The sequence below is a fragment of the Telmatherina bonti genome (assembly GCF_933228915.1).
Source record: "Telmatherina bonti genome assembly, chromosome: 11".
Taxonomy (NCBI): domain Eukaryota; kingdom Metazoa; phylum Chordata; class Actinopteri; order Atheriniformes; family Telmatherinidae; genus Telmatherina; species Telmatherina bonti.
In genome coordinates, this window is record NC_136629.1 from 10,315,566 (window position 1) to 10,437,461 (window position 121,896).

At 41.8% G+C, this 121,896-nt stretch overlaps 2 protein-coding genes across 6 annotated transcripts; one reads left to right on the forward strand and one right to left on the reverse strand.

The window, feature by feature from the left end:
* Nucleotides 1-33,196: 33,196 nt before the first annotated feature.
* LOC306762256 (B-cadherin-like) lies at nucleotides 33,197-61,375 on the forward strand (the record flags this gene model as incomplete). Its single annotated transcript, XM_079248698.1, has 17 exons — nucleotides 33,197-33,287; nucleotides 45,580-45,668; nucleotides 46,225-46,440; nucleotides 47,043-47,183; nucleotides 47,766-47,912; nucleotides 50,969-51,113; nucleotides 52,600-52,772; nucleotides 52,969-53,097; nucleotides 54,075-54,260; nucleotides 54,373-54,617; nucleotides 55,949-56,091; nucleotides 56,404-56,495; nucleotides 56,949-57,081; nucleotides 59,510-59,731; nucleotides 60,042-60,175; nucleotides 60,911-61,054; nucleotides 61,163-61,375. 17 exons carry the CDS (start codon nucleotides 33,197-33,199, stop codon nucleotides 61,373-61,375), a joined length of 2,643 nt encoding a protein of 880 aa, XP_079104824.1.
* A 3,461-nt stretch (nucleotides 61,376-64,836) lies between these two features.
* rasgrp3 (RAS guanyl releasing protein 3 (calcium and DAG-regulated)) lies at nucleotides 64,837-121,390 on the reverse strand. 5 transcript variants are annotated; one of them, XM_079248953.1, is made up of 18 exons: nucleotides 121,335-121,390; nucleotides 120,797-120,882; nucleotides 99,748-99,872; nucleotides 99,566-99,668; nucleotides 94,408-94,470; nucleotides 93,863-93,994; nucleotides 91,448-91,595; nucleotides 88,111-88,284; nucleotides 82,835-82,951; nucleotides 78,187-78,465; nucleotides 77,935-78,015; nucleotides 77,661-77,774; nucleotides 77,463-77,578; nucleotides 70,741-70,888; nucleotides 70,558-70,594; nucleotides 69,146-69,289; nucleotides 66,956-67,332; nucleotides 64,837-65,811 (listed from the first exon to the last, which is right to left on the reverse strand). In XM_079248953.1, the coding sequence occupies exons 3-18, from the start codon at nucleotides 99,815-99,817 to the stop codon at nucleotides 65,803-65,805; spliced, it is 2,112 nt and encodes a 703-aa protein (XP_079105079.1). In that variant the 5' UTR covers nucleotides 99,818-99,872; nucleotides 120,797-120,882; nucleotides 121,335-121,390; the 3' UTR covers nucleotides 64,837-65,802. The 5 variants fall into 5 exon arrangements, with proteins under 5 accessions (XP_079105079.1, XP_079105080.1, XP_079105076.1 ...); XM_079248950.1 differs by having other exon boundaries at nucleotides 64,838-65,811; nucleotides 69,140-69,289; XM_079248954.1 differs by lacking the exon at nucleotides 88,111-88,284 and having other exon boundaries at nucleotides 69,140-69,289.
* Between the last annotated feature and the right edge of the window lie 506 nt (nucleotides 121,391-121,896).

The following is a 121,896-nucleotide window of genomic DNA, read 5'->3' on the forward strand; positions in this document are numbered from 1 at the left end:
AACAGTAAAGTCACCAGATCATGACACTGGCATGATAAGATGTTCCTGATTCCACATTTCTAATCCTGAATCACCAGTATGATGGATGTCAAACATTTCCAGTTAATTAAAATCTAGTCTTTTCTCTTCCAGGCTTCACATGTAGCGTGCCGCACATGTATCCCAGGATTTGATTCAGACATTATCATTTTCAAAGTTCCCAGAGAGCAACTGATGCAGGGCATGAGGCTGGGAAAAGGTAAGAACCCAGAAAACTGGAGTGATTTTCCTGGTTTAATCACAGCAGGGACCTAAAATTCAACATAGAAAGACTGATAAGTTTAAAGTTTTCTAATTATTTCACTTTGTTCCGACATGGAGCATGTCTGCTTACTGATGATGCTGGAAACAAAAGAATCTGAAGTAGAAAGTTGCTCATCACTTCCCGTCCAGCGGTAATGTGGAGGTGAAAGGAGGTGAAAGTCTACTGCTCAGGAGGAGATGGAGAGACTTAACTTAAACACTACGGGATGAAAGGTGGAACAAAGACGTTGCAGATTAATGTACAGGCTAACCGAGGGTGTAGCCAAGCATGTGTATTTAACCCTGACCTCTACTTGCCCTTTACAAACACTGAATAAAGAAACTGATGAATGTAGCCAGATTTTCTTGACTAGATCCTTAAAAAATCCAATTGCCAACCCAAAAACCAACACATGAAGGAAAATAAAACCAAAAGAAGAACGATAAATATCAGGTGACAACACAAAAATGTATGTCATGGTTTGCTGTTTGAGTCTGTGCAGGTTGCCATGGGGACTCAAGGCGGAGTCTGGAGCTTCAATTACAACCACCTGGAGCTCATCTTCCTGATTTATCCTGCTATTTAAGGACAAGCTGGAGCTCCAGTCTTCGCCAGATTGTCTCTCTTTACTGCGTGGTAATCAGGTCAGTTCTAGTGCTTACCTTGTGGCTCATCGCTAGAGATTTCATTTTGTTTTTCTTTGCCTCCTCAGCACGTCAAGACCATTACAGACATCCTCTTGGATCAAGATCCTTTTCCTCAGCCAACTTCACCAACTGCTTATGCCTGCCTGCTTGTTCTGCCTCAAACCTAGGCCAACCACCACAACCAGAGGCCACCCCCCCCAGCAACCTCCACTATCATCAGAATTCCAATTATCTGAGAAGTTCTTCCCTGGACCGGACCAACAGGATCTGAGTACTAAATAAATACTTCATTTACCTCTTCATCTGTACGTTCTGCTTTTGGGTCCACCCCTCCACCCCGGTCTCTGACCGTGACAATGTAAAGTAAAATATCGTGTGTGTGTGTGTGTGTGTGTGTGTGTGTGTGTGTGTGTGTGTGTGTGTGTGTGTGTGTGTGATACACTATTCACAAAAAGTTAGGGATAGTCAGCTTTTGGGTGAAATTTCACAACAAGCCTAAAATGCATTCAAACCTGTACAGGTGAACTTAATGTGATCTTCTCTAAGCTTTTAAATGCACATGTCCAACTGTTAAATGTTTCAATAAATTTTGCACAAGTTGCTGTTCTCTAACAAGGAGCTTAACGGCAAAAATCACGGCAGGTGTGATCCTTGAATTGACCAATAAATGTCCTGGTTCAATTAGAGCTGGTGTTTAAACAGTTGTCCTTATCATGCTGTTCACATTTTGACATCATGAGACCAAGACGACACCTAACAATGGAACAACAGTCCTTTGCCATTGCGATGCTTCAAACAGGACGTTCTCAGACAGAAGTGGCCACTGAGCTTGGAGTGTCACAGAGTGTCATCAGCAGGTTGCAGCAGAGATATGGAGAGACTGGAAGAGTCACAGAAAGGCCTAGAAGTGGACGTCCTTTGGCCACATCCCGTGCTGATGACCGCTACATTGTGAACACTGCCCTGAGAAACCGGATGATGAATGCCACTCAACTCCAGGCACGTTTAAGAGAGGTGAGAGGCACCCAAGTGTCACGTCAGACCATTCCAAACCGTTTCCATCAGCGTGGTCTGCGTGCTAGACGACCTGCACGGGTACCTGACCACACCACCAGGCACAGGCATCATCGTCTTGCATGGGCCAGGGAGCATTTACGCTGGACGAGGAGCCAGTGGGCCTCAGTGCTGTTCTCTGATGAAAGTCGATTCACACTGAGCAGAAATGATGGCCGGCAACGATGCTGGAGACGTCAGGGAGAGCGCTATGCATCAGCCACTGTTGTCACCAGGCCAGCTTTTGGTGGTGGCGGTGTTACAGTGTGGGCAGGGGTGTCCACTTGGTACAGAACTGCCCTACACTTTGTGAATGGTACAGTGACAAGCCCATACTACCTGAATAACATCATTAATCCAGTGATTGTGCCCCTACATGAACAGCACAGGCCTAATTTCATCTTCATGGACGACCATGCTCCTGCTCATCGAGGCCGCATCATCAGGGAACGGCTGTTGGAGACTGGTGTACCTCAAATGGAATGGCCTGCACTCTCTCCAGACCTGAATCCCATTGAAAACCTGTGGGATCAGCTGAGCCGTCGTGTAGAGGCTCGAGACCCTGCACCCCAGAACCTCAATGACCTGAGGGCTGCCCTTCAAGAAGAGTGGGATGCCATGCCTCAGCAGGCAATAAGTTGCCTTGTGAACAGCATGAGACGTCGTTGTCAAGCTGTAATTGATGCTCAAGGGCACATGACCAGATATTGAGACGTTCAAATTTTTTGTTGTGGTGTAACTACCATTGTTGTTACCTTTTGTGTCGAATGAATTTTTTGAGATGAGGAAATCAGTAGTGCATCCTTCTACTTAAATGTCTTACTTTTATATTATATCACTGTAGCATGAACATATTGCATTTTCCATAAATTTCACCTGAAAGCCAAATATCCCTAACTTTTTGTGAGTAGTGTATGTATGTATGTGTGTGTATATGTGTGTATGTGTGTGTGTGTGTGTGTATGTGTATATGTGTATGTGTATGTATATATATATATATATATATATGTATATTCTTATGTGTTTAATTAGAGAAACATCTCAAACTTATGCCTGCATTATGACAAAAATCAGACTGTTGTACATAAATAATAAATCTTTGTATATTAATTGAACTGTTTTAATATAATGTATTATGTAATCATAAAACCAGTCAAGAACAACTTAATTACAAGGCTGCCAGACTAGTTTCAACATGTATTCACCGTTCATGATTCTTAACCCTTTAACACCCAACCCAAGGGGGAAAAAAGTTTATTTCATTTTGCTCTTTAACAAAACTGACAAACATTTCTAATGGACAGTCTGTAGTTGTTTTATTTGTCATATTGATCTCTTTTTATGTGTGTAATTTTTACTGTAATTAACTTTCGGAGTGTTTCAGATGAAGAACGTTTAGTGTTGTTGTACAACAGTAAAATGACAATAAAGACATTAATATTTTTCTCAACCTGCAGTGAACTTCACAGACTGCATCGACCGACCAACATTTCATTTCACCACTGATGACGAGTACTTCATGGACCTGACAGATGGGATGTTGCTGGTACGTTTTGTTTTATTGATTTAATCAGAAAATGCCACCTGTAATTTGTGGTGAAGGTGGTGGTGGTGGTTAGGTGGGGATGAGTTATGAGCTAAATGACTCTTAAATGATCAAATATCAGATGTTTTGCACCTGTAAGATTTTTTCCAGCATAAATATTACCAGACCAAACATCAGAATATGCTGCAGTGAACCCAGTGTGGGTGTGTTTGGTGTGGGTAGATGATGACTGCAGGAGTCTGTCACGGCTTTAAGGAAAAAGTAACTGCGGCAGGAGACACTAGAACAGCTAAATCCAGTCATGTCTGTAACTTCTGCTGATGTTTGTCTCCTCCAGGTGAAGAGACATGTCCGCCTTCATGAGGGACGTCGGGACTTCTACATCCACTCCTGGGACTCACAAGGTCACAAACTTACTGTTCCTGTTATGGTGGTGCACCATGTTGGGCACCATCACCAAGACCACCACCATAATGCTGATCATCACCATGGAGACGACAGTGGACAGGCTGAGCAGCATCCTAGTAAAGTGGATTCCAGTAACAACACAGAGGTGGGTTTAAATGTGTCAGAAGTTTAGTATCTTCTGGTTACCTGAACCACACCTGCACCATGTTGTCAGTGAAGGGCCTGTAGGCAGACCTACGGTGAGAAAGCTCTGCGTGGACGGCTGCTTTGTCTTTAACAGATACTGCCACTCTGTGGCCACACATCCACACAACACTCTGCCTCCATGTTGTCAGCTGGTTGTCATAGCTCCAATAAGAAAGCTGCATTTCTTCTACATTACTGGGTGAATTTCTAGTTTTAACATGAAAACAGTGTATTTGACAGAATTTTGACCAGTAAAGAGAAGAAACAGCCTGGTCCAGTCTGAGGTTTCCATGACTGAACTGGTCGCCAACACTTTGACGTCCAGTTTGGGTTTGCTTTGGCTTCATCGTCATGAGGTTTAACCAGACAGGAGAAGGTTTCACATGGATAAAATCTGATCTGATGATGTGAACAGTGTCTGATAGTGACTGTTGTCAAGAGATCAACATGTGAACTGAAACCCAGGAGGGTCTGAGGGCCATTAAAACATGAAGAATTCGAAGTTTGATTTTAGATCTCACAGTTCATCTCCATATGGATAAAATGTTGGTGTGTTTTCAGACTGCAGCTGATGAAAATGTGTCCATCATCTACTTCCCCAAGTCTGTAAAAGGTCTGAGGAGGAGGAAGAGGGATTGGGTTATTCCTCCAATGACCGTTCAAGAGGGTTCCAGAGGCCCCTTCCCTCAAACAATTGTTCAGGTAAGAGGAAATGGATTTGACACGGAGCTGTATTTATGTATTTGGGCCTTCATGGACCATGATGGTGTTTATTTACAACTTAATTTCCCAGAGTTTTAAAGTTTACTTTCTAGTAAAGACACAATTACATTCCCAAAGCTGTAAAAGACAAAGCTTCACAACAAATCTTATTCTTAATATTTATATATAAATATTCTTAATATTTATAAAACATTTTTTATTCTGATTTTAAACAGTGCTCATATTTTAACCAGAAGGTTTTTATGCTGACCGAAAAAAAACATCACAAACTAGATAAAAATTTCTAACAACAATTTCCTTTATATCCTTGTTCTGGGGAAATAGGAGAAAAAAGAACATTTCCTGACCTCTTCATTTGAGTATTTTTAAGTTTAGATATTAACGGTGCTTTTTAGAAATTAAAAATTTAAATTAAATAAATGATATATGCAGCCATACAGCAACAAGCTACTGGTACTCAAGCATTTGTGTTTGTCTAAAAACAAAACGGTACAAATGGAAGTTTTTCCTGTAGTTGTTTACCAGCATTGAAACTAAAGTTGTTTTGTCAGTCATTTTAATTCAGTCCTGATGTTATTTATTTAGATTCGCTCGAGTGAGGACAAAGCAAAGAAGATCTATTACAGCATCACTGGTCCAGGAGCTGATGAGGGCATTTTCACCATCGACAGAATCTCTGGTTTTCTGTATGTAACACAACCACTGGACAGAGAGAAACAAGCAAATTACACGGTAAGCAGCTCTTTGATAACTTTGTAAACTGATTTTTTGGATGCTGTATTCTACTGAACAAATTTACTTTGCAAGGAAAGCGTCATAAATACAATGCTTCCTTTGATATTCTGGATTCTTATTTGATTTTTCTATTTATTTTGCATAATTTTTTGTATTACAAAGTTTGTACTGCTGGACCGGACCAGAGGGGATAGAAGAAGGACAAAAAGAAGAGAAAACAGAAAAACATCTCGTATGGAGAAAAGGAAAGAGAGGGAGAGAGAAAGAAAGAATGAGAGAGAGAACAACCTACATACATATGCATATACATAAGCACACATACACACCCGCCTATATGTACACACATACATCTATACACATTGTGGTCATGTTCCCCCTGCAGGAGGATGAAGCCATCAACTGTCAGGAGAGCTAGAAATTAAGCTAAATCAGACACACAGGAAGAAAACCAGCCGTTGTTAGTAAATGAACCTGCAGACGACTCAGTGACTGTGTCACATGCAGAACATACAGAGTGGAACGTGTTCAGAGAAGAGTGATCATGCCAATGTGGCCCCGCCCACACGCAGGCAAGAGGAAGGCCCGGAGAACCCAGAGACCCGGGCAGCCGGCAGCCACCCCAAAGCACAGACCCCAACCACCCCACTCCGCAGACAGCCATGGACCCACCCAGGAGGTGGCCCCAGCAGAACCCCCCATGTTCAGGGGGAACAGGCCCCAGCAGGCCCAGACTGGCAAAGCCTGGGCCCGCCAGACACCGGCCACACAGGGCAGACAGAGCGGGGGCCCCAGGGCCCCAAGAGCCTGAAGATAACCCCCCACCCCCGCAGGCAGAAGACACAGCCCATGCCAACAGAGAGCCAGGACCCCCAGACCAGCGGCCTCGCCCGCCATACACTGCATGGCCCGCCCCTCAAAACTTGTCCATGAGTTGACAGGTTTTTGAGTTGAGGTGACTAAATGTGATCAAAACTGGGAGGTGAGCCGATATCGGGATCAAGGCCATCTTGAAGGCCTTTTTCTCCACCCAGCACACCGTGCAGTACTTTTAATGTAAAACACGTGTTGAAAAAATTAAAGTAGAGAATTTGACAGTCATGTATGATTTCCATGAAAAGTAAATTCTTTTTCTTCTGTTTCAATGTTTCATCAGTGTTTTTTTTCCTCCTGCAGTTCATGGCTCATGCTGTTGCAGAAGGTTCAGGAACAGCTGAGGACCCGATGTTAATCATAGTGAGAGTAGGCGATCAGAATGACAACGCTCCTGTCTTTACTCAGTCCACCTACCTGGGAGAAGTTGCTGAGGCCTCACCTGTAGGTAATGTCAGTAAATATATTTGTGTTTATTTGTGTCCAGGCTCCTCATTAGATGTTGCCAAGACAACGCCAAGTCTTGCCGGGATTCATTAATAACTCCAACAACTCAAGAACTCCAACCCCCCCACACTACCCTGCTACAGGGTTAGAAAAAAAAATGCAGTAAACGATAAAAGTACCTAACTGAAATGTACACAATACTAACAGGAAGCAGAAACATGATTACTTCCACATGAATTCCCACGAGTATTAAGAACAAAACATTTAACGACGTTTTAGAATCTGATTTATAATAAAAGCAATAAAAATAACTCCGTTAAAAAGACTCTTAGTTGAGTTAAAATTTTGTATGTGCTTTTTAAGTTTATAGTTGTAAGAGAGGGGCTAGTAGGATCCAAAGAGCGGACGCTGTCAGAGTACTGAGAGAGGTTTATTGGGTCTCCACTGATCCCTGTCAATTCTCCAGCAGGACTTCAGAGACTGGCAGACTGGTGAACAGCAGGAGGTAGGCAGGCAGCGTCAACGGACTGGCAGGAGGAAGACAGGTTACAAATCGAAGGTGTGCACAAAGCAACGTAAGCAGAGGCCGAGAGCTGTTTTACCGCAGGGCCATCAACAACCTGGCGCTGGATAGCAGGCAGAGCTGGTCTTAAATAGGTCGTTGGTGATTGCTGGAATGTGGATCAGGTGTGCTTCCACTTCTCAGCTGACCACGCCCACCAGGGAACAGGAACCACCACATTTATTTAAAAACTCACTTTACTGGTACATGCTTCCATGTCCAAAGAGGTGGCCCTGTATAAAACTGTTTTCTGCATAGTACATGATCTCAGCATGGGAATGACATTTAGTGATGTGACTGAATCTATGCTGACTGTAAAGCAACAAGACTGAGATACTGGTAACTAGTCTTCATGGGTGGCAGTGTTTGTCTTGTGACCTGATGGTCTGCAGATTGAGTCCTGCTCCCCTCCACTCATGCAGCCCCAAGGGTGACAGGATTGTTCTCTAAAGGTCCAAGGCCTGGATAGGGTTGCATCAGGAAGGGCATCCACTGTAAAACATGTTCCATGTAGGAAAGCTCCCAGACCATCATTCTGCTGGAGTGAATGACGAGACATGCAAAAAAAAAAAGGAATTATGAAGAATAAATGCATCAGTCAGCCCACAAATAACAGCTTGGAAGGAATGCTGGCAGAAAATTGTTGACTCTGTTAATTCTTACACTGATGAGATTATAGGACAATAATTCATGGGTCCATATAAACAGACAGCACGTATGATACTGATGTTTCAGGTGGAGCTTCCTCAGTTTCTTCTTTTCATTTATATTTTCCCTTCAGGTCTCTTGAGGCTCAGCACCCCAATAATGCATTCTATAAATTCATGGGTCGGCAGTTCTGCCATGTTATCATTACCTCTTTATTTTAGATGCAACTCTAAACAGACTTGAGAACTAGTCGAGAACAAAAACATAAATTAATGTTTAGTGACAAAGCTTTATTTCTTCATCAACAGGATGTATCTGTCCCCAAAAAAAATAAATAAAATCTTTCTCTCGTAGGTGCTCCTCTTACAATCCACACACTACTTTGGGCCGGATGTTCTACGAATGGACAGCAATTTTTCAAGAGGATTGATCAGAAGGTGGTGCTTTTATACTCGCTGATCTGTAATCCAGAACAGAAACTGCTCCAGAGCAAGCTAGCCATTATAAGAACCAGCATCATAGTACAGAAAATGCAGGATTAACACTGAAGTTACCTTGATAAAAGTCGAGCTTCTGGTCTTCACCTCGTCTTATTAAGCTGGTAAACTATGGAGGAAGTGAAAGAGTTGAAACCTCTCATGAGGAAAAGTTAGACTGGTTTTAGCTCTCATTGGTGCAAACCCATTCAACACTGTAGGAGGAGGGAGATTCTTTCTCTGCACATTGTCCCTGCCATTTTGATCAAACACACCCAGAGTAGGTGCCATCATTACCAGGTAACTCTGAGCTCTCAGCGCTCTACGTCCCCCCCTCCTCTTACCTATCCTGTTGCTCTGTCAGAGAGTGGAACAGCGGCACACATCCCATGGAAACATAGCTGATGCCTGGACAGTTTTTTAAATTCCAGATGCATTTGTAGCTCTAAAAGAGGACATGTTTGCTCTGGCCAAGATTAAGACTGTGGGTTTTAACATTTACTGGATCTTTTGGAAATAAGAGGAAGTTATGTCATTGTGTTCATACTCTGAAAGAAAGACAAGAATTTTTCAAAGATCAGATGACAGAAATACATGTCGATGCATCAGATCTGACTTCACCATTATGTGACTCTTTCACTTTCTGAATATTATTTCAGGAGAGAAGATGACAAAAAGGATAAATGTGTAAACTGACAAACTTCCACTCTCCAATCTCTGGGTAAATAATTATCCGACCGTTGAAGAACCTAGACTCTCTCAAAGACAGGCTTTCTGGGTCAGGCGGCTGTCTTTTAGAAAGGAGCTCCACAGCAATAACCTGCTAATAATTTTATTCGTGTCAACATACAGGTTCTATAGATCTATATAAAGCTTTGTGTTATCATAAACACTATTTCAGTATTGTTCAATGTTATTACGGCCAACAAGGAGGTTGTTCTTGCCTGTATTTGTATGTTCGTTGCAACTTTCCATGAAAACTAAAGGCAGATTTTTTTTTTAATGGAAATGGGTCTTTGTTTACCTAAGGTTCCAAAAGAATTGTGATGGATGTAAAGAAATTGTAAACAAGCTCTTAACATTCATGGTCAAACAACTTTCCAAGGACCATTTGGGTTATTCATTCTGGTATTCTACGCTTGTCTTTTTCTCTATCTGTGTTGGTGTTGAATAGAATAAAAATGGTAAAGTACACAATCAGCTTGTCAAAAGAAAAATAGCATGCATGACCCAGTGCTATCTGTTCTGGGCTGAACCTTTTTCCTTGTTGCTTGTGTATTTCCTCTTCTCAGGCCAGGAGGTGCTTCAGGTTACAGCTACTGATCTGGACGAGCCAAATAATCTCAACTCTATAATCCGCTACGGTATTGTCAGCCAGGAGCCGAGGGATCCCAGTGATAAAATGTTTGTTATCAATGAAGTGACTGGAATGATCAGTCTATGCTGCTGGACTGGACAAAGAGGTGAGACCTTTTCAGCTTTATATATGTATATGTATGTGTATATGTATATGTATGTGTATGTGTATGTGTATGTGTATGTGTGTGTATATATATATATATATGTGTGAGAGAGAGTGAGAGATGGAAGAAACAGACAATCCATCTGCATATCCTTCTTCTGCATTGAGCATAGATGGGTTTGCATACCAAGTTTCCATCACACATGCACATTGCCAGTCTATATTTTTGAGGTTCGATTTATGCTCTATTTGGATTAAAAATGTAATAAATATTGTTGAGTTGAGCTGTTTTTCTTTGACCAGGTACAACCACAGTTCACTCTGGTGGTACGAGCTGCTGACGGGGACGGACGCTGGTTGAGTTCAGAAGCAAAAGTAATTCTCAAGGTTATTCGCTCCAATGCCAACGCTCCAGTTTTCACTCAGACCTCTGTAAGTAGTACACTCTTGTCCTGATTATCAATTATTACATTTCTTCTGGTACATACAGTGGTATCTGTTAAATATAGTTATTATAGTGTGTGTAATGAATGTAAAAACTTATAACTCTTATTTGATCCTTTTTGCTCAAGTGCCAAACATTAATGAAAAGTCAAACAGGAAATTAGATTGACATGTTTTATTCATCTCCTGAGAGAAGGTTTGTGTATTGGCAGGTTTTGTTTCATTTTGTTTTGAAACAATAGTTGATGATATTGCTCTGGAGGATTATGGCTGCTGGCAGGAAAAACTTGCTGTATCTTGCTGCCTGAAGAAGCCTCTGTCCCCAGCGGAGAGCCAGCTTTTTTATTTTGAGACTAAAACCCCTTGCATACAGTTCTGCCCAATATGCAGAACGTTTCTTTTACCTTTTCATCTCCGAGTGGGAAAGCCAAAACAAGCAAACTCTGGTACGCTTGAAAGCCGGAGTTCTCTGTTCACTTGCAAACAAACTATGGCGAGACCAAAGAGAAAATGACGTCTGCTAACTGCAACATATCATGAAAAAAGAAGGAAGTGATGCAGCTTATTGTTTGGGTTGCAGGAAAAGCAAAGCCAACAGCATTTGCTCAGAACAGAAGTAACGTTAGGAGACAGAAGACCAGAGTCCTGCATGAGTCCGGCCTTTCAAGACCGCAATCCACTGAAAGACATTATGATGACCAAACCCAGACCACTCCTGTTGAAATCTGGACCCCATCTGACCTTTTTTATACAATCTGTTACCAAACTGTAAACCCACCCCATCATCCCTTTGCTTGCCTTTATTTGTTCTTATATCTAATCTGATTAATGTTGTTTTGTCAGTTTCATTTACTAAAGAAAAGAAAAGACAAATGAATGGATTCAGCAAGATTTCTTTAATTTCATTTGTGTAAAATCACACCGAAACACGAGACCACCTCCCTTCAGTCTGTTGTCTTCTTACTTGGAGGTTTTATTCATGCGATTGTGAGAATGCTGCATAAACCAGATATCATCCACCATCCCTGGGCTCAGCTGTGTCCTCAGATCCAGAATCACCAAACCAGCAGCAGGAAAATATCTCACTGCCTGTGTGGGATTTAAAAACTTTCCTGGAAATAAATAATAAAATGAAGGCCAACTCAGACCTGATCAGTTAAATAAAAAACTCATCCACAAAAATAGACCAAAACAGAGAAATTTTTTTTAAATATCTGCAACCCGTCTGCACTGAATTAAATCTCCCTGCACAATATTTATTCTGTCATTTTTAACTGGAAAACTGTTTTTGAGAGAGTATAGCACCGTAGCGAGCAAAAGGCGTAACCTCCGGACTCTCCTGCTGGGAAATAGATCCTAAACACAAAGTTATGATCAATTTCTTTCATATCGGTTTATAGTTGATTCTGTAATCTGCAGATGCTATCCTTGTTTATGTCAGTTGGTAGACGGCCTACAGCTGGTTTGTCTTTAATATCTGCTTTGCATTTTTCAGTACGAAGCAACGGTTGCAGATAACAAACAAGGTGCTGTCGTCCTGAAAATGGAGGTAACGGACTATGATGAGCCTCATACCCCTGCCTGGAACACCAAGTTCAGGATTGTTGATGGAGATCCTGGAAATCTCTTCACCGTGGAAACAGGACGTAACAAGCAAGAGGGAATCCTGAAACTGGCGAAGGTAGGAGGGAGATCCGGTTCTAAAGTTGAGAAAAAATGATTTGATCCCAAACAGTTTAAGCAGTTTATTTCACAGCTGTTTGCATGAGTAAAACAGAAGCTGGAGAACTTCCTCACACTGAGCTGGAAGAGGTGTCTGACTTGTACTGCTGTGTTTCCTCCATTAAACCAGGATCTTGAGACTGAGAGGAGCAGCAAACACACTCTGTTGGTCACTGTGGAGAATGAGGTCCCATTTGCCGTTCCACTGCCAACTTCCACCGCCACAGTTGTGGTGAATTGTGTCTTAAAACAGGACCATCCGTTCAGTTTCACGCCTTCAGACCCAGACACCCAACAGAATGTCATGTAAGGTCAAAGTGGTGAAACTTTGTAGATGTTTTTAAACATTATAACTGAAGCTGGAAGATCAGACAATGAAAATATACCTGAAATTAAGGAGTCAAACTTTCATGTCAGTCAGTTGCTACAACTATGTGGACAAATATCTCCTGTTTTTTACATTGAAATCAATGAACTAAGAAAAAGCTGCAAACATGTCTTTATCTTGCCAAATGCAATAAAAGCATATTGTGTAACTTTGGACCCAAACATCTGCCTAATGTGAGTAATAATGCATGATTTCTGGGCAGAGCCTTTCCCTTCTGTTGGGCCCCTGGGCTGAGAAGCTGTGTAGGCCCCTTCCCGTCCTAAACATGTACCAAGTCTTATTATAGAAAACAACATCCACATTTAGATTGAGGTTTTCTTCCTTCAGTTGTATTGACATATTAATAACGTGACCATAATAAACAATATTGAATACAGTGATGAATGAATAACTGATAGCAGCAGCAGATCAAACAACCCTGTGAGCTTACTAAACCGAAAAAGCTTCACATGACTTTTCAGACACTGCAGCCACAACATGCAGCAGATGCTGTCACGAAACACTGCACTCTTTTTAGAAGCGCTTTCTTCTGGTCTCTTTTGCACAGAAAGCTCTCATTATGTCCTTAAAATCCAAGTTATGAAGAATGTCAGAGATCAGAAGTGTGAGGACGACGATGTTACCCAGTTCAAGGTTGAAATGTGCTCCTAAAAGTCTGGTTCTGTCTTGTCATAAATAGAAATATTTGACAAGACAGAAGCCGTCGGTCCCATTTTGCCCAGTAAGTGTGAATTTTGGACTGGTCTAAGTCATCCCTCAGAGGCCTGTCCTAATGAAAATAATCATGTGATTAAAAAGTGTCATCAACTGCTGGCTTTAAATGTCAAGATGGCAATTTAGAGTTAACCTGATGTAACACCACAACTGATTTACACCCCCACCCCTTCCTCCTCAGCCCAGGTAAGTCCGTGCATGAAGGCGGCCTTGTTTGTGGGTCAGTGTACGGAGCATGATGTGTGTTCGCACGCCGAAGGGACTGCCCACTTCAGAAACCAGACCTTGGAGCTTTGCAGGAAACATCTGAAAAACCACCTCATGAGAGCGTAAAAGCTCTTTAGACATATTTTAGTCTTTTTTTCAAAATGCAGGTGTGTTTGTTGGCGTTTTTTATTGCAATATTTAATTTTTGCACATCTAAATGTAATGGAAACACACCTTGTGATTCATGTTCACTGATTTACAAGATGTACATCGTTTTCTGTCGTGTCCATGTCCAGGTGCAACTGTAGAAAGGACCCTGCAGAAATGTGTAGAAATGTCTCCTGAGTAGACTCCCCCAGTTCATCGTTGATGGCAAACACACAGCACTCACACTCATTGGCGTTGATATGGACGGTAGGTGGAGACTTGTACTGGGCAGCTTCAGCTTTTGATCTGCTGATAAACTATTTGTCTTTCACTCATCAGATGAACTTTCAGCCACAGGAACCAGCACGCTGATTGTTCAGCTGGAGGATGCCACTGCCTCCACCGAGTAGGACTGTTCCTCTGCTTGAATCCAACAACTTCCACTAAACTGGAGGCCAGTGTGTTGTAACATGCAGCAACTTCAGGTTGCTTTACTGTCGTTCTCGGGTTTCTTTGTGGGTTTTTAGTTGTGTGACAGTACAATTTATTGATCTTAGTTTTATGTGTTTAATGCTAATTCCTGACAAGGTGCTTTTAAAGATGCAGTCCATTCCATTTATAATTCCCAGTAATCCCATTATAATCCAGCTAAAACAATTCATCATGTTTCATCAGTTTATAACTTATACCGATTCCCACTCTATTTATCATTATTATTATTATTAATAATAATAATAATAATAATAATAATAATAATGCAGCATCTTACTAAAAACATAAAATTTCATCTAATTACAGGAGAAAAAAAAAAAAAAACAAGCAAAGAAAAAATTAAAAGCTGCAGCAAAAACAAGGAACAGATTCGCCATTAATTGATCAGGTCAAGATGAAGATTTTTCTGGTCTCCTGAGTCAAGAACAAACATCATGTATGACCTTTGACCTCAGTGTTTTTGCAATTTTTGCTGCTTCTTTTATTTTACTACAAAATTATTGTTGATATTTGTGCAAAATTCCCTCAGAAGACTGGTTTTTATCTGACATCTTATAAACATAATCTGTGTTTTATTTTCATACGTGACTGTAATGATGGATTTCTGTTGTTTGATCCTGTGACTTTCAATCAAAGCAAATAAACTGAAAACAATCAACATGCTCATTGTGATCTGGACAAAATGATTTCAAGATCCTGAACTTTTTATAGTTCCTTATATAAAAGAGGAACTGTTTCCAGGCAGGAGGTGGAGGAGCTGCTGGTTGCGTCAGGCTGCGATGCACCAGCTGACCACCAGAGGGAGATGTATGCTGTGTTCAACCCAGGGATCCACAAGTCTGGTCCTCTGGATCCACCATCCCACAACTTTTAGATGCAGCACTTGTCCAAGACACCTGAATCAAACAGCTGAATTCCCTCTTTTGCATGTCATTCAGCTGATAACCTGACAACAAGCCATTCATTTTATTCAGCTGTGTTGGACAAGGATTGCATCTAAAATGGTAACGTTTGATGACTGGTCTTGGGACGGTGGTCAAGTTATTTTTAAGTTTGATATTAAACAGATATTCAGACATCCAGTCTCAAAACCCAGTGCGGGGGAAAAAAAAAAAAAAAATCAGAATTTGAAATATTGAAAAATTCATATAAAAACAGCAAGAAATGAAAAAAAAAAAGAAAAAGGCTGTGCAACATGTGGTAGGGGTGGATGATTTGAGTTGTGTAAGTCACATGACTAAAAAGCTACTGGAATATGAAATATTTACAAAATAAATATAAAGTATCAAAAGATAAAAATGAATCATTTTAAGGCGGTGCAACATTCACAGACAAAGGTTGAATAGATTAAAAACATTTTGACATTCATAGATCATGTGGTTGAGATCGTTTTTAATACTTGTAATTTGTTGACGGTCCCTAACTTTCCACTGGTTGTGAAGATGGCTTCAGGGTTACAACCTCATGACCCCCATGACCCCCATGCTGCATGGGCTATGTGGTTGTGGAGACTGTTGACTCGGGCATCTTAACCCCATGATGAAACAGCATTCGGTCAGGAGCCAACATGTCCAAATATCTGTTGAATATCAGACTTAAAACAGAGTTTTACAGAAAAAAAAACTACATTTCACAAAACTTCAGGTTTGTTGTGAAACACGCAGTCAGAGACTCGTGGTTAACCAGAGCTAACCAGAGCTGGGGTGTTGGATGACTCACTTCGCTGCTTCTCAGCAGTCTGTCACTTCTCAACAGGTCTCAGCATGCTGGCTGGTATAACCCAGTTCCCAGGAAGACCTTTTGCCTTTCACAATGCTGATCTGAGCTCAACATTCTGCACAAGATGCACGTTCACCAATGTGGTAGAGTGGTAAGGCTTTAACAAAAATAACTGAACTAAAAGGTAAAATGAGAAAGTTAACTTTTGTTTAATACTAATGCCAGACAACGGCACCTGGGGCACAGGGCTCCGGGAAATAAATGCAGGGTCGCTCCTGTTGAATAAGGAGAGACGTGTGAGGCAGTTTAAACTATTAAATACAAAAATTTAAGGCTAAGATTTGTTGGGTATAAAACCCACTGTTAAGACCTATTTAAAAGCAAATAACTATATAAACTAAAGAAACCAGACCAGCTGGGACTATCAGGGGAGGGCAGCCTACAGGGAAGGAGTGTCCCGGTGTGTTGCCACCTCTTACCTTATGAATGCAACCACACTTCACTGCAAACTGTAACTGTGGAGCCCTCCTATGCCCAGTGCATCAAACATGAGGGTCCCCAGCCACGAGTGCCTAGCCCATCCACCAAATGGTTCCCAGCTGCCCAAAGGAAACAATTCAAACAAAAGAAAACTAAGTCAACTTACAAACTTAACTAAAGCAAAAGAAGCAAAACTGATTAAAAGAAACAATAAAATTATGCCAATAAAACAGCAGCAGGTAGATCTATAAAAACAGAAAACACAATTAGTAAAACTAGAAAATTAGTTTTTCATTTCAAGTTCCTGTTTCTACTCCCCACCCTGAGTAAAAACCAAGCCAGGAGGAGTACGGAGGGCAGCCGGTCACCAAGCAGCAGGTGTCTTTTATAGCTACCTGCCAATTAGCAGGGGGGGCAATGAAAACACATCAGATTCTTCCTTTTACTAACTTATCTCACTATCCTCACATGATCTTTATTTACTTCTAAAAGGAAAGCATCTGTCATCAATATTTTTTACTTTTACTTTATTAGGGTTTTTTGCTTTTTTGATGCAAAATACAAACAGCATAATATTACATTTAAAAGTAAACATATTCAATATTAAACAAGTCCACTTTATGTCATCAAGGCAGGTCAGTAAAGGTTCCACATGTCCTTGACTTATACAGTGTTGTAAAAAGTATTACGAATTTCTAACTATTTTCCAGTTAAGATTATATTTTATAATAAAATCTGTGTGATGATCGGACACATTTAAGTGTTATAAATGTTCAAAATAGTAAGAAATCAAGAAGTGTGTTTACTAAGCACCAAGTGTGATAAGTTTGATCTCTGGTGATAGATTTCAGGTTCCCTTCCTTACATGGGAGTTCTTTGTAGCACCAACAGTCCAGACAGGGATCCAGGTTTAGTAGATATCCATCGTGAAGAGTTTATTGGCATTAGAGGTGCGTAACACATACATTTCTACCTCCAGCTTTCTGTATAAATCCACTGTTCCACATCAGTCAGAGCTCCAACTACAGTGTTTTACTGAAAATCCAGCTTTAGGCCCTAATTTCAGCCTTCAGCCATTCCATGTGTCTCCAATGTGCTCTACTGACAGACCGTTTCTGAACCTTTAAATGTTCATTGGTGCCCGTCGTGTCGTTCCCCGCCCAAACAACGACCCTCCAATGTCAGGGGAGCCATGAAATGAAAGGAGTTATAAAAGTTCAAGTAATGAAATAACCTGTTCGTCCTGCGACGGTTTAACCATGTAAATGCACAAATCTACCAAAAGCAACACAAGTGTGAAGAATTCTCCAGTAGTAAATAACATGCACCTGGCTGAACTCTACTTCCTGTTTCACATTGTGTTGCAGCTGCTTTCACCACTAGATGTCAGTAGATATCAGACTCGCTCGCTTTAAACTAGCCTTTTCATGCATGAATTATGACAAGTTCTATCAGGATTGTTTTGATGCAGGTTTAGGCATGATCAATAATTTCACCTCAACTCTTCAGAAGCATTTTTCAAAGAGGTTTTTATGTGTCCTCATTTGTGGACTACATGACTTCTGAACATGAAATACAGACTTACCAAATCAATGACTTTTACTAGATCTATATTTTGTGGGAAACCTACCAATTGGCATAAAGAACTGTCTTATACTGATGTGGTTTTAACATAGTTTCTCACTCCTCAGCCTCTGCACTGTCATGTCTCCTCCGTCGCACATTCAGGTCTTTAACCGTGTGATGGGCCGAGCAGTAAAGCAGTCAGGCACAGGTTTAAAGTAAAAAACAAATAGGGTTTTTTTTTTTATTTTGACCCAAAAAAGAAAAAGTTGTTTTAACACAAATGAATAAATCAGGCCTATAAAAGAGGTCAACTCAACAAAACTACGCAAACAAAATGAAACAAAGTGACCTAACAAATGACACACAAGAGTAAACTTAAATAGTGGCTGATCAGCCCAAACAAAACAGACAAAGGGGATGACACACAAAAACATACCTACATGAACACAAGAAAACTCTAAATTCCCCCTCCCATCTCTGCCACTGGTTCGGTCCGATTATCTGGCTCCACCCCGCGGCCACCTGCTGGTTCACAGCCAAGGGACTGGAGCCACTGGAACTCAAGGTGTGATGCTGTATGAAATGGATGTCTGATAAAAATATTTGTCTGCAAATTAAATCCTGGTTAAACAAAAATAAATCTAAGTGTATGTAATGCATTTGATTACCCATGTGTGGCTGTAGACACAGCCATCACAAACCATAAGCAAAAATATTCTGGGATGTTTAATGATGACTGAACTCAGTGATGTACTAAAGACTCTCAGTATAATTAAGGAACAAAAATACACCCTTGCTCCATCACCCTTCCATCTAACTGTTTTACTGACATATGTTTAAATGTACTATTATAAACAATTATAAAACTGATCATAAAACAGAAAGTTCTGATTTATTTGCAAATTAATATGAATACTAAAAACCATCTCTAATAAAGGTTTCTTGGTTCAGCAAACAATCATTTGGATGTGATATAGAGGCATTGCTTTAGCGTTGAGCACGACATCTAAGTATTTCTTCCATGGAAACTGGCAAAGCAGGCAGGGCACAAAGCACAAAGGCCTGCAGATGTTCTTACATGTGCATGCAGCATCATTTTATGCTTCTGTACGTTTGAGCCAGTGGTCTCCAGGACCAACCTTGATCTCAGGGAGTGCCTTGGACACAATTTGGCATTTCAGAGGAGGTGTGGTGGGTCTGGTTCATCCTGTCTTTTTCTGGGTGAACCTTCATAGTCACCAGTGCCAAAACACACAAGTCCTGTATTTTCTGGGAGCCGTTCATATCCGCTGCCTCTCCCACCCATGTTCGGCTGAGATATTTATATTATAGTCCTTTATGTCCCTTAACTGCACCTGAGCTCTACAAGAGATAAGACACTAACTGTACTCTGAATAGCTATAATCAGGGGTGGATTCAACAGGCCCCTGGGCCCAGAGTGTTCCAGGGGCCCCCTTCCCCACCGTAACATTGTGAAAATTGTGAATGATACACCGTGAAACGACATTTCTAACATCTCTCAGCCAGTGGTACCAAGAGCAGTTCACTAAACACTGTGGTGGAACTATCTGGCTTTTATATACATTTTGTTTCATTTCCAAAACACGTCCTGTCCTACGTGGGCCCCAAGTGGGTGTGGGTCCCTGGCCCTGTCACCATAATGCCCATTCGATAATCCGGCTTTGGCTATAATCTACACAAGATTTATTTATTTATCTTTTTTTTTTTTTTTTTTAAAGTAAGCTACAGTGCGGAGATAGTTGCTGCTAATGAAGTATTTTCAAGAAGGAAAAAAGAGTTACAATATGAATTTTAGTTTATATTTAGCTTGTGATGCATGAAGTCCACTTTAATGTACAACTGATCAATGAAAATTTACTTCCAGTCTGTACTCAGAACTCACATTTTTTGATAGCTATGTGTATCCTTAGTTGTTAAATGGTGTTTCTATTTTTCCCCTGCAGGAGTCTTTACTCTAAAGGGAAATTAACCCGATATTTCTGTCCGTCCGTCGTCTTGCTTTAAAGAACTTTTTCATGTGCTTTCACCTGCTGGCCAGCAGGTGAAAGCACATGGCGCAACTCACTCATGTCCAGTGTATTATATCTTATATGCAAATAAACAGCTTTGCTTATAGGAGAAGACGTTTAAATAGTTGTCCACTGTCGTGACCATTATGCCTGAAATGTGTGTCTGTGTAGAAGCGTTTAGTAAACAGATTATTTCCAGGAAAATTGTTGCTACTTGAAGTATTTTCTATTAGTTCTCCAGCAGCCGTCTCTTCTTTCATTCTCAGGTTTCAACAATGTTCTTGTAAATTCTGACGTGTTGTTTAATCTCTACTGTCAGAACAGGTTTCTGCAATCACTGATTCTGGGAATAATCCTGCAGTTCTGCCCTCTCATGCAGACTTCTAATCTAAAGTCAAAGGAAAGCCTTAAAGGGAAAGCTGGGTGTGCAGCAGTCATGACCAGACAGGCTGAGTCGATGAAGTCAGCCTCAGACTTGTTTCTCTGGCTGCCCGCAGGTTATCCACCATGTTTACACAGTGAGACAGCTCTCTGTTGTGGTTTCTGTTCAAATCAAGGCTTAAAAACAGCTGTGAAGCAACAAACGTTACATTATACACGGTAAACTATAAAGAATCAGAGAACTAGGTTAATAATTTATTTTTGGAGTTAGGAGTTTTATTGTAGTGAGATGTTGCTTGTTTGATAGCATTTATTTTTGTTTTAATTTGATGGTATTTATCTGTATGCCTGCCCTGGGACCGCAGATGGAAATTAGCCGGCAGCTAAATCTGATAAAATCCATCTTTTCTGAGAGATGCGCTTTATTTCCATCTGTGTCTTCACTGTGGTAAAGCTTCTGAGGTCAATGGGGATGATTTCACATTTATTTCTGCATATCTGATGACTGATAAACCACTACTTCCTGTTAGGCAGGTTTCTACCTGCCTACTGCTTCACAGACACACTTTTCTGCTTTGTGTTTTTGCACTTTGACAGACTAGAGAGCAGACATGTTTTGGAAAGTAAGGGGAAAACCATGAGTAGCCCTCCTGTGATCACCTGTACCTGGTTTTATTGTGAGTAGCTACACTGGGACCAGTGTGGTGGAGTTACCTGCCCTTATCTCTTTGCTCTGGGGGGGGGGGGGGGGGGGGGGGGGGGGTTGTGTCCTGTGTTTATCAGCATCAACGACTGTAATTGTGAAGAGAAGCCACACCTAGACCCGCAGACACATGACAATAGACTGCAGTTAAACACACACAGGAGGATCAGCAGAGGTTAAGAATGAAGGTGTGGTTGGGAGCTGGTGCAGAGACGGTCCCGTCCTCAGGCAGACGTCGTCCTGCTGGGATTAGAGGGGGGCTGGGGGAGGGAGCGGGTGATGCAGGGGATTTCTTCTGGTTTGTGTGGACCAGTAAGCCCCGCAGTTTACTGGCCTTCATCTGAACGTCATTCATGAATAAATCCAGTAACTGGGATTGTGTTAAACGGCATTCTTCTCTACTCATTCCTGAGCTTCTTAATCCTCCCCAAACATGGTCAGAGTGGGGGTGGGGCGGGTGCAAACATTTGGATTTGTGGTGAGTCATCCTGGGCCAGAGACAGTCCAGGAGTCTGAGGGGGGGGGGGGCACCTCCCTGTAGATGAGAGGACAGCTGGTTGGATGAGGAGGATGAACTGCTGGAGGTCTCCCGTCACCCCCACGGCGTCCATGTTCTGGACCGAGTCTCAGAAAAGATCAGTTTCCTCCAGTTTTTATCAATGACACGAGGACACTGAGAAAGATCTGGATTAAGCTGTATTTCTACTTTTATATTATTATTCGTTGTTTTTATTATTATTTTTATTATTCAGCACCTTGTCACCGAAACAAGCTCCTAGTCTGTGAATTGTTCAAAGAAAATGGCAATAAAAGTCTTTCTGATTCTGACTCTTACTGGACTGTATCTGACTGACCGTCTGGTCTCAGAGTGTCTGGAGATTAGGCTCATCTTGAATTGTTTCTTTAAAAAATACACCCTGTTGATCTGAATAAATATTAATCTTTTTTCCCAGTTCTTTACTTAAATTTGAGCCTTAAATTCTTCATGCAGAAAAGAAAGACTCTTAACGCGTAACAGACAGCTTTGCAAAGAACCAGATTCTCACAGAATCCAGACTTCCTGTTGTAGGGACGAACCCTTCGCAGAGCCCGGGGAGCCCGACCCGAACATCATCTGGAGAGAGAATGGAACAAAAGTCAGAAACATCCAGAGAAGAGCTTTGGAAAGTCCTTCAAGGAACCTGGAGAAGTGTTGCCGAAAACTGCTGGAAGCCATGAAAGCTTCCTCAGAGACCAATTCCACGGACCAATTATTCACTTTAACCCTTTAAAACCCTTTAAAAATCACCTCAAGACGTTGGAACTGCGATGTTCGTATTTTTGGGCCTTTTTTGTTTCTGTTTCCAGATTAAGAATATTAAAACTTTCTGTCAGGGGTTTCTTTAGCTCCACAATCAAACAGTAAAACTTGTAAAAAGCTGCAATATTTTAGCTCAGGATGAGACTTAAGTTCTTCCCGGGTGTTACACGTCATACAGGTAGCGGACCAGATGCCTGCCAGGTGTGTGTGTTTAGTAGTTCTAGTGAACTGTTTTGCTTTCAACTGGAAGATCCTCATTGACCTGAAAAATGGGACCTGATTCAGTGGATCAACCTTCTGTTTTAAGCTCTGTTTTTAGTTTCTACAGACTCTGAGTGTTGTTGGTGTGATCGCTCAGCTCGAGTCGGGTGTCAGCACCCAGGAAACAAAACCCACAGCAGACGCTGTTTATGGACATGATTATGAAATAAGAAAAGTCCCTGTCTCCATTACAGCATGACTGACATGAGGCATGACATACACAACTACACACACACTCACACACATTCAGGGTAAACAGAAAGTGGCATTGTGAAAGATCACCAGAGCATCTAATGAATTCCACTGAAGTGTCCCAACAAGCTTGGTGGCATTTTCCAGTTTAGCTCCAACATGTTGTTCAGACTCATGAATCTGTTCCACATCTGCCTGGAACCGGCTCACATCCTCCTTTCACTCCACTCTTCAACAACAATCTTGAGGTCTTGAACAACATCTAGGGTGGATTGTCTTCTCTGGGTTGTGAGTCAGGTCCTGCCCCAGGTTGGGGAGTTTAAATATCTCAGGGTCTTGTTTAGGAGTGAGGGATCGATGAACCATCTGCAATAATACTGGTCTGTCGTGGTGAAAAAGGAACTGAGCTAAAAGGCAAAACTGAGATACGTATACACACATATATATATATATGTATATATATATATATATATATATATATATATATATATATATATATATATATATATATATATATATATATATATATATATATATATATATATATACATATATATATATATATTTACATGTTTATATATATATATATATATGAGTGTTTTTATATATATATATATATATATATATATATATATATATATATATATATATATATATATATATATATATATATATATACACACACATATATATAGAAACACTCAGCCCTTTAGCCTTCCCAGAAGGGTGTGTGGGACTCCATGTGTTTTAAGCCTCCTGTTGTTCTGCAGGGTGGGTCTCTGCTCCCCCACAACCAGAAAGAATGCTGTAATAAAAAGCTTTCAATCATTTACTGGATAACATGTATACATTGTAAAAGTTGAAGATATCATGTACTGCTTTTATGTAGTGCATGAAAACCATAGTTTCAGTTTATTGATATAACTCATGTATTTTATGATTTGTGTAAGTTTTTTAAATATTAATTTGCCCCCACCCTGAACCTGCAGAGTGAGTCACTCTGTATAACTGGCTGAATTACACCGTACATGCTGATAAAAATCAGCTTGGAGAAACTTTTCTGAGGAACTTCTGTGGAAAATTAGTAAAGTATTTCAAAACACATCTCTTACTCAGTTTTCAGTCATTCGTGTAAACAAGGCTTGGTTGGAAGAAGAGGAAGAGGAGGATCTGTCACTCCCCCTGTCAGACCATGACTCTCAACCTGATCGTCATATAATCTCTGATCGCGCAGCACTTCCCCGTGTTCAGACATCGGGATCATGTGACTGCATCAGTGAAGCCACTGATCAGTCTGAAGCATAGTCTGAAGAAGTTAAGGGAACTAAAAGCTTGTGAGCCGCTGATGATGGGCTTTTAACAGGAAGTGCTGTGTTACTGTATAATGAAAGTGCTTTTATGCTGCTGTCAGCTGGAGACGTAAAGTTAAGTCCACCAATCTTCTGCACTGACTTCCCACTGGAGCTTTTCCTGTAACCTCAGTGTGTAGATAAATCATTGAGCAGGAAGGCCATGCTGACCCATCACTGCTCAGAAATCTGCACGTCTCTCAGGAACATCCGGCTTTAGAGCATCACTCACACTTTCATTTTCTTTGTTTTAAGAAAACAAGGTTCTAATTATGGCAATAAAAAGATCACTGAACATTAACCGTGTGAGCGTCAACATCTCAAAAACTGGATTTATACTGGTGGGGCGTCTTGATGGCTGTTGTAGCTGACGCTGGTGAAATGTACTCTCGCACTCCAGTGTAGGTTTACAGCCCTATGTTTCAGTGTCTCTTCCTACTCTGAGGGTGGCAGTAGAGTTGGCTTTAAAACAAGATTGGTGGCTGAGGTAGTGCCGCATCCTCATGAGCAAACAAAGAAATAAATATATTCTGCGTTGTTTTTTAAAATCCCACAAATTTAGCAAGAAGATCCAGGAATCCGGAAACACATCATCACAATCTGACCAATTGCTAAGGAGTATGTCTGCACAATCCTGCTCCTTAACAGGGGAGCACATCAGGGCTCCAAAGGCCTAATGGAGCTTTGTGACACATAACCAACCTTATGCAGGTGCCGCACCAGGATAAATCCAGCCTAAAGCAAAACTCTGCTTCAATGTCACGCAGTGTCCCAAAAGAAAAAGTTGTATAGTGCAGTTTCTGACCCTTGTGATGCTGCTGGGTAGCAGTGGCTACACATACATACACAGGAAAGATGTCCCTGTGTCATCAAACTAGCCTGGAATGCAGAGTTTTAAGGTCAGAAAGTATCTCTGAAGCTGGGGTGTGTAATGTTGCTAGATATTTTATTTACTCTGGGTGAACTGGTTCCTCATCCTGATAGTAGTTTATACATTCTGTAATCATGAACAATAAGAAATATAGTTAGACCCCTTAGTTTACTGTAAATCTGTAAAAACTCTGACCAATTCAAACATTCGGACTGAATTGAAGTTGTTCATTTCTTATATTTCGTAGCTTCTTCTCCCGGCTCCCCTCCTCCCCCTCCAGCAGCACATACCTGACAGACACATCCTGCATATAAACAGCGTGTTAGGATGAAAATACAAAGTAGTGAAGAAGAAACTCGGAAGGCAAACATGGCTGAGAAAATGCAGGAAGGATTTCCCAGCTCGGTTTATTTGCCTCCTCCTGCTAAACAGCCGAGAAAGAGAAAATCGTTGGTGGAAAAAGCTGCGAATAAAAGAGACTTGAATCACGCAAGGAGGCGGAGCAAAACCAGAGAGGGAGGAGCCAAGACAGGGCGCCACTTTCGCATTTTGATAGCTCCCCAACATTACCCACTCCAGCTTTAAGGGTTCTTTCTCACCAGGAAGGTCCGCAGGAGTCGGTTCGATTTAGCAGAAAATTTTGCACCTTCATTTGATTTGGTTTAATCTGGACTTTAACACTGGACTTTACTGGAGCAGACCAAACCATCTGGACAACGTCACACACTTACAACAGCTGCTCATAGGGTGCAATATACCTTGAAATGACCACAGACTTATAAAAAAGAAAATACAAATCAAGCTCATTAATTGGCTAGGACTCTAATTAATCTCAAGGGGTCACTAAGGCTGTGTCTCAATTCAGGTTCTGCACACTTCCAAGTGCCGATTCGTTGGCTCCATGCGTATAGTATATATATATCATAGTGATACGCCAAGTGCTGTCCCAGTTCAAAGGCTCCTTCAAATCCGCCCTTCGTTTGGCTCCAGATTAGCTTAAAATGAAGAATACAAGAGATGTATTCTATGCGCCCTCTCCTATCCCAGAATTCATTGCGCTCCTGATAGAAAATAATGAGCAGCAGGGTGCCGGTGTAGGTAGCACACCAGCCATACCGTTTATCTATGTATAAACACACACATATTTGTCCCAGCAGACAAGCTGGGTGGACAGCGACATAGTGTCCAATAACCACATATAAATGTCATTCCAGTTGTCCTCAGATGTCTTCGTCCCCTTTCATTCAAGAAAAGGCTGAATTTATTACAGTCACTCAGATAATTGGAGACTGAAATAAGGAACAATAATTAAAAATGTTAAATTATAATTCAGTGATATAAGACACTGTTTTGTCATTTAATTGAGTTAAAGAAAAATCAAACAAACAAACAAATGTGTCCTGGACAAATTAGAGACTTTTCTGTTGAACAATGGGACAAAATACCTGTCAACAGGTGCAGAAGTCTGACTGAGAGGAACTGAAAACACCTGACTGGAGCGGAAACATTAAAGGATTGCTCAGCTAAATATTAGTTTGTGACTGATGGAACGTATATTATTTGATCATATTGGTTTGCTTTTTAAAAAATCTGTCTGTTGAATCAAAATTAGAAAATAATGTGATAGTTTTCATAAAACATTTATTATTAGTTTCATCAATTTCATCTTATTTCCCAGGCAGCTGTTTTTCTCCTTCTTTAATAGGAGGGTATGAATACATATGAGGATGACTGTATATGCGTCTAACAAAGGTTATTTTCCACTGAAGTCAACGTCAGCTTGACAGGATGAAGAGCGCTAGTCTAAACCGCCTCCTCCACGTTTGTCATTTAATCACAAAGGAAAATGAAAATAAATCTAATTTAAATTACTGGCACCACTTTCTGTCATTTTAAAAATATTTTGTGTTTTTTGTGGAAGAATGGAATCAGTGATTAGATAAACTTGACATATATAGTTGCCAGGCAATGGAGGACTGGAGCACTATGGGTAATTCTCATCCACTAGATAGGCTGTCTGATTTTACTTGGAGGTGTGCAGACCCTGAATTGAGAAACAGCCCTGTGACTTTGACCATTTAGAACCATTATAATTCAAAATGAAGACCATGGCCTTATGTCTGCACACATCAAAGTCTGGATTCGTCCGCTGCAAACGTCATTTTGGCGCGCTAAGTGTTGTCCCAGTTAAAAAGGTCCTTCAAATCCTCCCTTCAAGTCCACACGTCATTTGGCTCCAGATTAGCTTAAAACAAAGGCTACAAGAGATGTATCCTATGACCCCTCTCCTACTGCAGAATTCATTGCGCGCCTGATGAAAAAGAATGATCAGCAGAGCGCTGGTGTATGTACCACACCAGCGAGGCAGGGTTTTTTTTTTTTTTTTTTTTTTTAATGTATGCACACACATTTATCCCAACAGACAAGCTGGGACCACAGCAGCATTATGTCCATTCACCACAAATGAATTTAATTAAATGACCAGAAAGTTAACGACAGGATGAGCTGTCAGCCAGAGGAGAACTCCTCCTCATGTAGGTCACATACAGGTAAATGAAAATAAATAGAATTAAAATTGCTGGCACCATTTTTGGTCATTTAAAAAAATATTTTCATGTTTTTTGCGGAAGAATGGGATCAGTAATTAGATAAACTTGGCATATGTATTTGCTTAGCAACAGAGGACTGGAGTACACTCAGCAGACCGTCTCATTTCACTAACAGGAAGCTCACTTTGGAGTGGCAGACTACTTAGAATACTTAGTAGTCAGTCTTCATACTTCAAAGTGTGCAGACCAAGCGGCAACCTCCAGCGGTTAAAGATGAAGCCTATGCAGAAGTGCATTAAACTGCAGTTCCCCCTTCGTCCACTAGGGGCTGCAAAACAGAGCAAATCCCCATAGACTCCCATGTTAAAAAGACCAACTTCACAGCAGACATAAACATGTTTACAGCCTGGTTCAAAAATCCATTTTCGGTTTAATAGGTCAGGTTTACCTTCATGACAACTGTGGGTGGAGTGAATTTTTTTCTAACTCGCCCATTCAAAAGTAATTTAAATTCGAAGTTCGGCATATTTAGATCGACAGATACCCAATCTCCCGCTTCAAGTAAGAAGAACGTAGAACAACGGCGGTTTTTAGCCAGTTAACAACGTGACTTAGCTTTAGCCCGCTTACCTCCGTTAGCTGGGTAGCTCCCGTTATCTCGGGGTTAGCTCGGTTAGCTTTTAGCTACAGAAAGCTCGGAGTTCGCTCGATGTCAATCATTTACCATGACGCTCACAGTCCCCCTCTCAGCTCCACCTCTTTGCCCACATTTGTATTTTTCGGGCAAGACGACACGCATGACGCTGCCAACATGGCGACGGTAGGAACCGCCCACCGAGCTTCAGTTGAGCTCTTTAGAAACCTATAGGTGATGTCACGGAGTCTATGTCCATCTCTTTATATACAGTCTATGGTGCAGACCCTGAATTGGGACACAGCTCATGTCCACATATAGATACAACATAGAGCTTTTGATCATCTGATCATTTTGTTTAAATCAAACTGGAGCCCAATTCAGTTCAGTTCAGCCTTATGTGTATTACGCCATATTATAACAATGTTATCTCAGGTCACTTTACAGAAACATCAATCCAAGCCAGTTTGTAATAAATAGCCAAGTTAAATAAAAGCAACAGATTGCATTGAATTTTAACTTCGATCCAATTTTCCATCCTGAGGCTTAAACAAGATGCCAAAGTTAAAACAGGAGGTAATCACAATCTGCTATGCAACATTTAACACATGTTAAACAACTTTTTTGACACACATTAAGTTAAATATGACAAGCGTTTCCATGACACCTAGAATTGCGCAAAAACTAAATATCGCAATAAAAAAAAAACACAAATGGAAACACCTACATTTAAAAAATTCTGAAATATCGCTGAAACATTTTTACGCTCGCATGTGGTGGTTTTTCATATGTTTTAATATAGCAACAAATTGACAAAGTGTAACTGAAACACTTTTTTGCATTTACGTGTCACCGGATGTGATGGTGCAGTTGCTGAACAAACAATAGCAAATTTTATAATTTTTAGAAAGGAAAATGAGAGAGAAAATCTTTGAAAAGCTGTAGCGAATTCGCAAATTTTTCCGCAGCAAGTAGAAAACCCAAAATAACGCAATAAGGCTACCTTACATAAGCAGCAACTTCAGTAAAATTTTGCGAGAGGAACAAGATTTTATGAGGCTTGAGGCTAATGTACGAAACACTTTTTTTTCGCATTTGTTGTTTGTCGAAACTTACAAATATTGCTTTTATTTTGAAAAAAAATGTAATGGAAATGCCACATGTGTGTAACACTTGTCTATTAGCTTGAGTTAAAGGAAAAACCAGGCAGCACAAAATGGAAATGATCCTGATCTTCATCTAAACTTAAGCTTAGTAATCATAACTTGTTCTGCCTGACGGTCACAGTCTGCCACGCTAACTACAGTATTTTCATTCCTTCTAATCACATTTAGAAGTTAATCTTTTTCAGAATTTGCTGTCGTAACGAAGCTGTTTTATCCTTCAGGTTGTGTTTGCAGCCAGCAGAGACACTTCAGGCTTCATTGTTTGATCTGACAGTCAATGATTAACCAAATGTTTCCATAGCTGCCAACACAAACAGAGACAGAATCAAACATTGACTAAAACCAGCAAAGAGCCTGATGTGTGATCAAAGATTTGGGTTAGTTTTGTTGTGGAGGGAATTGTCAGTAAAATTAGTGTTCTGTGAGTGTTTGTGGTGCAGGAGCTTGGCTTTAAAAAGTCCTAATCTAAACCAAAACCTCACAAATAATTAGTTCCACAAACACAAATTAAACTTCAGTTTGTCTTTATGAGCGAAGCAGCAAACCTACGCCACAACCAGGTAGTCCTGTGATCATCAACTGCTTAGTTGTGAAAACAAATCCCTGCATCATACCAGCATCCATGTTATATTGTACATCTTGTTCTCATAGTTTGAAGTTTTCTCAATCTGTTTTTAATAGAAAATTATTGATAATGCCAAAAAATTATATTGATAGCCTCGGTGTCAAAGGTGGAATAAAATCCGAATTTATTCTTTGGGGGATGAATAAAGTTTTTATCTACAAATCTATCCAGTGGTTGTAGGACTGAATACTCGCTTACAAAGGGCTGATGTTCACTTTCCCGAACTAGTGATCTATTTGGTTTCATCACCAATTCAACCTAAAGTTGGGGTGACGTACTGAATAAGGAACCATATTTGTAACAAAATTATTGTAAAGTTGTTGTTTCTTTGTTGAACTTGAGTCTGTACTCATCAGGATGAAAAATTTCCAGTCACTTGCAGCACATCAGTACTTTCTGCTTTGTTAGTATAGTTCTGCACACTTTACCCATAATGGTTCTGTGGTATTTCAATCAGAAGTACAAATAATTCAAACAAATTGTACTGCGGAGTCACCATTAACCTTAGAGTCCTGAAGCCTCCAAATTTGGGGCTTTTTCTTCACCTGTGTATATGCACTATTTTACACATTTTGTCAAATCTCACGTTTCTTTTACTATAACGTCAAAACTATTAAAACACATCTTTTTGGTTGCAGAGATACAGTCATTTTCCTAAAAAAAAAAACTATTTCCAGCAAAATAGCTGCTGGCCAGTTCGGCCTGGTCAGGTCTTTCTCAGCTTTTGTGTCTCTTCGGCAGTGTGATGAACAATCTCTTCCCATCTGTAGACTAGGAGTTAATGGCAGCCAACCATGATACAATTTTTTGACACGTTACATGAATTTATTTGAAAATGAAGGACAAATCGATGAAGATCGAGGCTGAAAATCTATTATATTACATTTTGGCAACCCTTGGTTTTAACAACAAGAGACCTGGATGTGACATAATGTTTTCTGGGGGTGTGCATATGCCCATAGACCCTTTTCAGAATTGAAGTGTACATCACTCACACATGCTCGTAACAACCAAAGATGGCAAGAGCAGTTTATTCCCATTGCATTTTCCCACTGAACGCAGGTTATTTTTATAAGTTCAGGCAAAGTCAGTTACATCAAAGCAGGCTTGAAGAAACTGAAGTATTATTATAAACTGCCAAAGGTTATTATAACCTGCCCAACAAGCTGTCTAAAGTATCTTTATCTGCTATTTTGTTGGCTGAACCAGAAATAAACACCATGGGCAGCAGTGCATATCTTTACTATTTCCTTAAAATAGACTCACTGCAGACTTCTACTCGGGCTGCTGTCCCACAACTTCCCCCTCATGTCTGAAGACGGGCAATGATGCTTTTTGTGTCTTATATATGAAATAGATGAAATGAGGACGGCATAACCGGTGCTGGGGCATGAGCTTCCAGTTGGCATGACTGCATGAATCCAAGTAACTTAAACCAGCTTTCTGGATCAACAAACTGATCCAGAAAGCTGCTTCTGTGCTTGGAGTAACTCTGGAGCCGCTGGAGCTGATTTTCCAAAGAAGAATGCTGCACAAGCTGATGAAGATGATGGAGGATTCTTCACACCCTCTCCACAACACAGTGATGAAACAACAAAGTGTGTTCAGTGAGAGGCTTCTTCAGGTCCCATGTAAGACTGAAAGATACAGAAGATCATTCCTGCCAGCAGCCAGCAGCCTCCAAAACAAGACCTCCTCAAATGAATTATTATTATATACTACTATATTGAATCTCCCTTTGGGGATTAATAAAGTATTTTCATTTCATTTCATTTCAACTCGCTGGTGAGTTGGTGAAAACTAATTCCATGTTTACGTGACTTCTCTCCTCTTCAACTGGAACAAATGTGCAACAACCCTTTGGCATAGTTCTCATTTCCCTGGTAGAGACGACTCTCTATGGCGATTTCAATGGACATAGAAGTTTTCCGACCTTCTTGGGTAGTTACGAGCATGCGCGAGTGTCTATTAGCTATTACTTCTGATGCCTTGTGTATAAAAGTGTATGTAATTAGTTTTAGCATGTACATGTAGACGGAGCCACAACGGCACAAACAAGCTGTAAAATGTCTCTCAGAATATTTAATGGCTTCTTTTGCCGTTTTATAATGTTGGCCAGTGTGTTTCCCTGAACTGGATACATTAGAACTTCCTCTTCTACCTTACTGCGGGGTTTGCTGCCACTGATTGGACACCAGGTAACAGGAGAGGTGTCTTGACTGATTTTTGTGCTTTATTTTGAGCACACTTTTGAGCACACAAAAGAAAAGTACATTCCACTATCAGAGTATGTGTATATAAAATAAACAACACAATCCAAATTAAATAAATTCAGTGTGAGAAAACATAAAGGTTGAAACTACCTCAGTTTTTTTCTTCACTGAGCTGTAGAAAGAAAATGTGCTCGGTTTTATACATCTGGACATTTTTTTTGAACATATATGTTTTTTAATTTTGGTGAAACACAAAGCTTTTGAATGTGGTCTCAGGCCAGTTATCAGTTCATTGCACAATTTTCATGGCTAATCATAATTCTCCAACCACACAATGAGGTTGTCACAATCTGGGAGCGGGAAGTCAGACACGATGTGACATGCAGGGTAGCGTCATGTCCTGTCAGAGGTTATTAACTCTGTAACTGGATGAAAGGGTCACAGATTCATACATGAGAGACATTAAACAGTTTGGACTGAACAGTGATGGATTCTCACATCAATAATTCTCATATTCTACCAACTCTAATGTTCACTTTTGTTTCACGAGTTCCTATACTTTTGTTTTCGCATGAACGGTAAATTCTTTAGTATTTCTTCTTCTTCTTAGTGTGTATTGTCTTTCACTTCCTTTTTGTTCTTCCTTTTGTGAAGCTGAAGCTCTGTGTGACTTTTGTTTGAAGGAATTTCATGTATAAACTTTTTTTTTTCTCTGACAAAGTCTCTGCTGCTTTTTCTGCTAATTATCCAAACTGAAGTTCTTCTGGAGTTTGGGATGCGGCACATACCAGGGAGATAGTGGAAACTCACAGGGCACTTTGTGTGTGTGTGTGTGTGTGTGTGTGAGAGAGTGAAAGAGAAAACGTTGATATCAGAAGTTCCACATGAGATAAGGAATCTAACTGGCATAAACACAGTCTTGTAGCAGAGACACAGACAAGGTCACACACTTGTTTGTTCACTCTGAAACGGTTTCTGCTGGTTTCCCCCACAGCCCATGTCTACTGAGCAGCTCATGCTGGACTTCTCTACCACTCAGTCCAGTTCAGGGTTGCAGGAAAGCTGGAGGCAAGCCCTGCAGGTAGCAGGTGAGAGGCAGGGTACACCCTGTGCAGGTCTTCATGGTTTCCTTCCAGGTTCTGGCTCTGATGGAGAGTTTCCCTCCTGGTTCAGATCAGGGTTTTCCTTCGCTAGGCCATTATTTCATGAACTGGTTGACACAAACATGGTTCTTACAAACTGGACTAACATGGATTACATAGTGGATTTATGTTAAGTGGTCTAGGATGAACTGTACTGACCTGGACTGTGTCTGTAAAAGTACCTTGAGACGACTTTGATGTGAACTCAGCAGGAAAGTTGTTCTCACTCGTTTATAAGTTTATTTCATGTATCAGTTCAGCTTCTTCTCTGACTGTTCAGATTTCTGCTGCAGTTTCAGTTTTCAATTTAAAAAAAACAAACTGATCAGTGATGAAAATCTTTCCTGACATGAGAGGTGATATTTTTTGTGTTCTTGTTGACTCATGGCAGAAATGTTATGACGTCCCAGCTGTTGAAATCTCCAGTGTCTCTGAGATGTGGACATGGAGTTCCCAGGCTCGTGTCTCTGGTCTGGGAACTAAATGGGATTACTGTGGAAGAGCTGGAGGAACTGTCTGGGGAAAAGGAAGTCAGGCCTTCCCAGTTTGAGACGCTGCTCCAACGTCACAACCTCACGATAACGTGTCTTTTACACATGGATGTCGGCTTTTTCACGCTGACATCGGCTGCAGAAGTATGAGTTTCTTCACACGTGGATTCTGGATGATTAGCATTGATAAAATGTCTTCATTAACTCACCGCAGTTTGTCTTTACGGATTCATGCACGTTGAAGAGAGGCAGCTCGTATCGGTACAGACATGTCACCATTATGGAATGTGCTGGAAAAGCTAGAATTACAACATAAGCTGCACCCATAGAAACACAAGCTTTTTATTTACAAGTCTGAAAGAAAAGATGGCGGTTCCGCATCAGATTTCACTTCTTTACTGACTTAAAGTTGTCTCCAGTCATGGAAAATATTACAGTTTATCATTGTTTAAAACCATTTAAATAACTAATGTGTACATAGTAAAATACATAATAAATTTAAATATGTAAAGAAGTAAAATTATGTGAAATATAACTGAGGCAAAATATTACTGAAATTCATTTAATTTTCTCCAGAAATTTCCCATCCATAATAATTTCTAAAAGGACGTATTACTGTTTGTGCTAAAACAAACAGAAAAGTAAAGTTTTATTATTTATTATGCTCTTATTTACTTATTTACTTACCTGCAGATGATTCTGGAGTTACCTGGCTGAGAAATTATTCCTAAAAAGGGTACAATGGAGAAAGAGGTTGAGAAGCACTGGTCTAAGATGACTTGTTGTATTATTACTGGTCTCAAAGTAAAATCCCTTAAAGGGGTGCTATGATGGTATTTGCAGTTTTCTGAGCTTTCTACAGTGTTGAATCCTCATCAGACATGTGAACGACACTGTTTTTTATCACCTAAACGCATGTTTGAGTTTGAGTTTGAGTTCCAACACTCTCTCCGTTCGGTTTCCATGTCAACGGAAAACGCGTTGTTTTACAGAGTTTTTTCTACTTGGAAATCCTTGTGACGTCCCGGGGGATAAGGTTCGGTGATTGGTTACCTTCTACTGGTTAACAAGGGCATGTACAAATACATCAGGCGGGTGGAAAACGTGGGATAAAGTTATTTCCAACGATGGCTGGTGAGTTTACCAAAGAGAGACATCCTGCTGCATTCGTTGCTGTGGGTTGCTGTTTTCCACTTCGTTTTCAGGCTCTGATTCAGGTTCCAACATGTAGGGCTGGATGCTGTGTGTTGACATTGTATTTTTTTTTTTTTTTATTGAGTTCATATCAGCCTAATCCTTCTGTTTATGAGATGTTACAATGACGGCGAAAGCAGGTGCGGTGCGCGCTCCCGATGTAGTGCAGTGGCGGGAGGCGGGGCTTAATGCGGAAGAGTCTCAATCCACTCGTTTTGCCCGCAGGCTGATCTGACAGCCTACGGAGAGGGTCGGTCTGAAGTAAATAAAGCCATTTGTGACAATAACTCGATCAATCCCAGCCCTTCTGGTCTCAGAAATAAAAATTAGTCTGAAATGCGCAAAATAGTTCCACTTTAAACCATCTCCATTGCAAAACTCATGAGTTTACAGTTTTATATGATGTTTTTGGAATTTGCTTTTAAATTTCTATCAAAATTTCTGGTTAAACTTTTCATTTTTGAGACATTTTTTCTAAAGAAAAAAGAAAAAAAAAAGTTATTATAAGTAAATGACTCCTTGGACCAAATGGGATCCTACTTTACTGAGCAGATGTAACCATAAAAACTGCAACATATTTCAGTGTTTTCCATGCATACACACGTCCGCATCATGTCAGATACATTGTTGATGGAAGGCAAGCGCTCCACAAAGACATTAAAGAAGCAATTACATACAAAGAAGAGAATCAGTGAGACATCAAACTTAAGAAGCTAAGAGTGTAATCTGAAACCGCTTGTTGTCTTCCTCCCACTCACCCTCATCATTCCATTCCTCCTTTTTCTTCTCTCCTTCTCTTTACATCCCATACTGACCCTTTCACTGGCTAAGTGGTGGCCACTGTGAGCTGACCAGAACTGGCGATGCCGCCACATCCCTCTCTCTTTGTGTGGGAAAGATGGACGACTTATGCAGGGGAAAGACAAGAGATAAAATCACTTAATTGCTTTTAGAGAAATCCCCTGTCTTTCATTGCTCTTCACTCAAAATCTTTAGGAGTTTGACGACAGAATCATTAGAAAAACCGCGGTAAGAAGGATATTCACAGTTTTACACGTCAGCGTTTCACACGTCAGTTCAGCCAAATTAAACTTCCCAGAGCAGCAGAGTTACAGTACCTCCATACTAGACTTGTTTTCAGTAGATTCCTGACATTTTCAGCTCTTATTTTTCCACTTGATTAAACTATGGAACAACTATGAGGAGAGAAAAATCCTCCAGTTGCTGATTTTTTTCAGCAGATAAACCTGAAATTTAAGGTTAATTCCAGCGAATAAATGTCTGCATTTGTGTTTGCAGAGTGAGAAAAATGTTTCACATATGATGTTCACACCGTTTGAATTGGCAATTTTTTTTAAAAATAGTTTTTAAATCAGCATCTAAAAGTCACTTGATGAACTTCCATCCATGCATTTTCTATCAAATGCACAAACCTGCAATAATTATTATTATATTAATGATCATTTCCCTAAGCACAGATAATTTTAACTATCTGATCCATAGATTATTAAAAAACAAGGTCACAATATTGTCACATTGAATATTTGACCTCTACGGTAAGCTAGCAGCCACTTATGAGCGGGCATGTCCAAAGTCAGTCCTCAAAGGTTGCTGTCTGACAGGTTTTCAATGTTTCCTGCTGCAACAATGGGTCAACATGCTTCGGCAGAACTTGACAGCAAGCTGTTGAGAGGAGACATTTCATTTTAATCAGGTGTATTAGAGCAGAAAATATCTAAAACCTGCATGACTGCAGCCCTCCAGAAGCAGAGTTGGACCCCCCTGAGCTAGTCTGTCTTCAACCATGGCCGCTGAGCACAGAGACTGAACTGCTTGAATTGCAGTCTGGCTGGTAAAAAAAAAAAAAAAAAGATAATAATGTCCATAAATTATAGCTGAAATAATGAACCAAACAGTATTTTTACTTTCATGAGTCTTCTATTTCATGTCAGTCTGAGTTACATAGGAAAGGTACAGATATACCCCCGATCCACGACATTAGAGGTTGATTGTTATGTATTTATTTAAACTTGTTGTATTACTTAGATGTGGTGGCAAAAACTAAAGTTTTAAAGAATTGTTGTGTATTATTAACAACTGGTGTTACACTTGTTTGTTTTATTTTTTACTTGCCTTTTGCAGAAAATAAATTAGAAGAAAGTCAATAAAAATCCATGTTATATTATTAAAATTATAATAATCTATCATTTAAATTGTTGAAGCTTAATTTAAGTATCATTGTTGGTAGGCTACTAATGTTTTCATTTAAATTACTGTGTTGCTTCTATTGGTTTCTAATGGGCTGTTGGAGGTTTATCAGCTGGAATAACTTTGCAAATGATAAAAGTTTGTAGAAACGGAGCAAATAGTAAAGTGGGGTTGACTTCCTGGGTTATTTGAGTGTGTGTGTGTTTGTGTGTGCGAGAGAGAGAGAGAGAGAGAGGTGAAAGGAAATGAGACTGAAAGCTCTGAAATGCAGTAGCTACTTGACTCTCTCCTCAGTATTACCAGGGATGGCTTAACAGACTGTGACCCGCGGTGATTCTGGCTGGTTACTCATGACCAGAAGCGAACAGAAACTCCGGGTTTCTGTCTCTGAAGGTGTTTTTCAGACTGATGACCATATGCGGCACCGGAACTGGTACACCTGGGCGTGACGTCATACGTTTAAGAGTACCTGTTGCAGCTTTTTTCCGACCAGATTCTGCGAGACACTGAAACAAGGAGACGACTATTTGACGAAGACGCACACGGAAATATATTTAAATCCATTTCATTTTAGTTTGTCTCAGTTTTTTATGAGGAATATTTCCCAGAGGTTTACGACACAAATGGGGACCGCTTGGTTCGCGGTTTTAGGACTTTTAGTTATTTTACAGGTAAGACCTCCTCTCTGACCTTAAAACTCCATTTTACAGTCAGTTTTCCTTGTTTTCTCGTTGTCTGTTTGTAATTAAAACAGTTTGAGTCGAATTAACGGTAATTGTCTTAATTTATCACGACTTTGTGGTTCTTTTCTTCCACTTTCGCTGAGAAAATGTTTTATCTCACTGATAGAGTAGGTTTTGATTTCGGTCCAACAACAGGTATGCTGCTCATAGTTTAGGTTCGCTGGTGGTGGATGAACCAGAAGCAGAAGAAAATACCACGATACCGTCCGTATTTGGGTTTTATTCTTTAAGAATCGACGCAAACGACTTTTTTTTTTTTTTTTTTTTTTTTTAACGTTCAGGTTTTGGTTCGTGCACGCGGGCCTCGCCCTGCTTCCGTTGGTGACGTCAACAGGTTAAATTCCAGCTCAAACTTTCTAAACATCGTTTATACTTTTTAATTTATAAATAAAGCAGTTTTTAACTAATTAAATCAGATACCTAACTGCGTAATCAATATTATTACAAGCATCATGTGCATGTATGTTTATTTTAATCCCAGAGAAAGCATAAATATTATTCGTTTCTACACATGACGTGGAAAACAGGATTATTTCCTGCAAGATTTAATCACTTTTCAGATTTTATTTGATATATGTTAAGGTGTCCTCCAGGTTTAGTCAGTGATGTCGTTTTATTTTATTTTTATACATTTTTTCTGTCGTTTTGTTAAATTGAATATTTAAAGAAATGCTATGTGAATAAAGTATTTCGGTTAAATACCAGGAAGTAGGCAATTTCTCTTTAGGTTTTCACTTTCATTTTACAAGATTTTTATCAGATCAAAATAAGTTCACCATAAACTTGTTTCTTTAACCAAAATAACAGCAATAATTATGTGCTGGTGCTCATTTTGTTTGAATATTTAGACATTCAACAGTAAAAGAAAATAAATAAATAAAAGGAATACAAGTCTGCAGTTTCCTGGTACATTTTGTGGTATTAAAATTCTTACATTGCCTGATACTAAAACTTAGTATTTACTCAGAGTTGTGAAGGGTTTGGTTTGTTTTTTTTTAAAGCTGTATTTAATTTTAATTCAAGTTTGATTAAAAAAAAAAAAAAAATTTCTTTCTTCCAGGCTTCGGCTGTGGATGCTGCGGAGGAGACGTGTGCACCTGGATTCGAGTCCAACCTGCTGATATTCAGAGTGACCAGAGAGCAGCTGAGGCGGGGCACAAGACTGGGAAAAGGTATGACTAAACCAGGAAGCTGTCCTTTCAGTCTTTTGACAGAGCTGGGAATTGAATTGTAACATTGGTTTTGTGTGTGTGTGTGTGTGTGTAGAGGGGGGTTGTTGCTTTGTACAAAGCTCAGAAGCATTGATGAGCATTCAGTCATCTATTAATGCTTCTTATGGCTCAGATCCCTCTACAGATTAGTTGTTCTCAGAAGTAGGGCGAACACCATCAGGTCTCGGCTTGCAGCGAACTCTGCTCCTTCTGCAACGCTCCTCCTTTACACCAAAACAAAGTCTCTGAGCCTGTTTAGCAGGCTCTGCTTTTCATGCAGTGTTAAGGCTTTCCAAAGCAGCTGTTGTTGTGCACGTTTGTTAGTTTGAAGGTGAATAAGACCAGGATTACATGTAGAGTTGCTGCTTCAGATCGTCACATCTTTGCTTGTTGTGAAAATATGAATAAAGTTTGTTTACCTGTAGGAAGCAGCATGTAATCACAGTGGTTGGTGGAGATGTCTGGGTAGCATGTTAATGTGTGTGTGTTTTTTTTTTTTTTTAAAGCAGCTAGTAAACAATATTGGAGTAAAAAATTTAAGTAGTTCTAAAAGACAATCTTTGGGCTCCTGAACCACAATATGAAAACATTAATAGTATTCTACTATAATAATACCATTTATCTGTGCTGCTTAGAAATAAGTTAAATTAGCTAAATTGTTGGATTTTATAGCTTTTAGCATTTAAAAAGGCAAGACTGCATCATCAGTGTTCACATACAGATACAGCACAATGGTGGAGTCTGCAGGAGCTGAGTCAGTCTTCTGAATCAAGATGGAGGTTGTTAGGTGAATCATCTTGTCCTTGATGGGTTTTGTAGAGACTCATGTCTGGAGTTGAACTCCAGTCTAACAATGAATGATTTTGTCTATATTCTCCCTTTGTGAATAGCTTTGCTATCTCCTGCAGCGGTAATGAGCTTGATCCACCTCTCTGTAGTGTGTTTGCACTGGTCAGTTTCCCACAGAACTTCAGAAATCACTTTTTCTCCTGACCTTCACCTCGGTATTTGTTCAGCAAATCATGTTTACATTGGTACTGGGGCAAATCCCTCATATGTGGGCAGTTTTCAGGTGGTGTTGGGCAGAAGCATGCACAGCAATGCACAGCAGCCAAGAGATGTGAAGAAAACTGTCCTGGAAAATGTTTCAGCAGCTCACCAACATGCCAATATGTTAGATTTTACAAGCGAGACAAGAAAGCAAAGTCAGGTCATTTGTAAAAACTACGTCTACTAACACGATCGACTTGCTTCACCATCCAAGCTGCTCGCACCTGCAAGCATTGGAGCTGTGTTGCCCCCAGCACGGCTCCACATCGTTTAGAAACCCTCTGGAACCTCTGCCAGCAGCAGCACAAAGCAAACCATACTAGGCCTCCTCCTTTGCAATAAACATGACATCAGGATTTTAGCCATGAAGTAAAACGCTTCACAGGGAGAGATATGCTGCCCATTAGGTCTAGGCGATTAATCGGATTTTAATCTCGATTACGATCTGGGTTTTCCACCTTCATAAAAATAAAAGGGTTAGATTATTTTTCTCTCTGCAGTTTCCTCTCCTGCTGTCTTCAGCTGCTAATCGAGCGTCTCTGGCGTTGCAGCGCTGTGCTGTAAACTCCTCCCACAGCCGCTTTGTTTTCGTTCAGACACTGTTGCCAACTTGGCGACTTTCTCGCTAAATCAGACTTTTTTTATTAAAAGCGACAAATCTATCAACTTTTACTGGAGTTATTGGAGACTTTTCTGGTGTTTTGGTGACTGACTTGAAGGCACATATTGTTCTGCAGTTACTGTAAGGAAGGAGCAGCGGGAGCCTCTCCCGTCCTAAAGCACTCCCAGGCGGCCAGTCTCAGTCGGCTCCGGCTGCAGGTCAATGTAGAATAACTGCAGTAGGTTGTGGAAGTTCACCTAAACATAGTTTATACCATTGTCAGTGACAACTGGCTGCATTATTTTCCTATACATAGTTCGGCGAGTTAAACACTGTAATATCCCTCCGTTATGGGGCGTTACCATAGCAACGCGTTAATCAGCTGGTTCAGATTAGCCGTCTTTAAACAGATGACTGAGAGAAACGCGCTGCAGCCTGACAGCGGTTGTTTGGCATAAAACGTACATCCAACGTAAAATAGTTCCTATATAAGCGGTAAAAGCGGATTAAACAACTGGAACCGTCCGTTAGACGGTTATAATGCACGACACGGAGTCCAGAACACCACGACGCGGAGTGTTGTTTATAAATACTGGATTCATTCATTTTCTAAACCGCTTAATCCAATTCAGGGTCGCGGGGAAGCTGGAGCCTTTCCCAGAGAGACGAACAACCACTCACGCTCACGCTCATGCTCATGCTCATTCCTAGGGGCAATTTAGAGTAACCAATTAACCTAACATGCATGTCTTTGGATGGTGGGAGGAAGCCGGAGTACCCGGAGAGAACCCACGCATACACGAGGAGAACATGCAAACTCCACACAGAAAGGCCACTCCCCAGCCAAGGATTGAACCAGTGACCTTCTTGCTGTGAGGCCACAGTGCTAACCACTGTGCCACCGTGCAGCCCCTACTGGATAATTGTCTTAAATAATTGATCTCAATTTCAGTCAAAATAATTGTGATTTATAATTTTTGTCATAATTGAGCAGCCCTACTGCCCATCACTGCTGACTTCAAACTACTTTTGCCACCCTTGTCCTGTGATGTGAAGTGCTGGTCTGCGAGTATTTCTCCACCACAGGGATTTGAACCATACTGATGGGAAAGGTTGCTTTGCTTCTGGTGTGCTAGAGCTAGCAGCACCTGCAGGAGGATGGGGTTTGAAGATGATCTCTTAAAGAAATGCTATATGAATAAAATTTATCAGTTAAATACCAGGCTGATGCTTGGCTGAAAGAGAAGGTATTTTTGCCTACAGGTTTTGTTCATGTTTGTTTACATGGTAGCCTCATCCTACCAGTTTCTGAACTGCTTAAAACTAAAAGTGAGTTAGTCTCACCAAAATAAGCTAATCTGTTTTTGTTGATGAGAATCAGCACCTCAAAATCTGAGACCATGGTCCTCAGCCGGAATAGGGTGGATTGCCCTCTCCGGGTCGGGAGTCAGGTCCTGCCTCAAGTGGAGGAGTTTAAATATCTCGGGGTCTTGTTCACGAGTGAGGGAGGGATGGAGCGCAAGATCGACAGATGGATCTGTGCGGCGTCTGCAGTAATGTGGACTCTGCGCCGGTCTGTCGTGGTGAAGAAGGAGCTGAGCCAGAAGGCGAAGCTCTCGATTTATCAGTCGATCTACGTTCCTACCCTCACCTATGGTCATGAGCTGTGGGTCGTGACCGAAAGAACGAGATCTTGTATACAGGCGGCTGAAATGAGTTTCCTCCGCAGGGTGACCGGGCTCTCCCTTAGAGATAGGGTGAGGAGCTCAGTCATCCGGGAGGGGCTCAGAGTAGAGCCGCTGCTCCTTCGCATCGAGAGGAACCAGTTGAGGTGGCTCGGGCATCTGGTCAGGATGCCTCCTGGACGCCTCCCTGGTGAGGTGTTCCAGGCACGTCCCTCGGGGAGGAGATCCCGGGGAAGACCCAGGACACGCTGGAGGGATTACATCTCTCGGCTGGCCTGGGAACGCCTCGGGATCCCCCCCGCAGAGTTGGCAAATGTGGCTGGGGAGAGGGAAGTCTGGGCTTCCCTGCTTAGGCTGCTGCCCCCGCGACCCGACCCCGGATAAGCGGCAGAAGATGGATGGATGGATGTTTTTGTTTTCATCAAAAGATTATTTTTGTACTTATCAGATTTTCTGGTCACTTTCGTTGATTATTTATTTCTTTATTTATTTACTTATTACAAGTTAAGACTCTCTGGTCTCTTAAGTTGATTTCTTTCTTTTCTTGAAACTCTTTTGTTAAAAAAAAAAAAAAAAAAAAAAAAAAGGTGGTTGAATAAAGGGTTAAATGTTAATTCAGTTTTTGTGCGTTCTTTAAAAGTAGGTCATTAACCACAATGGCCAGGGCTGTACTTAAATATATTTAAAATTTTTGATTTTCTAATCAAAGATACTTTATTTGTCCCCGAGGGGAAATTCAAGGTTCAAGCCAGCTCGTCCAAGGTTTGACATACAGACATGTAACATGTCTGACAAGTTTACAGAACCGAACTGAAGCTTAGGCCCCGCAGCCAGTTTTACCGGCTTATTAATTTTCCTGTTTTTCTTTATTATTATCTATTTATTATTCTTACTTCTTCCGTACCTTTTTTGGCGCGTAATAATTTCAGTTGTGTTCAACCGATTTGAACAAATTTGGTATCAAAACGTTCAGCTCGTTCAGCTCATTCCTGCTTCTATTCAAATTTTTGGTATCTTCAACCAATTTCAAATTATTTATCATTTTATTGATTTTCAACTCTCATTGAAATGAATGGGAAAAGCTGAACATTCCACAGAAACTTTCAACTCTTTCAAACTTTAAACAAGTCACAAGAAATTCAGCTATTAAACTTCTATTCAACTTTTTGATATCTTCAACCGTTTTCGAAATATCACAGTTTTAAAATCGTTCAGCTTTTTGGCGATCGCTGTTTCGCTCTCACTCTAGCTCCACTCTAAATTTTTAAAACTTTCTGATGCACGAACAAATTCTCATAATTCCTTAGCCTTTTGCCCTACAGACACAAATTATACATCAAAACATTGCAAATCGTCTTGGCTTTAACTCAGTCCAAGAATGAAAGAGCTGGGACCTACAGATTTTGAGCTACGGCCCTCCAAGCGACCAAAAGTCGCTTGCAATCATTTAAGTTAAACTTTCAACCCTCTTCATCCTTTTTAAACACCATTTCAGGCTTCAACACTTGTACTCATGGCTTGTACGCTTCAGTGAAAGGCTTCAACAAGAATATTTCAGCCATGTTATACTGTTTTCCACTCTTTTCAGTTCAACTTTCAACCCTCCTCACTCCTTTTAAACAAAATTTAACGCTTCAAAACTTGTAGTAATGGCTTCAGCTTAATATATACTTCAGTGAATGGCTTCAACCAGGACATTTCAGCCATGTTCAACTGTCCTCCGCTCTTTTCAGTTCAACTTTCAACCCTCTTTACACCTTTTAAACACCATTTCAGGCCTCAACACTTGTACTGCTTTCTTCAGTTTCATAGTAACTTCAAACTTGAAACACCATTTTGACCTATAAATCTTTCAACTGTTGACCTCAGCTGTACAACTTCATCTGATCCTTCCACAATCAAACTTTAGCCATCTTCAAACATATTCTACTTATTTCAGCTCAGCTTTCAGGCATTTTAACTCTGTTTAAACATCAGTTTTTGCTTTCAACACTTCTTTCAAGTTTCTTTTTATTTCAGCCTTGTTCAGACTTTTTTTTTTAATTAGCATTACAGTTCAAGCATTTCAGCATGAAAGCATTCACACTGCTGTTTTGCAAGAACAGCAATTTTTCTAGTTATTATTATTATTATTATTATTGCCAATGAGTGAGATCAATGTTTTGTATTGATATGCTTTTGTGTCGTCTAGCACAACGATCCAGTTTGGAATAAAGTCTTGCATTCATTTTGCCTCCTTCCATAGTCATGCTCAGCCATATTTGTAGACGTAGGTCGTTACACCAGTTTACATTTTTGATCTTGTCTTTTCTTCCCGACCAAGCCAGAACAAGAACTTGTTTAAATTCTGTTTCTTTTCTTTCCACCTTGTTTTATAGCAGCAAATGTTTTCAGATGAACTAATAGTCCTTTAAACACCATCCATGGTATTTGTCAATTGAAGCCTGGAATTTTGGTCTATGGTTCCAACTATTTGTCTTCAGTCATCTTCTGTCTAATGAGGAAATATAAAGCATTCTAGTTTAGTTTTTATTAATACTCCTAAATATGTGATCTGAGTGGCAGCTTATGTCAAAATGGAAGATTTGTTGTGAGACAGTAAGTGTAATTACAGTAACATTAAAATGGATCTTTGTGGGTCTGGCAAGTAAACTCTCCCATCATCTGTCATCTGCAAATATTGATAATTTATGTCCCTGATCTGCCATTTATGCCAGATACTTACCAAATTTGTCATGTTTTCTGTAGGAATTCTCAACATAGCTTGCTGAAGGTATTTTCTTAGTTAAAATTCATTCAGACTGCCTCAAATTAACTTCTTGCTACTTTTTTTTTTTTTTTTATCACCTGGATCCCATCATCTGTCCGTTCTTGACCCAGTTTTCTAAGAGGAAATGAGAGTACCAAGCTTGCTTTGGTAGACTTCTGTTGTTCTTTGGGTTTATTGGTTTTACTGCATGTGATTTCTCAGAAAGACCAGTCAGGTGTGTATGCTGAGTTTGATATGAAATAATTTCTTTGGTTTATCTAATGATGTTTTTCTTTTTGTTACCAGTTGGATTCACTGACTGCACCAGCCGTTCACAGTTTGTGTTCAGTACGGATGACAGTCGCTTCAACGTTCAGTCGGATGGCACCTTAACTGTGAGTGTTGTTTAAAAGGTTTACCTTCACACCTACATGTGTCAGCGTTATAATTAAATTATGTGGGATTTGGGTTAGTAAATTAGATTTTTTTTTTTTTTTCCCCCCCCAGATAAGGAATTAAAGTACTTCATTATGTAGAAAATTCGGTTTTCTTATTTAAACGTAACACAATTTTACTCAAAGTAGTTTTTGGATAATGGAAATGATCGTCTGAAACCTGGAAACCATAGTTACCACTAAAGTAGAGCTTTGTCACTATTATTTTGTAATATCTAATTATTTTCTTGAATCCAATATTGGATTATCCATCTAAAGTCAATAAAGTATTACAATACTTTTACATTAATATCGTATCACTGAGTCAGTATTTCCAGACTCTATTATAAACAACACCATATGCTGCAGTGAACCCAGTGTGGGTGTGTTTGGTGTGGGTAGATGATGACTGCAGGAGTCTGTCACGGCTTTAAGGAAAAAGTAACTGCGGCAGGAGACACTAGAACAGCTAAATCCAGTCATGTCTGTAACTTCTGCTGATGTTTGTCTCCTCCAGGTGAAGAGACATGTCCGCCTTCATGAGGGACGTCGGGACTTCTACATCCACTCCTGGGACTCACAAGGTCACAAACTTACTGTTCCTGTTATGGTGGTGCACCATGTTGGGCACCATCACCAAGACCACCACCATAATGCTGATCATCACCATGGAGACGACAGTGGACAGGCTGAGCAGCATCCTAGTAAAGTGGACTCCAGTAACAACACAGAGGTGGGTTTAAATGTGTCAGAAGTTTAGTATCTTCTGGTTACCTGAACCACACCTGCACCATGTTGTCAGTGAAGGGCCTGTAGGCAGACCTACGGTGAGAAAGCTCTGCGTGGACGGCTGCTTTGTCTTTAACAGATACTGCCACTCTGTGGCCACACATCCACACAACACTCTGCCTCCATGTTGTCAGCTGGTTGTCATAGCTCCAATAAGAAAGCTGCATTTCTTCTACATTACTGGGTGAATTTCTAGTTTTAACATGAAAACAGTGTATTTGACAGAATTTTGACCAGTAAAGAGAAGAAACAGCCTGGTCCAGTCTGAGGTTTCCATGACTGAACTGGTCGCCAACACTTTGACGTCCAGTTTGGGTTTGCTTTGGCTTCATCGTCATGAGGTTTAACCAGACAGGAGAAGGTTTCACATGGATAAAATCTGATCTGATGATGTGAACAGTGTCTGATAGTGACTGTTGTCAAGAGATCAACATGTGAACTGAAACCCAGGAGGGTCTGAGGGCCATTAAAACATGAAGAATTTGAAGTTTGATTTTAGATCTCACAGTTCATCTCCATATGGATAAAATGTTGGTGTGTTTTCAGACTGCAGCTGATGAAAATGTGTCCATCATCTACTTCCCCAAGTCTGTAAAAGGTCTGAGGAGGAGGAAGAGGGATTGGGTTATTCCTCCAATGACCGTTCAAGAGGGTTCCAGAGGCCCCTTCCCTCAAACAATTGTTCAGGTAAGAGGAAATGGATTTGACACTGAGCTGTATTTATGTATTTGGGCCTTCATGGACCATGATGGTGTTTATTTACAACTTAATTTCCCAGAGTTTTAAAGTTTACTTTCTAGTAAAGACACAATTACATTCCCAAAGCTGTAAAAGACAAAGCTTCACAACAAATCTCATTAATATTTATAAAACAGTTTTTATTCTGATTTTAACCAGAGCTCATATTTTAACCAGAAAGGTGTTCTGCTGACTGAAAAACGACAAACATCACAAACTAGATCAAAGTTTCCAACAAACATCTACTTTAAATCTTTGTTTTGGGTAAAAGGGGAGCAGAAGGAAGAACTCTTCATGGCACATCTCTTTGCATATTTTTTTATATTAACAGTGCTTTTATGAATGAACATTCAGTTCATTGTATGAAGGTTTGTCTTGTAAAATTAAATTAAATGTCACATGCAGCCATACAGCAAGAAACTACTGGTACTCAAACATTTGTTTGTCTGAAAACAAAACGGTACAAATGGAAGTTTGAAACTAAGGTTTTCTGCCAATCATTTTAATTCAGTCCTGATGTTATTTATTTAGATTCGCTCGAGTGAGGACAAAGCAAAGAAGATCTATTACAGCATCACTGGTCCAGGAGCTGATGAGGGCATTTTCACCATCGACAGAAACTCTGGTTTTCTGTATGTAACACAACCACTGGACAGAGAGAGGCAAGCAAATTACACGGTAAGCAGCTCTTTGATAACTTTATACACTGTATTTTTTTTTTTTTTTAACGATAAATTGTGCAGCTCAACTTGAACCACACGTTTAAACGGTTGGGCATAAATTTTCTACCATATTTAATCTCAGCCATGCATCTACCTAGGGCTGGGCGATATGACCAAAATCTCATATCTCGATATAACTCATTCTATATCCTCATAACGATATACAATATTATCTACAATAATTTGTGCAATTGTGTGTCAGTCATCAGTTGCGTATCAGATGTTGCTTGGCAACGGCAACAGTGATCTCCTTCTGGGGGGAACTATGGTCGTATGACGTTTCACGAGTTAAAGACTGTTGCAGCGTTTGGTCTGGAGTTAATTATGAGCTTTCGCCTCCACTTGATGCTGCTTTTGCTGCTTTTGCTCGTTGACTCTTTGACCTTCTTTATTCTGTATTCTTTATCCTGATTCCTGCGCAGGTGATAAAATGAGTTAGTTGTGTCGGAGTCCGTCGTTGGGACTGTGAGCTAGTCTGTTGTCGGTTCCATGTCGGTCTTTTTATATCTAAACCGCATCCATGCAACAGAAATTTCCCCTCTTTTTAGCAACAAGCTCATCAGTTTTGGTCGGCTGGTCATCTTTTAGTAAATTATTCTGCTCTGAAACACGTCTGCTACCGTCTTCCTCCATGTTTGTTTATATATTGCAGCTTGCATGCTGTAAAGCGCATCTTGACATAAAATACTGCATAAAGCACCTTAGCGTGGCGTAAACGATAGAGCCTCATATGAAACGATAGACATATTCTATGGTCCAAACAATATATATCATCATATCACCCAGCTCTTCCTCTACCCATTGTCCGGGACACTTCTGTTACACTTAGTGTAGCACCCATAGTTCAGCCTAGCACACGATCTTCTCTTAATTAATGTTTTAAACCTAAAACATTATAGTTTTTTGTTTTTTCCCCCTTTTTTTTTTTTTCCTTATTCAGCAACACACTCAAAGCTCTGCTATGATCTTGCTCCCTCAAGACTGTTGATCAACAATCTTATTTTATTATAATACAGATTCCAATCCGGGAGTGTTAACACCCTCTTTTAAAATAATCTCTCCAGATTTTGGTCTGTGGCAACCAGATCACTTCTGATTCTCCTGTTCTTAGAACCTTTTACTGATTCTGAACATAAACTGTATTTATATTTCTATCCAGTATATATTGTAAATTTAGTAATGTTTTGTTTATTATACAGTCCAAATGTGTCTGAGATTGCCATTGTGTGAAAATGGTTTCTAAAATATCCTGCATTTTCTTTTTTAAGCTACATATATTTAACTGAGCTCTCCGAAACCCCCTTCTTGGTAATGTGAGTGCAAAGCCTCATAGTTTCAAACATCTTCCTCTTTTTTGTTATTTCATAAACAACCACTGAGAAACCCAAAACAATTAGACGTACATGTTGTACACTGTCATGCTGAGCATTCACAAGAAAAGAGTCATATGAGACCAAGACTCTCTCATATGATTACTCTTAAACACACATCTCAAAGACGGATTACAAATGAAGTTTACCATCACTATGCCTGAAATTCCTCTGGCCAGATTTAAGATTTAGTTAACTAAACAACACAAAATTAATAAATCATTTGGTTTCCTTAGGACTTCATCTCAATAAATTTCCATTCATAAGCAGGAATTTCAGCTCAACATCTGAGTTTTAAACCAGCATCATAATTGAGCGTTTATAACTCTTGATCTAGAACTTCCCTGTAAGCTTCCTCTACTTGTCGATGATACAAGAATCTTTCAGATTCCGCTTTAAATTCAATAAGTGTCTCTGGGTGGATCCTCCTATTTTTCACCCCAGTGTCCCACAGTCTGCTTGTATATTACAGAAGCTTGCCAACTTTTTTTGTCATAATTTCTATCATGTTGGCTGTGATGCACAACATAATCCCACAAGCCCCATGAAAGGGTCGTTCGCTCCTTGAAATCTTCCTTCTCTCCTCCATTTTGCATTGCTGCAGTCTCACAATCGTGGCTTTGCCTCCGGATTTCCTTGTAGACCCAGCTTTTGATTCCAATGTAAATTTATCTTTGAACATCAGCAGAGGGGTCATTTTCTTAGAAGATTGCCCCATTTTAGCACCTTTAGACCCTCCATAGACACTGATATTGGACATCCTAGAAAAGATTTTGCAGTGTCTTATTTCTAAATTTGTGATTCGTGATTTAACACCATTGAGCATCTGGCAGTGACCACATGTATCAGGCGGTTACTTCCATCCACAAGAGAACACCTATGATCAATAATGAGCCTGGACTGATAACCGAGCAAGTCACTGTAGCCAATAAGCATGTCTTCATCTCTGTGTACTGCCATGTTAAACGGCATGCTGCTGCCAACTACTGGTGACATGTTGTTACTACAGCTTGGGTGGCATAAACATACTGAGTCATATAAAGGTTATAGTGTATTTTAGGTAAATTAGGTAAGTTCTGTCATCATACTAACAAGCTGTGGAAAACACTGTAAATAAAATGCCAGCTTATATGTCTGCGGATTATATTGACTGTGTAAACGTAGCTGAAATTCAGTTATTTCTCACAGTCGTGTTTTTCTTCTTTTTTAAATCAGAAAATGTAGTTTGTTTTACAGTTCTATACTGTTTCCATTATTAGATTTTATTTTCACTGCCATGTTGATGTGTTGCCTTTTGTGTAATCATTTTCAGGACGTATATCCTCAGTGTGCTTCTCATGGAACTGACAGGTGTTTGTGGACTAGTTTTGGTTTTATTTTCTTCACTGTGTTGTGGAGGGGGTGTGGAGGATTCTTCACACCCTCTCCACAACACAGTGAAGAAACAACAAAGTGTGTTCAGTGAGAGGCTTCTTCAGGTCCGATGTAAGACTGAAAGATACAGAAGATCATTCCTGCCAGAAGCCATCAGCCTCCGGAACAAGACCTCTTCCAATTAATTATTTACTACAATATTGAATTTCCCTTTGGGGATTAATAAAGTATTTTTCATTTCATTCATGACAACTTTTTTTCCTTGCAGTTCATGGCTCATGCTGTTGCAGAAGGTTCAGGAACAGCTGAGGACCCGATGGAAATCATAGTGAGAGTAGGCGATCAGAATGACAACGCTCCTGTCTTTACTCAGTCCACCTACCTGGGAGAAGTTGCTGAGGCCTCACCTGTAGGTAATGTCACTTGATTTAATTTATCAACACAGGCCTGAAAAACTGATCTGTTGGGTTGTTTTACTCTTCTTAAACTCATCGACTACTTGAGCACTTAACACAAATGTGATCAATTTAAACGGCACAATGCTGACAATCAGTTGTCAGACACATCTGTCTGTCCTGTTTTCAGTGTGTACCACCTCATCCTAACGGTATCCCATGTAGCAGTGTTTTCAGGCTTAAACTGGCATAATGCTTTGAATCTGTAAACACATGAAAGGTCCCTCGAGGTGCATTTAGGGAATTCAGCCTGATATCCAGTCCATAAATCACAACAGCATTGTAGCCCTTTACCAATATTGGATCGGTTGGGTCCAACTCTGCCAATAGAGAGACAACGACTAACTTTAATAGATTGCAGACAAATCTGTCCTCATTTATCCATAAGTAGAAACACTTTGAAAACACTGCAGTCATGTTGAGAAAAGAAACTGATGATTAACGTATTTTGCGTGCCACAAGACACACAACATAAAAGGTGCAGCCTCAATTACAGTGTCTATTTTTTGTCTTCGGGTCACACATAAGGCACACCGCATTATTGGGCGCGTGCTAAAACAAAGTAAAACAAAGTAATGAAAGCAAAACTGTGTGTTTGGTAGAACTTGATCCAAAACAGTACCGGTTCTTATTTTAAGATGCACACACATTTTTTATCAGTCTTTTGTAACAAATTCATCAAAGTCCTCATCTTTTGTGTCGGAATCGAACAGCCGGGCAATTTCACCATCAAGCATACGGGGTTTCTCTCTTTGCTGTCAGTGTCATTGCTGGGTGGATGTTCAATGAAGATACCAGCTTTTGCGAAAGCTCAGACAATTGATGGAAATACGTTAGCTCAGACATCTACAATCCACCAGGGTCTACCACCAGGATCCCCAAGCCAGGTCCCCGAGGACCGGTGTCCTGAAGTTTTTCCAAGTGTTCCTGCCGGGACACACCGGATTCTAATCGGTGTGTGTGTATATAGCACACATCTGCAGAATTTATCTGAGTCAGATGTGTTCCAGCAGCGACACCTGGAAAACCTGCAGGACACCGGTCCTCGAGGACCAGGGTTGGGGATCCCTGGTCTACCAGGTAGGGCTGCCCGCTGCAGTGCCCGATCAAAGTAATTAGAAGCGGCTGTTCCAAAAGTGGCATTGAAGTATTGATACCAGTGTAAATTCATATCTAACTAGATACTACATTTTAGTATTGATTAGTATTGGAGTACTATATCATAACTTGAAGTTACAATATAGCCATTTTACGGTAATTTTATGTTATATAAACCTATCAGAAATCCTTTTGATCCATTTACTTTTGGCAGAATTGGCAAATATTTCTGTTGCATCTTTATCAGCCCAACTAGTCTTTATGGATAAATGATTTATGTGTGTATTTATTATACCTTATAGAAAGCCTTTTGTCTTGTTTTTACTTGTGCATTTCTTCTTTTCAGGTCACGAGGTGCTTCAGGTTACAGCTACTGATCTGGACGAGCCAAATAATCTCAATTCTATAATCCGCTACAGCATTGTGAGCCAGACCCCAAAGGAGCCAAGTGATAAAACGTTTGTTATCAATGAAGTGACTGGAATGATCAGGGTTAATGAAGGTGGACTGGACAGAGAGGTGAGACTTCTACAAATATGTTATGCTTTACACATCACATTCATGTCAGCAGCCAGTTCCTATGCGGGAGTAATTATTCATACTTTAATTAGTATTTTTATTTGTGGAGGAATCCTCCAGTTAGCTCATATCCTCAGATGATGTCTGTCTGTTCATGTTCAGAAACTGAAGTCTGAAATTGTTTTCCTTCCAACAGATAATACCACAGTATGACCTGGTGGTACGAGCAGCAGACGGGGAAGGAAAATGGTTGAGTACAGAAGCAAAAGTTATTCTGAAGGTGACTGACAGCAATGATCATGCTCCACAGTTTACTCAAAACAACGTAAGTATGACCATCCAGTGCCTGTTTATCTGTTCAGTTTTACAGTGGATTAACCCAATCTTCATCATCTGATGATGAGCTCAGTTTAAAAAAAAAAATCCCAGTCATCCATCTCCTATTGTAGTGAAATCTTTTAGTATCTGATATGGAGGAACAGAGGATAGTTTAGCTGCTTTTATCCTTTTAATATTAGTAGCAAAACTAAATAAGACAGAATAACAGGGTTTACGAGCTGCAGAAGCTTGATGCACATCTCTTCCAGACCCACCACTCGCAGTGTGATTACACAGTAGTAATCGTCAGCTGCACTGGTCCCAGTGTACACACACACACAGTGAAAGTATAAATCCAGCTCTGATATGTGCAGGAAATTGTGCAATGATAAATCAATCCATCTGGAAAATGACTGCAAGAACTTGTGATCATCAGTAGTTTATGGATTCAATGTAGGTGTATGGATTTCCACCAAACACCATGTAAACACACAGACTGAAACCAGTAGAAACATTTAAAACCTGAACTTTATTCACTAGTTCAGCGTCCTGTAGGATCTAAGTTTTTAATAATTGGTGTTTCTTCATCATAACGACCTGCTTCTCTCGTAAGTTTGAGTAAAAAGACGTTCTTTCACTTGTTTTAGACTTGTAGAGCCATTTGTATGTACTGTGGTTGTTCAGCAGTCTGTAATGAGAATCCACAGATGACTTGGGCCGAGTATCATAACAGCATACAAACTGAAAATCATTTAAAGAGCAGAAGCTGTATAATGTGGGACAGAGGCAAAAACTGTGCCAGTCAGCCTTCTGCTGTGGCACCATCACAGTTACTGGGCACGGCAGTGCAGCCTGTAAAACCTCCTTCTGAATCAACCTGAGGTAAACTGGGACAGCACCTTTAATCAGGACTATTCGGCCTCAGCAGCAATGACTGAATAATCTGCATCAACAACATTTAATATCTGCTTTGTATTTTTTCAGTACGAGGCAACAGTTCCAGAAAATAAAGCGGATACTTTGGTCATTAAAATGGAGGTGAAAGATGGCGATGAGGAAAATTCCCCTGCCTGGAACAGCAAGTTCAGGATTGTTGATGGAGATCGTGGAAACCTTTTCACTGTGGAAACGGGACCAAACAAGCAAGAAGGAATCCTGAAGACAACGACGGTAGTAGGAAGTTCAGGTTCTGGACTGAACTACAGTTTATTTCACAGATGTTTACCAGAGTGTATCCAGCTGATCTGTGACATGTTTCTCACTGGTTTTTTTTTCTCCGCAGGGTCTGGACTTTGAGCAGAGCAAAACACACACTCTGAGGATTGCAGTGGTAAATGAGGTCCCTTTTGCTATTTCACTGCCAACTTCCACCGCTACAGTTGTGGTGAGGGTGCAGGACGTCAATGAAGCTCCTATCTTTGATCCACAAGAGAAGCTTGTCTCAAAGCCTGAGGACCTCCCAGTCGGCAGCGAAGTGGTGGTGTACACTGCTTCAGACCCGGACATCGCACGCAAACAAGAAGTCAAGTAAGGCCACAGTAGTGAAACGAATATTTTGAGACTTTGTTTCTAAATATACTTTAACCAGGGCTGGAGGATGAAATCAGAAAGTAAATTAATTACACATTTTCATTAATGGAGATCCTTTAATGACCGTTAACTCTCAACAATGGCAACACCACTGAGGTATCATATGTTTGTCCAGTTATTGCTACCCTAGTTGTTGGTACGTTTCACATATTCTGACCTTGAAATAACTAATCTACAGAACACTTCAGACTAGCTTCCAGTTGTGTGTTGCTGCTGCAGCAGCCAGGAGGACACATTGTTACTGTGTGCTCTTCCAAATGTGGGATCAGCCATTTTTACCACAATCATGTTGGAGTGAAGTGCAGCTAACATTGGATGTGCATGAGACTGGAAATATAAAGGTATTCAGCTGTTAGTCCTCATGATGCTGTTGTGTGTACATTAAAATAATCTTAAACTACAGAAATTAGGTTTTTTTTTTTTATTATCAATTCATTTGGAAATGATGTTAAACCTAAGCCTAATCTATTTGTGGAAAGGATAACCACAACATAAACTCTCATTCCCCCTCATAACCGAGCTTAGATATTCCATTGGTAACGCTTTTAAGCGTCTCCCAGTATCATTGGTGAACCATTGGGGTCTGGACTTAATCCGCTAAAACAGAACACATCTTCGAACCAACAAAAGGGAGAGAAACCATTTCTGTGCAGGTTTAGTAGAAACAGGCCTGGGGCTATTTTTAGATTTGCGAAGGTTAAATTAATTTCCTGTGGGATATTTTCCCAAAATTTAAACGCCCATATACAGGGAATATAGGAACCAACCTCTTTCTTACATTTAACACAGAAGGGTGAGATCTCAGGATAAGTTATTAAAAAATTGAGGAGTACTTTGAAGTCTCAAGAGGATCCTATATTAGCTCTTTATTACTGATGCAGTTGTATGAGATCAGTCTTCTGCAAGCTCAGCTGTCCAATCTTTGCTCCATAAGCTCTTGATCTTGATCACTATTACACAAATGGTGTGATTGGAGTATTTTTATAGAAGTAAGAAATGATTTTCTTTTTTTAATAACTGAGCTTATTGAATGAGTTTCCATAAGACCCAGGCTACTAATAATGCCTAACCTGAAGGTAACCGTAAAAAGGATGACCTGGTACACCATATTTAATTCTTATTTGTGCATTTGTGCCCTGTTCTGTGTGTAGGGACAAGATGTGTTTTTGTGAACACTTCTGAAACTTCCCTCGTGTATTAATTGTGTAGATAGATGTGGTTGTGATTGGGCCGGAGAGTTTATCCCCGTTTGTCTGGTTTCTGTCCAGGTATCGTATAATAAGCGACCCTGCTGGCTGGCTGAATGTGAGCGCTCAGACGGGCCGGATTACAGTGAAAAACCTCATGGACAGAGAGTCCAACTTGGTGAAGAACTATGAATACAAGGCTCTTATTGGCGCATATGATAATGGTAAGTATGAAGTTAGAATGGTGTGTGTGTGTGTGTGTGTGTGTGTGTGTGTGTGTGTGTGTGTGTGTGTGTGTGCTGTAAAGAAGAAATGTGTAATTGCATAAGAATGAGAGACGGGGTCTGTTTCTTCAGAGTCAAATCACGTTTAAGAACCAGGACTTGCATGTTTTGGCCACCAGACTCTGTTGGAGCTGCTATTTTTTATTCTGCTGAGAAAGCGCTTAAAGCCTCACCTAGCTGTGGTGTTAATAGTTTTTATTCTGAAGATGAAAACTGAACAGTTCCCTACTGACACGTGTGTCCTGCCTCCAGATGTGCTCTCAGCCACAGGAACTGGTACGCTGCTCATTCAGCTTCAAGACGTCAACGACAACGCTCCTTCTATTGTGGAACGGGACTTCATAGTACGTTTTATTATGAAAACATTCATGAATGTTTGTGGTGCTGGTAGACATTAAATTCCTGGTGTCTGGGAGTGAAAATAAAAAAAAAAACAATTATGATCAGAGTAATTTCCAGATCGAGGGGTTATTTAAATGTAGTTACATACATACATTTCCACATGAGTGTGTTAATCCTGACACCCAAACCCTATCATGCAGACTGAAGTCACATCTAATAAGTCACAGACAAAAATGATAGAACAAGTTACCCTCTTATTTTTTTAACTCTTCTCCTTTTGAGCATCTCCAAGAACCCCAAGTAGTGTGTGTTCTTTCATTTGACAAACACTCTTATTAAGATACAAAACGCCTCAATTTGTGTTGAAATTAAAATCTACTGATTGCTGAAAAATGAACTTAAAGAAACAAAATGGTCATAATAAAGATAAGTTTTAATGTGATGTGTTTTCTCAGATGTGCAACAAGGAACCAGTTCCTCAAATTCTGAATGTGATAGATAAGGATGGACCCGGCTTTGCTGCTCCCTACGGAGTCTCTTTACCCCCCCGCACCGAATCCAACTGGACCGCTAACATGGACCCCAACAGTATGTACACCAGCTGCTAGCTTCCTGCAGTCTGTTGTTTACCATATCTCCATTGGCCATCAGTGAGCAACTCCAGTCCTCGAGGGCCGCAGTCCAGCAAGTGTTCAGAGTTTTCCTGCTGCAACACACCTGACTCAGATCAATATGCCCCAGTATGCCATTAATGTCTGATGTGTGTCAGACATGTTGCAGCAGGGAAACTCCAGATACTTGAAAGGGCGATGGTCTTCAAGGTCCTTCCAAGTATTCACATCTGAAGCTCTAGTTTTCTTAGATGTAGGAGCATGTAAATCTGATGATAGAATTAATCATAGAAAAATATCGGTTTCTTTCCATGTACTCTTTTTACTAAATGTGGTGTTTTTAAGTAGTTATTGTAATTAATAATTATTTCTGCTCAGATTATAGTTTTTCTTTTTCTAAAGGTACATCTCAGAAAATTGCGAATGTTGTGACAAAGTTCAACATTTTTTCGTCACTCCTTTCAAAATGTGAAACCTTTATAAAACCTATATCTGCTATAGAAACCTATAGATTCATTACACATAGAGTGAAACATTTAAATATTCAATCCTTGAAATTGTGATAATTGTGGCTTATAGATAATGAAAACCCAAAATGCAGCATCTCAGAAAATTAGAATATTGTGAAAAACTTCAATCTTAGAAAGCCATGGTGTCACACCCTGATCAACTAATTAACTCAAAACACCTGCAAAGGTATCCTAAACCTTTAAATGGTCTCCCAGTCCGGGTCAGGTGACCTGACAATGTCCAGAAGATGATCATTGACCCTATAAAACGTCATCAAAGGTCATTTCTAAAGAAGCTGCTTGTTCAGAGTGCTGAATCCAAGCATATTAATGGAAAGTTGAGTGGAGAGAAAAGGTGCACCAGCAAAAGGCAGAACCACAGACTTAAGAGGATTGTCAAGCAACATCCATTCAGGAATTTGGAGAGCTTCCCAAGGAGTGGACTGAAGCTGGACTCAAGAGCCGCTACTCGCAGACAAATCCTAGACATGGACTACAAATGTCCCATTCCTCGTGTCAAGCCTCTCCTGAACCAGAGATGACAGAAGCATCTCACCTGGGCTAAGGAGGAAAAGGACTGGACTGGTTCTCAGATGGAAGCAGATTCTGCATTTCATTTGGAAACCAAGGTCCCAGAGTCTGGAGGAAGAGTGGAGAGGCCCAGAATCCATGTGTGAAGTTTCCACAGTCAGAGATGGTTTGGGAGTCATGTCATCTGCTAATGTTGCTCCACTGGGTTTTCTGAAGGTCACAGTCCACACAGCATCTAGCAGGACATTTTAGAGCTCTTCATGCTTCCTTCTGCTGACAAGCTTTATGGAGATGCAGAATTCCCAGCAGGACTTGGCGCCTGCCTACACTGCCAAAGGTAACACAAGCTACTTCAATGACCACGGTGTTCCTGTGCTGGACTGGCCAACAAACCCACCTGATCTGAACCCCATAGAGAATCTGTGGGGTGTTGTCAAGAGGGAGATGAGAGACACCAGACCCAACTATGTAGATGACCTGAGCGCTGCTATCAAAGCTACCTGGGCTTCCATTCCACCTGAGCAGCGCCACGCCGTGTTCATGCAGTAATTCATGCAAAAGGAGGCCCAACACGACAAGCTTTATGGAGATGCAGATTTCATTTCCCAGCAGGACTTGGCACCTGCCTACACTGCCAAAGGTACCAAAAGAAAAAAAAAAAGGCTTCCATTGCCACGCTGCATTCATGCAGAAGGAGGGCCAACCAAGCATTGAGTGGATCGACATTAACCTTCTTTTCAGAAGCCTGACATTTCTGCTTAAAATGTCCTTTTTTCATTGATCTCATGTAATATTATTTTCTGAGACACTGTATTTTGGGTTTTCATTATCTATAAGCCACAATCAACATTTCAAGAAATAATGTTAGAAATGTTTCACTCTATGTGTAATTAATCTATATATGTAGGTTTCAGAGTCTGAGTTGAGTGATGAAAAATATTGAACTTTTTCATAATATTCTACTTCTCTGAGATGTAGCTGTATATTTGGGCCATCAGTTACCAGTGATCTTTTCACAAGCCTTTCAACTCTTTGGATGACTGCCTGTTAATCTGTACTTCATGTTTGGACATTACATTTATTTCAGTACAACTTTTTGCTACTCTACCAACTTCTGTTTTTAATACAGTAATTAAAGAAAATTGTTCCCTTTAAGTTTGTCATCGCTGTTATTTTGACAGCAGATCTGTTCTTTAAAAAAAAAAAAAACAGTTGAATTTGTGTCGCAGCTTTCTCACAAATATTGAACAAAAAGATGCTTCAGTTTGGGATCATAAAGATTCCTATATGATGTGGAAAAGAGGCTTCAGTAAAGGAAATATCTGGATATTTTTTAACCAAATCCGGTATTTTCTTTTCCTGCAGGAACTTCCATCATACTGGGTTTAACTGCTAAACTGGAACCTGGAGTGTACACTGTGGTCTTAAGCGTTTCAGACATTGGGGGTTTGAAGCAGGACAGTACCCTCAAGGCCACCATATGTGACTGCAAAGGAGAGGACAAAATCTGCCACGGCTCACGCGGTGCAGTTGTTGCTGGCATGTCGTATCTGTGGTTGTTACTTTTACTCCCCTGCCTGGCCATCGGTGAGTTAAACATCTGCTTTCATTTTAATTCTGTAAAGTTCATGAACACAAACTGGAAAGAGTCAGAACAATATGAAGGAATACATTTCTGTCGTGGATACATTAAATCAGGATATATTGGAAACTTGCTGGCTGTTTATTACATATGAGATGATGTGAAAAGATGGCGGCCAGTTTGTAGCTGTAGATGAAGCGGAGAACTCTGAAGAATCTGAGACTCTGGTTTTAAGCAGTGAAACGGTGAATCAGCTTGTTCATATTTCCAGTGTCCTCTCAGGTCAGTGGGGCTTCATGACTTTTATTTCCACAGGTGCCATAATATTTGCTCTGGTTAAACGGCAAAGTAGTAAAAAGGAGAAGAAGGAGCCGCTGCTGGCAGACGACTACGACATCAGAGACGATGTCCGTTCCTACAATGAGGAAGGAGGTGGAGAGGATGATCAGGTAACCTTCTGATTCTAACCCGAACTCATATCCACATCAGCTGTTGTCCAGGTGGATCAGCGTTTAACTGGAAATATGAAAATCTTCATCTATTCCAGAGGTGTTACACATTCATGCAGTTTGATTTTCTGCCAGATGGTTTGTTTCCATTTGTCTCGGTCTGTTCAGAAATAATGTAGAAAATGCCACATTTCTTTATGTTGTGAAGTAAAACTGGAAAAGACAAGTTGAGTGGTTATAATAAGAAAAAGATACACACATATCTATATATCTATCTACATATATATCTATATATATATAGATATATATAGATATAAATAATATATAATCTCCTAACATGCAAGTCTTTGGATGGTGGAAGGAGAACCCACACACGGAGAGAATATGCAAACTCCACAAAGTGTTGTCTGTTGAGCCTCCCCCCAGCCGAAGATCAAACCAGCGACCTTCTTGTTGGGAGGCCACAGGGCGAACCACTACGCCACCGTGCAGTATTAATTCTTGGGCACATTACATTTGATTCCATTTGCAAAATAGGAAGACAGACAATAAATATTGAGGCAGCAAACCATAACCTCTTATTCTGATCTGATCAATGTGTAGTTGGTGGGCGGAGTCAGAATGGTGTTTATTAGAACAGATTTGTTTGAAGCTCTGATTTCTACTTTTCAACGATGAACCTTTCAGTTTCCACCATCCAGAAAAGCATGTAAATATTCCGTTTCTGTCCATCAGGACTATGATCTGAGTGTTCTCCATCGTGGTCTGGACAACCGGCCCGAGGTGTTCAGGAATGATGTCGTCCCGAATTTCATGCCACGCCCTCAGTACCGCCCTCGGCCCACCAACCCAGAGGACATTGGAAACTTCATTGATGACGTGAGAGGAGCACCAGACTCTGAAAAACTGGTTTATTTCAGTTCTTATTCTGCATCTCTGAGTTAAATTCATTGGCATGAAAACCCTGTTTGTCTGATGGTCCCACAGAACCTGGCAGCAGCAGACAACGACCCGACAGCACCCCCCTATGACTCCCTGCTGGTGTTTGACTACGAGGGTGGCGGCTCTGACGCAGGAAGCATCTCCTCTCTGAACTCTTCAAGCAGCGGCAACCAGGACTACGACTGTCTGAACGAATGGGGGCCTCGCTTCAAGAAGCTGGCTGACATGTATGGAGGAGGAGACGACGACATGATGTAACTCCTCATCCTTTCAGTCCAGTCAACAGCCACGGCCCTAAAACCAAAGAATAAGTCTTTTTTTGTTTTTGTTTTTAATTGAGGTTTTGTGTAAGCGGTGAAGCTGTGTGTGTGTGTGTGCTCGTCTCATGTTGGCTGCAGATTAATTTGCTGTGGAGTCGTGCACACGAGTCTGTTTTATAGCTTCATGTCAACGCTGGACTCTGAGACTTGCTCCTGCACTGTTCAGATTGGTATAAAATGAGCTGAACTTTTTTTTTTTATTTAGCTTTTTTTTCCTGTTTGTACTGCTGTTTACTCTTCGCTTGGAAAATGAATTGATTTGAGTAAAATCCATCTGACATCCAGCATCACGTGGAGCTGAGACAGAAAGCTCAATGACTTGTTGATGAATGATTTTAAAATGTTTCTATAAGCAAAAGTCAGGTTTAGTTTCCTTTATTACAAATACTTTGTTAAAGTTGACATTTTTTATTATAAAGTTCTTAAGACAGTGGATATGAGTTGTCTTTATTTCACTGTACTTATGTTCAGGGTCCAACTCCAGTCCTCCAGGTTTCAGATGTTTCCAGCTCCAACACACTGCTCAGACCTTTGACCTTTTAATCTGAATCGGGTGCAGCAGGAGCATCGATTCATCCCATGACACTTTTACACCTTTCAATTTAATCCAATTCATTTTAGTTAAATTATAACCCAGTTAAAACAAATGTAATCCACATTTGTCCAATTTATAAGAAATTATGTGCATTTCAGACAGAATTTTGTGATTTTCAGAGTAATATTTTGGGGTATGCAGCATGAAAGGGAACAGAAAATCTGAGTCACACAAGACATGTTGCTCAAAATGAGACTTCTGAGTCAATGGGCAGATTCCTGCTGAAGCCTAGATAATAGTCCAACAAACAAAACAGCCGTTTACGACATTGTGCAACACTGTCTTACAGGTCAGAAGACTGAAAATAAGACCAGACTGGTGACGTTATGATCATGGTGATTTTCTTTGTAAACAAAGGGAGTTATTTAGGGAGGAATATATATAATATAATGGAAAAATTAGGGGCATCTTCTCAGAAAGATGCAGAAAAACTAGTCCATACCTTTGTTTCTTTAAGATTGGATTGAATGAATGCTGCAACGAGGGCTCTGATGAGAACTAGAGGGAGAGCATATTTCGCCAGTTTTGGCCTCTCTTAATTGGCTTCTTGTGAAATTCAGAGTAGAGTTTAAAATTCTTCTCACATTTTAAAGCTCTCCATGACCAAGCTCCATTTATATCAAAGATATCATAGTTATATATATTCCAAATAGAGCACTTTGCTCTGACTGCAGGTTTACTTCTTGTTCCCAGAGTCTCGAAGGCCTTGTCAACACATAGCCGGGCTTTTTTAAAAACTGAATATCTTCCCCCTCCGGCCAGTAAAAAAAAAAAAAAAAAAAAAGTCCACAACCTCTAAAAACAAATCCATCCACACATACACGCAAAACTGCGTTGTTAAAGTGGAACTATTTTGTGCATTTCAGGCTAATTTATTTTTATTTCTGAGACCAGAAGGGCTGGGATTGATGGAGTTATTGTCACAAATGGCTTTATTTACTTCAGACCGACCCTCTCCGTAGGCTGTCAGATCAGCCTGCGGGCAAAACGAGTGGATTGAGACTCTTCCGCATTAAGCCCCGCCTCCCGCCACTGCACTACATCGGGAGCGCGCACCGCACCTGCTTTCCCCGTCATTGTAACATCTCATAAACAGAAGGATTAGGCTAATATGAACTCAATAAAAAAAAAAAAAAAAAAAAAATACAATGTCAACACATAGCATACAGCCCTACATGTTGGAACCTGAATCAGAGCCTGAAAACGAAGTGGAAAACAGCAACCCACAGCAACGAATGCAGCAGGATGTCTCTCTTTGGTAAACTCACCAGCCATCGTTGGAAATAACTTTATCCCACGTTTTCCACCCGCCTGATGTATTTGTACATGTCCTTGTTATCCAGTAGAAGGTAACCAATCACTGAACCTTATCCCCCGGGAAGTCACAAGGATTTCCAAGTAGAAAAAACTCTAAAACGACACGTTTTTCGTCGCCATGGAAACCGAACGGAGAGAGTGCTGGAACTCAAACTCAAACTCAAACACGTGTTTAGGTGATAAAAAAAACAGTGCCGTTCACATGTCTGATGAGGATTCAACACTGTAACACTGTAGAAAGCTCAGAAAACTCCAAATACCATAATCGGACCCCTTTAAGTACATCAATAAATATATCAAACTGCAGAGTTCTCCACCGGCCACTGGGTGTCACTAGAGGCCAGGGAAACATAGGACATGCGCTAGCAGACAAAGTAGCGTATTCACATTGTTCATGGCAAGAGATGTTAATCTGTCTGGCTTATTTCCTGTAAGCCTGCTTATGTTTTACAACCGCTGCTAAGCTAATTTAAGTTTCTGTTATGTATTAGGCATTTCTATGTTGAAATTGCATTTGTTTATGTTCATACTGTTGTACTGTTGCAGGGTTTCCTTATAGTTGTCATTAAGGTGGTCTGACATAGAGGAGTGTGTTTCTTCACAAACCTTTAGGCAGCGGTAGCACCCCTAATCTTATCCAATCAGAATAACCTTCCATCTCACACGTAACTTTAACAAAACATGAAACATGCCTCCAACATGATCTGGTTAGGTGGAGGAAAATAATTGTCCTTAATGCCGTCCTTTGCCGTTGGTAGTTTATGTAGGGCGGTATCTGAGCTTGTAAAAACAAACACAAGCAGCTGGACAACAGATGAAGTCATCACAGTTTCCAGGACGTCCATGCTGATGTAAGTGTAAAAGAGTGTTCAGTAAGTGGTTTAACTATGGTTTTATTTTTAAAAGGCCAGACAGGAAGTCTGCGCTGTGTCGTTGGTAAACGTTTGACGGTGCTGACTAATAATAAAAGATGGTGGCTGTGCCAGTTCCGCCAAACTTCTTCGTGATCTTGTCTTATATATTATAAAAGTATGATCGCATGAACAAGACCCTCGTCTACATAAGCAACGTTCGCGCATGTGATGTCATGGCATTTTCTGTCACAGACGGTTACGTTTAACACCCCAAAAGCCCGGTTATATATGTCCACATGCAGATGTGCAAACGTAGTATTTGCACATCTCCACTTTGGTCAGAGGTTTTTAAAACCATCGTTTTTGAGTGCAGAAATCTGTGTTTTGATGTTAGTGACAGGAGAACAATATCTTTGTTTTGTAAGACACCTGCAACGTGTGGACAAGTCCTAAGAGTACAATGGGAGGTGTCACAACTAGCCCTGCTTCTTCCTGCTTTGCTACTAAGCCACACCCCTCAACAGTTAACTGCCCTCACCTGCCACCTGTTCATCATCAGTTTAGCCTGTATATATGCAGCCTCCATCACTCACTTGTTGTCTGATTGTCATTGTCTGCACGCACCAGAATCTCAGCTCAAAGTAAGTTAAAACCAAGGATCTCTTATCTGGAACAAACCAGAAGATAGAGAGCTCGGTTCGGGTCACTGAAAACTGACTCGTACCATTTAAGAGTTCAAACATTTTTCTGGGACATATCAAACACAGTTTTACTTTCCCCTGACTTTATTTTAAACAGGTAAATGCAAATAAAATAGTTTCTTTATTTTCATTTCAGCACACAGTTTTCATATCTGATGAAAAATCAATAAAAAACAAACCTGCATGATAAAAGTGGATGTGATCAGACTGTATGTCACACTGCAGAATTCAGTTATATTTAGAAATACCTGATAGTTTTTCAGTTTTCCATCAGCAGATTCCCTTGATTTTTACTTTCAGTTCATGTTTCCCTTTACTGGCAGCTTAAATATCCCCATCCACCCACATCCATTTCTGATCATTTTACACCAAAACCTTTGTGTTCTTCAGATCCAACAGATTTTTCCAAGTTTTCCACCTCTGCACCTTGTACCTAAACTGGATTTAGAAGCTGCTTGTAATAAAATGCCTTAGCAGAGCTGCTTCATGGCAGTTTCTGTCAATCTGGGAATAAACCAGTCTAAAGCTGAGTGCCAGATCCTCATCCTGGTTCTGTCCCTCTGTGGTGCAGAGAAGAGGGGTTTTGTTTAAGGGATGGAGGAGACCTGGTCATTTCCTCCTTCGAATGGAACAGAGTGGATTGTCCGGAGCACTCGCCTCTGGGAAATGGAAGGATTGAGTTCATGTCAAAGTTGCAGCTTGCTTCCTGTAGCGATCCCACGAATAAAGATGTGACCATCAGAATCTACTAAGCTTCATGCTGAGCTCCAGATCACTCCAGCTCTTTGAAGGGGGGCTTTAAGCAGCCCAGAGCCTTCCCCAGGGAGAAGCGCCTCCTGGTCCCAGTGGTAAAGGACCCTCTGGTCCTGTGGTACTGGCCCAGATCGCTGTGACCAAGTCAGCTGTCCTTCAGGAGGAAACAGAGAAGAAAAAATGTTAAAATCTGTATCAAGATTCTGGTCAAAAATCATGTTAAGGAGCCTGAAGACTGACTTTGCTAAATAAACCCACCAGTCTGTGCCGTCTCATCTACAGAAGGTTCTCTGATACAGTTAAAAGCTTTCTGAACTAGTGGGATCAAGACTTGTCGTCCCCGAAACACTGATCATCATAGTTCCACACTAACAGCTGTTGCAAATGGAAACAAATTCACATCTTCCATCTTTAGGCCTGTTTCTGTTTCCTTTACGTGCACACAAACATCAACTGCTCTCATACTTCCATGCATCCTTCATGTTAACATGGTTGTTCAGCAGTAAATCCACCAGAGGGCATCGCGGAGTTAAGAGCATTCGCCTCCTCACTCACACCTCCTAAGAGTCCTCCTCCTGACATTCAAAGCCTTCAGTAACCTGGCTCCCACCTATCTGACTGAGCTCCGTCATCTCCACATACCATCCTGTGATCTCCACTCCTCTGACTTTAACCTTCTTTCTACTCCCTTCATGACCAAGCGCTCAACCTGGAGATTGAGTTTTCTCAACGGTTGTGCCTGCTCCTGGACCACCATGATCGCTCTGACCTGACAGGGTTAAAATAACAGGTATGTTGCCTTTAATGATTTTAAAGATCTGAATTGACTGTATTTGAGGAGGTATCCTAACTTTTTTAATGTTTTTGAGTTTGTTGATTCGTGTTTTGAGTATTTTACTTGTTCTGTTGTCAAGGTCTTTGAGCGTCCTGAAAAGAGCTTTATATTACTGTAAATCTCCAGTACAACTAAGTTTAATACAGACTTGTGGTTTACAGACTGTCTCTCGGCATGACTGAAACAAACTCACCTCTGCAGTATGAATACATGCCGTGTGACCTGGATGGTGATTCGTACAGTTAACTAAACATCCATGCATCTAAGTTCTGTAGCTGCTGTGGGTTGGTCAGAGTTCGAGGCTGATGAAACAAACGTGTTTACTGTATTTCTGCCTTCTGTTTTCACAGCCTGAACCCCAAAATACTGGAAAGTAGCTGATACTAATGTGGGACTTTTCCTTCAACTTTGGGTCAAGCTGAAAGTAGGAAAGTTTGAGTTTAATCCCTGGTGAGTCTGTTACCTTCCTTATGAGAGTCACCCCGTTGTGTGTGGGCTTTCCGGAACTTTCCGGCTGGTTCTGATGGGTCACGCTGCACAGTGACGGAACTGCCTGGTGCTGCCCGTCATTCCGGTTTTCCCAGCAAGCAAAACCTTTGTTTTTCGATGTTTTCCTGTGAGTCCTACATTTCATTTTGGGGAATGTGTGGGAGCCGCTTTCTGTGGCCGCCCAGCTGAGTTCGGGCCAAAGGGGCTCGGTTTGGGTGGCCTGGCTGGTTGTGGCCCTCTGCAGGCGCACAGAGATCTTCTGAGCTGATCCGGTCATCAGAGTGATGGATGGCGTATCCACAGCCGGAACTGCCGATGTAACAGCTGGAAACTCAAACACATCGTCCTCGTCTGAAGGATGAAACACACAAAACTGTCAAGAAACTTAGTGGCACTGGCATGCAACCGACCTCAGAGTCTCCACATCAAACTCTGTTTTCAGTTTTTCAGATAACACCATCACAGTTTCGAGGACGTCCATGCTGGTGTAAATGTTAGAGTTAATTCAGTAAGCGGTGTGCCTATGCTTTTATTTTGAAAAGGCCAAACCGGAGGTCTGCGCTGTGTTGTTGGTGAAAGTTTGACAGTGCTGACTAATCTTAAAAGATGGCGGCTGAAGTTCCCAGAAATTCTTTGTGTTCTTGTTTTATAGATTATAAAAGTATGAACGCAAGACCCCCAGTTACATAAACAAAGGTCGACATGTGACATCATGGCATTTTCTGTCGCAGACGGTCACGTTTAAAAACCTAAAACCCCGGTTATACATGTCCACATGCAGATGAGCAAACGGAGTATTCACACATCTTCACTTTGGTCGGAGGTTTTTAAAACCATCATTTTTGAGTGCATAAATCTGTGTTTTGGTGTGGATGACCGGCCAAATCGGAGAAAAATATCTTTGTTTTGTGAGATACCTGCTACGTGTGGACAAGGCGTCAGACTTAAATAGGAAAAAACTGCAGTGCAAAAGTTTGGACACCCCAACAGTGAGTCTTGTTACCTGTTAACCCAGTTTTGAACTTAGAAATAAAATTCCAATAAAGTTAGGACATTGTGGGAAATATAAATAAAACGAGAATACAATTATTTTCAAACCTTTTCAAAACTATATTTTATTTTTTACACTACATAGACGAGAGATTCACTGTTCAAACTGATAAACTTTATTGTTTTTCTTTCAATGTTCACTAAATTGTATTTTCTGCACTTCACCTGCTGGTGACCAGTTTTGAAGCCCAAAGTTACTAAACCACAAATGTAAAATGTAAATGTGAATTTTCTCTTTATTAAACATTAAAAGATATCCTACAGCCAGATTATGTTAAACTAAGAAATACTGGTCTGCAGGTTGACTTGCTGCATTTTATACTTTATGTTGATTTTTAATTTACATCAGAAATTATGTTGAGTTCTTCTGATCCAAATAGATCCAACTTAATCTATTGGTTTCCTTATGTAGGCTATTATGAATTGGTTTTCATTATGTATCTTTTTTTTTGTCTGTAAAGCTTCTTGAGATGGCATTGCCGTGATTTGACGCTATATAAATAAAGTTGAATTGAATTGAATTTGTCTGCAGAATAACTTTAGTTAAAACAAACTATTCTGACAGCAACGTTTAGCCTTTTCTCTTTGCTTTACATACGTTCAGTCATCTTCAAACGTACTCATACCCTCCATTTAAAGAATGAAAAAAACCCCAGCTCTCACTGAAATAAGTTGAAATTGACTTAAGTAATAATGAATAAAAATGTAAATAAAATAATGAGAGCTTTTGAACTGTGAAGCAAAAAAACAATATAAGCTAATATAGTTTACATCACTTGCAAACTCATTTTGTGTAGAACAATCCGATCACTGCAAAGTGTTTCCTTTGACTATCATTGACTCAGTTCTGCACTTTAACGGGTATTTAAGACCCCTGCTCATCAGCAACATGCTCTCATATGTCCAGGTAATTCTTTTAAAAAATTATTCTTTTCAACTCACTTCAATGAAAACACATCTTATTTTACTTCAGTATATTTTAGCAAATTTTTAATTATTTCCTTTTTCATTTTCCAGCCATTTGAGGGACAATTGTGAATTTTGATTTTTCTTTAAAGGAAGGGTGTTTGACATGTGTTCGATATGTGTTTGAGTAAATGAAGTGGACCTTTACAGGTGGGCAGTGCAGGGCTGCTGGGCAGCGAGCTGTGGGTCAGTCTGGTTGGAGAAACGCTGCTCAGAGAGCTGGAGCGAATCAGCTTCCTGCAGGCCAGAACCAGCAGCTCCCGACATTGTTTATGACAGTTAACGCCACAATCTGGAAAGGATGTAAAAACTTGTTATATGACATTGTAGGTACATTATGCATAAACATACAAACGTACAAACTAATTTTGTCCAACCCATCAACCAATATCAACCATTTTGAAGCAAGTTGTGCTAACCAAACAAAACTGTCTGGAATATTATACTTGTCTTATATTAATGTCTTATATTTTTTCATTTTCACTGAGGGGAGACATAGCTGAAGAGTTTGATATATAACACGAGCATATTGTGTTAAAGATGTGGCATTAAAAAAGTCAAAACTGATACAGATAATTTCCAAAATTGTTTTTAATGCCGACATAAGCTGATAAAATCTAATTTTTACATGTATTAAATACATTAGAAGACCTCACAAAGATTTCCAGCTTTATAAAAACACCATGAAGAGCTACTCTTTTCTGAATACTACAGATAAAAAAACTTTCTCCCAATATCTAGGTGGACACAGGACTTCCCCGTCACTGACACTGAATTTTGGGCACAAATATTCCAAAATAATTTCACTCACTGTAAAACCGCCAACCTTCAACTAAGACAATACCAGATCAACCATAGAGAACACTACAGGTGAGAAACGCCATAAAATGGGTTTCACTACATCAGATCAACACACACATTGTACACAACACACTGCTGACAGGTGTATGCATGTTTTCTGGCTCTGTACATCTGTTAGACAATTCACAGATCATCCATCTCATATTTTATGCTCCCGCATCCCTCTGTCCCCACAACTAGCATTTTGGGAGACATGTCTTCTTTACAAATGACAGTTTTCAGCACTGGTGGTCGCCAAGGAAGCAATCGTCCTGAACTGGAAAACATGAAACCACTTGAAAGTCACCCTCTGGAAGAAGCTGCCAACAGACCTCAGCACACACAGCACACCTCGTTTCTAGAAGACTTGGTCCCCATTCATCAGCAAATTTTTGCTTCAGTCCTGACAATCTCAACCCACAGGATCCCCAAAGCTTCAGTGTGTTTGTTTTTGTCACACTTTCATTAAACACATATACATGCGTGCATACGCACATACACAATTTATTGTCTTATTTTATTTCATTATTCTATCTCCTTTCTTCTCTATTCATCCTTGGATCGTCCTGTCATTTAAGTTCTTTTTCCTTGCTTTTTGTCTTTTGTCAAAAAGAAGAAAATATAAAATTTTATCTCCCAAAAAAAACCAATGCATTAAACATGATAAAAGGTTGAATTACAGTTAAATATTCAATGTGATATTAAAAAAAACATTTGTACCTTTGCACTTGTAGCCCTGTTTGATGATCCCCCAGAGCTGCAGGTATAGAAAGACAGAAAAGACAAATAAAGAAAACTTCAGATCACAAACACCAACAGTTCCCATGAGGCGGGCCTTGTTCTAACTTTATTCTTTATTGTTACAGCCGTAAAGCAAAGGAGGCGAGAAATGTGGATACGCACAAATCCAGCACAGTGTTCACAGAAGGTGGGCTTCAGGTAGGTCATCTCCTGGAAGTTGTGGATGAATCCTGGTCCCATCTTACACTGGAGCAGAGGGTTGGCCCGAAGGAAATATGCCATCATCTCATCCTTGCTGATTAATCCATCTCTGAGGAGAGGAAAGAGAGAAGAACACATTAATATTCCTCTAGTTCAGTACAGCTGTTAGTAAATGGTTGGTTATTCCAGCTCTGTACTGAACAACCACTGGTCCACCTTAAAGCTCCCGTTTTTGACGACACGCGACTTTCACTGCCTATGAACAGCTAATCCAGCATCATGTTCATCCTACCTCTACTCTGAGCTCTCTCCAGTCAGTAAAAGTCGCTCTCATCTTGACTTTGCCACCATTTTATTATGATATTGTTATTTTTAAAGGCATTGTTTTTAAAACATAAAATGCTTTAACTTTAATTTTATAATGTTCTTTGATGGCTTTCAGTTCATCTACTGACTTCTACTTCATTATTTACTATTTCCATGTTCATATATGGGGCAATATGATTTAATGTTGTTCTGATACAGAATATATAAACTATGTATTAAACCTGCTTTATGGCTCTTTAGGAATAATGTTTGCTCCCAGTTTACGGCGCAGGGAGGGGGCCTTCAGCGGTGAACCCTCTGTCCACCCCCCCCCCCCTCACTCCCCTTCATCCCTCCGCTCCCCTCTCATAATTATTTGAACACACACACATTTTCCATTTCATTTGTACAAGTCTACACTTTTTTCTATTTTTATTGACTTTACTGTTTCATTTTTATGTCTCTTTTTTTGTATTATTTTGTTAATGTATGTTTGTGCCCATGACACATTTCCCCTGTGGGACAATAAAAGTTTAATTCAATTCAATACATTTACACTGAATACATCACATACAGAAGTAGTTTTCAGAGGTATAAAGGTTGCTGAACACGTGGAAATGAAAAGTGAACTCTATTTCCACACAGTAGTCTTCATTTATGCAGTTTAGTAGCATTTATCAGATTTCTTACCTACTGATTTTATCAAGTAACATAGTTTTACACTTAAGTTGAACTAGACCGCTTTAATTTGGTATTATGCCACTTATCAGGTTTTATTAGTCTGGTATTATTTAGTCATTAGCTACTCTCCGTCTGTCCTCAGCTGTCAACAGTTTGCAACGACATGTGTCACTGCAACCTTGTCAGAGCAACCTTTGCATGTTTTGATGTAAGATGGGTGAGATGGGTTGGATCTTCAGAGGGACTAAAATCTTTGTGTTATCCATCTTAAGCAAAGCAAGGCAAGTTTAGCTGGATAGAACATTATAACATTTGGAATTACTTTGCAGAGACATCGAAACGTCATCACACAGCAGAAAATAAACATCATTTACAATAAAAACAAAAGATAAAAGAAGAAAGAACACCTGATATAAACATGATCAAAAGAAAGGACAGATTTGTACTTTTAAATAGAAACTACTGAAATACAGCTCAGAACATAAGAGTTGTTTACCTGGATCTAAATAATCTATGTTTCAGCTGATCTGAGGCTTTCTGGGAGTTTTGTCCAAACATCCGGGACATAGAAGCTGAAAGCAGTTTCTCAATGTCTGATTCTTACTTTGGGAACTGATAAAAGACTGGATCAAGATGGCTCCTTCTCGACACTTACAGTCCATCAGTGAAAGACGCCTCGCCTTACCACCACCATGTGGGTCCAAATCACCAGCCAGACTCTTTTCCTCTTTTGTTTCATGGTGGTTGAAAGACCTGTGTGATCTGCAGAGTCTTTAGCTACTTTTCTGCACTTAGTTTAACTCTGCTATTTGTAAGAAGAGTTGGAGAACCTGGATTTTATTGTTCTTTTTATTTTCACGAAGGTACGGAAGCGTATTGCATTAACTTTAAAAAAGAACAAAACAAAACTGTTTTTCTGAATTAACGACATAAGCCTAAATTTAAATTTAAAAAAAAAAAAATTTCTGAATTAACGCTGTTTTTGAAGCCCATTAGCATTATTAACAAGCTTGATCCAGAGAAGGTCCAACGTGTCTCGTTTGTTTAGTTTCATTCACTTTTAGGCCTACTTTGTTTTGGGATCGAGACTTTGGGAAATACTTTAATACTCGAAGTTATGTGGATGGGATCATTATTAGTTTGTCCGCTTTGCGAAGACACCTGCAGATTTACGCTTGTTCAGATGTAAAACCTCATCTGACATTCTGAACACGTATCATCAAGATCAGTTAGTTAGATACGGTATCCTCCATGGATATAAGCTGACCCATATGGAATTACGTACAGAAAAACATTCAGAAAAACAGAGCTTTTTTTTTTTTTTTTTCCAAGTGAATGCAACACACTTCCGTACAAAGGGACTATTTTTTTTGGGGGGGGGACAAAAAATCTGCTTGTAGCACCTACTGGCAACACCTGCGTCCAGCTGGACTCGCAGCAGTCCGACTGTTTGATTTCTCGCTTGTGTTGTTCTCACTCTCAGATGTAAGTCACTTTGGATAAAAATCTCTGCTAAATGACTGTAGAATAGAATAGAATAGAATAGAATAGAATAGACAAGTCCTGAGGGGTCTTGTAAGTCCACACTGGGACAAGAGGTCAGTGATTTATAAATGTTCTGAAGCATTCAGAGCTTTATAGACGAGCAACAGAAGTTTAAAGTCTGTGATGGACAGGTAGTGGACTGGTGTAGTCCACTTTCCTGGACTTGGTGAGGACTGGAGCAGACTTATGAATGAGCTGCATTTGACTAAGTTCTTTAGAAGACCTGTAAAGACATGGTTACAATAATCAAGCTGAGTGGTAATGAAAGGATGGACTTGGTCCTCCAGGTCCTGCTGACACATCAGACCTTTGACCCTTGATATATATGGTTAAGCTGGTCACTTTGTGATTCCCTTAATGTGATTTTCAAAAATTAGGTTTAAGTCCATCAGTACACCCAGATTTATGACCCGGTTTGTGGTTTTTAGGTGTATAAAAGACCTTTGCTGAGCTTCACACATTTCTGTTTGACTTCTGTGATGATCACCTCAGTTTGGCTCAACTAAAGAAATTTTCTGCACATCACTGAGCTCATCAATACATCTACTAAAAGAACATCGGTTTTCTGGTGGGATTGTAATTATAGATCTGTGGGTCGTCTGCGTAGCCATGGTAACTACTGTTATTCTGTTTGACCCACATGCCAGTGGGAGCCGTTAAACAGAAGAGGCAGCAAGATGGAACCTTGATGAACTCCACATGTAGTTCTTGTCTGCTCAGATATAAAGTTACCTGCTGACACCAAGTACTTCCTGTTTTCTACCATCTCGTTATGTTTTAAACCGGTTTAGCACGATGCCAGAGAGGCCCACCCATTTCTCCGGCAGTTTGACTGACGTGTTGTGGTCAACAAAGCACTGCGGTTTAGTGATACTAAGACTGACATTTTCCATTGTCTGTATTCAAACATCCACCCCATGTGAGGGATGCCGTCAAGCTGAAGAAGGAGTCCTATCCGGCCTTCTTGGCCTGTGGGACTCTGGAGGCAGCTGATGGGTACCGATGGGCTAAGCGGCAGGCGGCTTCAGCTGTCGCCAAGGCAAAAACTCGGGCATGGGAGGAGTTCGGCGAGGCCATGGAAAAAGACTTCCGGATGGCTTCAAGGAGATTCTGGTCCACCATCCGGCGGCTCAGGAGGGGGAAGCAGTGCTCCATCAACACTGTGTACAGTGGAGGTGGGGAGCTGCTGACCTCAACTTGAGACGTTGTGGGTTGGTGGAAGGAATACTTCGAAGACCTCCTGAATCCTATCAACACGTCTTCCAATGAGGAAGCAGAGCTGGTGGACTCAGGGGTGGACTCTCCTATCACTGGGGCTGAAGTCGCTGAGGTGGTCAAAAAGCTCCTTGGCGGCAAGGCCCCGGGGGTGGCTGAGATCTGCCTGGAGTTCCTTAAGGCTCTGGATGCTGAGGGGCTGTCCAGGCTGATGCGCCTCTGCAGCATCGCGTGGACATCGGTGGCAGTACCGCTGGATTGGCAGACTTGGGTGGTGGTCCCCATTTTTAAGAAGGGGGACCGGAGGGTGTGTTCCAATTACAGGGGAATCACACTCCTCAGCCTCCCTGGGAAGGTCTATTCAGGGGTCCTGGAGAGGAGGGTCCGCCGGATAGTCGAATCCCGGATTGAGGAGGAGCAGTGTGGTTTTCGTCCTGGTTGCGGAACAGTGGACCAGCTCTATACCCTCTCTGGGGTCCTGGGGGGGGCATGGGAGTTCGCCCAACCAGTCTACATGTGCTTTGTGGACCTGGAGAAGGCGTTCGACCGTGTCCCCCGGGGGCTCCTGTGGGGGGTACTCCGGGCGCATGGGGTACTGGACCCCCTTGTGCGAGCTGTCCGGTCCCTGTACGACAGGTGTCAGAGCTTTGTCCACATTGCCAGTAGTAAGTTGGATTCGTTTCCGGTGAGGGTTGGACTCCGCCAAGGCTGCCCTTTATCACCGATTCTGTTCATAACTTATATGGACAGAATTTCTAGGCGCAGCCGAGGTGTTGAGGTGATCCGACTTGGTGGTCTCAGGATTGGGTCCCTGCTTTTGCAGAACAGTGGTCCTGTTGGCTTCATCTGGTCGTAATCTCCAGCTCCCGCTTGAGCGATTCGAGTGTGAAGCGGCTGGGATGAGAATCAGCACCTCCAAATCTGAGATCATGGTCCTCAGCTGGAATAGGGTGGTTTGCCCTCTCCGGGTCGGGAGTGAGGTCCTGCCTCAAGTGGAGGAGTTTAAATATCTCGGGATCTTGTTCACGAGTGAGGGAAGGATGGAGCGCGAGATCGACAGACGGATCGGTGCGGTGTCTGCAGTAATGCGGACTCTGCGCCGGTCTGTCGTGGTGAAGAAGAAGGAGCTGACCCAGAAGGCGAAGCTCTCGATTTACCCGTCGATCTACGTTCCTACCCTCACCTATGGTCATGTGCTGTGGGTCGTGACCGAAAGAACGAGATCTCATATACAGGTGGCTGAAATGAGTTTCCTCCGCAGGGTGGTCGGGCTCTCCCTTAGAGATAGGGTGAGGAGCACGGTCATCCGGGAGGGGCTCAGAGTAGAGCCGCTGCTCCTCCGCATCGAGAGGAACCAGTTGAGGTGGCTAGGGCATCTGGTCAGGATGCCTCCTGGACCTCCCTGGTGAGGTGTTCCAGGCATGTCCCTCTAGGAGGAGACCCCGGGGAAGACCCAGGACACGCTGGAGGGATTATATCTCTCGGCTGGCCTGGGAACACCTCGGGATCCCCCCCACAGAGTTGGCAAATGTGGCTGGGGAGAGGGAAGTCTGGGCTTCCCTGCTTAGGCTGCTGCCCCCGCGACCCGACTCCGGATAAGCAACATGAAGATGAAGATGTAGTCCAACATTCATTCATTCATTTTCTGAACTGCTTAATCCAATTCAGGGTTGCGGAGAAGCTGGAGCCTATCCCAGCTGGCTTTGGGCGACAGGCACCCTGGACAGCTCGCCAGTCCATCGCAGTGTATTCCAACATATGTTGGTAATTACTTTGATCAGAGCAGAGTCAGTGCTGTGGTGCTGTCTAAAACCTGACTGATAGTTATTACAGCCCTCGCCTGCTACACAGTGGGCTGATGTGCAAATGGAAGGCTTCCAGCGCACTTCGATGATTGGCCTTCCTGGACTCTGCTTTTTACCATCGTGCCTCCAGATTGGTGGACTAATTGCATGGAGTTTCATCCATTGGATACAACCTCTGCCACTCTGCTACTTAAGGACTATCTGCACCATTCAGGGCAGCTGTGTCTGACTGTAACACAGTTTGCCACCATGGATTTACGTCTGGAATCAGAGAAAAAGGACTTGCTGTAGAGTTACAGAGCCCTTTTGAGGTTTGGCTGTAGACTTACAGACATTTCGTTGTTTGGCTGTAGAATTACAGAAACCTTTTGTTTTTCTGTTTGGCTGTAGATTTACAGGTTAGAGTCATGTTTTCTTTTGTGTTTTGTGCTTTAGTTAAACTTATCCAGTGCATACAGGGTTTTTGATTGGACATTCCCTGTTTAGTTCATAAGACACTGTTTTTATCACCTTTCACAGAAATACTTGAGCTAAACCCAGATTGTTTTCTTTTGAAATTACCTTGTAAATAAAATCTTTGAACTTTTACCTTTAGTTCCCATTTTATTTTGTGTTACCACCCCCTTTTAACCCCATGGGGGTCGTAACAGAGTTGGTGTGTTTAAAATCCTCTAGCTTAGTGTTTCTCCTTGTTCCTATAATCTGTACATTTTTAATCATTTGTGCAAAACTGCAAATTTTTAGTGTATTTTAATTTTCTTAAGTGCTTTATAATTTTATGGGTTTCATAAGACTCTGTATCTAATTCTTGATATTGTTCCTTCCCAGATAAATATCCATTCATTCATTTTCCTAACTGTTTAATCCAATTCAGGGTAGCAGGGAAGCTGGAGCCTATCCCAGCAGTCTTTGGGCGAAAGGTGGGGTACACCCTGGACAGCTCGCCAGTCCATCGCAGAAGATAAATCATAGATTAGTCATATAATTTTTTTAAAATTGCTCTTGGTGAACATTTGACTTATTTCTTAGAAATTGTATTCCTCTGTTCAGAACTTTGTTTGGTGGTTGCTGCTGTTGTTAGTCTTTTCTAAATAAAGTTGGTTAATTTAATGTAGCTGCTTTCACACTTACTGATCTTTGTCCAAAACACAGAAGGAGTCCAGAAAGGGAAAGTTGGCCGCGATGGTCTCAAAGTCTTCTTGGGAAATATAACCATCATGGTCGTGGTCGTAATTCCTGAAGACAGACTATCACAAGACAGACATGAAACTTCTCTTCCTGGCAACATAGTTGTCTATTTTCTGGAAGCGTGTGGTCATTTCTCCTTACATCCACCACCTTCCTGATGTGTTTATTGACCACAGAGGGGTCTGGTTTGGTGGTGACACCTGAGGCCCAGTCCAATGGGGCCAAAGGCTTGTTGGGAGTCGTTGGAGAGGTTGGCTGTGGAGAGGAGGCACATACACAAAATATCATTTAAAAATCTTGTGCAAAGCAGTATAACCCATCCCCACCTCTCATGTTAAATGGCAGGCAAAGCTGAAACATCTTTAAGCTTTTCACATAAAGGATCACGATGCGGTAAAACTTAGCTGAAACTTACCACTGATTTGGGGTTACGTGGTTCCCGTAGCAACGACAATTCATAAATCTCATCCTCAGTGTAATAAAGGTCTAAAGAAAGCTGAAGAATAGGAATGTTTGGTTATAATCAGTGTCATTAAAAATCTGTAAGATTTTTGGTGTAATTCTGCAGAAACAGCTTCAGTCGTGGTTTGTTTAAGAAGTGTGTTTTATTTAATCCTTCCTTTATACAAGTAGTATTTAGTACTCATAAATACTACTTATCTCTCACCGTTAGCAGGTAGATGAGGTCCATGTTGGGCTCCACTTGGGAAACTTTGCTTTGCAGTGAAACCAGTTCATTGAAGGTCATGTAAAGCTGATGCATCTTCACAAGGTTCACCTTCTCACCGTCCCCTAACCAGTCAGGAAAGACCACGTGCACTGCGATCAGGTCCTTCAGATGCACGCCCAGGATGGGGATTTTAAAACCCCGGCACTCGTTGAAGGCCTTTCGGTAGCAGGAGTAGTTGTTGTTGGAAGACACCAGATCAGTCATCTCACTCCAGATCTGGGGGAGCAAAAGGAAAACAGATGGAATCACTGAGTGGTCGAGACGGGAAGATGTTACTGGTTCTTTAGGGCTTAAATTAGTCCTTCAAGCTACTTATGTGGAGCTGGATCCTCCTGAATTCAAGCTGTTATGAGAACAACACACCTGCAGTGTCATCAGGCCCTCTTCATGCTGTGGAGGGTTTTATGTACAGTCTCCGTTCTGGTTTCCTGTTTTATTTTGTAGTTTTCCTCATGTTTTCCGTCTTTCCTTGTTTCGTGCGTGTTAGTTCACCTGGGTTCATTCAGCTGATCTATTACACCTGGGTCTTGTGATTTCTGTGTATTTCTGCCTCTTGGTTTCAGTTGCCTTTTAATATTTATATCTCATTATGGGACAGGTCTCCAGAAACCTTACATTACCAGTCCCTACTGGCAGACAGTCACATCAGCTTTTGAAGGGAGGGGCCTCCTCCACTACAAGAGCTTGACTGATTGTCACTTAGTGTTGCCAGGTCTGCTTGTTATAAGCAACTTTGGGCTTGTTTTTTTTTAAGTCGCTTGTAAATATCATCAGTGATTTTTTAGGCTTGTTTTTAAAACACTGGTTGCTTATTTGGGCTTGATTTATTCCCTGTATGAACCATTTTTACATCTTTCTCATTTATTCACATTTATGTGAAAAGCATCACACAGTAGTTTATCAATTTCTGGGATCTGCCCAAAACCCCATTTCCTTGGTAACCACGCCGGCCCAAACCGGTGTTGTAAAACGCCACTGTCTGCCAGAAACTGGTTAAACGGCCGTGAGAGCCTGTAAAAGCCATGTCCATCAGCGTCTCCAATCTGCTGCTGTTCCTCTCTCCACAAAACCGATGTGACAGATGATATCGGGCCCATCTGAACAGAGCAAATATGTTTGTGTTTTAACTGATGAACAACAAGTGAAACGAAGAGATGAAATGATGTTCACGCATGTTGCTGCTTCACTCTTCTGGTCATGCTTTGTCATATGCTTGTTTGTATTTAGGATGTAAAGATCAATTAATGGGATTTAGTCATTCATTTATTACATAGAGATTTATATGGAGAACGCTACAGTATCGTTTACAATGATGTCCATGAATTATTGTAAAGAGTCTACGATGATGCATTTTTGTCAATAAAATGTGGAATCTCAATTCTCAAAAGGCCTGATTTCATTTGAGAGTCAGCTGTTATTATATCCACCCCCACAAACCTCTTAAGGTGGAATTTGACCTCAGAAATAAAGTTTGTGTGCCAGGAGAATTTAACTCTGGTTTGCTCCCAGTTTTATAAAATCGTATAAAGTTGTATTCAGTTGTGCTCATGTTTACATACGCTGGCAGAACTAATTCTTTTTTGGCCATTTTTCACAGAATATGAATAATAACATGTTGATGAGGCTCTTTATTTTCTCTGATAGTAAAGCTGCCCATTTTTCATGGTGGATTCACCCAAGCCATGACTGACGGAATAGTTTCTGTGGTAACTCTCCCCCCCCCCCCCTCTTTCTTTATAGATATATTAGTGTTACGATTTGTTTCTCTGAGGGGCCAGGTCGCTTCTTCTGGGCTTGTTTTCATCCAGCTGGTTGCTTGTTTTCCTCACACAATCTGGCAACACTGCCACGACCGAGAGCGCAGCCACCGGGAAGGGGACCGGGCTCAGCCGGAGGTCTGCTCCCTCTGGCAGAGACTGAGTCGGAGAGTCCAGCTCACAGTCACACCAAGAGGAGGAAGGATGGACCTGCAGAGAGCTCTGTGGAGTCAGAGCCGATTAAAAACAGTGACGAACAGAACGGGGCTGTGCAGTTGCACGTTACGCCACAAGAGGACGCCATTGCCCACGGTGGAGTCTGCGGGCCAGGAGCCATACTCCACGAGAAGCGAGAACCTTTTTCTTGTTCTCGAGGCTCCGAGAATAAAATGACGTCATTTTGTTCTCGCGGACGCGTTTGAGGACAGTTATTTACACATCCGGCTGGCAGAACTTTTTTCTTGCGTATCGTGTGATTGGTCGAACATTGGAGGTGGGCGTGGTTAACACAGAGAAAGCAGGAAGCGGAGTTGCTGCTTCCGTGTGTTTGCTGTTGCCGGCAAAACGGATTGTTTTGATAAAACAGCTGATCGAGGTGGTGAGAAAGTACGAACATTTTTACATGTAGCATTAAAACACTCGGACCCAGCCGCGTGCACGACCCGCTGCTCGTTAAATATGAAACTAGAAAAGCACGCGGAGAGTGGAAACCTCCACCAAGCACAAAGTTAAAGAATCCTTTTAAAAAGTTCCTGGATCCAAACGGTGATCCTGATCACCACCAGAATTTAATCAGTTCTTTTTTTTTTTTTTTTACATTTGCAACAACACTTGAAATATTTATAAAATCCATCCGTAACCTTTTAAGTTACCTTAAGCAAAAAGACGCCGGGGAAAACAGCCTCCTCGGCGGAGGTAACAACCGGGTTAATCGCGCATAAAGCAGACATCTGCCCCCCGCAGTGTCCCTTCCCGCTGCAGACGTGCTTCTCGTGTAGTATGTATGGACCTGCCGAACAAGATGTTTTTTCTTGTTCTTGCAGCCTCGAGAACAAGAACTCAGTTCTTGCGTCTCGTGGAGGATGTAACAGGCTTTAAGCCTTTAAAAACTGAGCGTGGTAACGATGACTACAGGTGGCGTACGTACGGAAAACAGGCTTTATAAACCCCAAAATGTGAATATAATCGGCGTACGCCGGGTTTTCTGCGTGGGACAGCTTTCTAAATGAGCCCCCAGATCTCTGTGCACCCCGGGTCCTAACGCCCCTCGGCCCGTTAGCGGACGTTAGGCGTGGGGGATGAGGACTGTAACGTCTGACTTCATTTACAGACTTCATTTTGTGTTCAGCCCACCCTGTTTATGCTAGATGCTCACGTAATAGACTCTATTGGAAATCTAATAATGAGATCTGTCGATTTATTTATTTAAATTTGTATTAGTTTTAACATAATAATCAGTGAATAAAGATCCATCTGTAAAACGGTATTTGCCGTTCTGTAACGGCGGGAACTGCCTTGTCAAAGGGTCAGGTGGACAACAGGTGAAATATTTGGACTGGAAACTCCACAGCGATGTGGTGACACAATCTGGGAACGATATGGCTGAGATGACCGATGTAAAGTCAGGTTGATGTTTAATATTCAGCAGATATTCGGACACACGGTCTCCCGACCCGAAGCCGCTTCGTCGTGGGGTTACGATGTTCGGTCTTCCCCACTTTCTACCTTCCAACTGCTGAACAGGCAGTCTCCTCCTTACATATTGCCAGCCTGTGCCGCCTTATCGTGTGTTGTGACTTCCAATTTCACCGCAGCGGTCCTAGTTAGGGACCGTCTGCAAATTACACAAAGCAGAATAAAAGAAAACAGATCTCCTCAACCGCAGGACCTCTGAATGTTAAAACGATTTCAAACTATTCAACATTTGTCTGTGAGTGTTACACAGCCTTTATTCTATTTATTTTCAACTCGTGATATTTAATATATATATATATATATATATATATATATATATATATATATATATATATATATATATATATATATATATATATATATATATATATATATATATATATATATATATTTTAAGAATTTAAAAGTCCATAGCTTTTTAGTCATGTGACTTACACACCTCAAATCGCTGACTCCCACCTACACAGCCATGCTTTGTGGGCTTACCGGAGGTTAAATTTTGTTACCTCCAAGCTTCCACAAAACATCATACACACTATTCAAACCTCACGATCCTCTTCCACGCGCAGCGCATATGATGGCAAATGAGCTGGTGGTGGAGTCCTGTTCCCGCTGTTTTGATGTTCTTAGGGTTTATTTGGTAAAGGTGTGTCTGGCGGCCATGTCACATAGAGCTGCCTACAAAACGGCGTCAGTCTATGAAAGGGCAGTGGTGGTGTGTAAAAAGGGCTTCTTGGGAGCGTCCCATAGTCAGATACCACACTCATGTTTCAGAGAACTGGGACTAATTCCTTAAACTTAAATTCTGACGCGCTGCTTCATTGTGTGTTAGTTGTGTTTCCCACTGAACACTAGTGGGATTAGGCTGCTGTTAAGAGAGACCAGCACATGTTTTATGATTTTTTTTTAAATGTAATGCCCCTCATTTCTTCTTTGAGAGCAAACAAAGGAAAAAAGACAGAAAAGAATAAAAACGTTATTTTGTCTACAAAAACCTTAGAACATCTGAAATTCTTTTGACTCTTAAATAATCTTCAGGTTATTTAACTGTTTGATTAAAAACCAGAGTTTTCTGGGCTGGAAAACGTTATAAAAGAAGAGTGATGTGCAGCCAAAGACAAATGAAAACGTACCTTTACGACTTCGGGGGCCAGGTAAGCGTGAGTGTCCTTCAGCCGAGAGATGGAGCTGTGGCTGAGCCCACCGACCACCGCCATCAGAGTGTTGAAATTCTGCAGCTGCAGCAGTTTCTGTAGACACACAGGGACATGTCGGAAGGAGGATCTTTCCATTTTTATGTTGTCATTTCTATTGCCACCAGTGCTTTAAGTGGGCCGGTACGCAGCGGTACGCAGTACCAGCACTTTTTAATTTTATCCCTTTGCATACCGGGACTCTTTTTTAATTTATTTCTTTTTTTTTTCTTTTTTTTTTTTTTTTTTTTACAGCGTATGGTGCATACCAGGACTTTTATCAGTATACCCTCCTACAACTTCACCACATATTACAACTTATATTTGTTGATTTTTATTTAAAAAAATAAAAACAATTGCCTCAAAAGAAATGTATTAAGACCAGTTTAGACGCACAACGCTTGCTGTAGCTCTGTGTTTACATTGAAGTGGACGTGCTTTGGATGAGAGGAAAGATGGAGAAAAAGAAACATATCGCGGCTGTAATGTTACAAACTGGAGCAGAGTTAAGTGATAACAGTAGAACTACTAACAGTCATTTACTACACCAGACAACAAAGGTCAGATGCTGCAGACTAAGTGGATGTCTGGTCAGTATTTTGAGTTTTTGAAGATTATTTCTAGATTAAAGATAATATTGCTAAGTGTTATGGACCAGGCTGATGCTGGGAAAAACATATTTCACAAAGGAAATGTTTAATAGTGATACACTGTTAAATGAGTCTGGTAATAAGCTAAATAAGCCTAAATGTAAAACTTTTTGTTTTTAACCCTTTCATGCATAGTGGCCATGTAGTGGACACCTATTTACAAGCTTTTTTCTTGTATATTCATGTTTGAGGGTATTTTTGTAAAAAAAAAAAAAAAAAAAAAACCACTTCAGTGGTTTTTTTTTTTTTTGTTTTTTTGTTTTTTTTTTTTACAAAATGTGAAATATGTTGGATTGTTTTACTATTAATTCATGCATGAAAGGGTTAATGAACTTTAAGTTTATGTATTTACTTTTCAGTGTTATTTTTAATGTCCAGCAATGAGGCTTGAAGTTCATAACAGTGTCTCCATACTTTGAATTTGACAAATGTGGATTTGATTTAGAACTTGCTGTCTTTTGTCGTTTCTGTGCTATAAAACTATATATACGCTATATATATATTATTCTGACTCATTTTGCATTAGGGGTGTATGACACTGCAGATCTGGTATTTATCCATGTAGAGTGAACAAACAGAGCATCATCCATGTTGTTAACATCACGGAGCTAATGCAGAGATTATTCAGTGGAATTGATGCATTGATTTTATAACACATTAGATTATAATAAATACAATTATTACACCATAAAAAGCAGGTATTTTATCTGTGAGAGAAGCTGATGGACCATGTAAGGTGCTTTGTTACCGCGGTGAACTGAATCCATCAAAAACCACTTTATTCTTCTTATTTATCAAGATTCTCATCGTTTTCAAACCTTATTAAAGTAACAGTGTTGTAATACTATTATCAATACCTTTCGGAAAACAAATAAAAAACTTTTTAGCTTAGTTTCATTAAATCTAGTTTGGTTTTAATTAACATTTTACAGCATTTCTCACTTTTTAAATGTTGTTGCTCAGATTGTTCATTAATATCTGACAGTAAGTCCTGGCGGCATCAACCAGTGGCAGCATTGCACTTTTTATTTTACAGTCTTGTGGGACAGTCAGCTTTACAGCCAGCTGGGGCCGGGCCTCCTCTGATTGAAGGGCTGCACATTTAGAAGTAAATCTGCTTTCACGTCATTCATGGCAGAAAAGCTAAAAACAAACAAAAAGTTTGCTGCTTTTATTGAATAAAAGCAGCTAGAAAGGTGTTACAAAGTTATGAAGGTGGCAATGTGTCTTATGGTTAGCTGTAAAAGTACAGAGTGGATTTATTTTGTGTCTTAGAGCGCCATCTAGTGGCGATTTGAGGGAGCAGTCTTATATAATACATAACACTGATCGGGTCAAACGGGTCATGTAGACCAGTGGTTCTCAGCCAAGTACCCTCTAAACCAGAGGAATCCGTTTGCATTTCGGTTCAGGGACCACATACTGTACAGTCTGATCTCCAGTGGGTCAAACCAGTAAAATAACAGTCTTAGTAATGTACTGGTACTAAAACAAAGATATTACCATTTAATGTTAGCCTGTATCGTTTACAAAATATTATGAACAAGCTCAAATTTGGGGCAAATGAAATATTTCTTCAATATTTTGCCTCAGATATTTATTTTACATAATTTAATTTTATTTGATTTGATTACATATTATAAAATATTTTATTTTTGCACATATTAGATCAGTTTTACATATTTACACATTTTCACAACGGATCAGCATGAATCTATAAATGTCTGGTTTAGAAATGTCTACGTGGGCTGCATTACAGCTGTGCTCATATTTATTCATATCCTCTCATTAAAGAAGGAAAAAAACTGCTGCCTGTAAAATAAGCTAAAATTGACTAAAGTAATAAATAAAAATGATAAAAATAAATAAAAATTTTATGAAAATCATTACATTATTTTCCAATTTTGGTTAAATTGAAATATCTTTTTTAAAAAGCAAACAAATAAGATAATTTATTACATATCCCATCAGTCATAAAGTAATATTTAGTTGAACAATCCTTTAATGTTTCCGCTCCAGTCAGGTGTTTTCTGTTCCTCTCAGTCAGACTTCTGCACCTGTTGACAGGTATTTTGTCCCACTGTTCAACAGAAAAGTCTCTCATTTGTCCAGAACACATTTGTATGTTTGTTTGTTTTTCTTTCTTCAACTCTATTAAATAAAAAAATAAAAAAACAGTGTCTTATATTACTAAATTATATTTTTGCAAGTTCTTGTTCCTTTTTTAAGTCTCCAGTTATTTGAGTGACTGTTGTAAATTCAGCTTTTCTTTAATGAAAGGGGACGAAGACATATGAGCACAGCTGTATGTATCCGACCTGCTTTTAAACAATGAGCCGCCATGGAGCCTGACATCGTCTGGAACCAGCCTGTTGTTCCTACAGTCAGGACGAAAACCTGCACAGTCCTCATCAGTAGAACGGCCAACCAGAGAACCTCAGGGCTGCTGCTCAAGACCTGCCTTTTTAGCTGTTCTGAAGTTCCATTTCTTTTTATTTTATTTTATTTAAATATTTCTATCAATTTCACTCTTATCTGTCCTGACTGTGTTTATTTGATGTTGCTTTTACTGTAAAACTCCTCTTATGGATTCTCCACACTGGGAGCTTTCCTGCCTGGTCAGCAGGATCGTTGCCACGGTGACTGTCTCTTCTGGATGGCTGGAGTGCTTCCTGCATTACAGCCATATGGCTGCAGTGTGCGGATTGCAGGGGAAGGGAGTGTATATCTGTTTGTTGTTTGTGTGTGTGTGTGTGTGTGTGTGTGTGTGTGTGTGTGTGTGTGTGTGTGTGTGTGTGTGTGTGAATGCATGTGTATGATAGGGAGTGTTTTAAATTGCTGCTATATCCTCTTGTGTGTAAAAGCTTTTTAAATATGTATAAATTGTTTTTTATTGTAGAAAGCTCTTTGTGTTGCTTTTTGCATGAAAACTGCTTTCTGAATAAATTAAATTGAGTTAAAATTTACGCAAAAATCTGTGCACATTTATGACATTTAGAAAAGCTTGTTTCTAGTCATGTTATCCTCAGATTTTCATAGTTCTTCTGGACCCATCAGGCTAGACAGGATCCTCTTATCATGATTTTTTTCCTCTCAGCGTCGGAAGCTTTCACCTCAGATCCCAAACACTCAGACAGCAACCAAGCATAGTGATCAGTGAGCCATTCCTCCAGTGAGAGACAAGTAAAGGACGTCTCGTCCTCAGAAAGAGACATCCACCATGGCAGGATGGAACAATGACAGGGAAATGATTGATAATCAAAGTGAACACACCTTGTGTGTGTTAAGTCACATGAAGTCAAATTAAAAATGTTCCTGATGGTTTTAGTGTCGATGACCAGTCAGTCTCGTCCAAAAACATCCCAGATTTGTTTCTCTCCACTTTTTTGTGGACTTGTACTTATGTAGCACTTTTCCGGTCATCAAAGCGCTTTACACTACTTGTCACAGTCACCCATTCACACACACACACACTCATACCCTGACAGGGACATGGGGGGGAGGGGGGCAGCATGGGGTTCAGTGTCTTGCTCCAGCACACTTCCACATGTAGTCAGAGGAAGCCTGGAATCGACCTCCTAACTTTCTCTCTTCCTCCTGAGCTACAGACGCCCCTTGGTCAACTTCAGACATCATAAAACCTAAACATGTCAAAATTCAATTTATTTTAACCCTTTAGATTCTAATTTATCTGTTTTATTAAAAAACAGAAACACAAATATGAGGGCCGGCATGCTGGTGTACTGGTTAGCACTGTGGCTTCCCAGTAAGGTTGGAGCCTTGGTTGGGGGCGAGTGAATGTGTCTGTGAATGGGTATCTCTCTCTCTCTCTCTCTCTCTCTCTCTGAGTGGCCCTGTGATGGACTGCAGAGGAGTAAAAACTCTCCTTACATTAATTCTCCATCCCTCTAACATGTACTCTGTTGTCCCTCAAGAAATGGGTTTACTCTCAGGTTTTTGCCCTTAAAAAAAAGAGTGGCAGTGGGCGTCTGGCTGCTAGACATATAAACATCTTTATTATATCGATGTTCAGGCTCAGATTAATGCACCTGCTGGCTAACTGCACCATTGTGGATTTGGTAACATTAGCTGAGCTGCTGGTAGACGTACATTCATGGGAATGTTTGTTATTGTAAAAGAAGCATCACAGATGCTTTAGAAGTGGGTATACTCTGTATACCCACTTATAGCCTGGACTACACCACTGCTCTGCGTAAAATAACTCGTGTTTTTCTGTATTTTTAACTAAAATGGTGACATCATGGGATCAGATTGGGACTTAAAGGATTAAAATAATTTAAATAATTACATGTGGTAGGAGTGAAGTGAATCTATAATGTTTTTACAGCAGTTTCTGGAGAGGATTATTTTCCTCTGATAACCTGAAAGGGAAGATAATTTATTTGTCTCCAGGATCCTTTAAGAAAACTGTCCTCTAACCATCCTATAGGAGGGAAGAAAACCAGATTGATGGCTAAAAACTGGTGGAAAAGGACCTGGAAGGATTAAAAAAAAAAAGTCCCAAACGACTCAGAAGGGTTAAAACCTGTGATCTGATGGAGTTACCTGAGCCACGTGGATGTATTTGGAGATGACCTCGGCACGACTCTGAGGAGTGAGCTTACTGAGCACCATCAGCTGGACCCACTGAGAGACTCCGTTAAACAGGGCGATGGAGCGCTCCAGGGTGGGGTTGTCCACCAGGCAGCCGTGGATCACGTAGCTCTGATAGTCAGTGAACTGTGGACAGAAGGAATTCACCAGATTCAGGATCAGATGTGGTTTTTTTAGGTGATACCTGAGCTCAGAAGGACTTTAGTCAGCATGAAACGTCCGATGAGGAAAAGCAGATCAACCACTGACTGACTGGTTTGGAAGAGAGAAGCTCTTCACATTTACTGAGTCTGAATTTGAGAAAAGCTGAAAATGTCTTCATCTTAAGATTTATGTCCAGAAGCACCCAGTACATCATCACTACTGGCCCAATGCCAATGGTCTGTGTCCAACTGGTAACCATCAGAGTGGTTATGTGTCCAACTGGTAACCATCAGAGTGGTTATGTGTCCAACTGGTAACCATCAGAGTGGTTATGTGTCCAACTGGTAACCATCAGAGTGGTTATGTGTCCAACTGGTAACCATCAGAGTTGTTATGTGTCCAACTGGTAACCATCAGAGTGGTTATGTGTCCAACTGGTAACCATCAGAGTGGTTTTGTGTCCAACTGGTAATCATCAGAGTTGTTATGTGTCCAACTGGTAACCATCAGAGTTGTTATGTGTCCAACTGGTAATCATCAGAGTTGTTATGTGTCCAACTGGTAACCATCAGAGTGGTTTTGTGTCCAACTGGTAACCATCAGAGTGGTTTTGTGTCCAACTGGTAACCATCAGAGTGGTTATGTGTCCAACTGGTAATCATCAGAGTGGTTTTGTGTCCAACTGGTAACCATCAGAGTGGTTTTGTGTCCAACTGGTAACCATCAGAGTGGTTATGTGTCCAACTGGTAACCATCAGAGTGGTTATGTGTCCAACTGGTAACCATCAGAGTGGTTATGTGTCCAACTGGTAATCATCAGAGTGGTTATGTGTCCAACTGGTAACCATCAGAGTGGTTATGTGTCCAACTGGTAACCATCAGAGTGGTTATGTGTCCAACTGGTAACCATCAGAGTGGTTTTGTGTCCAACTGGTAACCATCAGAGTGGTTTTGTGTCCAACTGGTAACCATCAGAGTGGTTATGTGTCCAACTGGTAATCATCAGAGTGGTTTTGTGTCCAACTGGTAACCATCAGAGTGGTTTTGTGTCCAACTGGTAACCATCAGAGTGGTTATGTGTCCAACTGGTAACCATCAGAGTGGTTATGTGTCCAACTGGTAATCATCAGAGTGGTTATGTGTCCAACTGGTAACCATCAGAGTGGTTATGTGTCCAACTGGTAACCATCAGAGTTGTTATGTGTCCAACTGGTAACCATCAGAGTGGTTATGTGTCCAACTGGTAACCATCAGAGTGGTTTTGTGTCCAACTGGTAACCATCAGAGTGGTTTTGTGTCCAACTGGTAACCATCAGAGTGGTTATGTGTCCAACTGGTAATCATCAGAGTGGTTTTGTGTCCAACTGGTAATCATAAGAGTGGTTATGTGTCCAACTGGTAACCATCAGAGTGGTTTTGTGTCCAACTGGTAACCATCAGAGTGGTTTTGTGTCCAACTGGTAACCATCAGAGTGGTTATGTGTCCAACTGGTAACCATCAGAGTGGTTTTGTGTCCAACTGGTAACCATCAGAGTGGTTATGTGTCCAACTGGTAACCATCAGAGTGGTTATGTGTCCAACTGGTAACCATCAGAGTTGAGATGTGTCCAACTGGTAATCATCAGAGTGGTTATGAGTCCAACTGGTAACCATCAGAGTGGTTTTGTGTCCAACTGGTAACCATCAGAGTGGTTTTGTGTCCAACTGGTAACCATCAGAGTGGTTATGTGTCCAACTGGTAACCATCAGAGTGGTTATGTGTCCAACTGGTAACCATCAGAGTGGTTTTGTGTCCAACTGGTAACCATCAGAGTGGTTATGAGTCCAACTGGCCAATGTGTCTGTCGAGACACACCAACCTGAAATGAATGACTCATTAACAGGCCTGCAGAGGACCTGAACCTGTCCCTTCACTGGCTCCTGGTCCTGTACGTTGTACCCTGAATCACCTAAAACACTAAAACACTAAACACTTCATAACCAGCCCCCCCTCATCTGAAAGACCTGCTCCTCCCCTACACCCCATCCTGTAACCTCTGCTCCACAGGTGCATGACTGTCCCTGGACCAGAAGCATCAAACCTGGGGGGACAAGGCCTCATCTGTCTTTTTTAATCCACGTAGGCGTCTCTACACTGCAAAAACAGCCTTAAAAAACAAGGAAAAAATATACAAAAATTAGGTAAATGTTGCTTAAAATAAGATCAATTATCTGCCAACAGAACAAGAAAATTTGGCTTGTCAAGACTTCCCAGAACAAGTAAAAATACGCTTAAAACAACAGGAATTCTCTGGCATAAAAACTAAGAATTATCTTACCTTTAAAAAAATAAGCATTTGTGTACTCAATTTAAGATTTTTAATCTTACTTAGATTTTAGTTTTTGCAGTGCAGTCCTTTAAAAGAGTTATCTAAATGAAATCTATTATTATCATTACAAATAATCACAGTGATGGATGGTTTTTTTCAGCGGCATCATAGTGGAAAATACGAGTGAGTTCTGGGAACCAGAGCAGCAGGTTTGTTTCAGGGCTGGTTTAAACTCTCACGGGTTAACATGAAACGGTTCCCAGTGAGAGCCCAGATCAGGTGTAATGTTGTCGGTGTTGCTTCAGATCAGCCAGTAAAAACCAGTCAGAGCTCTGCAGCAGCTGAGCAGCTTCCCACCAGCTTGTTGCTGCAGAAATATGCAGCAACATTATTTAAATAAACTCTTCTTCTTCCTGTACTGCTTCATTGTTTTGCCCTTTTGCTTTTCATTGTATTGTTGCCACTTGTTTAAAGTACATTGTATGATTTTATAAGCCTCATTTTTATCGTCAGCATTTTCATCGTCTCCTTGAACAGTGATTAAAACACAGATCAGGCACTTTCTCAGACTCTCTTAGTAATTCTCGGTGTCAGAGATTAAACTAGATGTTGGACAAATTCCTCTGAGATTTTGCTGAAATCTTAACGTGGAGTCAGTCGGAGACTGTTGTAAACGCATCATTAACGGTAATTGAAACAATTCTAACTTTGTGTCAAACCTCTGACGTCATGACACTTGTGGTTTTACTTTTTCCTGAAAACTCTGAAATTAAGTCGCAGACAATCAGCAGTGTTTATCCAAGCAAAATGTCACGATGAGTCCAACTGAACATACCGATATCCTCCGAATCGACTTGAACTCCAAGAAGGTGAGATGCTCAGCCAGCTCCATGGGCTCCAGGTGGTCGAACAGGAGCGACGCTTTGCCTTTCTTAGCCTGCTTCTTCCGCTGTGTCAGCTTCCGCATCCAGTCGTATGATGGACTGTAATGCAGGAAGAGTTAGAGAACATGTTCTGATCTACTACCTCGTTACAATAACCAGATGAGTACAGTCTGACGTCATCGCACCCTCAGATATCCACATTCTTCTCATCAGATTTTAACCAGATATACTTGGTTGCAAGAAGAAAGAGAATAGAAGCATGAAGAACATCTGCTAGATGATCACTGGATGAATTATTGACTTTGTTTCTTTGTTTGTTCCAGAAACCTAATAATTCAAATCTCTATTTGTTTTAGAGTTTTAGATGCTCAGCTCACATTGCACCCGACCCCTACCCTATTCAGCCGGAATAGGGTGGTTTGCCCTCTCCGGGTCGGGAGTCAGGTCCTGCCTCAAGTGGAGGAGTCCCTGTATGTCGGGGTCTTGTTCAGCAGTGAGGAAAGGATGGAGCGCGAGATTGACAGACGGATCGGTGCAGCGTCTGCAGTAATGCAGACTCTGCGCCGGTCTGTCGTGGTGAAGAAGGAGCTGAGCCAGAAGGCGAAGCTCTCCATTTACCAGTCGATCTACGTTCCTACCCTCACCTATGGTCATGAGCTGTGGGTCGTGACCGAAAGAACCAGATCTCGTATACAAGCGGCTGAAATGAGTTTCCTCCGCAGGGTGGCCGGGCTCTCCCTTAGAGACAGGGTGAGGAGCTCGGTCATCCGGGAGGAGATCAGAGTAGAGCCGCTGCTCCTCCGCATCGAGAGGAACCAGTTGAGGTGGCTCGGGCATCTGGTCAGGATGCCTCCTGGACCTCCCTGGTGAGGTGTTCCAGGCACGTCCCTCTGGGAGGAGACCCCAGGGAAGACCCAGGACACGCTGGAGGGATTATATCTCTCGGCTGGCATGGGAACGCCCCCCCGCAGAGTTGGCAAATGTGACTGGGGAGAGGGAAGTCTGGGTTTCCCTGCTTAGGCTGCTGCCCCTGCGACCCCACCCCGGATAAGCAGCAGAAGATGGATGGATGGATGGATGGATGATGGATTGATGGATGGAGTTTTAAATGAACTAAACAATAAAAACGTCACTTTAACTCTGACACATCAGTCTTTTGAAATCTTTGAAAATTAAGCATCTTAATTTTTGCCTTATTACAATCCACTTTCATGTCAGTGACATGACCCCCACATGTGGGTCACAATGAAGCTTCCTGCGTTAGGACAAGAAATTATTTGCCATAATCCACAATCATTCCTACAGCTGACATTTGGACCACAAGTGGCCAAAAGGAGAGCTCCTGTAATGTAAGCCAGGCTGGCTACTGACATCTGGTCCACCTCTAGCCCACACAACACCTGCCAGTGCTGGAACTGAGCAGTAAGTGCCAGAAATAGGCCAAACTCGGCCCAAACATGACTGCTGTCCAGGATTCATCTGAGACGTAAGCAAATATCTTCAGCTTCTTCAGATCTGTGATGGTGTTCCACTCTGGATGTTCTCACTTGGTTTGTTATTTTGTGTTTATACACTAACCCTGGACTGTGCGAGAGCGCTCGATCTTCCTCTAGATCCCAGCAACTCTCACCTCCTCTTTGGCTGTAGACACCTTCCTCTGCCCTGTTCCAACCACCACATTTCTGCTTTCCCTTCTACAAGCTAGTAAAATATAATTTAGGAATAATGTTGATGTAGTGATCGCACTGCCAGGAGACAGAACCAACATGGACAGAAAGGTTTGAGGTTTAACCCTCAATATGGGGGCGTGTTCATTCAAAGTTCCTTTATGCACATTTCAATCTAATTTATTTTAATATGCAAGTCCAGAAGGGCAAGAAATAATCCAGCATTTTTCACAAACCCCTTCATTCATGTTGCATTGATCCTCTCAGATCAGCCTCTGCCAGAAACAAGCCAACAGAGAAAGCTCCGCCCTCTGTCCTGCAGGCTGCGTCTGATTGGTCAGCTGCTAGGCGTAGTTATACTAAGCAGTTAAGGTGGGCGTGGCTTTCTTCTCATGAACAACCTAGAGAAGATGACCAATCACTGAGTCCCTCCACCGGGACGTCACTAAAATTTCCAAGTAGAAAAAACTCTCTAAACCAATTGTTTCTGTCGCCATGGAAACCAAACATAGAGAGTGTTGGAAAACTCAAACATGCGTTTAGGTTGTTAAAAGAAACGACGCCGCTCATATGTCTGATGAATATTCAACACTATAACACTGTAGGAAGCTCGGAAAAATAGAAATAGCATCATAGACCTGCTACTAAGTAAAACATGTCTGTACTACTATCAGCCTGCTTTCCATCTACGTCTCTTACATGGCGGAGATGTCGATGAGTTTGAAATGCTCCTCGCTGCCAAGTTGCGCCGCCACGCCTCTGAACTCCTCTGTTATCCTGATGAGTCCCAGATCCAGGTTGAACTCTGCTGGGAACGTCACGATCCAGTACCTGCATAGACACAGCAAGATGGGCTGCAGAAGAACTGACGTGGCTGCAGAGAGACCTCTGAGACATCCCGCTGATGGTTGCTGGGGTGTGATACAGAAATGGCATTTCTCAAACTTATTCATTGGTTTGACTGGGAGTGAAAACAGAAGGGTTTCTAAAGATATGGGAAGAGAACAGAGAGGGCAAACAGTCACTGTGGACTTTCTAGCTAAAAGTGAAATTGCAAGTTCTGCATTAAAACCACAGTAAATAAAGTGTAACACGAGGAGAGTTTAAGTTGAAACGTTGTCTGTTTTCTGTGGTTTGGCTGCTTTAAAGATAAAAAAAAATCCAAAGTGTGTTTGCATAGAGTGGTGTGTGTGTGTGTGTGTGTGTGTGTGTGTGTGTGTGTGAGAGAGAGAGCGCTACCTTACCTCATTAAATAACAGATCTTCAGCCTGGTTCTCTGGCAGCTGTCGCCTTTACAGTCACGGTACGTGAAGTTACGTTAAGGACAAGATTCAACAGAGAGTTTAAAACACAAGAAGTTGGAACGAGGAAGAAAACATGTAAATTGGATGTTGGATGGACTGTGACAGAAATTTATGGATCATTTTTAACAGTGACCTGAAACACAGGAGACAGAATGGGATGTAGTTTCTGACAGCAGCATCACAATGCGGAGCTGTTTTAACCTCCTCTTGACTAGATCCCCCCCCCGCATCCAAACCAAACACAGTTGAAACCCCAAGTAGTTCGCTGTAAATGTGAGAAAACATTGGAACATCGCTGTCAGAGCCTATGATCATATCTCCACACATACAAAGTGTCATATGAAAGCAGAGACTCCGCTGACTCCAGAATCTCGTCACTCTGGGACAAACACTCTGAGCCAGCCGCCAGAATTACACATCATTTTACTTTTGCTGTTTTGTGGTAAAAACGTTTTAATTTATCTCTTAAAAAAAACTCTGCTAATGTGTCTCTGCTGACTGTTTTTGTTTGAGATGAATCAAGGAGGTTCTGTCCGTTTCCATGGAGACGAAGGAGGTTTTATAATTTGTTCTGCTTGTCATAAAGTATCTCCACTTCCTCTTGGATACATGGTGTTTCTATGATGAATATGGGGTCTAACCCTTGATTTTCCTGACTTTTTTTTTCTTTTTCACCCTGTCCTGTCCAGAATGACAACCTACAGAAATATATTTTACCAGACAGATGACAGAGACATGCCATCTATATATGGCTGCCCTTGATATTCTGAATGTTGAGGTAATAAAGAGAGAAGTGGAGAGAAAGGCACGGAGTTAAAATGTGAAAGGAAAAATCATCTGAGCTGCCAAAATCATAGTATTCACAAAAACAATATCAACTACTACAGCACTACAGGATACATAAAGTAGAATAATAATGATGTGTAAAACCACAGCTTTTATCAGCTGCAGAGAATCGTACCGACACACAAACATCAGCAACATGTAGCAGGAAGCAGATGGAGAGAGGAGCACATGGGGACTTACACGTTTCAAGATGAACCGTGTGCTTGGTAGGGGACTGTGGGTACATCCGGAAGCATCAGGGGAAGGCAGGGAGGAGCAAAGGCTCCAAAGGACCCACAGGTCCGACCGGCTCTCAGAGCCCAGGAGAGCCAGAGCAGAGGAGGCCACGAGACCAGCGTGGAGGGCTCAGCGGGGCAGGACCACAGGGCCAGAACCCCACAGGTCACAGGATTCACCCACACCCCCGGACAGAGCTCCATCCAGAAACCCGACAGGACCAAACCAGAAACCCGACAAAACCAGACCAGAAACCCGACAAGACCAGACCAGAAACCCGACAAGACCAGACCAGAAACCCGACAAGATCAGACCAGAAACCCGACAAGACCAGACCAGAAACCCAACAGGGCCAGACCAGAAACCCAACAGGACCAGACCAGAAACCCGACAAGACCAGACCAGAAACCCGACAAGACCAGACCAGAAACCCGACAAGACCAGACCAGAAACCCAACAGGGCCAGACCAGAAACCCAACAGGACCAGACCAGAAACCCGACAAGACCAGACCAGAAACCCGACAAGACCAGACCAGAAACCCGACAAGACCAGACCAGAAACCCAACAGGGCCAGACCAGAAACCCAACAGGACCAGACCAGAAACCCGACAAGATCAGACCAGAAACCCAACAGGACCAGACCAGAAACCCAACAGGACCAGACCAGAAACCCCACAGGATCAGACCAGAAACCCGACAGGACCAGACCAGAAACCCAACAGGGCCAGACCAGAAACCCGACAAGATCAGACCAGAAACCCGACAAGACCAGACCAGAAACCCAACAGGGCCAGACCAGAAACCCAACAGGATCAGACCAGAAACCCGACAGTACCAGACCAGAAACCCGACAAGACCAGACCAGAAACCCAACAGGACCAGACCAGAAACCCGACAAGATCAGACCAGAAACCCGACAAGACCAGACCAGAAACCCAACAGGGCCAGACCAGAAACCCAACAGGACCAGACCAGAAACCCGACAAGATCAGACCAGAAACCCAACAGGACCAGACCAGAAACCCGACAAGACCAGACCAGAAACCCGACAAGACCAGACCAGAAACCCAACAGGGCCAGACCAGAAACCCAACAGGACCAGACCAGAAACCCGACAAGATCAGACCAGAAACCCAACAGGACCAGACCAGAAACCCGACAGGATCAGACCAGAAACCCGACAGGACCAGACCAGAAACCCGACAGTACCAGACCAGAAACCCGACAAGATCAGACCAGAAACCCAACAGGATCAGACCGGAAACCCGACAGTACCAGACCAGAAACCCGACAGGACCAGACCAGAAACCCGACAGGACCAGACCAGAAACCCGACAAGACCAGACCAGAAACCCGACAAGACCAGACCAGAAACCCAACAGGGCCAGACCAGAAACCCAACAGGACCAGACCAGAAACCCGACAAGATCAGACCAGAAACCCAACAGGACCAGACCAGAAACCCGACAGGATCAGACCAGAAACCCGACAGGACCAGACCAGAAACCCGACAGTACCAGACCAGAAACCCGACAAGATCAGACCAGAAACCCAACAGGATCAGACCAGAAACCCATCAGGACCAGACCGGAAACCCGACAGGACCAGACCAGAAACCCCACAGGACCAGACCAGAAACCCGACAAGACCAGACCAGAAACCCAACAGGATCAGACCGGAAACCCGACAGTACCAGACCAGAAACCCGACAGGACCAGACCAGAAACCCGACAGGACCAGACCAGAAACCCGACAAGATCAGACCAGAAACCCGACAGGACCAGACCAGAAACCCGACAGTACCAGACCAGAAACCCGACAAGATCAGACCAGAAACCCAACAGGACCAGACCAGAAACCCAACAGGATGAGACCGGAAACCCGACAGGACCAGACCAGAAACCCCACAGGACCAGACCAGAAACCCGACAAGACCAGACCAGAAACCCAACAGGATCAGACCAGAAACCCGACAGTACCAGACCAGAAACCCGACAAGATCAGACCAGAAACCCGACAGGACCAGACCAGAAACCCGACAAGATCAGACCAGAAACCCAACAGGACCAGACCAGAAACCCAACAGGACCAGACCAGAAACCCGACAAGATCAGACCAGAAACCCAACAGGACCAGACCAGAAACCCGACAGGACCAGACCAGAAACCCGACAGGACCAGACCAGAAACCCGACAGGACCAGACCAGAAACCCGACAGGATCAGACCAGAAACCCAACAGGATCAGACCAGAAACCCGACAAGACCAGACCAGAAACCCAACGGGATCAGACCAGAAACCCAACAGGATCAGACCAGAAACCCCACAGGACCAGACCAGAAACCCGACAGGACCAGACCAGAAACCCAACAGGATCAGACCAGAAACCCGACAAGACCAGACCAGAAACCCGACAGGACCAGACCAGAAACCCAACAGGATCAGACCAGAAACCCGACAGGACCAGACCAGAAACCCGACAGGATCAGACCAGAAACCCGACAAGACCAGACCAGAAACCCAACAGGATCAGACCAGAAACCCGTCAGGACCAGACCAGAAACCCGACAGGATCAGACCACAAGACCAGACCAGAAACCCAACAGGATCAGACCAGAAACCCGTCAGGACCAGACCAGAAACCCGACAGGATCAGACCAGAAACCCAACAGGATCAGACCAGAAACCCGACAAGATCAGACCAGAAACCCGACAAGATCAGACCAGAAACCCGACAGGACCAGACCAGAAACCCGACAGGACCAGACCAGAAACCCGACAAGATCAGACCAGAAACCCAACAGGACCAGACCAGAAACCCAACAGGACCAGACCAGAAACCCGACAGGATCAGACCAGAAACCCGACAGGACCAGACCAGAAACCCAACAGGACCAGACCAGAAACCCGACAGGATCAGACCAGAAACCCAACAGGACCAGACCAGAAACCCGACAGGATCAGACCAGAAACCCAACAGGATCAGACCAGAAACCCGACAGGACCAGACCAGAAACCCGACAGGATCAGACCAGAAACCCAACAGGATCAGACCAGAAACCCGACAGGACCAGACCAGAAACCCGACAGGACCAGACCAGAAACCCAACAGGATCAGACCAGAAACCCGTCAGGACCAGACCAGAAACCCGACAGGACCAGACCAGAAACCCAACAGGATCAGACCAGAAACCCGACAAGACCAGACCAGAAACCCAACAGGACCAGACCAGAAACCCGACAGGATCAGACCAGAAACCCGACAGGACCAGACCAGAAACCCGACAGGATCAGACCAGAAACCCGACAGGACCAGACCAGAAACCCGACAGGATCAGACCAGAAACCCAACAGGATCAGACCAGAAACCCGACAGGACCAGACCAGAAACCCAACAGGACCAGACCAGAAACCCGACAGGATCAGACCAGAAACCCAACAGGACCAGACCAGAAACCCGACAGGACCAGACCAGAAACCCAACAGGATCAGACCAGAAACCCGACAAGATCAGACCAGAAACCCGACAAGATCAGACCAGAAACCCAACAGGATCAGACCAGAAACCCGACAGGACCAGACCAGAAACCCAACAGGACCAGACCAGAAACCCGACAGGATCAGACCAGAAACCCGACAGGACCAGACCAGAAACCCAACAGGACCAGACCACCACAGGCAAAACCACCGGAGGCCAGTACCACTGTGATACCAGGACTGGGCACCCCAAGGACCAGGACCTGTCCGTAGCCATGTTTCTGACTCTGATCGTCGACAGAGGCCATCATTAACATGGACTGTGGCTTCTTGTGATATTTACCTGCACAACATGAAACACCTGGAATCTGTTACTCCAGTCATTCCTGGAAGAACTGGAGAACCATCACCTGGTTTCCCCTAAAATCCATGTGGTTTTCTTTTAGGAGGAGAAAACTTTTACATTTGTGTTCGAGGTGAGTTTTCTCTGACACATGTCTGGATTCTACATGTTGGTAGCAACAGAGGAACATCATACAACATGCCCCCTTGGGATATATCACCAGTAGTTTTCCTGCCAGCTCGGATGATGTGACGTACCAGCGATGCATCAGCAGGAAGCTGCGAGGAAGCGGGTTGCCATGTAGATCTCCATCATCATCTGTGAAAGGAAATAAAATCAATAAATTCCAGGCAAATTTCTGCTTAAGGCTACAGAGCTGCATTCAGGACTCACTCACCAAACGCATGAATACATTCATTCAGAAGAGCATCCAGAGACGCCGCCTTCCCCAGCGTGGATGATCCCATAACGCCAAGCTGCTGGGAATCCACAAGTCAACACTGCCTGCTGATCGGGGCTTCCCTGAGAACAACAGGAAGTCAACGGTCAGCGAGAGAGCAAAGAAAAAAGCTCTTACCAGCATGTCAATCAGCTCCGCAGAAACCTGGTAACAAGTCCTGGACGGATGGACCTGGACTGATATTGAGGATCTTCAGGAAAACCTTTCTTTTCTTTCTTCATTTTAACCAACGAAGAAGTTCTAACCATACACAAATATAACATGAAGCAGGTAGCTGATGGGAAGGGTATAAAACACTTATATCTACAGCATCCGTTATTTTATTCATTCATTTTCCAAACCGCCTAATCCAATTCAGGGTCGCGGGGAAGCTGGAGCCTATCCCAGCAGTCTTTGGGCGAAAGGCAGGGTACACCCTGGACAGCTCGCCAGTCCTTCGCAGGGCAGCATCCCTTATTTCTTCATTTTATTTCCTGAATGCAGTTCTTTACCAACACTGGACACAACAGTGGTTCAACATTTCAGTTCAGAACCTTTTTTCCATTATTCTTGAATCATCCAGAACAAAGACAAACACTCATATTCCTCTAAAGGGGTCAGATACCAGGCCGGAGTGCAGAAAGTGTCCACAGAAAACTTCAAAAGACCTTCAGAAGGATGAAGAATCACTGCGGAATGACACTTTAAAAGTTTACAACAAAGTCAGAGATGAAGACAGGAGGACTCGGGACTAACAGTAGAGGAGTGTTTTCCAGCGTTTTCCAACCACTGTGCCGTGGTACACTAGTGTGCCCTGAGAAATGATCCAATTTCACCTGATTGGTCCAAAGAGGCCCAGGTGAAAGATAATAAAATCCCTTTCCTTGTGTTTATCTTATTTCAATCCAAGACACTTTGACAAGATGACTTTATATTAATAATATGGGCTTTTTAAGCCTTGGCTCAAAAAAGGTTGAAAAACACGGATGTAGAGTCCTGACAGTCAGATCAGAGGGGAGAAGGAAGCAGTCTGTAGACACTTAAGCTCCTAATAAATACGTGAAAACTGTAAATAAATGTGTAAAAACTATTTAAAAATGAGTCAAAATAAGTGTTAAGACTGAAACCATAACCTGGCAGATCTGTAGAAATATTTACTCATGACTTTATTATAAAATAATTTTCCAGCAGGGGTATTTGTTTCCACGGCGACTGCAGTTGTTCCACAACAAAAAGATAAGGTCTTCAACATTAGGGGTGGGAGAATCGAATCGAAAAATCGGAAATCAGGATGTTTTTCTTCACAATTTTAAAATCAATTTTTTTCTTTGTTAAAATGTTTTTTTTTTTCAAATAAATAAAATTAATCCACTATAAAAACTTTTGTCATTTTCACTGGTTTTATTGATCTTTTTACTTTTCTTCCTGGGCATTATAGCAACAGAATGATGATCTGGCAACTGTGTTGTTTTTTTCCGAACTGAAATCGAGAAAAATTACTAGCAAAGAGAAATTTTATTTTAAAAAAAATAAATAAATAAATAAAATTTGTTTTTATTTACAAAAATCATCAATGTTGAAGAATTTTGAGAATCGCAACTTAAATCGAATCGCCACCCAAAAAATCGGAATTGAATCGGGACAAAAGCATATCGTCACAGCCCTATTCAACATCATCATCCTCATCTTCAACAAAAGCTGCACAGATGTTCTGCACAGCTGACGGTGTTTCAGCTGCAAACAGACTCCAAATGATTCATGTTCAGGTCTACAAAGCAGGAAGACCACCAGGAGAAGCAGCCGCCTGACTCACAAAGGAAACTGGTTTAGGTACAAAGGCTTCGCAGAAGAACAAAACCAGGTTGGTTTTTAAAAAATTACCAAACTTTTTAACCCCCCAAAGAGCTCCATTCAACCCATTATCGCTATAAATGGAAAGAAGATGACACCCCAACAAGCCTGCTGGGAGACGACCGTCCACCAAAGGAAACAAGGAGAACCAGCAGGGGAAAGACACCTGAGGGAGCTGGAGCAGACCGACTGGGAGGAATGGACCGAAATCCCAGAAACTGGAGGCTGCAGGACCAAGCTGAAGCTTTCCTCCTCAGAGTTTGTGATAAAAACTAATAATAAAGCAGAATTCAGTCTTGTTGATGGATTCATGCAACTTCTGGCCACAAATAAGAAGAAAAAAATCAGCTTTTTTCTCATGTTGTTGCAGCTCTTAGTCTTTAAAGTTCTGATGTAAAACATAAAGAGTTGGCTGCAGTTCTTAGCCAGTTTGTGGGTCATTATTACACGTTTTGAAGTCATTAAACTAATCAAGCTGTTTACTTTAAATGTGATGTGTTTGATGATGATTCAGACCTAAATTCAGAACGCCACATGCAGAAATCGCCGCATCGTAAAAAAGTGCAAATTAACATGAAATCAATACTTTGATATCAGCCAAGTACAAATACTGCATATGAATGGGTGTGTTACGTTTACAAAAGGATCATGCTCTTGTAAAGGTTTATCCTGTTGGTGGGGAGGTCTATTTGTCCTCATGGACCGGTGTCAGGTGTGTTGCAGCAGGGACACATGGAAAACCTGCAGGACACCGGTCGTCGAGGACCTGGATTAGGGATCCCGGGGTTAGATTACCTGTTACTGAAATAAAAACCTAAAGCTGTTGTTCCCATCAGGGCTGATGTTTTTCATAGATGAGGTGTGGCATGGCGTGGCGTGGCGTGGCGTGGCGTGGCGTGGCGTGGCGTGACTGTCTGTGTCTGTTACTGTTAACAGAGACAGATGTGTTTGTCTGGTCTGGTCTCCATGACGACAGTAAAACTTTAACATCTCAGTCGTCTCAAGCTGAGCTGTGGGTGTCCTGGAATATCTGGTCAACAGGCAACAGCCTCATTTAGGCAGCTGAATTACAATGAGCAGTGCATTGTGGGAGATGGGGCCTCCAGGGGCCTCCAGGGGCCCCCTGGCCTCCAGGGATTTGATGAGTTTCCATGTAATCAGCTGTCATCCCCTTCATAAAAAAAAAAAAAAAGACGGAATTGACAAACATTTCATTAATTCTGAAGGTTGCATCACAACAGAAACTGGTGTCTGGATCTGTGTGTGTGTGTGTGTGTGTGTGTGTGTGTGTGTGTGTGTGTGTGTGTGTGTGTGTGTGTGTGTGTGTGTGTATGTGTGTGTGTGAGAGAGAGAGAGAGAGAGAGAATGAGAGCGTTGTTCCCTGACTAACTGATGAGTATGGATAAAGGACCGTGATTAAATGTGATGATTCAGCTCTTTTTTCGATCATGTAACTGCAGTGACCTGAAGTCACCCCTCCACTGGCCAAAGAAGCAAATATTTCTGATATCACTGAGTAACAGCAGAGATGTTGGATCAGTTATTTACTGGTAACCCCCCCCCCCCCCCCCCCCCCCCACCCCATTACATCCTCTGGAGAAATGTCTGCAGTAACGACAGGAATAATAACTGTATGCAGGATTTATAGATACGTCAGATGAATTAAATAGATCCAAGACCTAAAAAATGCTTTTTCTCCAAGTGGGAATTTCAGGAAGATTCTTCTTCATGTTCGGTTTTGTGTTCAAACTGCACTTAACTGAACTGGACCAAAATGTCTAGATGATGTCAGGCAGGTAAAACAAGTGTTCTCTATGCAGCGATACTCCTGCAACAGTTTTACAGGAGAAAATTACAGATTAAATATCATGCAGGTGGACATTCAAACAGCAGGAGGGCTGCAGGATGTCTTTTCTTTCTCCTTTTCTTTGTTATTTTTGTGGACATGATGAGTGAACAGACGCCAGACCTCCGTCATCATGAAGCCCTGCAGGAGAATTTCCAAACAAGCACAAATCCAACGAAAGTTCTCTCCATCCTGCATCAGTTTACGGAGATGTTCATGTAGAGATGTACAGAGAACCCAGGACTGGAGAACCCAGCTGGAACCAGTGATGGAACGGTGGATGATCTCTGGTTCATGCAGCATACTTCCAATCCCATGAATAAAGCCCCCGCGACCCTTAATCTGACAAAGTGGTCAGGATGATGAATGAATGAATGAATGAATGAATGAATGAAAGGATGGATGGATGGATGGATGGATGGATGGATGGATGGATGGATGGCTGAATGAATGAATGAATGGATGGATGGATGGATGGATGGCTGGATGGATGGCTGAATGAATGAATGAATGGATGGATGGATGGATGGATGGCTGGATGGATGATGGCTGGATGGATGGATGGCTGAATGAATGAATGAATGAATGAGTGAATGAATGGATGGATGGATGGATGGATGGATGGCTGAATGAATGAATGAATGGATGGATGGATGGATGGATGGATGGATGGCTGGATGGATGGCTGGATGGATGGATGGATGGATGGATGGCTGAAGGAATGAATGAATGAATGAATGAGTGAATGAATGGATGGACGGATGGATGGATGGATGGATGGATGGATGGATGGCTGAATGAATGAATGAATGAATGAATGGATGGATGGATGGATGAATAAATGAATGAATGAATGAATGAATGGATGGATGGATGGATGAATGGATGGATGGATGGATGGATGGATGAATGAATGAATGGATGGATGGATGGATGAATGAATGAATGAATGAATGAATGGATGGATGGATGGATGGATGGATGGATGGATGAATGGATGAATGAATGGATGGATGGATGGATGGATGAATGGATGGATGGATGGATGGATGGATGGATGGATGGATGAATGAATGGATGGATGGCTGGATGGATGAATGGATGGATGGATGGATGGATGGATGGATGGATGGATGGATGGATGGATGGATGAATGGATGGATGGATGGATGGATGGATGGATGGATGGATGAATGAATGAATGGATGGATGGATGGATGGATGGATGGATGAATGAATGAATGGATGGATGGATGGATGAATGAATGAATGAATGAATGAAGCCCCCATGTGGCAAAATAACAGACTACGCAGCGATAGTCTAGTGGTTCACTGTGATATACAAGTTAAAATAAATCTTAACTAATTCTATTTAAAGTAAAACTTTAAATATATATGTATTGTGTTTTTTTTTTATGTCTTTTCCTTTATTATTGTAAATGAAAACAATGACTAAACAACAATAATCACATAAGAACAAACACAGAAAACTAAAGCAGTGACAGGAGGACAGGGTGTATTTGGTATTATGTAATGTGTCAGTGTGCGGGTTGGGTCGTGGGTTCTACCTGAGCGGGTCCGGTCCAGATTTCAATCGGAGATCCCAACGGCTCTGGCCTGGTCATCATAATGGATTCTGCAAAACTTGGACCCCTGCAGGGTTCTGGTCTTGTTGCAGTGTGTAGAACATACTAAACACGTGCAGTTGGCTTTGTTTTTCCTCCTACACAAACAATCGTCTGCATCACTTCCTTCGTCTTCCTCACACTTTATCACGGTTGCACGATGTCACTTCCTGTTTGGTCACTGGATAGTCTGTAGGTGAACCAAGATTTGGTCCACATTACAGTGTTGTTGGTATTCATACAGTGACAAACAAATCGTACTGTCCCTGGAAGTGGAGCACGGTCCACTTAAAGCGACCCAAACAGCAGCAACGTGAATGTTTCCTTCAAGAGACTTTAACTGATCCAGAGGTCTGCTTCTGTTCTGGGGACTGATCTGGATCCTCTCATGGTTTGGATTTCTTGTGTCTTTTTAGTTCTGTTTCCCTGTTTTATTTCATGGTTTTCCTTCTTAAGTTCACTAATCTCTAGTTTAATGTTCATTAGCTCACCTGGTTGGATTTTCTGTTCATTTCGCCTGTTCCTAGTTACGCCCTCCTTGTATTTCTACCCCTTGGTTTATGTTCATGTGTTTGCTTCTTGTGCATGGGTTAGTTCATCCATAGTCTGCCTGAGTTTAGCCTTCTGGATTTACATTTAGTCAACAAAACATCTTGATTCTGCATCCCTGGTTCCCTTCCTGCATTTGGGTCCACATCACCTGAAGTTTATTGTCCAAAGAAAAGTGCTGCACAAGCTGTTGGAGGATTCGCCCCATCCTCTGCACCAGTGATATCAACCCGTCTTTCCCAAGGACCCTTTTCATTCAACTAGAAACAAGCTGTGGAGAAACAGGCTCTGCCTTGCTGCAACAGCAGAACCAGAACCTGAACCAGGAAGCTTTCACACCAGGATAGTCTGGGGGATGCTGGGATTTTACAAAGATTTCCTACCTTCCTTTGGTTTGGTTTGTGATCAAACTGCATGAAACAACCCTGACTCTGCTAGAGGAAAGGGGGAGCAACTTTACAGACAAAAAGAAAATGGCATAAACCCAAGGTTTCTTACCCAACCAAATAAGACAATACAAAGGACAAAACAGCACCGAAGGTCAGGAGCAGCTTAAGCCACACAAACACCACAAGACCTTCCAAAAGATCCACTACAAGGACTCTTACAGGCAACCATGATAATAGTCCAAATGGCAAGTTGTTCTAAACAACCACAGCTGCCCTCCATGTTCGTCAGCAGCCTGGTGATATGGCGACGCTCCAGTTGGTCAGCAGTCGAGTAGGCCAATCACAGGCGAGGTATTACACAACTGGGTGTGCACTGATGGCATGGTTGGTTGTGTTCTGATGGAGTCAGTCCCAGTTTTTACCAAATAAAACAAGAGACCAAGGCTTCAGGCTGTAACACTGCACTTAACTGAAGCGGACCAAGATGTCCGAATGATGTCAGGCGGTAAAATCAACTGTTCGCTGTGCAGCGATACGCCGGCAAGAACAGATTCGCAGGTAAAAATTACAGATTAAATAGGCGGATTTACATGTAGTGCTGGAGGGTCGCAGGATGGTTCTTTCTTTTTCAAAGGGGTACCTCCATAGGCTGCTTTCAAAGCCATTCGCAGGATTGCCCCACCATATCTGTCTGCAATGGTCCACACTCCTTCACCTTCTGGCTCTGTCAGATCTTCTTCCTCTCTCCACCTCACTGTCCCTGTCCCCTGGTTACCATGGGGAGCAGGGCTTTCAGTGGATCTGCTCCCAGACTCTGGAACGCCTTTCCTCCCAATCTCTGGAACGTCACATTCTTTGCTACTTCTAAAACCTATCTCAAGACTCATTTATTTAAAGTTGCCAACAATCTTTGTTCATTCCATATAATGAACACTGTTTTAACTGCTGCTTTTAACGGAGGTAATTTAATTTGTTTACTGTCCAGTCTGTTTGTTTTATTGTTTGTTCTTATCGCACCAATTTGTAAGCGGCCTTGGGTTTCTGGAAAGGCATTCTTTAAAAATGTATTATTATTATTATCATTTAGTGGATCAAGGTCTGCTTAAAGCAGCCCAAACAGCAACAGTATGAATTTGCCCTTACAGAGACATAAACTGATCCAGAGTTCTGGTTCTGTTCTAGGGATTTATCTGGGTCCTGGAGTCCAAGCCGCAAAAATCTACATCATTATTCAACCCCCCCCCACTGCAAATTAGGTTTATTAGCAATATGTAGAAATTAGCAGCTGTTTAAATGTCTCGACACAACTAATAAGTGTTTTCTCCAAAAATTCCACTTTGAAGATGTTCTGAGACATCTCATAGTGACTGGGAACCTTTCCTTGTTTAAAGACCCATTTAAGCTTTTATGGCCTTTATCCGGAAGACGCTGAACAGAAAAGTGGAGAGAGGAGGATTAAACTAACTACAGGCTGGGAGTTGAAGACAGTTTGCTGCTAAGAGGAGCTTCACCTCCATAAATACACTTTCTGTTTAAACAATTAAAGCTGGCGTAGGTAATGTTGGGGAGCTAGCAAGATGTGAAAGTGGCGCCCTGTCTTGGCTCCTCCCTCTGTATTGGCTCCTACCCCTCTGGTTTTGCTCCGCCTCCTCCTGATCCAAGTCTTTTTTATTCGCAGCTTTTTCCACCAACAATTTTCTCTTTCTCGGCTGTTTAGTAGAAGGAGGCAAATAAACTGAGCCGGGTCGGGAAATCCTTCCTGCATTTTCTCAGCCATGTTTGTCTTCCGAGTTTCTTCTTGACTACTTTGTATTTTCATTCTAACATGCTGTTTATATGCAGGGTGTGGCTATCAGATATGTTCTGCTGGAGGGGGAGGAGGGGAGCCGGGAGAAGAAGCTACGAAATATAAGAAATGAACAACTTCAATTGGGTCCAAATGTTTGGATTGGTCAGAGTTTTTACATATCTACAGTAAACTGAGGGGTCTAACTATATTTCTAATTGTTCATGATTACAGAATGTATAGACCACTATCAGGACGAGGAACCACTTCACCCAGAGTAAAAAATGTCTCTGAGCAACATTACCTACCCCAGCTTTGAGTTGGTTTCCAAAGTTGTTGAGAAGTCACCTCTTCATCTGATCTCAAACATCTCTGTCTCTTTGTTCTTACATCAGATTTAGAAAAAACAAAAACTGACAAAACAAAATCCTTATGCAGCCTCACAGACACACCCCCTGCTCGTCATTTCATCCTGTGGTCACTCAGATGGAGTCATATGCAACCGCCTGGAGCACACTGGGTTAGAGATCAGCGACAGTCTTTAGCATCACAGTGAACAGAATGATGGATTAATGTTACTAAATCTAGGATCCTGAGTCCAGACCTCAAGGGCAGATGTCCCTGTTGCAACACACCTGATTTAAATCAACATGCATGTGCAGAGTTTGTCTGACGCCTTGTCCACACGTAGCAGGTATCTCACAAAACAAAAATATTTTTCTCCGATTTGGCCGGTCATCCACACCAAAACACAGATTTATGTAGTCAAAAACGCTGGTTTTAAAAACCCGACCAAAGTGAAGATGTGTGAATACTCCGTTTGCACGTCTGCATGTGGACATGTAGAACTGGGGTTTTGGGTTTTTAAACGTGACCGTCTGCGACAGAAAATGCCATGACATCACATGTTGACCTTTGTTTATGTAACTGAGGGTCTTATTTATGCGTTCATACTTTTATAGCATATAAAACAAGAACACAAAGCAATTCTGCAGAACTTGCACCGTCAAACGTTCACCAACAACACAGCGCAGACTTCCGGTCTGGCCTTTTCAAAATAAAAGCATAGTTACGCCGCTTACTGAACACATGAACTCTTTTACATTTACGTCTTTAAAACTGTGATGACGTTATCTGTTGTCCGTGGGTTAGGGGTTTGTTTGTTTTTACAAGCTCAGATACCGGATAATTATTTTCCACCACCTAACCAGATCACGTTGGAGGCATGTTTCCTGTTTTGTGGAAGTGACATCATGAGACAGAAGGTTCTGATTGGACAGGATGAAGGACGCTACTGCCGTCTAAAGGTTTGATATGCTTACGGTTGTGCTTAACAACACAGTTATGTGGACATGTGTGGATGGATTATGTTGTGTTGACTTGTGTCTTTACTGGCCAGACAGGGGAAGATACTCGGTTTTACCAAACCCCGGCTACATGTGGACAAAGTCTGAGTCTGAGCCAGCCAACACAAAAGAGCTGAGCCAATCGTGAAAGGTTATAAGGACGAACCTTCAGGACAAACCTCTTGTTTGATAATGGTAGAGACAACTCAGGATCTGCTGGATGTTACGGCCATGACTCTTCATGATCAGGGGTGTTAAGTCTATGGCAAGCCGGTAGTATGAAAAATCAGACGTAAATTAACACAGTATTCTAAACCGTAAATAGCGGGATGTGCCGAAACTGAACGTGTGGTGGCGGTTTATGCACGTTTTATCTTCAAGAGGCTGTCTTCTGACTGCTCAGCCACTGGATGTTCGGGCGTTGTACCCAATCAGTGCACTGCTTTGGCAGTCATGACCAGAAGATCAACGATTCCTGGTGAAAGAGAGAAAGTAGCCTACACACATTCTGCCATTCTGTTTCTCTCTTAACGAGAGTGTGTTGAAACTGTTGTTGGGCGCTTGACACTGAAATAAACAAAATCATTTAATCAAATATATCATTCACAGCTGTATTTTCTTTGGTTTGATCTCAACTTATCATGGATTGGTCAGAAAGAGTCCAGAGGCTTAGCAGTCAGAAGACAGTCTCCTGAAGATCAAATATGCATAAAACGCCACCACACGTTCAGATTCACAACGCCTTTGTGCGACACAAAGACCACCACATCCGCTGTACGGTTTACAATTGGAATTTGAGGACCTATTCAAATTTAAGACACTTCAAATTATGTACAAAGTCAAAAATGATCAATTACCCAGCAGCATCCAAAAGCTTTTCCAGTTAAGAGAGAATATATTTGGCCTGAGAGGAACAAACCATTTTCAAAAAACAGCTGTGAGAACAAATCCACTGTGTTTCTACAAGAGGAGTCCAGCTCTGGAACAGCTGCGGTAAAGATATAAAATCATGTCAATCAACAGGAAAATTTAAACAAATGATAAAAGATGAGATAATTAAATGTTATCAGGTTAATGATGTTATTTTTTTAAAGCCATGTATGTTGAATTCTATGATTTATTGTGTGTATTACGACTGTTCACTGCTTAAGTTTCATTGTAATAGAAAATTTTTTTTACGGCGTCATTGATAAGAGGGTTTTGGACTAGAAGTGCCCAACTTCTTCCAAAACCCTTTTTTGAACTTAAGAAGCTTTTTTTATTTGTTGTTTGTTGGAACCAATATTCGTTCTTTAAAAGTCCTTTATTTTAGTTTGAAATAAATAAATAAATAAAGAAGAGAATACTGTGTTTATTTACATCTGATTACTAATTATACCAACGGCTTTCCATATAAGTCCAGTCCTGAAGATCTATGCTCCTACAACTTTTAGCTGCCTCTGTTCTAGTAGTAGTAGCTCTCGAGTCGAGGACTGGACTTGGGCCACCCTGGTCTAGATTCTTCCCTGGAGTCCAGTCTGAGTTGTCTTCATCAGAAAGAACTGCTTACATCCTGGTGGATGGAGCTAAAACATTAGCTTCAGTTAAAATGAGTTAATCTTGTGTATTAATGAGTAAAACCAGCTGCAGCTTTTATCTCCCATGAGTCTAATTTAACCCCAAAGTGTCGTCAGCTAACGGAGAAGGACTCCAACAAGCTGAAGGAAAGTTATTTCCAAACTGAGCGTGCAGGAAAGATTCTGATGCTTCTGAAGCAGAAATGAATCAGAAGATTCAGCTGCTGGGTGTTTTATAATCACCTCTGCTCTGTTTACACTCAAACAGATTAAACCTGACTTGTTATCGGATTCCCTTCATTTCTCTGAACATCAGCAGCAGTTGCAGGTAAGTGGTGTGTGTGAAGGAGTGTGTTACAAACCCTTTTGCTGTTTGCGACCACCTGCTGCCTACCAGACACTAACAAACACCTGGATTATGCCGTCATTTCACACACACTCAGTCCAGGCTTCAGAGGCGAGCGGATGTGTCAGAAGTCACTTTTCCAGCTGAAGCTGTGAAGTCTGATTTTAAGGAGAGTAAAAGTAGGAGTGGGTGGCAAAAAACAACAAACAAAGAAGCCTTTCTGAAACGGAAAGTGTGGGCATCACACTGCCTGTACCGGCTTTCAAACATGAATGTGTTACATGTCAATTGCTCCTGTGTTTTTCCTGCTTCTGATTCCACCGCTGAGCTGCACGTGTTCCAATCAGCGGTGCCCTTTAGCAGAACTTGTGCTTTTTCTGCCCCGACAATGGGTCACTGTGTCTCAACGCTGGTTCACAGATGCTTTATTCTGTGCTCATGTCCAGTGACATGGCTGGTAGGTGGACACACCCACACACACACACACACACACACACACACAGAGGAGGTAGATGTGTGTCTAATACAAATACAAAGCCGTAACGAGGATACTAGTCCAGACACAGTCGGCTGTAAACGCTGTGAAGAACCAGAACAACTAAACTTCTTTCTGCAGGATCATTCAGAGGAAAGGAGAGAAATCTGAGGAAGTCTGAAATGAGGAAGAGTCCAGTCTTACCCCTCAAACAGCTGCATGTGGGCTGCCGTCCAGACCAGAGCCAGGTCCATGTAGTGGTTTAACTGCTGCTGCTGCTGCAGGCTGACCAGCTCAGACTGACTCCCACAGAGCGCACTCCGCTCTGACCTCCTCCACAGCCTCCGCCTCCTGTTGGTAAACACAGCCGCCTGGAGCAGCAGCAGTTTGCCATGTGACCTCTCTCACACACACACACACACACACACACACAAGTTGACGCTGATTTTAGTCCCAGAAATCAGACTGGGATGAAATCATGTGAAAAAAGAAGAACTCCAGTCGTGCTTCTGCTGGACGTCAGTGTTCTGATCCGATCCTGGGGAAAGTATTTTGGGGTTTTTTGGGTTTCTCATGTGAGGATGATGAAGAGGTGAATTCCTGCTGCGTGTCTTTAGGTCACATCTAAACTCCAGCAGCTGCTTGACAGAAATGGGAGCCAGTCTGGGAATGAATGTGATGTTCAGAAGCGGTTGAACAGGTTGGACTCTGCTGATGCAGACAGATGTTCCAGCAGCTGGCGAGATTGCGTAAGCAGATCCCCCTGTGTGTGTTCACAGCTACTTCCATGTGCACGGCGTTATTCCCTTCATTAGCATTAAACAGGAGGAAATCTGATGCTGCGTGTTTCTGCCTTCACCACCTCGGGGTCACTGGAGTTAAGAGATCCATCCTGACAAACAATCTTCTTCTTTTCCTCCTTTTACTTTTAGTTCCATCTATTTAGTTTTTATGTTATTGTCAATAAATTCAGGGAATAAAGAGTTAAATCTTTTTAGTTTGAGGGTTTCAGTGGAGAAGCAGCCCAACATGAAGAAACCATTTTTCTCTTCTTTCCCAGCATCATCCCCGACCTCTACGACCCCATCTGGTCCAGACTGAGGGCCATTTTCCCCCTGGTTCTGGTCCTGATGGAGGTTTTCCCTCCTGGTTCTGGTCCTGATGGAGGTTTTTCTTCCTGGTTCTGGTCCTGATGGAGGTTTTCCTTCCTGGTTCTGGTCCTGATGGAGGTTTTTCTTCCTGGTTCTGGTCCTGATGGAGGTTTTCCCTCCTGGTTCTGGTCCTGATGGAGGTTTTCCCTCCTGGTTCTGGTCCTGATGGAGGTTTTCCCTCCTGGTTCTGGTCCTGATGGAGGTTTTCCTTCCTGGTTCTGGTCCTGATGGAGGTTTTCCCTCCTGGTTCTGGTTCTGGTGGAGGTTTTCCCTCCTGGTTCTGGTCCTGATGGAGGTTTTCCCTCCTGGTTCTGGTTCTGGTGGAGGTTTTCCCTCCTGGTTCTGGTTCTGGTGGAGGTTTTCCCTCCTGGTCCTGGTTCTGGTGGAGGTTTTCCTTCCTGGTTCTGGTCCTGATGGAGGTTTTCCTTCCTGGTTCTGGGGAGTGAATTTTTTTCTAACTCGCCCGTTTAAAAGTAATTTAATCTCGAAGTTCGGCATATTTAGGGGCGTGTCCTTTTGATTGACAGGTACCAATCTCTGGCTTCAAGTCAGAAGAACGTAGAACAACCGTGGTTTTTAGCTGGTTAACAACGTGACTTAGCTTTAGCCCGCTTACCTCCGTTAGCTGGTTAGCTCCTGTTTTCTCGGGGTTAGCTCGGTTAGCTTTTAGCTACAGAAAGCTCGGAGTTTGCTCGATGTCAATCATCCACCATGACACTCACAGCCCCCCTCTCAGCTCCACCTCTTTGCCCATATTTGTATTTTCTGGGCATGACCCTGCTAAGATGGCGATGGTAGGAACCGCCCACCGAGCTTCAATTCAGCTCTTCAGAAACCTACGGGTGACGTCACGGAGGCTACATCCATCTTTTATATATAGTCTATGGTTGGAACAGAGATGCAACAAAAACCTGCAGGACAGCTGCTCCTTGAGGACTCTGGGCTCTCCTGCATGAAAAATGTGGGTGATAATGTCTAACAACATGATGTATGGAGGTTCCTTTGAAATGGAGCTGAAATGAGGCTTTAGTCAGCCGTCTCATTCGCCAGAACACTCAGGGCACTAATCCATACTTGAGACCCCGTTTCTGCATCCTACGCTCCTGTTCCTGATTCCCATTCTAATGAGTCTGTTGTCATTTACCTCCTCACAGATCTGCTGGTCTGATGAGGCTCCATGAAAGGAGAGTTGAAGCCATAAATAATAGATATGTAGTGTAGATTTGATGGAGATGTCCTGCTTGTGTGCAGATTTGAGTCAGTAGACAGATAGACGGACAGCGAGAGATGCGGAAGCAAAGAGTCTCTGAGCGTCTTCATGGCCTCTGGCATAAACATCTGACTAACTATTCAGAAAGCATGAATAATTCAGATAAATGTGGACATGAAGAACACTGAATGCTGGGATGAGCTCTAAGCAGGTTGTGATGCTGTGAAAGGTTTCTGTGTGCAGTTGTCTGTAAAGCTGAGTGTGTTCCTTCATACGTTGATGCTCCAGACCAGGCGGCTGCTTATGTGATGTATCAGACCGGTTACTTCCAGGCTCCTTATTAGCTATCACTCATAGTCTGTTTGCACATCCAGGTTTGTTGTTCACCGGCATCTTCTAGTGGCTGCAGAAGCCATGAACACAACTCTGTCTGAATCTTTGGGTTGAGGTAGAACTGCAGCTTCCCAGCATGAATGTGCATCTTGTACATCTGCAGAAATCTGCAGATCAGAATCTGACAACAGCATTTAATAACAAGTCATTTGTTTTCCTGCAAAGTTCAGCTACATGGATGTGTCAGAGCAATGTCTGCTCCCATCCAGACAACGTCTCCTTCAGGGAAGACCTTGCAGGTTCCACCATGCTGAACCACATCCTGCATCATCCCAGCAGCATGGTGGAACAGGAGAACTGGTCTGCTGCAGTCCAGTTCCACCAGTACAAAACATCTGGAGCATCATGGAAGCAGCTGGAATCCTGCATCAGACCAGAACGGGACGACATTCCTCTCCTGAAACTCCAGCAGCTGCTCTCCTCACTTCCCAGATGTTTCCAGATGTTAGAAGTAGAGAGAATATGTACGCATATATAAAGTCACAGTTGTACTCGTCAGCTCATCATGCACGTGTTTGTGAACTCGTATGGCTGCTGTCCTGCAGAGTGTGTGTCACATCCTAGTGTTCAAACGCAGCGATGGATCGGCTGTCATACAGTCTCTCTGCCGACACACACACCCATCTGCAGATTAAAGTGGGCGGCTGCTGCTCCACAGAAGCTCTTGACATTTGCAGAGTGACACTTTGTTGTTCCTCACTCGGACGGAAGTGGAGCTCACAGTTTCACATCATCACCAGAGCTGTTGCTCTTCATCGTGCTCCCGTTTCTCCTCCGACTGTCGAGCTTCACTCGGCCAAACAAAGCATTGGAACAACCTTTTTTATCTGAGGACACTTGTTGTCATGAAACACTCCACATGATGTTGACATTCAGAATGAAAACAAATGCAAATGCCTGCACCTAAAAGCTGGGTGGGCTTGTTCTCTGAATCCGTCAAAGTAAAGGCTTTATTGTGTTTTAACCTCTGAGATACGGGCTGCACGGTGGCATAGTGGTTAGCACTGTGGCCTCTCAGCAAGAAGGTTTGGAGTTTGCATGTTCTCCCTGTGTATGCCTGGGTTCTCTACGGGTTCTCCGGCTACCTTCCACCATCCAAAGACATGCATGTTGGGTTTATTAGTTACTCTAAATTGCCCCGAGGTGTAAGTGGTTGTTTGTCTCTGCGATAGACTGGCGAGCTGTCCAGGGTGTACCCCACCTTTCACCCAAAGACTGCTGGGATAGGCTCCAGATTCCCCGTGACCCTGAATTGGATTAAGCGGTTACGAAAATGAATGAATGAACCTCTGAGATATCTTCAGCATGAGAAAATACAATCTAGAAGATGTTTATCAGGAAACGCTAACGTTACATAGCAACACTGGCATCCAAACCAAACAAAGTTTAAACTGCAAGCAATGATAGGAGAAGAAACACATGAGAACATCACTGTCAACTTTAGAGCTTCTGAAAATTCCTCCACTTCATGCAAACCACACAAACCAGGTGTCATATGAATGCAGAGACTCTGCTGATCACAAACATGTCTGTCTTGTCTCTGTGGGACAAAAATCTGAACCAGCAGCAAGAATCAGAAATCATCTCTAACTTTCACTGTTTTGTGGTAAAAACTGCTAAAGTGTCTCCTCCCACTCTGCCTTTGTTTGAAAGGAATCATGAAGGCCCTGTCAGTTTCCATGGAGATGAAAGCCCTGTCAGTTTCCATGGAGATGAAGGCCCTGTCAGTTTCCATGGAGATCAAGGCCCTGTCAGTTTCCATGGAGATCAAGGCCCTGTCAGTTTCCATGGAGATGAAGGACCTGTCAGCTTCCATGGAGATGAAGGACCTGTCAGTTTCCATGGTGATGAAGGACCAGTCAGTTTCCATGGAGATGAAGGCCCTGTCCTTTTCCATGGAGATGAAGGCCCTGTCAGTTTCCATGGAGATGAAGGACCTGTCCGTTTCCATGGAGATCAAGGCCCTGTCAGTTTCCATGGAGATCAAGGCCCTGTCAGTTTCCATGGAGATGAAGGCCCTGTCAGTTTCCATGGATATGAAGGCCCTGTCAGTTTCCATGGAGATGAAGGACCTGTCAGTTTCCATGGATATGAAGGACCTGTCAGTTTCCATGGAGATGAAGGACCAGTCAGTTTCCATGGAGATGAAGGCCCTGTCAGTTTCCATGGAGATGAAGGTCCTGTCAGTTTCCATGGAGATGAAGGACCAGTCAGTTTCCATGGAGATAAAGGAGGTTTTTATAATCCCCTTCTTCTATTGTAAACTATTTTGGGCTTCACTTCTCGGGGTGTTTCTACAGTGAATGTGGGGTCTAGCCTTGGATTCTCATGACTCTGACCACTGATAAAAGCGTCCATCATCAACATCAACTGATGACTTTCTGAGACATTTACCGGTGTAACATCTCTATTAAACACCTGGAAACTTCTTACTTTCTTCTGTAGCAGACTTTCTTATCAGTCATTCCTTTACTCATTTCCAGGACTACTTTTGCAGTTTTGTGGTTAAAAAGATGTAAGACAAATAGTTTTTTAGTGAGTCCTCTTCGCACAATGTACTGTCTTTGGGTTCACCTCTTTCTGTACTATTAGTAGTGTTTCATAAATCAGATAATTTAACAAAAACATGATTAATTTCTGTTCAATCCATGAGTAACTGTGCCACGTCAGAAAGAGTCATGAGTACGCGACTTAAAAGGTAGAAAAACCCTTGCTTCATCCAGGTTACTGTTTTTTAAAATGACAACAGGTTTGTTTGGGAGCTGACGGGAGTGTTGCTGTCAGGTTTGCTCAGGCGATGAATAAATAAACCCAGAGTCAGATTTCAGTCTGGACTATCTGTGCAGCTACGTAGGAGACAGAGAATGAAGACATTATTCTAGTTAGATGATGTGAGTGTTGGCTGTAGATGCTTGCACCTGCTGCCAAGTGCTCAAAATGCAGCAAGGAGGTGGTGAATTTTTCAACAGCAATGCATGCTGGGATGGCGAAACTCTAGCACAATGATGAATTTAACAATTTAATCATGACTGTTTGGCAAAATCAGTGATGTTTTACTGATGGGGATTCTTCCATATGCATGCAAGAAAACACCATTACAAATGGTTTAATCAGCCTGTCTGAACAGTGAGTTTAAAGTAAAAGGAGTAAAACCAGGACACATCAGATACATCTCAGCTTATTAATAATGTCTTGTGCTTTATATTCCAGTTCTCACATTGTATTCTTCACCAAATCTACAAGCTGGTGCATTTTGGCACGTTTTTACTTTCCTAATGTCCATCAGAGAACAAAAGTTTCAATCAAATCAAACCAAAAGCAGCAGAAACATCCAGAACTCACACAAAAAACTCCTGTCAGCTGTTACCATGGACATCTGCAGCTATAGGAGCTGTGGGAACTGTTGGAACTACCATCCAATGCATTTGCATCTGATTTTTTTTTCCTCTTAAAATATTAAGAGAGGAAGCAAGAAGACTCCTGTACAGCATCATCCATCCATCCATCCATCCATCTCTCCATCCATCCATCCTTCCATTTGTCCATCCATCCATCTCTCCCTCCATCCATCCATCCATCTCTCCATCCATCTCTCTCTCCATCTCTCCCTCCATCCATCCATCCATCCATCCATCTCTCCATCCATCTCTCCCTCCATCCATCCATCCATCCATCCATTGTCCATCCATCCATCCATCCATCCATCCATCCATCCATTGTCCATCCATCCATCCATCCATCCATCCAGCCATCCATCTATCCATCCATCCATCCATCTATCCATCTCTCCATCCATCCATCCATCGTCCATCCGTCCATCCTTCCATTTGTCCATCCATCTATCCATCCATCCATCCATCCAGCCATCCATCCATCCATCCATCTCTCCCTCCATCCATCCACCCATCCATCCGTCCATCCATCCATCCATCCATGCATCCATCCATCCATCCCTCCATCCAGTCATCCTTCCATCCATCCATCCATCCATCCATCCAGCCATCCATCCACCCATCCATCCATCCATCCATCCATCCGTCTGTCTATCTATCCATCCATCTGTCTATCTATCCATCCATCTGTCCATCCATCCATCCAAAAATCAATGACCTCTGGTAGCTACCATTAGTAGGTTGTAGCAACTCACTGTTATATTTAATCCTCAAAACAAAGAAGTTTTTGATTACTTTTTTCTATCTGACAGTTTTTTTTTAACTTGTAGAATATTCACTCATTTTCTTTAAATTATGAGGCTAAACGTATCAATAGATACAATCAGATCAATAGAATCTCTAGGAAGTGCTGAAAGTCTGACTCTTCCGTCATCAATACAACATCTTCAAGAAAAATGAATGCAACCGAAAAAAACAAGTTGTGACATTTCAGAAGCATATCCAGATGTTGCCCCATCTGCTGGAATCAAAGTCAAAGGAGGTCCAACCAAATATTAATGTGACTTTCTTTTCTTATGTCTGTTGGAGTGTATGTACATGGAAATGTATCTGACTGAGAGGCTGGCTTTTACGTTAAACTGCTTTTGGAATATGCCATGAAGAATAGAAGTTATGATTGTATTCATGTTACTGGGCTCCACATGCAGAACACATAAGACAACAACACAAACAAATCAAAAGACAGTAGTCATAAAAGGGCGAAGTGGAAGTAAGATGTGATGATTTAAACTCCACCCTTACCTCACCAGTCACCAGGTCCGACCTGCACGGTTCATCAGTCCAGTGTTTTTTATAAAGTCCACAAGCAGATTTGCATTAAAAAGCCACCTCAATCCAAACAGGTAAAGCCACCAGCGTTGTCTAGCTGAACCTCTGCAGCTCGTCCTCAGCCTCCTGTTCAACCCCTCAGATCTCCCAATGTGGCTCTGTTTGTCTAAATGACCACTAGACTTCCTCCAATTCTTTCCCAACTTAGTTTTCCTGCCTGTGTTGGTTGAACTGGGTTAAATTTAGATGCACACAAGGTAAAGTGGAAAAAACCAAAGCAGGAAATGAATCACAATACGCTTGTGAGCATGTTCATGTTTGTTTGTGTGCGTCTTCCTGCAGCAGGATCAGCCGTGATAACGCTGGTCAGTGAATGCAGCACAGTGAAGAGTTTAGCTTTTTTTTTTCCAGTGATAATTGAGGGCAGGGTGGGGGGAGCACATTGTTGCTGTGTGCTTGTTTGAGAGGGTCAACCCATCATCCCATATTCCGCCGTAATGACGTTGTCCACATTGTTTTGTCTCTGGGCTTCTAAAAATGCCTGGCCAAACAAACGCTGTGACGGCACATCCTGCTGCCTGGCTGGACGAAAACAATCCAGCTCCGACTTTTTTTGTCTCACACCACTTCAGCGTTTGTGCCGCAGCAGAGAAGGAGGCTGGAGTTCAGTTTCATTAAGGCAGGTGGTGAAAAGTGGATCATGTTTAACACTCTGCCTGTTTTTGATAAAATTGCTCCTAGAATTTCCTTGTCAGTGGATAAATGTGGGTAGAATTGGAGGAGTTAATATTCCACCTGTTGGCAGCATGTTTGTACACAAACTCCTCGTTCTCTTCATCAGTTCCACCTGTTTAACATCCTGTCAACACATTGTGACAAAGTGAGACTGTAAATGTTCACCTCTTGTCCCGAACATTTACCTTTTCTCATATTGGTCCCTTAAATTTTATTTTGTTATTTATGTTGCTAGGTAACCAAGCTGCACTTACTGTTAGTGTTTGCATTGTGTTGTATTTTTCATTGTGTTACCATTTAACATTATTCTTTGTTCCTCATTGCAGGTGTGAGTGACTTCTTAGATTAGTTGGTTGGGAGAAACCAAGTGGAGGATTTCCTCTTTTGTAGTTTCTTTAAGTCTGGGCTTATTTGAAACAATGTATTAGAACTGGTTTTTCTTTTGTGTGTTTTTGTTTGTTTAGGAATTTGGTTTGTTTATTAGTGTTGGTGTAGAATAAGGTTGCTGGGGATGGTGATGGGGAAATGGTTTAGGCTAAGTCAAATCAGATGTGTCTAATGGGGTGTATAAGTAGTCAGTTTTGGGAGCTCGCGAGGAGACAGAGAAGAAAAGGATGTGAAACTGGTGACTGATTGCCCACAGATCTTTGAAACTGTACGATGGACAACTCTTGGAGAATAAAATGTTCATCTTTAAGGAAATCCCAGGACTGGGAATTCTGTCTACATCTGATCTTCTTCAACCTTGGACTCACTACCTCACACAAATATCTAACCTGCACTAAGTCACATAGGCGTGGTGAAGACGACGTGCTGAAGTTCATACTGAGCAATATGATGAGGAAGAAAAGAGGTTGACTTTGAACGCAGCATGGTTGTTGGTCTGAGTGTTTACTGGTATTTTCACACACAACCATCTCTAGAAGAGAAGAGAAACTTGTCTGGACCAGAACGCAGCAGAAGACCACAGCGGGTTCCCTCCTGTCAGTAAGAACAGGAAACTGAGGCTACAATTCACACAGACTCACCAGAACTGGACAATAGAAGATGGAGAAACGTTGCTGGTCTGATGAGTCTCCAGTTCAGCTCCACATTCACATGGTAGGATCAGAATCTGCTGGAAATAACAGGAATGTATCGGTGCTGCAGGCGTAAGGGGGGGCACTAACATGACATCATCTCCACCATGACGATGAGTTCACTGTCCTCCAACGGCTCCACAGTCACCAGATCTCAGTCAAACAGAGAAGCTTTATGATGTGGTGGAACGGGAGATTCTCATCATGGATGTGTATCCATGATGAGTAAATAAATAAAAAAGGGCAAAGCATCTCAAATCCTATCAACTTCTACCAGCTCTGAATATTTAAACTAGATTGTCTGAATCAGATGACCCCAGGACTCTTCCACCCAGTCAGTGAACTATAATGTTGTGATCAAACATGCGGCTTCCACGTCTGCACAGTCCCAACATGAAGTTCTGTGTCCTGCTATTCTATTAAAACCAATCATCAAATCATCAAACTGATCAATGATTATTTAGCAGCACAAACACTCAGCACCTACCTTGCTGTGATCCTGACTGACAACACCATCTGGTTTCATCTGAGGAGTGTTTTCTGCCGACCAATAACTCCCACAGACACCTTCCCCGTCACTCTCACACACACACACACACAGTCTATTAATAGATTCAGAATTTACTGGAAACACAGGTTGGTGGCAGGACTCAGTAACCTCGTTTCAGGACAGGACGGAGGGAGTAAAACTCAATCTAATCCACTGGGAACCCAGAAGTTCTCTCCTGTTTTTGGTTTTTTCTATTTTACCCCTAAAAGCAGCTGAACAGACAAACCAGTTCAAACTGGTTGATCTGCTTCATGCAGCTTATTGAAGGGCTCCAACATCCCTTTTTTTTAGATTAGATTAAACTTTATTGTCATCACACATATACAAGTAGAATGCAACGAAACGCAGTGGCATCTAACCAGAGCAATAAGCAACAAGTGCAGAGTATATATTATCTGCAGTATGTAGGAGTATTTTATGTCATGTTTCCTTCAGAAAAAAAGAGGATTCAAGCTGCAAACGGTCAAAAGGGAAAGGATTTATTCACAACTGACTACAG

Bases quoted from the DNA above. Each gene is read 5' to 3' on its own strand.
- rasgrp3 (XM_079248950.1), bottom strand. From the start codon at position 99,817: ATGGGATCATCCACGCTGGGGAAGGCGGCGTCTCTGGATGCTCTTCTG. The intron at 77,775-77,934 runs GTAAGTTTCAGC...TCCTCTCCACAG, and splicing joins CACGTAACCCCAAATCAGTG to CCAACCTCTCCAACGACTCC. The intron at 69,290-70,557 runs GTACAAATGTTT...CATCCTTTCCAG, and splicing joins ACAGGGCTACAAGTGCAAAG to ATTGTGGCGTTAACTGTCAT.